The sequence below is a fragment of the Embiotoca jacksoni genome, unplaced genomic scaffold (genome assembly GCF_022577435.1).
Source record: "Embiotoca jacksoni isolate LCO1_2020_lvr unplaced genomic scaffold, fEmbJac1.0.p SCAF_38, whole genome shotgun sequence".
In the NCBI taxonomy this organism is placed as follows: Eukaryota; Metazoa; Chordata; class Actinopteri; family Embiotocidae; genus Embiotoca; species Embiotoca jacksoni.
In genome coordinates this window covers 976,394-1,120,572 of record NW_027185390.1, presented here as the reverse complement: position 1 = coordinate 1,120,572, position 144,179 = coordinate 976,394, and the positions used below count along the sequence as shown (strand labels likewise).

Below are 144,179 nucleotides of genomic sequence, written 5' to 3'. Positions count from 1 at the left end.
GTTACAAGACCCAAATTCACCGCGTGCATGTTAATATTTGCTGGCATTGTAACAACTCTTCGCCACACCGCCACCACTGTTGGTACTGCATCTTGTAACAAACGCTTGACTTGAGCTATCGTCGCACTCAGCCACCAACACTGGTCGCTGATTGGTCTGCTCTTCAGGGTGGCTGAGCTAACCGCCCTGCTCACAGGCTTATTCACTTTTTGCTGAGCTGGAAACAATGCAGGAATCTGAATCTATCAGGTAAACTAGATTGCACATAAAAGACGGATCTAAAGACAGCAAGGGAAATAAATGGTATCTTCTCTGCACTCCTCACCCCTCTCAGTGTTCACCTCACCTTCCCCTCTTTGATCTTGCTGCCAATGAGCTGCCTCCTCTGCTGAATTATGTCGATCAGGATATCACACTCCTCCAGGAGCTTGCCCTCCTGGCGGGATGCATTCACCTGGGAAACCACACAGAGAATGACATAAACAAAAACATTGATGAAGGGTGAGGATACGGGAATACAGAGGGGATGCATCCACAATGGCTCGGCATGATGTCGACCGAGAAACAAGATGTTATTTTCTTCCATCAACCAGACCTCCTCTCTGGAAGCAAACACTCGAGGAAGATGAGGCATATTCAGGCGTTTGGCCTCCTGCTGGCTCAAGTGCTGAGTGACAAGTAAAATAAGCAGAAAGCTCTGTGCTAGTAAGAGAGCCGACTCAGCAATATGCTGAAGAACCAGACACAAGGATCATGAAATCACCTGCTATTTACTATAGAGTGCACTGCATTTAGCATCTGCCATTTTATTTGACAGTGTGAATTGTGAATATGAAATGTATACACTAGTTAGTGTTTCTTACAAATCCCATGCCCTTGTGCTATCTGCTCACAACCCCACACCTGAGTTGATCACCACAGAGGGGAAAGTTACCAATGTGAAACTTTGAGATTGCAGACGAGAATACTCATTTTGCATTTTGCAGCTGGCTGCCATGGAAACTCTAAACTGCATTCAAGCTGTTTTCATAGCTCCTCATTTGTGTCCCAGCAACGACTGATTTGGCATTGTGTGCTATGATCAGACTAAATATCATTTCGAGATGTGACTGTTGTCACATTAGGTTGTCATTTGAACGTGGGCCAGTATTCGCATGCTGTCTAAATGTCATGATGTGTCAAGGTTTATTGGGCTGGCCTGGACCCAAATTCACCGCATGAATATATGGGTCAGGCCACGCTTCATTGGCAATTGTTTCCAGTTGTTGTATCCTAATGGTTGGCTGACAAATTGTCCCATTTTGATATAATAAGAGATTATGGTCATTTATATATTTGTGTCTATAGTCAAATGTCTCCTGTTTGTGGCAGCGGAAAGGGTTACCACTTTGATACTTTTCTACACGTTTGGTTGTCCAGTGCTGTAACCGCCCTCACGTTCACTTTAGGGTGTTTCATTACAGAGCCCAGTCCCATTTCAAGGTGTGTTCAAGAAAAAAAAGCATACTTTGCATTCTATATGATGTGTATTCAAACATCTGATTGGCTCCAATCCCACTAATGTCAGTTAAGCTTAAAATCATAAAAATGATTTAATTTGGTCAGAAGGGGTTTTGAAAAGTGCAGTCGACGCAGTTGACGACAATCAAAGTGTTTCTGCCATGATGGTACTTAGAAGAGAAAACAGCACCCAGCATTTGAATCACTGTGCAGTTTGGAACCTCGACAGTCTGAGCAGGCCATAAACGTTGTTCAGGTCCAATTATAGGACTTCAGGTCCGAACATAACGTATAATACCTCATTGTGGTCATTTCCCCATGGTCCTTTCAGCACCTTGTAAAGTGTTTTCTCGCTGCAGCGAAGCGATAGCACCGGGAGCAATGAAAGGGAAGTCAGCTGCGAGTGTTACTGACCCGAGACGTTGCGCAGTTATTCATACAAATATACACTATTGTGCAAACACACATATACTGTACGTTGGCAGGTGCTTTTATAATGACATCACAGGGAGTCGTTTGTTTTCCCTCCAAAGAGCCAAACAAGGCTGGAAAGCACCTCCACTATCTCCTCAGCGTCCCGTCCTAAACAGCGTTCATGCAACTTTTTCGGGGATCTTGTTGCCAACAGAAACAATTTGCCACCTGGATTACATCTCACTGTTTATGTGGGACATGCTGAGCTCAACGCCTTAGCTCTGTTGTATAGCAAATCCGCTGCATCAGTCTATTCAGCGCTGCTAATTGGTTTCTTCAACATCACCGTGACAGCTCCGGGGAAGCTGGAGATTAAAAAGAGTTTACTTTGAGAAAAGCTTGCATATATGTTATCTCTGTGTGGCTTTTTGTACACCAATTAGCTATGCGGATATAAAAGCAATTGTTTTGTGTGTGTGTGTGTGTGTGTGTGTGTGTGTGTGTGTGTGTGTGTGTGTGTAGCTTCTCTTAATATCAATAGGCACACGTAGAGGTTCATTTGAGGCAGGTTAGAAATGGTTTCCAACAACTCAAACAGAAACTAGTGAAAGTTTTTGATTTTTTTTGGGGGGGAGGGCTAACATTGTCTGTTTAGTTCCCCATGATGCTCTGCTTTGCTTCTTCTTGACATGACATTTCATGACTGTAAATGTCAAGGACTCGATGTGAATGAAGAGGACATGCTCTGATATTGCTAATCTCTCAGGAACAACCACCCACAATGCTTCATGGAGACACACACACACACACACACACACACACACACACACACACACACGCACGCATCCAAAGTACATCATGTTCCATGTGAAGATGTGGAGCATCTAATGACTGTGGGCAGAGCCCTCTGGAGCATATGATCAGTATGACAGATTGGAGCCTGACAGGGACATTAAGTGATTCATTTAACCACTGACACACACACACACACACACACACACACACACACACACACACACACACACACACACACACACACATGTTACAAGCCTGGAAGATATCCAAACATTAGGAAATATACATGCAATGAACTTTCTGCAGGGGAGGAGACGTTAAACTTTAAAGGCCTGTATTTGCCGACGCTTTTGCAGCATCAAGCCGAAAGTACCCGAAGTTTTCCTGCTGCTTTGGCTTTGAAACATAGTTCAGGGTACTTTTTTGTTCGTGTTACATGGAATCATTGACTGTATTGCATGTTATACACCTAAAAGTAGCTGTCTTTGTCTTTTTGTGATTATTGACTGACACTTGACTTTAAAACTATGACGGTGTCCTATTTTTCATCATGCAAAATGCAGCAGCGAGGGGTCCAAATATGGTTTAAAATTCAATTATAACCACGACAACAACAAAAACACGATGCCAGCTGAAAAATAAAAAAGAGCATTAAAGCTGAACCACAGATGGTGACTAGGAGGAACAGGATGTGAGATTGCATTTTTTTCTTTGTCTTTTTTGACATGTCAGAGAATCTCAGCAGCCATCTTCAGAGTAGTTTTGGAACAGCTTAATCTGACATGAAAGCTTCACCGATGGCAAGCCAAGATGTCTTTTGCTTTTTCTGTGACGCTCTTTCTTTTGTTTCCTTCTCACATTCATTATGTTCATGTCGGACAGCTTCATTTACTGAGTTTAGAGATGTTTCTGTATGTATTTTTGCTTCATGATCACCAGTCATTTTTTAAGAATTTTAATCTTCTACTTGCACAGTGTGCCTTTTTGCACCTAAAGACAGCGTGCTATCACTGTACACTCCAAAGGCTATTTTAGGGCTTTACAATGTGTGTGAGACCCTACTGTATGTGTAGTTGTGATAATGCACTGGCAAAAAAAAAAGAAGGTCAAGCATCTTTTTCCTTTTTTGCCCTTTGTGTGTTCATCATTTATTAATTTTTGACTTTTACAGTGTAATGTTTACATTTTTGGTCATTTTGTGATGATCGAAGAGATTTAAAATTCCTGCATCATCAAAATTCCCCCTCCAGGCATCGCTCCCAGAAAACATTTTGTGTGATGATGACACAAAAACATGCACACCAAATATGTACACAGCACTTTAGCAAAAAAAAAAAAAAAAAAAAAGATGAAATCTTCTTAATAAATCACAATCCTCTTTCCGTGCAGTTTGTAAAGGGCTTGCCAAACAAATAGGCTCATCTCCATTATTTCAAACCTAGATGTTACAACCCTGTGGCATTGCTTTTTTTAAGCTTCTTAGTGGGCCAGCGTAACATGAACAGGCAGGCTTAGCACAGAACTGCCGACAGTAGAGCTAAATACATGCAGACATTCACACACTTTGTTATTATCCTCAAAATGAAGATGTCAGGCGAAACCAGATGCTGTGTAATGGCAACAACAAAAAAAAACACGACACAGCTAATGACAGGTTCGGCACAAATAAGGCTTAAATTGAATACATACAAGTTTAAGTTAATGCATTACTTCAAAGATGTTAACTATCGCTAAAGTCTATATTTTCGTCAAAATCACATCTTCAAATGTTGTCATGAATTAATTACGCAGTCTGTAAAATGACATAAAATAGGATTAAAATGCACAGGCTCCACTGTGACATCCTGAAATAATGTGTTAATCATCCTGTAATCCAGGACCCAAACATATTCGATTTCCACTGTTATTAAACAAAACAAGAACAAATCCAGTAAATCCTCACCTGTGAGATGCTGAAATCAGACACTGCTTAGCATTTTTTTTTGCTCGATAAATCCCTTAAATGATTATTGAATAATCCAAATAGTTGGGGGAAACCATTTATTTGTCCACAAATTATTTCCGCTATATTTTTGAATAGTATATTTCTTTTATTCAGCCCTTCATTGTAATTTTAGCTTCCATCCTCTGTTACATGCTAAGCTAAAGGAGCTGAATGCTGAGTCATGATACAGGTCGCATACGAAATGAATCAGTTGTACAGGCACTAGGGAGTGATAAATGCATGGATACATTTTGATATTAAAATATTAAAATAGGGTTTTGTGTATTTTTAGATTATTCACAAATGACAATTGAAAACACAAGTGCAATTCTTCCTCATTCCACATACCACCAATATAACATTCACCAAAGCAGATTAACAGTGCCAACAACATAATATGATCTGATTTATAGTCACAGACAATATATATCAGTGGTGACCCCAAAGGACGACTGAGACTCACCTCTACATGTTGACATGTCTGGATCAGTTTTCCCATGAGGGACTCCAGCTCATTGTTCCTCTTGATCAAATTACTCAGGTTGGAGTCCAGAGCTTGCTGTAGCAAAAACACACCAAAAAAAGAGACAACAGAGATGGTAAGAGATGAAAAAGAAAAGTCTGTGACAAATGCAAAGGAACAGAAGTGGAGGGCAGAGAGCGAATAAAAGGGAGATAAAAAAAATAAAAAAAATGCATCCCTTCCCCCTTTAGGTTTCTCTTTTTATTCAAACCAAAGAAGTTGAAAGATAACCTCAGACACTGCACATCAGAAAATAGCAAAATAAAAAGTCAAAAGTTGCAAAGAAAAAAAGAAAACAGCCACATTCTACAAAACACAAGAAAAACGGAGCAAAAGTGTTTAATTCCTCAGTGCAAGTTCACCAAAGAGCAGCTAAGAGAAGCGCTGTTTTTCTCTCCTCTCTTCTTCTTCACAAGTAATTCCCAAGAGCTGCACAACATTCGTCTGTCTTTTTCTTTTTTTTTTCTTCTTCTTTTTAAAAAGGTGCCTTTAGTGACCACGTACCTCTGAGCGCGGGTGATCCCCCTCATCCCTGTACTGCCTCCTCATCCTGCCTTGTCCGAGCCTCCGACAGAGGATCCTACTCTAGGAGAGGATGTGACTGGGACAGCCACTCCACCGAGCAGCAAGCGATGCGCAAACCCGGCCAAGCGGCAAATTAGGCATCAAAAGCTTTCCCTATGAGAGCACGCAGCAGCACTCTCGGCTAACGAACCGGCAAACAGGTGACAGCACGTTAGTCCCTTAACGCTCCTCCCTGTTTTGTTTTTTTTCCTCCCTTCCATTCCCCTTCTTGCTTTTTTTTTCCCCCCCCTTTTGCTGCTTTTCATCTGCCTGAGCAAAAGCTTCCTCCTTTTGCTTCCAAGACCATCACATTATTGCCAAACCGAGCGTGCTTAAGCTGCTCTGATGTAGCTTCTCCTCTTTCCCATTCAAAACTGTTTTCCACATGAATTTAAGGTCAGAATGCTGAGATTTCCGAAATGCCGGGTAGGTCCATTGGAGCAGCAAGGCCGGGACAGATAGCACAGTGTTCCTTATACATTTTGGGCAAGTCCTTTGCTTCTGTTAACACTGCAAATACTCAAGTAAGAAAACCAGCCTGCTTGATATGTTACATTACAGTTCACTTAACCTTTAACCACATTTTTAACAGCAATGCACACAAAGCCAGTTCTGCTGTTACAATGAGGATTATAAAGGTGCTACCTTCAGGGAATATTGAATAAACAGCAACAGTAAACACAGAGCGGAAGGATTTGTGTGTTTTTGTGTGTTTGTGCTGTAGTGGCAGCAGGGGCTTAATGGATGGCCTTAATACGGCGATGACACAAAAACAGAAGCAGCATGAAGGTCCACTTGAACAGGAATATGACACTGTTGTCATGATTCATCCTCCGCATAGAGATAAAAAATAAACCGGACCTCTTAAAGAATTGAAACAATAAGTCAGCAGCTGCGTCACGTACACGGGAGAAATTATGTCTATATGCTGTACAGTGTGTTTAAATGCAGTGTGAAATACACTGTGATGTGTACACAAGGGAAAAGGGACTTACAAGATGAAACCTCGTGTCAGTTTCCATGCTGTGTGTGTGTGTGTGTGTGTGTGCATCCACAGAGTCCATGCTGCCAACTAGTATCCATCTCTTGGGGCTGAGCTGTCCGCTCGCCCAGCAGCCTGATCACCTGTCAATCATCCTGCCCGTTTATCCATCCCATCTCTCTCTCTCTCTCTCTCTCTCGCTCTCTCTCTCTCTCTCTCTCTCTCTCTCTCTTCGATCCTCCTTTTCTGCTGCCAATCCAAGACGGATTTTCAGCCCAACCCCCCACCCAGAAAAATATAGCCTCTGAGTGAAGTTAATCTCCGCTCTGAATCAGCTCGGCTCAGCCAACGTTGATTTGATGAGTTTTAGATATACAGTAAGGCAGTGGATTCAGACAATGTTGTTGTTGAGATGCATGGATGCAAAGTCCTTTCTCAAAATGAAACCAATAGAGGAAAGTACATGTTGTCAAGTACTTGGCTAAATACTTTTACTTTTCATCCCGAAGTACATGGTAAACATTCTGTATTTAGAAATACTGCATATTTATTTGTGTTAGAGTACTTTTTATTTGTAGTATTGCTACTTCTACCTCTGATATGAGACCTTCCCGCACCTATGTCCAAAAATCATTCGTATTATTGTTGGAGCATTTCATGGCATATTAACATGTATAGTTATTTCATTATGTTTTTCTTAACTTTTGATTTTGTGAGTTTTTGTCATTCATACATGGCAGCTTGGCAAAAGCAAAAATTAAATACCTCCTGAGATTGCTTGAAATGTAAATACACTTCTAAAAATAAGATTACTTTCTCTAAAGCGTGGTCAGCTGGCAGTTGGTGACAGTTTTTGTGAGATTGTATTTGTCTTTTCAAAGAAAAGTTGGTTCCTTCTACATCATCTGCTCTTAATCGGCATCCTATGAAGCACGTTCTGATCCTCACGTTTTTTTCTTATATCACTGTTCTTAAAAAATTTGCAAACGTAACGTCTTCGTGACAGCTTGAAAAAAGCAATATGGCACTCTCTACTGCACTTGTGTCACTGTTGTTTTATCTGCTTCATATTCTCTCCAATTGTGTCAACGAGACTCTGTTGTCATGTTCATGTGTGAAAGAAAGGGCTGTGGGCCTATGCTGTGAGTGAACTAAATCACCCTTGAGCGGTGCTGGTAAGCTGAAAATGTATGCAAGGGGATCACACTCTCTCACACGCCCATAGATGGAGACAGGTAGGCAAATGAACCCAAAACTTCAGAGGATATTTCAAGATTTACCGTGACACTGAGCAGGTTTCTCAGGAAACCTTGCTGAGCTGCCAGAAGTTTCACTCCATTCTTTTCCTTGTTTCTCAAGTGTTAGGAAGAGATCAAAGAAACCTCAGTCATACAGATGAGCACAGAAACTGGGAGACAAGTACAGAGAGAACATCGGACAGTGAGAGATAAATTAAAGAGGAGGCAGGCGGAGGAAACACAGCGCTAGTGAGCAGGAACCTAGAGCTCTAACTGTAGGAGCCGTCATTTGTTTTGTGTCCTACTGCACTTTACTGTGTATCCACCTGCCTATACACACATCTCGTCAGCTGTATCAGCTATATTTGTCTCATATCATCGTTGTAATGGGTGTTCTGTATATTGATGGAGGACACTGGTGTATTTGCTCGACACCCAGGTCTCTACCAGGGGCTCCTCTCTGAATAGGAAACAATATGTTTGTGTTCCTGGATCAGTCAAAGATGTTCCTGATTGAAAGGCGAAGCACGGCAGTGAGGGAACAACACGGCAAGAAAGGAACATTGTTCTCGGGGAAACGGAGAAAGGATGAGGTGTGTTGTGTGCGTGTGCGTGTGCGTGTGCGTGTGCGTGTGCGAGTGCGTGTGTGTACCACAAGCAAACGGAGTATTGAGCACAGAGGGAAAGAAAGTCATCTGTAAATGTTACACAATGCACAGTAAACTCTCAGAGACTGGCTTTTATTTGCTGCAGCTGATGAGAGAAGCAGTCAGGCTTCTACTATCGACAAGGCAGTGCAATGCCACTGACTGATTACTTTTTAATCATAAATACTTTAAGATGCAAACCATCTTATAACCTATTCAGTCTCTGAATAGCCGATACTTTTTAAAAGAGGTCACCTAACTTTGCGGTTGCCCTCGGCTCTGCGGTGCATTGTGTGTCCGATTAATGCTATTCTTAGAGGTTGGTGGGTCCAAAAGTGGAGCTAAAATGAGATTAGATATTGGATTTAGCATTCATTTGGACACGTGTTTGTGCCCATTTGACAAACATAGCTCCACATCTGCACTTATAGATGTGTAAATACACAACTGTTGCCAACAGCTTTAAAGGGTGACAATATGTTGGTATTGTATGCCTATTGCAGGTTTAAGCGACTCTTTATCAAAATACTGGACAATAAAGTGTAATATGACAGAGCCATTAAAAAGTAACTGAACAGCCCCTGAGCCCCTGTGACATCACTGCTGTGCGTGGTCAAAGGTGAAACAGGCTTGAAACCTTTAAAAGAAACGGATTTTCAATCTGATGTTAAGAAACAGCGTTTCACCGCCCTTTCTGGTGCCTGTTGCACCTCTGATCACACCCAGTCATGCTGACAGGTGTGATGTCACACTGTACTGACACACCAGGAAGTACACTGCTATATCACCTCTGGAGGTCAGAAAATGTATTTCTCTAAAATAATTCACTTTATGGATTATTTTGCCAAAGTCAAAGTTGGAATTTAAACATAATAGGATCGACTTTATCATAGAAGTATGGAAGGGAAGAAGTGTTTTTATGATATAAAAGATGAATGCGATAGCTTGAGGACATAAAGCTGAATCTTCTTTTTATCAGCAAAGCTGTGAATCAAATGCAATGCCTTGTGTTCATGTTTTATTGTGTATGTTTGTACCTGACACCCCAAAGTAGGTTGTCTCAACACTAAAGGGCAGCTGATTAAAGAAAGTGGATTACTACAAAAACACAACAAACCTGTGATTTAAAACCACGGCTGAACACACACACACACACACACACACACACACACACACACACACACACACACACACACACACACACACACACACACACACACACACACACACACACACACACACACACGGCGGCTCCCATCTTTTATCCTCAAGGTTCTTTCTCCTCAAACCCAGAGCTAAGGACTTTAAAAGCTATTTCCAACCTCCTCCTCCGTCAATTTCCTGTGACGGGGGTAATTTTATCTCTGAAAAAGGATGGGTGTTACCACAATAACCTCCATGGCTCTTATCAGACACATACCACCACTGCCACCGAAAAAAGGAAACTATTTCCAATCATCTGATAGTCTTCTTTTTTTCTTTTCCCAGTAGAGAGAGGGGGTATCTCAAATTCCAGCAGATCAGGGCAAAAAGTGATATGCATGAAATGTTCCAGAAAATATGTTTCAACTGATCAGACTCCAAAATGAAAGAAGAAAAATATCAGAGAAAAATAGGACTGCCTGTAACATCTCTTTTAAGGTTTAACTATTTGAAATGCCAGATAAATTGAGGCTCTGCGTTGTACCTCCTTCTTTTATAAGTTCAGCCAGTTTTCTGCCGAAAAGAACTAAAGATAAAATGTGTTATTCAGCATAAATATAACATGCTAATTAGCTTATACCTTCATTTATTTACGACCCTATTCTTGTTAGACATTCCTCTTAAAAGCTTCAACCCATTTTAGTGCATGCGCTCCGGTTTCATTAAACGACATATTTGTCTTTGTCAAAACTGCTACATAATCATAACTGAAGATGTTTACAACATGCTTTTACTAAATACGAGGTTAAACAAAAAAACTTTAAAAAAAAATAGTTTACTGAAGTAAATTAAAGTTAAGTGAACTGACATGTAAAGCACTCAAACTGAAATTATCCTGAGGCCGAGCTATAATTAAAGCCCTGCTGTTGCCGAAGATGCAGCAAAATAATCAGTGATCTGTGAAAAAGTGGCGATATTTTATGTGGATAGGTATAATCTGGCCTTAACCCCATTGATGGTGAACAATATCCCATTCAATAAGCCTCTTTCACCCTGGTGTTGATCACAGTTCTGCTCAAACCAGAAAGCATGACTGAAAAGTACTGAAAACTGGAAAATGTTGCCAATTGACAGACATTTTACAGACTTAATACAAAAATCATTGGAATAGTTGAAATTATTTTCTATTCTTTGTTAAATGTCAAAAAGCTGCATATTGCATGTGTATCCTTCCTGTTTTATTCTGTGTCTGTGGAGGTCAGCTGAAGGCTAACAGCGCCTTAACCTCATGGTTTGTATCAAACTCCCATCATGTGCCAGCTGGCTGACATGAAAGCTAAACAGATGGTCAAATCCCCATCTAACTTTGAGCAGAAAAGGCCCATTAGTTTTGCCGTGTGTGACAAAGGAAGCCTGTATCTAGCTTCAGATTAGTGGAAGGGAAGTGTGCGGACATACATGCTTGGGTGTGTACGTCTTTATTTGAAAGTGTGTGAGAGAGAGAAGTTAATGAATCGGCCATACGTGCTTTGTTTTCCAATCGCGGGTGTCCTCACGAGGTCAAAAAGCAGGATAATTATATATTACAGAAGGGACTGTATCAACAATTTTACTTGACAAACAACTCGTCTTAACCTATTTTTTTTTTAACCTACTTGTTAGGGAAAAATGGTCATAAAACTGCAGAGTTGACTGTTAGAAGGGGAAAGTGTGATGGAAATCTCTCATTTTGAATTGTTGCTTTTAGAAAATCATTGAGTTTTTCCTCTGTAGTTCATGTTGCTGGGTTCCCAAGGTTGTTCGTCCGCAGCTTCTTTATTTCAGAGACTATGTGCAGCAGCGCAGACTGTAGAGCAGCCGCCGTGGATGATCGTGTGCACGGAGCCCCCCCAGGCAATCGATTGTAATTCAAATTTCGAGAGTTAAACGGAGGGTGAATCCCACAGCACCTGCACCTGTGCTTCACACACGCACAGCCTCTGATGCAAACCTCTAAGTGTTTCTTTAAGGGTGCGGGTACACATGTACTGCACATGTAGGACACACAAATATTCCCATTATGACACGTCACCCGTGCGTTAATGCATGGAGACAAAATTCATATACCTGTGCTTGCTCAGGAAGTATTTGCCAACCCGTGATCAAGTCAGAGCTCGGAGGGTTCTGCTCTTGCTTTTGTTTTCTTTGTGTGTGTGTTATGGCCAATAATTAGCTTGTATAATAACTGCTGCGTGCGCTGACCTGTGTCGTCTCTCTCCGGATGAATAGGAGGGGGGGAGGGGTAGAAAGAGGACCGTGATAATTATACGATGCACTGACCTGTGGCTTTCCTGATAATATTTCCTCTCCGCTTAAATTTGCTGAAACACGCAAGATGAGACGGCGCAGACACACATTTCAACTGTGATGATGATGAAGCACATCAAGCCCATCTTTGGAGGCGGAGCAGTTTATTGTGGCACGGCTCATAAAAATAAAAACAAAATAACAAGAACAGGCAGGGAATGTTTTCTGTCTTATTTATTGGAGAATGTGCAGTAAGTGGTGCAGAATGTGAAAATATATATATATCATTATAATAACTGCTTTGGGTGAATTTGGCAAGCCCTGTCTTTGAGGACAAACTACTTCACACTTTGACTTGTGTTTCAAACCTCATATAAAACGGAAAACCTTTTCTTCTCGGGAGACACCTTGTTCATTTAGGGGTGCTTAGCAAGGCTGAATAAACACGTTCTGAGTGAGCGGGCAGCAGGTTATTGCTGAAAATGTTCCCTGGGTAAATGACGCTTTGGAAAAGTTAGCTTATTGTTCTGGGAGAAAATCTGTAACGTGGAACTAATGCACGGGATAATCGGCATGTTTGTGGTGGATGGATTAATTGGCAGAAAACCTCTTACTTTGTTTGTGTCCACTTGATCCAGTTTGACGTGAATAAGGGTGCAGCTGCTGGAGGTTAAAGGGTACTTAACTGATACACAGATATAATGAGTGTACCCTCAGCAATCCAACTTAAAACAGCAACAACAGAACAATTACTTCAAAATGGAAGCTTGTGCTGTAATAGAAAGTCTAACGCAAACGAGGCATATGGATGTTTGACCTTCGCTGAGCAGCGGAATAATGTGTTCAGAGTTTGACAGTCGGAGGCTGCTTTCAAATTCAGCTGCTGAAAGTTGCAGCTAATGTCTGAGATTAATGGAGCGTACCAGTGAGCAGAATTTGTGGCATCACAATTGGAAGCTTATCCTTTTCCTTGTGATGAAAATCATGAAGCCTCGGGAGACTGCATGACATCAATATGAACTAACATAGATGATTGTGGGTGAAGGTCAGCGTCTTGCCCTCCCAACTCTGACCGCCTTCCTCCTTTGCCACATAGAGTGTTCTACATTTCCTGATATGGCGTCACCCTCCTGGCAATTGTCTCTTTCTATCATCATAAAATAGTCATAGGCCCCCTCACCCGCTGACTCCTATCTCTGCCTGTGGGGACCCTCTCCCTCACAGAGCTCGAGAAAGGCAACTTGCATTTTGGAACTTGATTTGTACGAGGGATAGAAGTCAGTATATTGATGCCCCTGCTGCTTTGATTCAGAACGTTTCTTTTCGTTTGTGTTCAAAGTGGGTTTTTTTACATTTCGCGAATGTAATACTTAATCAGTGCAGTAGCTCTCAACAAAAGTGCTTATATCAGTGAAGGGCAGATAATTGGACGAAAACATCTGGTGGACATTCCAGGTTACATTTACTTCTGCATGATCTCTGCTGTAACACACACACACACACACACACACACACACACACACACACACACACGGCCATTACCAGCACACTCTAATAGCCATGCTCAATTAAGCACACCTACACCCGGCAGGCAAATTGGTGCTCGTTAACCTGCAACCTCATTGAAGACACCATGCCTCGTCACTAATGACACTTCCTATATTCAGTCGGTGTGCATGCCTCCGAATACCCTCCTGGCACACTGGCATGGCGCAGTGATTATGCTAATTGCTTAATTATTCCGGGGAGATAATGAGTCAGCATGAGATGATAAAATCTCACTTGATAATCGAGTTAGATACCTGGGTAAGGATAATAGGAAATTTCATACTTCAGAGCAGAATAGAATTAAAATGTAAAATTCATTACATGTGCTAGATAAAGAATGGAGGGTCTGTGACCTTTTATGTCTTTAAAATGATCCAAATCTCTCTGAAAATAGCAGCAGCTTTCAATAAGTGGACACGTTTACCAGCAACAATACGCCATTAAAGCCATTGACATGTAAGCAAACATCGAAAGAAAGAAAATAGATCCGTGCATACCTTCAGTTTTTCATAGCGGTCGCTCAGTGCTGCCACTTGGTGGTCCCTGTGCCTTCCAACCAGTTTGCACAGTGAGCAGATCAGCTGATCATCAGTGACACAGTACATGTTCACCTTTTCCTCCTCGTGCTCGAGGCACTGGAGCCCTCTGATGTGGGTGTCCGGCATGGGCTCGATGAGCCGGTGGCCGGTGAACGGCTTCTTGTTTGGGTGCGTCGCTCGGAGGCACTCCTCGCAGTACGACACCTCGCATGTGACGCACGTCTTAATGGCATCCTGCGGCGGGTCCTGCTCGCAGAACTGGCACTGGACCGGCTCCGGGGGTGTGCCGGGGCTGGACATGGCGGCGTTGACGGGAACCAGCGCCAACCGGTTGCTCCCTTCCTCACCGGGAGAGTTGGGCCCACTGTGGGGGGCAGGCAGCGGTAGAGGGAGCCCTGCTGAAGATGAGGCCCGCTGGACTCTGTCAATAATGTTCTGTAAGGTCACGTTTCTCTTAAGTCCGTCTAGTCCGCGCTCCGGACTCAGGGAGATGACATATCTACAGGTGGGGCACTGGAAAGCGCCAATGCTCTGAACAGATTCGTTGGTGGTGCAGTGGGAGACGAGGATGCGGTGGGCGCAGCCGAAGCACAGGCTATGGGCGCAGGGGAGCAGCAACGGGTCTTCAAAGAGCTCCAGGCAGATTGGGCAGGTCAGCTCTGACTCCAGAGTGTCCATCCTGCTCAGAATAAGCCAGGCGGGACCAGGCGCAGCGTCAGCGAAATCCAGAAGAGGCGGTCAGCTGTCTGGAGGCCACGGACAGAGGGATGGAAGGAGGAGAGCAGAGACAGAGAGAGAAAAGGAAAAGAAGGCACAGGGGTTTGTGATTAAATGGCGTGAAACAGCTCACTTCTCCCTGCTTTCTTGGGAGGGCTTAAATCTCAATGGAGCAGACCCCTGAATGCACTTAAAGAACGGCAGAGTATTAAGTGTTGGTTTGTGTGAAAGCTACAAAATCGATTTCTTCAAAGACTAGACAAACAGAATAATTATCTATGTTTTACCATGAGACATTTAGATCTTTAAAACCAACAACGGACAAAATTCTGGCCATCAAACCTCAACTTTTGTCCCCCAGCCAACAGTTTATTGCAACAAATTCATTAAAAGAAACCAAGATCCTCAAAGTCGGAGAGTAAATTGTGCCATTCACCATTAAACTCACAAACAAGACGGATTATTCTCAACAGAAAAGACTCGTAGTCCTTGACAGCCCCAAATGGAAGAAATAACGACTCTTCTGCACACTGACAGCCAAACATTCAGTAACTCTACAATTATCGTCTGGCTTTTCCTTCAGCCACATTTGCAGACATGCTGTTGACTTCTGCCCTGTAATGACTCTCAATACTGCTGACTCTGCAAGTTGCAAGCAGCGACAGTTTAGTTTCGACTAAGACTGGAGACTCTCAAATTCTAAATGCTGCCATCATATTGAAGAATGTTTGTTTTGCAGGGTTTGTAAGGCTGTATTGCCACAGGCCAGTAAAGTAACTTCATTCTCATCACTTAACTCACTGTAATGGACTTTTTCTTAACTGTGTTATCTAAATAATTGTGCTGTAGTGGCTGCTGTAGCTCATTGGCAGTTAGTGCTGGTTCATTTTTCCCTGGCGAAAAAGTTAATTAGAAAGTTGGCTGCATAGTATGTCATGTAATGGGTGCAAGAGAATAAATTTCTAAATCTACTTTTGTTCAAATATTTATGTTTTTTTCTGGAATAGAGTTTTTAATATTCAACACTAGTGTGGCAATGGGAGTGTCGTCGTGCTATTATGTGCAGCTGTGGCAACATCAGGCCCAGATGTCGTCGTTTGCTAATTAGTGCACATGACCATTCATTCCCCCGGCAGAGGAGCTGACTCCTGATTTCTGTCTGAAACTTACCAGCCTGCACGTTTTGCACTGGATATTCCTGCACTGTAAAGCTTGTCAGTAACCAAACCTTTGAGAAAAGGATTCATCCATCACTTCACTGTGTGGCGAGATTTCCTGGTTACCAAAGCGATGACCCGTCCTCTGTCCTGTAATACTGTCCAAAATAAGTCCATCTTCTGTTTGATAAGTGCATCTGTAAATCTATAAGTAAGTGTGGCTGGGAGTTTGGTTTCCTGTTAGCTTTATCACACTGCTCAAAAAAGTTGCCTTTGAGCCTCTGACTCCATATTAAAATTTGTATGAGGCTTTCAAGTTCTGTTTTCTTTATTATTTTTTTAATTTATGAACTTAGCCGGAGGGGTTGTGTGTAAAGGCTGTGTGTCAGTTGGTTTTAGGCAGATATAATGGGGATTTCACAACTAGAGAAAAAAAGCAAATACAAACATTTGATTCCAGCTAAAATCTAAACAAACCCTGTAGGGAAATAGGATCACTGCATACACCCAGAAATTATATCGATAAGATTAGCACAAACTATTGAAGTTTATACGGCACATAATTAGCAAAAGTAATGTTTTGACTGTAAATGCATTTAGCACTGCATTTTGTCTTTTCTACAGATTATCACGTGTCATAATTGACATGCAAATAAATAAACAATGCTCCACTATTTGGTAGCAAAACCTCTACACATATTGCTAATACCGACGAAAAACAAGATAATGTTTCCTGGATCAAATGCACGCATTTCTGAGGCAGGAGAGGAATCCACTCTTATCCTCACAGTGAGGCCTTTTGAGCAGATGTCATTGTTTACTGAGATTAAGGCTTGTGTGCGTCTGAGTGGACGACTGCGCTCTGAATCTCTCTTCAGTTCATTCTGTAGCCATCTTTATGCATTGTTTCCTTTCATCCTCCAAGGAGAAAGAAGAAAAACAAAACAAGTGCTGCAGATAAACTATCCTCACTCGAGCTCTATGCCGTCCAAGCTCTTTGTCGCCTGCAATATTTGAGGTCAGATAACATTTACTTGCAGTGCTGACGAGCTGCAGAATGGATGGAAGGAAAAAAGATTGGTGAAGATTTTTTTTTTTTGGGGGGGGGGGATTCATTACCAAAAAAAAAAAAAAAACGAGTCCAGCAGAAAGGAAAAGACAAATGTCGAAACGAAGTAAACATTGGGAGGATAAATGAGGGGAATTGAGTGGGGGACATGGGAGTGATACAGCAATCACACGCTTTAAATGAAAAGAAATGGGTGTTTGACTGGACGGTCAAAACAAGCCCTCACAGACACTTTTACACTCGTCCATACATTCACAGATTGTGTGAAGCCTCCCTGAGGTGTTTATATTACCAGAGACTTTGTCAGTAAAGACTGAGGCTTTGATAGTCCACTAAAACTTGGAGATTTGTCAGGAATGGAGTCTGTTATGTTATTTTTGGCCTGTTGGTTGATTCTGTCAACAGCATCGTCATGTCGCCTGAAATTAGAACTAATGTCAACTTTTGCAGCTCTAAAGTTAAATAATCCGTTTTGTTGAGAGATGAGTTTCTAAAGTTTCTGTTGGACGGTGCCCAGCATCATACACCAGCATGAATATAATCTTGTTTAATCCACTAAGATTTGTCCACAATATCCGTAAGGCAAAGGCTGACAGCCCGCAAACTCAACACTGGGACTTTTACGTTAGGCTGGATCAACACGTGGTGATGATGAAACCCCAAACAGATCTCTGCTGTTCAACTGTGTCTGGTTGCTGATATATCTGCTAATTGGTAGTTACTGCATGTCAGTGTTGTATTTATTGGTTTGTTGTACTGCCCCCCAGTGGCTGAAAAATCTATCTTTAAAAACTTAACTGAAATGTGACCACATCAAATCAATAACAAGCTTTGTCCACTGACAGTAAAGCTGCAGGGGACTATAGGCTACTGTTAGTCAACGGACAACCGGGGTTAAATTGCAGCTGATTTAACAGGGCAATAATTGATCAGGTTTAAGTTCTCAGATATGTTTGCTTACAGTAATGATTAAAAACATATTTCAGGCAATATTGTACGGTTGAAAAAGTATAGGGATATTTTTTTAATACAGTCCTGTCCTGCGCACAGCTGTCAGCCAAGTAACATAAATAGCAGACAGGGAAGAAATAAAAAACAATCCTGACAAAGCCCCGGAGGTTTGACAGTGATGGAGCTCTGACAGGTTACTGCTTGACAGGGAGGAAACCTGGAGGTACTCAGAGATAAAGAGAATAAATCCACCACATTCTGACAAAGATAAAACACACACAAACTAAAATGTGTGCTTACATGTAGAAACACAAAGTCACACAAATCCAAATCAGCAGGTGAGATGGGGTGAAATGCCTCTCAGCACACCATAGGTGACACTGTTGAACCGTGATAGGAGGTGGTGATAGGAACAGAAGGAGGAAGAGAGGGAAGAGGAGCGAAGAAATCGAGGGGAAAACTGTAGGCTGAGAGGAAAAACATGACTGTGAGGGAGGGGGAAAAAAATGCCATTCAGAGTGGAGGAGGAACCTGAAAAAAATCCGAGTTTATTTTTCCCACCATCACTTGGTGCCCCATGACTGTCAGAGCTGCCACTGTGTGTGAAAGGCTCGTCTGCTGCGCTGGCACCACGGAAACGTCAGTACCAATAGTCTTCAGTGGGGGGCAATACAAAGCTGAAGGAGTGGTAGAAGAATCCTCCACAGTCGTCTTCCTCCTCCTTTTTCCCTGCAGCTTCTGCATGTTTGTAACATAAACACGACTTGTGGCACGTTATCAATTCAATACTGTTGTCATGTATGACCACATAGTATAAGATTTGAATATTGTGACATTTTAGTCTTTGCAAGAAAATAGACCACACTTCACAACTTGGTGAAGACAATATGTAGCCAATTATTTTCAAAAGCATACCACAACATGTTTTGTTGGTTTCATAACTTCAAACTTAATGCACTGCTTGGACTAAAACCTGACTTTAAAACAGCTGTGAAACTGTGAGTACGGGTGTAATACCTGTGACCTTTCCCATACAGATACAGCAATGTGATATCCAATAGATATGATATGTTTAGAGGATCTGCGGTGGTGATGCTTCTCGTTTCCGAGGAATCAGATTGACATTTGTGTTCTTTATCATTCCCCTCTTTCTGCTCCCATCAGTTTACATGCCTATACCCTGCTTCCTTTCCAGAGTCCAAAATATATATTTGGTGGGGTACAAATGTCATTGCTCTGATGTCTCTCTTGAAGGTCTGATGTTTTTTATTTTAAAACAAAACCTTCTATATAGTCTCTGATCCTTAAATGTCAGCGGATAACCTTTTGCAACTGAGCGTTTTTTGTTCAGCAGTAGGAAAAAAATATCAATATTAAATATTTTTAAGAATGTCCACTAACGCCCTGGAAAACGTGTCTGAGAGGACAACTAATAAAGCCTCTCAGAAATTAAAGCCCCTTCAACTTTTGATCTCTCTTCCTGTTTATATTTGGGCCGGCTGCCCCATTAGTCTGCGCTCTACTTCTAAATCTTTCATTAACTTTTGGGTCTACGAAGGTTGGAGCTTTCCCTTCCGCTCATAGTTTAAGCTGTTAAAATTTTCATAGGGGCTCTCTCTGTCCATTCTCTAAAAACTGATTCGACAAGAGCGAGACGTGGGACAAAAACAGAGGCGAGAGGGAGAGTCTGGTACAGTTCTCCATAATACATGGGGGGCGCTCATCATGCTGATGTACTTGTTATAGCAAGCACTGTTTCCTCTTCTTCTGTTTTTATTATAAAGTTTGTCCTTTAAAGTCCACTTTGAGGGAATTTTGATGTCATTTAAATTTTTAGCTTTTTAACAAAACAAATATTTCAGCTCCACCGTCGCCTTACAAATTGAGCTGAAAAAGATACACTTCTCCGTGGCACTGGGCAGAGACTCCATGGCCACATCACTTCGACGAAATGACATGAAATCACTGTGCAATAATTATAGTCAGCATCCAAAACGCTCCTTTGTGAAGCTCCCAAATAACACATTTTTGGTGCAGGGGTTCATTTACTGATTTGACGTGAGCGACTGTGGCAGTCCACGGAGCAGAACTGAGAAGTAGGTCATCCCCATTGACCTGGCTCACATAATCAGCATACACTGTGTGTGAGTCAGTGAGTCACTTTATGATTGTGCTGTTCCATTTCTCTCTTTTTGGCTCGCAGGAGACAGGAAATAGAGAAAACACACAGCGGAACGTTAGAACCAAGACAAAGATGGCAAAGCATCTGAAGCTGAGCATAAACATGATGATATTGGCCTGTCCGCCTTTGTAATGTCACATTTCAGGAGTTCTCTGGTCCAAATTCAATGTGGAATTTTATTCAGAACTATAATCATATAACAGAAAAAGATGTGACCGTAGCTTTTACTTCGTAGTGGCTTGTCAAATTGTAAAAATTTAGCCCACAAACATCAACTACTTTCACAATTGGGACACACAAAAAAAGAAGCCATGCTCAATTATTCACATTTTTTAGGAAGAAATAAATAATTTACTTTTTTTTGTGCGTGTGTGAATCATGGAGCGCTATCCTTCCTGTTTCAACAACATCTAAACAATTTGACACCTTGTTCTCCTCCATCTCTCAAAGAATTTTAAACATCCTTCGTCCTTATGGGATTTAATATTCAGAAAAAAAAAAAAAAACATAATCTGCTTTCATAGCAGTAGCAGATAGCTGATGACAGATTAACCCCTTAACCGCACAGTCGTTGAAAACACCTTGTCTTTTCAGGGTCATGCTTTCTGTGTCATCGCAAATTTGACCCTGCAAATAGATTTTTTTTTTTAATGGTACTGAAGCAGCCATGCAGAAAGAGTGATGCATGTTTCCTTGCCGTTATTTATCCTATAAGCACTGCTTGTAGGAAGTATGTGATACATCTTGCAGTACAAGGACAGGGAGGTATTCATTTTATATAATCCAAAACATTGCTTGCATGTGTAGGCGCCATAAGTCCAATTAGGACAGAGGAAGAAAAAATATATTTTTGGGAGATGAACAGGCCAACGAAGTCCAAACTCCACTTTTAGACAAGCAATGAAAAGCTCGGAGCTTTAGATATGTCATTCAAAGGAGAATTAGATCTCTAAATCTGTCTCATCTCTGCATTCCTCCTCCACCTCCTCTTTCCTCTCCCTCTACGCTGCGAGGCTGCATTCTCAGCATCTTTAACAAGTTAGCAACACTAACAGTGGCCACACACACACACACGCACACACACACACACACACACACACACACACACACACACACACACACACACACACACACACATAAAGTCTTTGTCTGATTCCAGAAACCCTGCCATGTTGATCCCTAATCCGCTTCCTACCATACTGGCTGTGACCAATCGCGTTCTTTCATGTTTTGAAGCGGTCAGTCACACCTAACAGGATTGGCTGGCCATAGTCTGGGATGCCGAGGCTATTAGTGATTATGATAAAGGGTGACATTTGTGATTGGTGTGTGTGTGTGTGTGTGTGTGTGGGAGGGGAGGAGGGTGTGGGTGTGTGTGGGGGGGGGGAGGGTCTGGGATCTTGCTTGTGTGACCCAGATTGGGTACACTGAAATTAGATGTGATGTTTGGGTCAGAGATTATAGGGGACAAAAACAAGTATAGTGCTGTCAAGGGCATATTTCATCAGGGTGAATAAAATTCTCTACCATCACACGCATGACTGGCACAACTCTCACTTTTGTATTAATCTGTCCTACCTTTAGCGAAAAGCCGAGGCTGCATCAACATCACCCTTTTCTGACATCCTCTCATTATTATCACCCATTTGTGCTTTCTGTAGCTTGAATAAAGCAGTTCATCAGAATTATCAAGGTTGCTTCTTTATGGCAAAAACCTATGGAAATGGATCTGTCTCATTATATTTGAACAAACAAAGGAATTTGAAAGAGTATTGGTCTCCTTATTCTTTCATACTTTGTCATGTTGCTTACAGTTTCCTCTGCTTCTTTCTCGTTGATCAGGCTTTTGCCATCACTGCCAGCTCTCTTGTATGTGCTGACTTTTTGCTTGCAGTTTTGAGACAAACCTTCTGGTTGGGAAGGTTTTTTTTTAGGGATGCATCCCCATTGGCGAATTAGTTTTTGAGTGGCTGCTAAGAAAGGTATGATTGCAGACCTTTAATGTAAGGACATTTCCAGTGGAGGCCCCCATGGTTGTTGTTTTTCATGGAAGTGCACCAACAAACTTATCCATGTCAAGATGCTACCAACAAATATGGCCCCATATAGGACTGGGTACCAAATGCCGATACTTTGATGGCGCTGACCAAATTAGTTTTTTGGGGGTTTTTTTTGGCTTCAATGACTTTTATTTGTTCAATATTAAAAAATGTTGTTTGAACACACGGACACAAATTTATTTCCATACCCATTTGGTCTATCATTTACTTACATGTCTTTTTTTAATGTTAGATTGGCTGCGTTTTAAATTTTAAAAAATCGTAACCTCTGGAATGTCATTTTGAATGACGGAGCCCTCCCTGAGCCCCCTGCTACATCTCAAGACACCACAAATTTAGTTAATGCCTCCTTCCATGATTGCAATTATTCTATAATGCTTTAAAGTTGCCTCCAAATATGTGCCTCGTGAAGATCAAAGTGATTAAATTGTGGTTATTCCCTCAAGTGCTAAATTATCATTGCAACTTTGATTGGATAATGAAATGTTTTCAACATGAAAGCCGCCCCAGAGAGTTGCCAAATATTAGGTATGCTCGTGTGTGCATGCATTAACACAGCATGACTGGGATAAAGCCAAAGCATGCAGCATCTGCATGGCTCATGCAGTGCAGTGTGCATAAAGAATTTGTGAGGGCAGTCAAGAGTAACGCTGCAAAACTCTCCTTTTGTCCAGTTAAATTTGTGTTGTGTCTTGTTTTACTTACACAAGGGAAACCTTCTTGTGCAAAAATAATTCATGAGCTTCATGAAGTTGTATTTTTCTCTGCATCGTGATGTCTTGCTTCAAAAAAATAATGCCTAACGAGGATTTTTACAGTGTGATCTAATCACCTTAGAGCTCCTCAAGAAAGCCGGTTCTTTGTGTTTAACCTCAGTTTAACCTCAGCATGCCTAAAGTGACCTCGCACTTGCTGTTATAACCTCAAACATATGGACAGATTCAGTATATGTTAGCAATTATACATGATTTTGAACTCTTGCATGTTTTGGGTATGAGCAAAGTGAGACTTCTAATCATCTGTGTTTACACTAAATTCGACAGGTAAGAATGTCAGAAAACGTATTGAACCTTTGAGCGACCTCTCGAGTGACGGATATTCTAAAATGATGTGATCTGACTTTTTAACATCTGCCGATCTGCTGCAGATTAAGCGAAGACCTCGATACATATCGAATGGCCGCGACGTGTCCTCTGACTCTGTATCTGAGGAGAAAAACACCTCGCACCCAGACATATCTGACACCTGTGAAAGGTTGTGAAATATTTGCCAGGTAGCACGCTCACAGAATCACTGAGGATTTTGCTTTCAAGCAGGAACTGTAAAGGTCATGTTTTATTAAGGATTTTCAAGCAGTGTTGATTTTGCCACCTCGATTTTTGATCTTTTGAGGAAAATGTGTCTCAGCTTCCATCAAATTGTTGTAATTTCATCTGTTTTAGTCTAGTTTTCATCAGCAAAAACTGTTTCGTCTAGTTTTTGTCTGTGAAATTGTAGTGTAATTGTTGTCACATGTTTGACCTTGTCCATGTCATTGTGCGCTGCAGTTATACAACAGATTGAATCTCTTCAGTAGAAGAGAAGTAGATCCAGCAATAAAGGAAGTCATGTTACTGAGTGACTGGGAGGATGTCGACGGTGATTGGATGAGCAAACATCAGACTTTTCACCAAGGAGATCGCTGCTCCTATCTTGTCTGCAACCAAACCTTAACATTGACTTATTTTGACTCATTTGACAAACGTAACTTTCCCTCAAATTAATCGAACTGTTATCATTTCGCAATGTTACCACATTTCTATTGCTGTTACCATGATAACAAGGGACCAGTAAGCCTGTCGATGGTATTTTCCACCAGCATAATTGGGGAAGTGTTGGTCCTTGGCTCTTGAAATGCTCATTTCATTTTTCGAGTAGAAATTGACCTGTTGGCTCCAGATGTTGTATCTGAAACCCAAACCTTCCATCCGACAGCTGTAAGAGGGATAGCTTACTAAACTTAAATGTTACATCCATAGCCTATGTTGGTTGTGTTGTCTTCCTTTTTCTGAAATGTCACCATGCTGCCTACATGTTGTCATAGTTTGTCCCAGTTTTGTTGCATCGTGTTTAAATCCCTGTGGATTTTAGATTACTTTCGGCCATAATCTGCACCAGTAATGACAGAGAAATAACAGTACTTAATGCAAATAGTGAAACAGCTTAAGTAGCTAAATCAACTTCTCAAAAATATTTTACCAATCAGGTACAAGGCTAGAGCATGGGGTTCATGCAGGTTATTGAATACGACTTTAGAACAGCAATTCATTGAATGGCCTGTTCATTCATTTAGTTCTTTTATGTTTTGATGAAACAAGTAATATTTCATCATATTTACTTTTTGTTCAGCTTTCATCTCATCTTCAATGTGGAAATAAAAGGATGTCATAGTTTTCAGTGACAAATTACCGGTTTCAGTTACTTAGTTTGCTTTTGTCACATTTCTGGACAGTTTTATTGGCAGTTCCTTGTCCTGCATAATTTTGCCTTCCTGTGTGCATTTAGCAACCAAAAAAAAAAATCTGCTGTTTTATTGCCTTTGTTTTTAAAAGAATTTAGTAAGAGAAGTGATTCAAATGTTAAATTGTTTGGGTAACGCCACACTGCCACACATTGTGAAGGCTTATGACAACTGCGGAGTAAAAAAGTTTGAGGAACCACTTATCCTCTCCACAGGAATGCACAAGCTGCCAAGTCTCACTGAACCAATTGTGCTCATTGTCACAGTTTGTGAAGTTCCCATGGCAACATTGCACTCTCATCTTATTCGGTTGGTGATTAAAGAATGCACTGGCCTGGATGAAATGAACTGATCTGGAGTGGAAATAGAGAATGAGAGAGAGAGAGAGAGAGAAAAAAGGAAAAGATTATATATATATATATTCTATTATGTCTTTGTCCCTGTTCAAGGATGTTTAGATAGCAATTAGCAGTTTGCCCCTCAAGCATCTGAAGTGGGCGACTGCTGACGCTTTGAAGATCAAATTAACCAATTAGGGAGAGATAATAGTCTCATGAGCTATACCTCACCATTTTTATCATGTAAGCTACACGCCTGCGAGATAACAGGATATTTCGGGGGGAACATTGGAGGCTAATTCTATCAGCAACAGGCAGCAAAGCTTTCCTGAAACCATTTTCCGTCTTGTGATCTCAAAGTAAAGTAAGATCAAGACTGCACCTTACCCTTCAATTATGTTGACACAAACTGAAAGACGTGTCCCACACAGGAAAAGAGATGAAAACACTGGCCTCTCCTATATTTGTCTACATAGTTCCCACAGTCAATCTTCAGGTAGCAGGAGGGAGAAAAAAAAAAAAAGCAGGATCTGAAAGCTAAGATACTTTTCTCAAGGCTGCTCTGGCTGACAATGACGCACTGAAGCATGTCAGGGGAAACAGGAAAAAGAAACAGCAACAAAGCTATTGTTGCTATATTGGTCGACATGGTGACAACTACAAACCAGCCTTCAGACAAAGCCTGTCTGTATGTCCTTGTCTGTGTCTTCAAAGATAAATGAAGCTGTTTTTAGTACAAAGAACGATATATGGTGTCCACATTTACAACAGATAAAAACAGATCATTTAGTACAACAGTTTAAAGCTCTTCTGGAAAACTTTATGAACAAAGATTTAGATTTGTTTTGACTAAAACCAAAGACAGCTGCCATAAAAGTTGCTTGTACTTCTATTTAACGTATTTGTTTGGCTTGATCAAAGGTTACACGAATCTTTCCTTGAGTTAACACTGTAAGCTGCGGTTATAGTACACAATTGCCTCCCGTCCTTGAGTCTCCCATTGTCTGGCAGATCAAAACAATCATCCTGGATTTCCTTGATCCCAGTGACCCATAGCAGGTGAGAAGGATCAGTAGCAGCATTGAGGCTGCGCTGGCCAGCTGTCGCACACACGCTCGGGCACCCACGTTCACACGCGCATGCACTGATACGTGCTGAACACGCCTCGGCACACAGGAGATGCGGTGGAATTAAATAACCTGACCTCTGGGGGGTAGGAGGGGCTCATAAAAACACACAATGAGCGAGTTGTACCAGAATGAATTGAGGATTAATATGTAGAAGGCACAGTAGCATGACCTGCATGAGGATATATAATCATAAAGGTATGTTTTTATGGAGTCAAAAACACAGACATATTTAGTAGAAAGTGCCATCCGGATAAACATGTCCGCTCCCCTCCATCCCCCTTTACACTTAAATGAAAAAAAACAAAACAAAAAAAAAAACATTCAGAACCTTTAAAGCCACTCACACACACTTCCAGCACTCAAGTACACACACACACACACACACACACACACACACACACACACACACACACACACACACACACACACACACACACACACACACACATTTCAAGCATCCCTTAAGGCACTGTCTCCTGTCTTTATGTGTCGGGCTTCAAGCAACCACCAAAACACAGTGGCTCTTTGAAATTGGGTCACAAAAAAACAGACTCACACGCGATGTAAACCCACGCGCACACACACACACACACACACACACACACACACACACACACACACACACATTTAGTGTGCTTTCTTTGGTCAATATCCAAAGTGTCACAGTCGATACTAGTGAACCTCAATCCAACATTTTACCAAAAAATAAATAAATAAGTTTTTGCAAAGCTGGATTTGGTCAGAACTTAAAGGACACATTTTAGGAAATAAATAATTCATTCATAATCATGCACGCTGTGTGATAAAAGCACGACTCCTTGTTTTTAAAGTATATTCAGCAACTGTTTCTGCTCATGTGACAGAGACAGATGGCTCCACAACACTCATTGGCTGAGTCCAAAAGCCACTGCTCTATCATTATCATTCCAGTAATGCTGGCACTCAATGCTTCCACTCCTCATTTCCACTGGGAGTACAGTCGGGAGTTGAGACGGAGGGTGGAAGCATGCGGGAATCCCCCAGGGACTCGCAGACTTAAGTAAACTAAGAAGAGCACTAAACTCCCACTGAGAAAGTCTCTCTCCCCCCCCCCCCACTCTCTCCCACCATCACCATCATTTATACAGTGTGCAAAAGACAACAAAACCAGCTCCCGTTTCCTCTTCATCCTCCTCCTCTTACCTTCCACATGATTAAAATCCCATCGTCCACAAACAAAGTGAAAAAGAGAGAAAGAGGAAGGGAGGTGGTGGAGAAAGAGCGGCAGCTGTCTCGGGCTCTCTCTCTCTCCTGTGGGATGCAGGAGCGGCGGCGGCAAAGAAGCGTCAGGGAGCGGTGAACTTGGGAATCAGTAGTGAGGATGTGGATACGTCTCCGTGGCTGTGTCATCACCTCTCATGACATGTTTCCTCCCCTGCCTGTGTAAGCCTTTCCATCCTGACCCGGCAGAGAGAGAGAGAGAGAGAGAGAGAGAGAGAGAGAGAGAGAGAGAGAGCGAGGGGACAAACTACTGCACCGCCCCCCTCTCTGTTTCCCCTCCTCTTCCTCCTCCTCCTCCTCCTCCCTGTCCATTCCTCCCTTTCTGTTTCCCTGTATTCAAATATGCCAGTGCACTGCCCTGCACTGTAAGTAGGCCAATCACTGAACTGCTGGGGGCGGAGTCTGCGCCGGCTGTGTGCAAGTATGTTTTGCAGTGTGATGTGTGTCCTATGGATACACAGTCTGTGTGCACTCCTAATCCTGTTGACCTTTAGTTGCCGATCGTTGGTTTTCAAATAATGGCTGTCTTTAATATTATAGACAAGTAAAGGTACGCTGGGGTTCTCCTCCTTTCTTCAAAACAAGCCAACGTGACGAATACATTTCCTGTGTCGGTGCAGTGACAGAGTTCACGTTTGTTTAACGTCGCGCAATCAGCCAATAGAAACATTGGGGTGCTCTATTTGGAAATGGAAAAACAACAATATTCTAACAATCTACTAACACCTTGTTTGATACCAACCTTCCATCAAACTACTGACCATACACTATTGTGTTGTGGCTTCTTTTCTTTCTTTTTTTCACTTAAAATGTTGTACAGCGGGTTGTGCTGATGACATGAGCTTGCGTTTGTGACGTCACAAACTTATAGAAGTCTAAATGGATTGTCCAAACGGCACAGTTGGTGAATATGAGCTTTGTCCCTTTCTCTGAGGAATGAGCATTTCGATGCTTTTATGGCATTTATATAGCACTTAGACCTGCTTTATAATCATAAATAGAAATGGGAATTTATTCAATATGTGCATGTATTGTACTTTGTTATTCTGTCGTTCAATGACAGAGCAGGATTATTCTGTTTCAGCTGCAGTAAGGCTTTTAATTTGTTGCGTTTATGTCATATTGTAGTTGCCCTAATTACACGTTTTTAAACTTATAAATCGAGCTGTTATCAACATCCAAGTTACATCTCAGAAACACAGATCTGACTTGGCACTTAATAGTACGGAAATGCTTAAAAACAGCCACAGTCAAAGTAATTGCACACAAAATTAATGGATATGGTGCCTCGCAGTATTTACACAACCAACTCTGTAATTATACAACCGTCTTGATGAAGTGAAGGCTCTACATTATTAACGCAGGAAAGAGCGAAAACTATACCTCCTTCCTCCATAACATGAATGCAATATTTACACCAATAAATAAAAAGTTCAGTACAATCAATTGCAATCAATTAGTGATGAAGAAGAACATATGTCAGAGAAACTACAGCATTTCATTGTATTGAAGGAGTTGTGGAAACATAGAAGAAGCGTTGAGTCTGCATTAACTGCAAACACCATCAAAGCAGTTCAAAGTCCAAGAAATATGCTGAAATATACTTAAAACATAGACAAAATGTGAATTTCAAATAAAGGCCTGTGCTTTCAAGATGAATGAAAGCCACTAACTGTGAATTTCATCTGCTTCTACATTAGCATCCATGACACATCCTCAGCAAACATTCGCCCTCTATAATTTCTTAATGTCTCCCCGATGTCTCTCCTGCTCTCCCTCCACCTTGAAACCTCAGCTGTTTTGGCTGCTACTCATTAAAAAAAAAAAACAGCACTCCCTCCTTTTTTTTTTTTTTTTTTACTTTTTATGCAGCCCACAAGGAAAGCAGCTTAAATTAATCTCCAAGATGCAAGTCAGCCTTGCACAAGGCACGCTGCCCTGCCTATAATGGGAATCTTTGATCAGAAAACCTTCAGCATTCATCAGCCGTCTGGTTGGAAACCGTACCTGTTTGCTACACTGTGGACGGCTTTCTTTTTCCTGGCAATTGTGCATAACAAAAAAGCAGAAAAACTCTGAGCCCAAACCATTATTCACAACTTTACAGTTCTTGTGATATGAAAGCTTGAAAGCTTGAAAGCTGGCTGCTCATTGGTGGCTGCGTTCCAAGTAATTCCTAACATTTTGCCCCAAGGAAGGGAGTGTTGTAGCTGCGAGTGTAGAACATGGTGCCTATTTTTCAAAGGGTTATGAGTTTAATTCCAACCTTTATTCTGGACTGCAGAATCGAAGAGGCAGAAATTGTATTTTTGCCGGAAATTATGTTGAATGCATCAAATACAGTTGCTTGTTTGGGGTCTGATGAGTTCCAGAAAGCATGTTTATAATTAAATGCGCCATTGAAATGGCAAACAGACAGAGATTTGAATTTGATAAATATTTATTGAATTCCTTTCGGGTCATTGGAAATGTGGCCTCACCATGTTGGCTCTAAGATTTGAAATCTTTTTTGTTGTTGTGAATTTAGAGTTTAGAAAATGAAAACTTTTCCTCAAGTTTAAATAATTCACTCATTCTAATGCCTGCAAAATGTTCGTGTCCAGGGTCTGGGTTTCGGGTGTGTGTGTGTGTGTGTGTGTGTGTGTGTGTGTGTGTGTGTGTGTGTGCGTGTGTGTGTGTGTGTGTGTGTGTGTGTGTACTGTGGTGAGGATTCTGGCTGTGTGTTACTGGCGGTTGGAGTGGGATCAGTCGGAGTGAGGCTGCTGCTAAAGAATGCTCTTCTGGAAAAAGGACAAGGAAAGAGTTTCCATCTCGGGTCAGTTCTCGGCAAGAGCGAGACCACTCACTTTCTGAACACTTTCTACCAGTCCACCAAGACATTAAAATGTTCCTCTTACCACGGCAAGAAGCAGAATACAGGCTCATACATAGTTGGTTTGAATTGTGAAAGAGGAAATATATACTTGAGGTTGGTGCTCTAAGAATAAGTATGAGCAGTGAGCATGAGTAGTGAAATCTGAAGCTCAAAATTACACTTGGCATTTTCAAGACATATAACTTACTGGTAGACATAGGTCCGTCCCTTCCTTTCAAAGTGATCAGTTTCATCACAACTTTCAAAGCCACCCACATCTTCTTTGACATCGTGAGGATTAACAGCTAAAGGGCTGAATTAGAGGAATTTTTTTAGGGCTGGTAATTTTTGTTTTCATCAGCTTACCGTAAACCTTCATTTTTATATTTAAAAAAAAAAAAAAAAAAATCTAAAAATACACAAAACCTTCAGCGCAGTCGAGTCAGCTGCTCTATTTCAAAGTCACAAACTAAACCTTAAATGCTTGAAAAGAGGTATGGTATGTTGTTCGGCCACAAAAAACAGTTTGTGGTAGCTATATGCAGTAATACCTGAATCAACATCACCGTAACTTCAATGTCTTTCTGTATTTAGTTTTGTTAATGTATGGCAGCTTAATTTGCTTTAATTTTGTTCTTAAAATGTTGCACGTTTTGCCAAAATTGGAGTTGTATATCTCACTCTAGTGGGTTGTGCCTGTTTGCATGTGTCTTCTTAAGGTGCAAACGTCAAGAGCCCTCCGGGCCTCCATAAAAAGAGAGTTTGCTTTTCTTAGAATTAGAATGTGTCCTTCAAAATAAAACACTTTGATTGATTTATTTCACTAATGCCACCATAAATCTGAGATATTGTACAGTCATTGCACAGGTCTTGAATTATGTTTTCTTTCCCTTGGAGGTTATCCAACAACACTCTTCAGAATTAAAGCAGACAGACACAAGGACTCTTAAAGTCTCACTGTTTTTCACCTTGAACTATATGTTTCTGACTTGCCTCCTGGTCATGTTCTGCTTGTGCTTGAAATGACATTGTGCGAATCGAGATGGAGGGAGTTTCAGAATTAATTGACATCTGAGGTCAGTTTCTTTAATGTTTCGAGCCAGAAAATTCAAAGATGACTACAAGACATGATGGCACATAATGAGAGGAGGATAAACACCACTTATACTTTGTGTGCAAAACTTTTTAGACACTTGAGAGTTTTGAATAATGTAGCTAAACGTAATGTCCATTGTAGGAAGATGTTTAAAATATTTTCATATATTCAGAAAAGCTTTAGATTTCCTGTTGTACTACAAAAACGATCAGACAATTTCAGAAGTTGGAGAGATGATAGAGGTTGTGGTTCTTTATCTTATTCAAGGCTGTGGTTTTGTGCCCATATGCTGTCAGATTTTGTTATGTCAGTTATACAAAAAAAAACATGAAACTGTGACGGTAAAATCACCATATTCAATCTTTTTTTATTATTATTATTTTTTGCGAAACATTAGCTGCTACATTTTTTCATGAAATATAGGGAAAAAGTCGTTTCGACTGTGCTCTAGCCTCCCCTTTTACCTCTCAATTTAAGAAAGCTGACCCCTACTCTGAGTTTATGTTTAACAACCAGGAATGAGTGGAATGCAGCAGAGTCCGTCTCCTTTCTTGCTGTGAGATCATTACGGGGAAGAAGGCCGACAGGGTTACGACCACGACCTTTCTGCAGAGGGCACGGACGCTGTGGGTTGCCTGGGACTTGTAGGATTTACATCCCACATATATGCAGCCAAACACAAGCCTTTAATGGTATCATGTGGCTTATAGCCAACATCACAGGTGATATACATGCAAATATACGCACTGTAAGTCTTTTCACGCAAGAACCCCCGCACACACACACACACACACACACACACACAGCAAACCCATTGGCTCAATCTGCATATCATCCTCCAGAGGCATCTTTACGACTTAGATATAGAGCATCTTAAAACCTCCCCCCAGTCACTGATCACTATCTTGGACATAGACAGCCATTCATATTGCATGACTCATGAGAAGCTTGGTGATATTCTGTATAGCCGTTCTTACATGCATTTGGTTTGGAGTGCCTTGACCCAAAAAAGTTGCATTCGTTTTTGGAGCATCTTGGAAGACACAGGTAAAGCTCCTTTTTGGAAAATGCCAAACACATTTCCCCTCCAGCTGACCTCTGGCCTTTCTCGGTTCGCATACGGTCAGTAACAGGACTGGTTTTAATCAGCGTGCGGGTCGTACCAGCCGAGCGGAGCCCTCATCTGTTTTGAAGCACAGTTTGGGATTAGGAGGAAGTAGGGGAGAAGTTGTGTTCGGTTTTTCATTTTGTTGAGCCGGTGAGCTATCTGTCTCTGTCAAGTGAACTCGTTGAGTAAACTGATCTAATCTGAGAGAAACTAATACACAGAAAACAGATTTTAAGAGAGGAGCAGACGAGGGAGAAGGAGCAAGACAGACAGATTAAGAGATACTCAGGGAGAGGGATGGGGAGGGCAGAGATAAACAAAATAAAAAAAAAAAGTCTAGGTGATAAATACTAAATGTAGTTGCACTATATTCTCCGAAATTGATATTTTTGGTATGCGGAGGAGTCACATAAAGGAAAAAGAGAACTGAAGCAATTTGGGTGGCTGTAAACTAGAACTTTTATGTCTTTGAGTTTGGGTGAACTGACCCTTTAGGACTAAGAATAGCCTCAAGGATCCAAGAGAGTGCTCATTATCACTGTGAATCAGACGCAGAATCTGAAGTGTGTGTGCACAATCATGTCTTTCTGTGTATGTGAACTGACTGGAGTCGAACGTGACGCACGACAGATGCAACGAGAACATGGCAATGTTGTACGAGTTGCTTCAAATGTCAGAGTCACAGAATCAAGCTGAGGTCAGACAATCAATGGAAATATTTAGATTCACGGCTCTTTCTGTGTCCTTAATAGGAAGCGTGAGGCAAGTGAAGCCAGTGTGAGCCATAATAAACTCTGAATTATCAGTAGTCTTGAACATCCTAGCCCTGCCCGGTCCTTTCAACCATGCCATCAAATGAGATGTGATTTTAAAAACAACATCCAGAACGTTGCAGGAACAAACTGCTGTTTAGATCAAGTTGAGAGCAGCTCCTTTGTACATTATACATGTACAAAAAAAACCCATTTAGATCCTTTGCCTGAATCCAACACATTCATCAGCAGCAACAGCTGAGGGCATTCGCTGTTACAGCAAAGAAATTCACTGCAGCATCATCCAGGCGAATGCAAATATGCTCAAACACGCGAGACAAGCGCATAAACATGGGTGGCCAAAAGCACACACAAGGGGACACGCAGACGAATGCTGATGAACGTAAACACATCGCACACTGATGCGCTCGTACGCATGCATACATGCGGGTGTCAGGCAGCATCACCATTAGCCGTCAGCGGGCCCAGCTTGTCCTCAAACTGTCACGAAAGGAGGTGCGTCCCCGCTGCTTGCCCTCAACCAGCGCTACACCAGCTGGCACACTATGACAACATCATATAACCCGCTCTTCAAAGAAACACGCCTAAATTAGCATAAAAGTAATAAAAAAAAACACATGCACACAACAAGAGTATTTACTGTATGTCTTTTAAACTGAGGGGCAAAAAATGTAAGTGAAAAGACATCGAACGGAATTATTACTCGAAGATAAATACCCTTTTTTAGATTTAGGGCACGATCAGGAGCATTTTAGCACCTTTCAGCACATTGTTTCGGTTATATGGGCCCCCAACTTCATTCATTGATTGGAATGATGTGACTCGAACCAGCAAAGTGACCTCTGGTTTCCACCTCCAGTGTGAATAAGAAACTGCTCGTTAACATGCTTGTGATGACAACTTTATTCAGATTTTATTCATTACAGCCAGTTTTGTTTTCCTGTTGCCAAAAAAATCAATAGTCCAAAGGTTAGTTTTTCCAGAGCATTTAACTGTGGTTATATATAGTCAGGAAGTGTTATAATGTCAATATAATTTCACAGTACAGCATTAAATATCCCAGCCTGACTAATCAATTTATATCCCTGACCTGTCCAAAGGCTCCAACCAATGCCAAAGCTTTTTTTATCAAGGTCATTAAGCTGAAAGATCTGTGACCTGACTCTCATATGTATGGAGCCATTTAAAATAGGACTGTCTCTGAGACATTGGCTACTGACTCATATGGGTCAGTGACATCCTTTCTTTCTTTCTTTTTATTTAAGAAAGAGCAAACACAATTGGATTATTCCGCCTATTTGTTTTGCTAATCCTAATTTATTATATATCAAGATTTTGATGGTTTAACGTGTGGGGGAAAAAAATGCACATCGACTGTATGTAATAATAGGTCAGTGCATATTATGCACCACTTCGTGAGCATTAACTGGCTCTCAGGCGGTCACTGTAGCTCACAGCCAAGTTTGTCTTTAAGATAATATGCTATTTCAGGCGACACTATATTATCTATTAAAATTCTCACACAGGGCGAGTGAAGTATATCTGCCATCTTGTATTGAGTGAAATAAGGGTGTGATGAGGCATAAAAAACTCTCTTCACTTCTCATCCTATTAGTGCAGGCTAGAAGCACATCCGATTGGAGTTTGTGGTAAAAAGGAAGACTGTTCTGCTTTTTTATTTTCCTGAAAAGTACAGTTATAACGGAGCTTTACAAACTAAAATCCTAATTATCCCCAATGTGGAAACTACCAATTAGTGCCCCAACATACCTCAAACAGCTTTAGAAAGCCCACAGCTGGGTGATGTGTTTTTAGGGACATTTGTATCTCCAGACGGTCTGGACATCACTGCCCAAGACCAAAGACGGCACATCAGGTCTGGAGAAAAAACAGGAGCATGCTGGTGGTTTTCTTTGACTCTGGGGGACAAATTCACAGTGAATAACCTCACAAATGTCAGACTTAGAAGGGGATGTCTTAGTCATTGTTTGGCTGTTATACATAGGGTATCGGAATTATTTTTAATTGTACCTGCAACAAATCACAAAGAAATGAAGTAACCTGATAGACAAACAGGAAGTTATATCAAATATCATGCTCTTGTGACCTGTTAAGATGACTGTTTTCAATCCAGCGCCAATGATTGAATCAGTCGAGTATGAAACTGCTCCAGCTGAGACACCGACTCCCACTGTGGGCACAGAAAATACATACTGCAGTTCGGGTACCAAATTAAGTATAAATCTGTCATTCCATAACCTAAAGGGAGGTCATAAGGAAATCTATGTGGAGATGTTTGAGGAGCAAGTTGTTATTTTAAAGTCAGAGGCTGCTTTAGATGAGCCTGCTCGCTGTGAGAAAAATTGACTTTTTCCCAGGTGTGCCGAATGTCAGCATGAAGCATGAATAAGTTATAAGTGAAAGTCAGCCTCTCCGACCTCCCCCGGCTCTCGCCCCTGCAGTGCGATGCAGTGCGTTGAAGCTCTGTGTGTATAGTGTGTGTGTGTGTGTGTGTGTGTGTGTGTGTGTGTGTGTGTGGTGGTTAATGTAATGCAATGGTTAATGTACTATAGTCCACCTGACAGTGAGAAAATATTCAGATTTATGGGCCTGCCATCACCTGTGACAGGGAGAGCGTACACACACACACACACACACACACACACACACACACACACACACAGGGGACATCTCACTTTACTCATAGTGAATGTAAAAACTACATATCTTCTATTGCCATAAAAAGAATCAGAGATGCTAGCTGAGGATGCAGATGACTGTGAAATGAAGTACAAGTCGGTGAGAGGAATCGAAAGCTGGGACATTAATCAAAGAACATGCATTTTGTATGAAGGTGAGGTGGGATGACAATACGACGACAGTGGAAGACAGTAATTAATTATAAATGGAATAAATGATGGTCTCAGTTGGATCATTAATGGTTTGAATTATTAATGAAGGTTATTGGACTCGGGTGTGATTTATAAATTTGAAGTCATCATTTTTAGTGGGTTTACTGCTTTTTCAAGGCACATTATGTTATCACTATTTAAATAAAGGAGATTCATATTCTAAAGGTGAGACAGAACATTGTTTTTGTATGAAGTTGTGGATTTGAGTGACAGAAGTAGGGCATATAGTAATTGCAGCACTTTTTTGATGAGTGATGATTGATGCAATAATCCATCCATCCATCCATCCATCCATCCATCCATCCATCCATCCATCCATCCATCCATCCATCCATCCATCCATCCATCCATCATCTCTACCTGTTTAGGATTTGTATTTCTTAATGACAAACCTGGACCGAGGCAGATACAAATATGTAAGTCACTTCCAATGTGGTATTTAGACAGACAGACAGACGGGTTCACTTGCACACAGAGGTGCATCCCAGGGGACGGAGCTTCTTAAAGCGAGTGACATTTGGTTCCAACATGGTTGCTTGCCCTCTCTACGTGTCTTGTTTCCCTATCGAGCTCGAGCTGTCCCCTCAGGCTGAGCCAACACCTCGTCTCTATTCTTCTAACATCAGCACAGATAAATACTACCAGCCACAGACACACAAGGCCAGTCTCCAACACACACACACACACACACACACACACACACACACACACACACACACACACACACGAACTGACCTTAGAGGTTTAATCAATAAACCACCCACAGCACTTTTCCAAAGCTTAGAGAGAGAGACATTGTGTGTGTGTGTGTGTGTGTGTGTGTGTGTGTGTGTGTGTGTGTGTGTGTGTGTGTGTGTGTGTGTGTGTGTGTGTGTGGTGTTAGCGCTCCTCAAAACAAACAAGGCAATCTATAAGCCCATTGGTGCTACTTGGAATGCACAGTTTTGTACATGCTATCTGTTTGCACAAAGGAATCCATTCTCGACAGTGAAGCTGAAAGAACGCTGCGAGTGTTTTCTCCCCGAGTGTTTGACCCTTCTTTGGAAGGTGCGTCACCTCCCATTTAACACAAATCAAGTTGCAGATGTAGCAGCTTGTGAAGAGCCCAACACTCAATGAGCCAATCAAACCGAGCACGCGGTGGGGAGACAAGTATTATTTGAAGCACAAGTGGACCGGCTCGCTGCGCCATTGTCGGACCATGGATCGCAGATGCACAACTCTTCACCCTCCTCATGCATAGGCAGCACAAAGGCACAGAACAAAACGAGGCTGCATGAGTCTTTCTAAAGGGTGCTGCTTTGTTCATCCCACTTAAAATGGAATTTCGTGTGTGTTGGTCCACATTGTTACTCGGTTTTAACATTGATAAGGATTGCCACAGCCTCAGATAACGTTGGACAAGTCCGGAGATATATGTTCAATGCTGATAATAGAGAAATATAAGTTCCTCTTTCTGTATTTTTGTAATATTATGTAGTTATTTTGGACACAAGCATATATTATGGCCCAAAACATGGGCAAGATTGCCACAAGATTGGTTCTTTTACATTGCATTTTACCACTTAAAAAACATGAAAACATCTACATTATTAAGGGTTTCAAACACATCAAACAAGCAACAAACCTTGAAAATAGTGTTGTTAATATTCCCCTCAGCTGTTGGAGCACATTTGCTTCTTGTCATAGCATTGCAACAAGCTTTCTGGCACACGTCTTCCTGAAACAACAGCAATCAATGGGAGGGTACGGCTCTCTAAATTACAGCTCCAAGAAATGCTGACACATCTCAGCTCTCAGCACGGTGTGAGATGGACGGCCCTGAGCTGGCCAAAATATATAGAATCAGAGAAAGCTACTTGACTCACAGCTTTATGTGGAGCAGGGGAACCTTGGGGTCCTGTACTGGTTCCATGACAGTATTTCTCATCTGCAGGGAAAAGCTATTAAATGCATCATGAGACAATCCAAGAAAAACACCCTCTTGATTATATTCAGATTCGGCTAGTTCATATTAAAAGCTTACTGCTTTTAAGGGCTAAAATGCGAAGATGCATCGATTTACTCAGTAACTTGGACATCAAAATAATTGCCTACACTCTTAAGGAAATACTTACATACAGTATTGATTGATTGCAGCAAGTTGCACCCTGACTTAGCCAATCCAACACGATTTGTGTCGCCTTTGCCGCTCATAAATTTCTCCTCAGCACTGCATTTGCAATTTTCCAGGTGTGATCCTGCTGATTTGATTTATTCCTTCTATTGTTTTCCCTCGAGACTAATGTGGGCCAAACATCAAACATGATTGAATATCAGTTTCCCTTTGTTCATACATCATGCAAATCCAAATGCTGTTTATTATAATCGATCATAATGGTTGACTCGTCCACTTTGAAATATACAAGCCTCTGCAGTGGGTTTTGTTTTTGGACAATTTAATCCTTTGTTGTCATGACTATACTGGTTGTCTTGGAAACAATGCCTTTGGATAAAAAATATATTGCTCTCTGACTGGAGATGCCGGGGAGATTAACATTTTTTGAATTTCTTTTAATTATAGTTGCTGCATTGTGAAAGTCATATCTCCGTTCAGTCGCTGGGTGCCCTTTATGTTTAGCACTTCTAAGCATACTTTAAATTTTTGTCCTCACTCCAAAGTATGCACTTGTATTGAATGAGAGCACACTGGTGGGAATTTGCTTACAAATCACAACTCTGCACCTGGTTTACTGTGATAAAACTGCTAATTTGTAGCCCCATTTTTATTGTTGAACTTCCAGGAATGGCTCTTCTAGTTTATGAATTCTCCACGAGGACACATCGATCCACTCCTGCTCGTAGGCCAGACATTGACTCTGAGCTTCAGCTAATCAAAGAGCCAATTAATGCTGGCAGCAGTATGCACACCGAGCTGCAGCATTAGTCAATGGCATACTAAGCTGCACAGGCCCAAAGACTTTGTAAATTAGACAAGACAAACCGTCTCAGCTATTGTTGTATTGAGAATGATCTTGTCTGAATTACCTCCCATTGGTATTTAGGAGGCCTGCTTCACTGTAGCCTGTTCTGTTAGAAAGATTGTGCTGATTCCAGTAGTTGTGGAAAAAAATCAACGTCAGATCAGAGTTAATCCTACAATGGCAACATTTCAAACTGATCTTACCATTTGTTTTGTCCTTACCTTGTGCAGAGCCAAGAATCAGCCCATCGCGAGACCAAGAAATGGGACAGAGAAACTCCAACTAAGGTAAGAGTTTCATATGTGGTCCATATGCTGTGAACTTATGACTGTAACTATATCTACAAGGATTGATCACGATGAACTTTGGTTTGTAGTATGTGCAGACAGGGCTTTTGGGGAAATTTCCTTGCATTTTTCAGTGATCGTCTTGTAGAATCGTAATATTCTTCTGCTAATGGTCTGTACTTTTTTTTGCTTCCATTCTATGTTTCTAAGTTTTACATGAGTGATTGTGTATTTGGGTCCGAGCGCTTTCAAACAGACCAACACTTTAAAGTTGTGCCTGAATGCCTCCTGTTCGCTTTTACTATCAACAAACGATATAGCTATTGTGTGTGAACTTTTCTGAGTTGTACAAGCCTGTCTCAGTATTGTAGCTGATGTGTTGTGTTCAGACGTCTGCATCACTCTCGCAGCCATTGCATTGTTTGAATTGGTTTATTTTCCGCTTGACTATGGCTCACAACTTCAGTTTGCACTGTGATTACAGTCTGGAAATCCTGTTCACATGCAGTTTGCTCAGCCACTCTGAAAGTGGACTAATTAGTGACAACTGGGGCTATTGTTGTATTGAGCCAAAGTGTGATGAGGTTGAAGTAGTTCCAACAAAAGCAGGGGTGGTAGAGTTGTGATGCAAAACATATTCTGTGTGGAGCTGAATGATGAAAGGCTGCTCCAGTGGTTTGAAAATGAACACAACGTCAACATCCATTATGATGTAACGACTGGAAACAATCCTCAATGGAGCGGGACCAGACCCGAATATTTGTGCAGTGGATTTGGGTCTGGTAATATCAGGCTTTTAGCAAACAGGTCTTGTTTACCGTCATAACATTAAGTGAAGCTAGACTTGGATTAAAGTCACATCAATGCTGCATTGCACTGATATACACTGTATGTTTCAGTCATGTGTCCATGTGAGGTCACATTACAAGTGTTGGTTTATGAACTGCTATTTTGGCCGTTGCTATTTTGTTTTTGTTGAGTGAGAAGTGACCATATTCAGCAAGCTGGGAAAGAGCAGGGGAACCTCGAGGACATTATGACAGCCCTCCTATACCGGCAACCTGACTGCACCCCAGGCATGTCAATTAAACCTGGCACCACTTAAACATACTTCTTTTTTAGGTTTAATATGTGATTAATTATGGAATTATTTTCAGAAGGACCACCACCACAACACTAATCAGAAGGATTAACTTTAGCTAATGAAATCATAATGACTTGTTGAAAAAAGATATTGACTTTGTGTTTCATGAGATAAGTTAATGCTTTTTGAATGGGAGTGTATTGGAGCCAGCTTGTAGTAGTGAATGGGGGTATTGCATTTTGAATGCTATTTTTTACATTGGCCTCACTTTTCAGGCTCAGATACCACGTCCATGTTTGTATACAGTCTATAGTGTTGATATTAGGATCTGTATTAGTACTTGTGACTCTACATTATCATTATATTGTATTGTATTGCATTCTGTGCATTCTCAGATGAAGTTCTATCAATTCAATGTTCCCAGCACATTTACCAGTGGCAAGACTCAATGCGTTGTGTATTTGTGCCAACCACAGAAGACAATAACTGACAGAAGCTGAATCGCAAACATAGCCAAAGCTGCAGTTGAGCAAAAGCTGTGTGTTCAACGGAGACGGAACAGAGTAGGGCACTTGACTAGTTCACAGTCCATCTCATCACCAAGTGTCTTTGGCTCTCTCAAGCTTTGTCATTATGCAGATAAACATTTAAGTGCCATGTTTGGTCACCCGTAGAACAAACCAGCCCATTCATATAGTCCAATACCCCCGGGGTGGATGAAAGGGCGACCATTGCAAATAAAACTGCCTCTACTTCCATTTAAACTCCCACCTAGTTCTCTCCAAACTCGCCCCTCTCTATCTTTTCTCTCCATTCACGCTCATTGTCTTGAGGTTTGGTATAGGACAAGGAGATGGCAAAGAGCCAGTGTTTGGCTGTTGGGGTGCTGAAACATGAATGCCAAGATGGATGGGATTTTATAGCTGGAATGTAGGGGGTTTGGCCGGGCATGAAAAAGATTGGACACACTGGCAGTCACTGGTGCCAAGGCCCCCAAGCTTGAGACCCTGCTGGGATCCAAACATGGCAAAGACGGTGTTAAAACTGAAAATAATCTGAGCACAGATTTGAAAGCAGAAAGATTTGAAAGCATGTGTAAACCACATTAAATTAATAATTTAATAGTTAAATAAACAAATGCCCCTTTAACTAGCAAAAAGAGGCAATGTTTCTGGCAAAAGCAGAGAACTGTTAACAGAGAGTGTTACAATGCCTCGGCTTTTTAATTCACTATTGTACCATCTTGTTCTTTCACCAACACCCATACTCCTCACTGTGACTAGCCTAGTTGATCCTATAGAAAATCTTTTTTTGTTGTTGCTTTTTAGTTCACAAAACCATCTCAAAACTCCTCTCAAAAGTAAAACATGAACTGCCAACATTAACATCTAAAACACACATTTCCGGAGAAAAACACGTCTATCATGCTGACTTGTCTTTATTCCACAGCAAAAATGTCTTTCATTTATCTTGCAATACACAAAGTTGTAGATCCTCGCTGCTCAGTCAGCCACGCAGAAATCCAACTGCCTGCACCAACAGCTAAATGCATTTTAGATCATTATTCAATATTTAGAGCTGTGTGTGTTTGTCTCCTGGTCTTTAAGGAACTGAACACTCACAGAGAGCATTGCTACAGTGTCAACAGTTTGGATACAAGACCACAGTGATGTATAATAAAGCAATCACAAATATAACCTCCTAAATATTTGTGGAGGTAAACATGTTTACAATAGACCTCTATAATCAGAACTCATATTAACAAATAATTCATGACAGTATATGTACACTATTTTGTATTATTCACGTCAGTTACACTTTACTTCAGACATCAAACAGTGTTTAATGCTGAAATCTTACTGAAATTCTGAAGTATTAGTTTTCAAGTTGGACTGTAGGTTTTTCATCTTTGCCAAACAGTGAGTACATGTGCAGGAAAGAAAACACAGCGCTACAAAGCAGGTGCAGAAAAATGCTAACATGAATAATGAAGAAACCCTTCATGGTAGTACAAGATGATGAGACAAATAAGACTCTTTCAATCAAAGTGGTTAATTTTACAGACCTTATAAGAGTGTTTATGCATTCTAATCATTATGTCAGCCTCACATCAAAATGTGTAATGTGTGGTGAACAAAGCAAAATATCCTGTCTTTTGTCTTTTCACACAACTCACAATAATAGGCTAAAATTGTGAGATGCCAATGTTTTTCTTGGCCTCCTCTTTTCTATTGGCTGTGTCCACGTCATGTAATGGTCCAACTGGTTCTCATCCCAGGGCTTCCAATACCACCATTTTGCCGAGGTGCCTAAGATTTAGGCTTCAAGAACAAAAAAGATAATGGTTTGGGTTACATGTGATGCTGTCAAAGTTTGGTTCAATTTTGGCCCAAAACTACTTTTTTCTATTTAGAAAAGGGTTTTGGTTTGGGTTGAAAACAGTATGTTATTCTAAAAAAATCTTTTACACTGTGGACCAATGTAGCTTTGATACATGTTTGATATGAGTTGTTCTATCTGTAATAGCCTCTTTTATTTTTGACTAGAACATTGGCTACAGCCTCAAATTGAAATACTCTGAGCTTCATTGCAAGTAACAAACCCAGCAAACAAAGCCTATTACAATGACTAGCAGGAGATTCAGCAACAGTGCATCCAGTTCAAATTTGGAACATTGGTTGATATTATATTTGAGTCTAAAAAATGACATGAACCAATTTATCCATTGGCTCGTGTACATGGAGAAAAGAGGATAAATTGGAGGATGTTTTGACATAAACAAGCAAAGGCCTTCTGAGTACTTGCAGGGTACAGCCAACAAGCAAGTGATAAAACATAAATATTTCATTTTGTAGGTTTCACATTGTTTGACAGTACAGAACCCCAAAAATACTGTCAATAATATATTTTAGAAATCTTTTTTTTTAACCTCAAATTATGTGTCATAAGTTATAGAAATAAACCATTAAATTATAGGGAATTGAATTCATGTTTTGTGTCTTGTGCTTCTATTAATTTCATAAATCCATTATTTATGGTTAAACCAAAAATATTGTCAACCTATCATAAAGCATTTTGAGTTAATGCTCATAAAAGCCAAGCAATGCAAAGCCAAAAATTCAATGAACAAAACATGCAGCAATTCCAGTTGAAAACTGCAGACAAATGTGAACAAAAGCTACTCTGAGACAATCACAGCAGCATGCACGTGCATTCAACCGCCACGCTTGGACCACATGGAGCAATCAAGCCCCCCTTAAACCTCCCACCCCCACCCAAACTCATTCCGATCCACTCCACCCCTCCGATGTATGACATCCCATTGTGAATGTGCTATGAGAAGAAAAGAAAAAAAGACTCTAAACCTGCTGCCTCTAAAGGAATGGTCCCAGTGAAAGTGAATTAAGCAACAAAGGGAGGCACTTACATTCAAGAGCCTCACATGGTCCTCCGACAGAAAAGAAGAGAAGCGGGCAATGATTCCAGTCTGGGAAAACAATAGTGAGTAACCTTGGAGGAAGAGAGAGAGAGAGAGAGAGAGAGAGAGAGGTAGAGAAAGTGAGGGTGAAAAAGAGCGACAGTGAGTTAGAGAGAAAATAAATGTGAGAAAGAGAGGATGCAGATACAGGCATCCACACACCCAGCATACACGCAAATCAAAACACTTAGGATCTTTTCATGCATCTCCCCTCCTCCTCCTCCTCCTGTTCAGTGCCTTCGGGTTTTACTTGTCATGTGTTCAGGCTCAGGCAAGCGTGAAGCGGGGCTGAGGTAACCGGCGCTCCAAGTGCTTTGTCCAGCGGTTGAGAAACTCGTGCTTCCATTACGTGGAACATTGAGCTTTTTTGGCCCCTTTTTGTGTGTTTGATCCCCAGCAGATGAATGGGGTGGCAGGAGACGATATCCAGCATCTTGGCGCTGTGGCACCTTCCTGGGATCTCGTCCCAAAGCTAAACACAAAAAAAAAAAAATCCCTCACGTGTTCTCTGGAAAATGGAGATAAATCTCTTTCACAGGCATGTGTCCAGTTTCCAAAAACAGTTTCCCATAATGGTACATCTCAGTCAAGTCAGGGATAATGAATGATGTAATGAATTGACTCTGTCAGTGCATCCATTCGCTGATTACACAAGACATCATGCTGTAATATCTTGTCTCTTGCTCAAGAGCTGATGCAAACTGCTTAATTTTTTTTAGAAACGTTTGCAGTTTTCTGCAGCTTTGAATTGCTTTTAACTTTTAGTGGTTGTCACCCGAGGGAGTACAGAGCAGCAGGATCAGCAGATGTTTTGGAACTCCACGGATTAACCGTGAGCACTTTGGACTGAGACTGGATTCTTAACTACAAATATAAAGTATTTGGTTTACTATAATAGCTAGTTTTAAAACCTGACCATTCTCAGATACAAAGTAAACCCCTGATAACATTGGTCTGAGTTAAAAGGAAAGGTCGAGAAATGTAGACCATCATGCAACACCACCACTCACCATTTGTTGTATATTTAGCATATTATATGTCAGAACATTTTCAATAAAACCTTACTTCATGGAAATATATAGTGCAGGGTTTTTACCATGCATGTAACCAAGCCGGCCCCAAATTTGACACTCCAGGAAAAGTGAAGCTGTCACCTGAGAACACAATTAAAATATCTGAAAATGGGAAGTTTACATGTAAAAGAAATCCAATTTTGGACGCCAATGTCAGTTGCTGAAAAAATAATGGTCGAGAAGAGGCATGTCTGCGTGATTGACAGGTGTCTCAAACTATTACACTCAGCTGTGTTGTTCACACCCCTCAGCTGTACTGAGGATTGTTGTGAAAGCCCTGGCAAAGATGGTGAGAACAGACGAATCCAAATCCAACCTTCCAATTTTTTTTTAACTCAAAACTGTCACATTTTCTTAGCACTCGGTCGCAGAAAGAGTTCCTGGCACACTCTGAATCTACACTGCATCAGTGTCTCTGATGACGAGAAGGTTGAAAATCAGGCTGGAGGTCAGTGGACAGATTTATACTCAACACAAATGCATGAGTGAAGATCATGTCCTTCTGGTTGCCATTTATTCACGGTCACGCAGCCATCAGAAATGTGTGGTGTCAAAATCATATGGCTAAATTATGGAGCTTAACCCATCTGCCCAGATCCAGCACAAGGAAAGCAATTTGGCTGATGGTGGTGAGGATTTGAATGACCTAAGCCGCTCCAACAGGCCCTAACAACATGATCAGCAGCTAAGTCGAGCTCCATCGGGGAGATGTCCCGCTGGTGAGGGCAGACATGCCTAATCATCATCTGCTTTAGTGCTAAAGCAAAAAAAAAAAAAACTGCAGATTGAAGTGAATATTAAATGTGCCATTCTTTTGATTGACAACTATTTCATGCTCCATGAAGATTACAGTGGATGTGCAGCTGATTTTCATGTCTGGGTCTTCTGTCCCTCGTTCCCGTTCACACGTAGGGAGATAATCTTGAGATGTGCTAGTTTGCCAGGGAAGTGGTGGGATAATCTTACAAGCCACCCAGGAGAAGGCCTTTGGTTTTTCATGTGTATTATGAGTCAGATTAAGCATGTGCATCCAGATTTGAGGTTTTTTTTTTTCCAGAAGGGCTATTCTGTCTTGCTGCACATTGCGTTCATAGGACTTGTTTTTTTTTTTGCACTCTAAATAATGTTACAGGAGGAACAATGTTTTGCTTTTGTGTTCATGTGGGTTGCAGCTGTCTTTATCTCTCCAGAGCTCAAAGCGCGCCAACCTCTGGCACTTTTTAATGCTTTCATCCTTTTTGTATTTTTTTTCTGCAGTGCAGCGAATTCTGAAGGACCTGTTGTCTCTTAACACAGGTTTGAGTGGGGCTTTCATTATATTAGCTGTTACCAGCTGTGACAAGCTGTTGTATTTTAAGCCTTTGTCACCTTTTGCAAGTTGTGTGAAAAGACAAAAATGGGGGGGTGGTCAACTCTTGTTGTCATTGCAAGGGTCAATTTCAATGTGCATTGCACGCTCCTGGAATTTGAGCACTCGGGCATGACTAATAAATCTCACTAGTTGCAAATGAGGGCACACAGATGTGTCAAACAGTGTACATTGGTAGTGAATGATGATCAAATCGGCATGAAGATCTGGCAAGAATTTCCAGCATTGTATATGTAAATATAACATTGGTCAAATAACTCTGGTCCAACTCTGCAGCCATTGTTATGCAAGGTGGATTAGTTGTAGCACGTGACGTCCTCCTCTCCATCTTGACCTTCCATTGGGTCAACCTGTTTGCCCAAATTCTTCTCCTTTGAGATTCAGAGAGCAGTAAAGGTGATAAAATAGGACTCCATCCCCACTGAGAAACCCAAACTTAAAGCTGAACCGTTCATAAAGCAAGAACGCAACTGTTACTGTAAAACGCCATTTGACATGCAATCTATCACCAGCTATGTGCTGAAGCACCACTTTTAATTTAGTACTGTTATTAACAATGTTTTATAAAGATAAAACCGGATTTTCTTTTATTTCGGCATCTGCCTCTTCCGGAAAGTATGTGTATTTTTTTTAAACTAACCTCCTGTCTGCATAATAAAAGACAAAGACAAACTTTCTCAAATTACTAAAGTTGGAACAGAAGCTTTTCCACATCAAGTGCCACCAGCCACAAAGGAGAAACTTCAAAGGAGACTGCAAGGAAACTAGTTTAATTACGTTGTGTTACGTGTTAATTTCTGGGTACTCAAGTTTTACTGTTCCCTCCCTCGCTGCCTCAAGGTACAAACCCACCTTCATACAGCTGGAGTTTCTGCTTCTAACCTCCCATGCACATCAAAGAGGGAAATTAATGGGATCAATATGTTCCGAAGTGAGACGTCGGGAAAAATGTCGACACTGTGCACACACACATCTGTACACTGTATACAGTTTGAAAGTGAAACAAACAGGTCAAGGCTGCGTGTAAATTAACATCAGCAGCTTTTTATTTATTTTTTCCTCTGCTGAATCTTCACAGGCGGGAGGTCAGCGATGTACCAGAAGGGAATCACTGACACACACCGTCTGTTGACCCATTTAGCCCATCTGTACAACAGAAAATGCAAAAAAAAACAAAAAACATGCATTACTGGTATTTGGAAGCCATAGAGTTGAACCCTTACAGGTCACGGTTACCAACATTACAGTATGTCCTACTTTATCTCCCATGTGAACGTGGCTGTCGAGGCTTTATCAGAAAGGTGTTCTCACATCACCACACAACAGCAGGGGAGCTCCATTTTGGGTCAAAGATCAACGGTGAGGTAGAAAGAGAACATGGAAGTGGAGGGCAGCAACCTTTTGATATTTTATATTTTTAGCAGTGTCCCCATAGCAGTTTTTTCAGTGGAAGATTTTATAATACAGATTAATAAACAAACAAAAAGAAAAACAATTCAGTGAATATAATTCAACCAGGAAAGTGTTCCTTTTTCTTTCTAGAGGGCATGAATAAGATAGATACCAATTTGTTTTTGCCATACACGTGTACGTAAATTATGGGCCGTGCCCTGCCACTGAGTCATAAATATTCCACGTAATGTATCAGCAACAACTACTGTTTCTGTGCTTGGAGTGCCTGTAGATGGCTGACTGGACATCCATTGGAGCATCGTAACCAGAGGGCAAGAAAGGAAGTGGAAACTCAACATTTGCTGATACATCATTCTGAGGAGTTGCAGGAACAAAGACAGGGATGTTTTACATAATGTGCCCAAACAAGGCAGATGGACCGTGATCAACAACTTGAGCCCACTCCCTCGCCATCTCTCTCTCTCTCTCTCTCTCTCTCTCTCTCTCTCTCTCTCTCTCTCTCTCTCTCTCTCTCTCTCTCTCTCTCTCCACAACGCCTCTCCTTATGTAACTCAAAGGGATCAGCAGGAGTCAGATAGTTGAAGGATGATGCGAAGCGCAGAAGTCGCAGTGTCCTCGGGGACACTGGAAGCTTATTATCATATCAAAGGATAAATGAGTCAAATTTCAAAATGTTTAAGTGACTGCTGTCAGCTTATTTAACAGCATAGGGTTGACCTATTTGCTCATGGTAGTTCAATGTAATGCAGTTTCTTGTTTTATGCTAAAAACTATAAATTGAGTGACATGATCTGATAATAAGGCAGCCTGGAGGTTTTCTCAGAAGAGCCTTTTAATAAGAGGAGTATTATTTGCTCGTTTTGACCTATGCATTCTATTCATGTGTGTTTAAAGAATCCAACTAAGCAAGATCAGTTATCAGATGCATTAAATCTCCACCCACCACCCTCATCTCTACAATCTTACTGCTGTTTTTCCTGCATTGGTGCGGGACTTAAATTGTGAGGTGCAGAATCATCCAATAGATCTACAATTCATTGGGATACCGGACTCATTTGCAAGATAATGGGGGGATAGGAGCCAATCCCAGTTTACATGGGGGAAAGAAACTCCAGATAAAGTGGCTTAGACAATCAAGCTTATCTTTTAGCCTGGTTCTGATTTCGGTTGTAGTCTCCCTGTAGCCAAATCTGCACACTAACATGTTGTCTTGTACCAAAAATTAACAGTATCATATACTCTGAGTTTCTTTGAGGTTGCATTGTTTAAATATTCCATCAAAATGAGAAACATTAAGGACATTCTTTGCCCTATTGCTTGTTCAAACAGCACTTTGTCCTGACCTTTCCTCGTTCTGGTTGTTTTTGGCATCGTTCCTCTCTCCTCGTGTTCCAGTGCATTTTTCTTCCCTGCCAGTGTAATGCAACACCACAACAGGAACTGGCATTTACACTGTGCCTCTCCATGCCCAGTCATCTGTGGCTTTTCCACTGGCCGTATTATTGGGTATGCATCTGCCTCTTCCCTGAGCCTTAATAACCTCAGGCGATGGCTCGGGGCTTCGGAACATGTGTAGGGGGGAAGGGCAAGCATGTCATAACCGCTTAGTCTTCTGTGCCAGCTTCTCCTGTCAACTCCCTCGACCCTGGGACTGTCTTTAATTATCCTATATGTGCTGTGCTAACAGTAGGCAGCGGGACTCAGCTGTGAGAAGCAAACAAGCGAGCTGACCTGGAAAACAAATGCCTTTACGCGGAAGGGCCCCAGAGGGTTTAAAGGGCACTATATAGGAGAACGGCTGGCAGGGCTGAAAGCATTGGCAATATCGCTCACATCAGCCTTGGCTTGGTTTCTTTGCCTGTTTTGAAACTCGTGCAGAAGAGTCGATGCTAGCCTTCACATAAGACCATAGCTGTGCTTCGGTTTTGCTATCTGCTTAGGACTTTGCTTTTCTCTCCTAAATCCAGATATTATAGCAGTAAGTGAAGGACTCAGAGGACACTTAAAGACCTTTGAGCATCCTCGTGGCTCTTAGTTGATAAGGGATTGAATGCTTGCGAGGCTCCGTTTTGCGTGGCTCTTTCCGACTGCTCCTTCCTCCTCCTCCTCCTCCTCCTCCTCCTCCTCCTCCTCCTCCTCGGAGCGTGTGTAGTAATTTAATTAAGTCCACTGACTTTTCTAAAGGGCAACTGCTAGAACATACACAATTAATAAAAAATGGGCGACTCCTCTGCTCTTTGTTGCTCTTTGTTCCCCTTTCCTCATTTGAGTGGCTCAGCACAATCCCCTCACGGCCCCCTGACTTCATTTGCATTTAGAAAAGTCAAATCTGGCGTCTCTCCTGTAATTATGCATAAACTTTAAGTACAAAGTAAATAGCACATAAAGATTTCAGCAATGGGAGTTCTGAAAAAAACTTCTTTTTTTTGGGGGGGGGGGGGGGATTTATATAATTGCATGCAAGAGGCTGAAAATGGAAGCTAAAATAAATATTGAAGAGTCATAATGGCAATTAAAATCATTATTATGTGCTGTTTCATGCGAATGCTTGGCTCAAGTGTCGATTTAGGATTTTTAGCTCAGTGGCAAACAATTGTGTACGTAAATGCTGGTGTCTCTGATTGCCGCTTCAACACATTTATTGTCCTCCGGGAGTCGACTTATCCTTCTCAAATGTCAGTGTTTAACTGATGATGTCGCTTCCAAAATGGTTGCTCCTCCTTGGGATTTCTCTCCGAAACTTGAGGGTTATTAGCAGACTGGCGGTGGCTCATAGATGGCTCAGGGGTCCCATAGGACAGTTCAAAGTGTAATGAGGTTAATTAGCAAGAATCACGACCTAGACGAAAGAAAAAAAAATGATAATGTATATTATAAGAAGCAGAGGGGAATTTGTAACTCATTAATTTAAGACTTCAGACAAAGAACTGCATAAGTCAAATAATATACTTTTATCAATCTAAAGCAGAAATGTTTTTTTAAAGGCCTCTACAGTTTGAGGAAACACTGAAAGTCATATTGTTGTCCTGTATCTTCCAATTTTAACTTTGAAAAGTCTCAGATCTATTGAAAATGATAAATTAGAGGCCAATCTCACTGACAAATCTGTATTTATAACATGAAATTGCACCATATCTGCATGTTATCCATTATATCAGACATGAATGACTGCCTTGCATGTGTTTTCTCGACACTGGAATGAAATGTGAGGGAACATTTGGGACTCGACCTAATGCAAAAAAAAATACAAAATAAAATGAATCCCAGAAAAAACAAAGACTAATCTGACCACCAAATTGCTTGGAAATATGTAATAACAACAACAATCAGAAAGGTTTAGAGAAATCCTGCAGACAGTCAAACAGATTAATTCACAAGGGTAAAAAATAATCACAATAAATCTGGGCTGCTTATTTATTCAACATAATTAAGCTAGAAGTCCCTGCCCACATGTCACATGCGCACGCACACACACACACACACACACACACACACACACACACACACACACACACACACACACACACACACGTCCATAAGGATGGTTTGAGGATACACTGGTCAGGCAGCCACCAGTAGAAGGTCAGTGTCGAGAGGACTGTTCCCCACAGCGGTAAACACAAAGGTTTTAAGGTCAAACACAGAACAAGCACCCACTCAGAGACACAGAAAGAAAATGAGGGGCGTGTGTGTGGCCTTGTTGTTTATGTAACATGTTTATGTGGGCAGTTATTTTTACAAATTCAACTTCATTTGTGGTTGTGTCCATCCGCATACATCCTGAATGCCTCTCTGCTTTTTCTGCTCGCGTTAGTTTTATGCGCCGCACATGTGTGGCGCTGCCGACACATGTGAGACATGTTGGGGGGATTATTGGTCTCCCGACCTCACAGTATACCAACATCTGCTTTCCGTTGGAGTGTCTTGAATTATGCATCCCCTCACCTGCTTTCAGTGTAGCGTCAGACACGCTGCTTCACAGATGTATAGTTACATATTGTGCACGTACGCCTGATTGTTTTTATGTTGTAGTGCGTAGGGAGGTCACTTGTGTAGACTGCATTTCAAATTCAATTAATTATTTAAAATTACAGCAAGTTACTTTCTTGATGTTCATCGACCAGCCTTTTGGGAGGTTTATTTTGAAATCTAGGTTGCAGGATTAGCTCAGATATGTTCAAAAATGATGATATTTATAAATCATGTGTTTATTTTGATTTGTCTTTGACCTTTTTTAACTGTCATATATCAAATAACATCCCTCCCTGCATTGCCAGCTGCACTGAACAGCAGATCCTTTGTTTCTCCATCAAAAATCCATAAAGGTGTTGTGTTATCCCATAGCATAAAATAGCGTTTCTATTTTCGTTTTATCATCTGCCTCTAAATTCCCAATTGAGATCATGTTGAGAGCTTTTCAAATAAAAAGGCAAACTCACCCGCATCCACTTCCCTTCATGTATATTTCATATTCTCTGATTCTTGTACTGTATTTCTACATCTGTAGCAGGCTATATTTTTACTTTTACCAAGCGGGTCCAAGGAACAATGCAGCCTTTGGCTCTTAGGAGGCATTAAGGACTGTCAGATGAATCTGAAAAATCAGGGTTTGAGAGGGAATGAAAAGCTCTCAAAGAGCCACATGAAATCTTAAACACTTCGCAGCCCTTTTTTTTTTTTTTTTTTTTTTTTTTTTTTCCCCCTATTCATTTGGCGAGCGGCACCTGCACCAAACATACTTAAAGGTTTCTCTCAGTGGGTGTACAACACTTAGGTTCTGTTTGTTGCTTGTTTTCTCACCAAGTGAGAAACGTGTCAACAAGGCAAAAAAGTGAGTTTGGTTTTGTCACAAAGTATGAAACCACAAAATGTGCACCGATTTATGAATACATTTGAAATAGCAGTGCACTTAGTCCCGTTGTTGATGCAATGAAGTGTTGTTTTTTTCTTGTAATTGCACCTCAACTCTATTCATGTGAAAACCTTTTACTTGTAAAGATTAAAAAAAAATGTCTTTGCTGTGGCTTTATTTTCTATGTAAATTCCCACCTATAGTCACCCCAGTTCTTGGTTTTAGCATTGTGCATCATAATTTGGTATTTAGCCCAAGTGGGAACCTACTGTGATGTCACCCTTTAGTTTGCATGAGGTAGTGTAGGCTACATTGGGTTTATACGAGGTTGTTTGTTTTTTTAGCTGAGAACAGTTGCCTATTGTTGTTGTAAATTAGATTGGCAGGAGCTGAAACTGTAGGTCAGAAAACAAAAAACTCTGAAAAGTTCAGTCAGATGATGAATGTATTTTGATTTGGAGAAGCTTTAAAGCTGGCTTGATTTTTTTTTTTCCCCCCACCTGAATATCTGTTTTCAGCTTCTAAATAAACAAACCTTTCGAGGTTTACTGTGAAACTGCAAATATACTTTTCTTTGACAGGAGATTTGCACAATCAGCTTTAATCTGTTGAATTCTAAATCCTTTGGAAGACCTACAAATATCTTTGAAACATGGCTGGCAGGTCATCCAAGGGACAATTTATACAAAACTGTCCTAAAATTAGTTCACTCACAAAGTTTGCTGAAAATCCTCTTCTGAGTTGATTTAATGAACTTAGAATTTGTGCTGTTGTCCTCTATATGAAAATGTCTTTGGCACCCTGAACATGTGCTTTCTAAGCATGGAGGACCTGTGCAACAGTACAACATGCTGTTTTTACTGCTCATGAAGATGACACACCCATACAAGGGCATGTTTACATACCACAAGACAGAGGTGGCCTGTTTGAAGGAAATCCACTGAAGTAAATGTGGAATTCATGTTTGTAAAGAGGCAAAACATCTGTTTGTTGCACTAACTAGAAAAGTACCTCCGCTCCTGTGAATCATGTGGACCCACAGCAGAGAGGATGACATGTAAAGCTTTTCTTCTCTTCTTCTCAACCCTTTGGTAGAAAAACAAAAACAAACTTTGAAAAACCTCAAGGCAAAATCTCTCAGTGAAACCATCTATCATTGATCCGGCCATACGCTGATACTCATGAGGATATCGTCTTTTTCTAGGACTGATCCTAAAAAGGGATTGAGCTCTGTAGTTCCCCGGGCGAGACTCAAACACACTCCACCTTCGTCACTTTTTCCACTCTGTTCCCAGCAGCCTGTGGCTATCTTAAGCAGCGTCCTGGCAAGTCGAAAGTCAAACAAATCCTTGTGTGCTCCAACTTCTGTCCAAGTTGTCTTCTGTCTACACATGTAGAGTCTTCAACATGAGGGGGGGGTGGTATCTTTAAATAGTACACGTAAGTTTTGGGCAACATTCGGTCTTATTATTGCATCCCTTATTTCTAAAATAAGATATTTGGCACATTTTGTAGAAGTGGCATAAAGATACATGTTGAGTTGACCAGCTTTAAGCTTGAAATGGCTTTAAATTCAGAGGCCTGACTTTGACCACCAGAAGTGGGTCTGTCATATTACATGTGTGACGTTGTTTTGTTTGGTTTGTTTTTCCTCCGTTTTTGAGCTTGTTGCATGGGTAATCATTGTTAATTGTTTTCTTCTTTGTCTTTTTTTTTATTATTATTTGTTATGCTGAAGTACAATTTTAGTTCTTTACACTCATCCTGTTAGCAGATGAAGAACACATTTCTTCTACCAGGAGGTAGACGATGTACTGATGGTATGTGCAATTAGGAGTCTGCGTAGGGTGTTCTATTTTGAAAATGTACTGTGTGCTCTATGCTTTCCTCTGTCTGACTTCCTGCTGGGCTGATTTGCCCTGTGCAGCTTGACACGATCTCCAACCGACGTCAAATAAAATATACACTGCTGATGGTATGTATGGTGGAATCACAAGCAATTGGCTAGAATGATGGCAATCAACTCCAGTGGCTGTGTCGGAGTCAGACCGCAATGCAGGAAAATGCCTTTAAATCATTTCAACCCACAACTTGATCTTTCGCTAACCTTAACCAAGCAGTTTCTGAGCCTAAACAAGACCTAACTGACCAAACTGTCTGTAGACTCTTTTCCTCGAGGCTGACTATGTTTATTCCAAAGTAGTTATAATGCATTCAGTACTGCCACCTAATTATGGTCGGAGCTGTTTTATCAGATCTCAAAGTAAGCAGCACAATATGTTTGTGTCTTTATGTGTCTGACCTCAGTCAGCTTCATGAGGCTCCGTCTAGAAAACAGAAAAATCTTCAGTGTAACTCTATCTATGACGGTTTTTCTCAGCATGTATAATTTTGTTAAGCAAAAGCTTGAAGTATCATAAAAGAAAAATGCATTTGCATGAAATTACACACTCTGTGGGAGTCCACAAAGACAATATCCCAGTCATTGTTGGTACTTGAAAGTGATGCAGAATGACACAGCAAACTGAGGGCCTGGGAAAAAAGCATTTTGGACACAAATTGATGGCAGATGTTACTTGAAATTGTTGGGTTCACCCTCCAGAACTCGGACCAAATGATCACTTTGGATTTCCATCAGCGATTGACAGAATAAATGTTTGACATATTCAGAGCTACAGCTTCGAATGACCGCGGTCATGGTAAACACAATGAGACGGTTGCTCTCTGTCAGATGAATGGAAAGGGCTGGATGCTGATGCAGTCATTTTTGACTTGGTGAGAGACCGCAGATGTGGACCGACACACCCTGCTCAAACCACACACACTGGATGTTTCCACTCACTGAGGACAGGAAGAGTTTCAACCGGACTACTTCAGGCTAAACTGAAAATGTAGGCCAGTGTAATTTTTTTTGTTTACATTGCTCATACACGATTGCATTGACATTAAAGAGAGAGTAGATAATGCAGCAATATCCTTTACATGCAAACTGGGCACTGATACAGAAGGACACCGTATTTAAATCAGCTCTGCTTTCCTGTCATTCATCATCCGAGGATGAAATGTTGTCCTCAAGAATATGGCAAGAAACATGGAAAAAAAGAGCTTATGAAAATAAACACTGTCATCCTCCATCAGGCCTGAACGCACCTTCAAATCCTTATAAGCCCCATAATTGAGGTAAGAGTGCGGTCAATATTTTCTCCTGCAAGTTCTTTTGAGATCTGCTACCAAAGGCCAGGCGGGTATTTATATTTTCTTTTTAACAGAGATGTGAAAGAGAATACAAGAGGTATGAGATTCGATGCTTCCAGATCACACAATGGAGCTACCCACATCACTTGTAATTATTGTGGTGTCAAGCCATTGATTCTGAGACTTATGTAAAATTGCCTTCTTGTGAATTCGGACCCTGGAATCTAATCAGTGCTTCCCAGAGACTCCTGCAGGTGGATGGTAATGTGAGCAGAGCATATTTTGGTACGAATGAAAATTGGATTCTTATACTATGAAGCGTATACTGCTGGAGTTTTTACCTCCTTAGACTTTTCCCCTTTTTCCATGCACTTTAAAAGTGGATGAAGTTGTGCCAGAATTCCCTACTCTGCTGCTCCAGTAAAAAAGAAAAGAAAAAAAAAAGGCCAACAATAACTGCTGGATTGTGACAGGATACAGTATAAACTCTGGTTCCCCACACCTGCACTTTTTTACTTTGCTATATATTATTCTGCATTGGCACTGAATATTGGCATTGTACGTAAAAACCACCCTGCAAATGTTCCTGTAACAGAAGATCCCAAAAGTGTTTATGGTTATGAATATTTTACAAATTTCATGACGCTACGTATAGTAGCTGCTCGAATATTTAGACTTCATGTTGAATTAACAGATATATGAACTGACAGTGTCATCTCCATATATATACTACTATCTTACTGTAGTTAAAAATATAACAATAAAAAGGATCATATTCCAAAGGGGGGAACCACATGACATGTTAGTAGTGCCGTAACCAAAAACCTCTACAGTAGATTACAAGCTTGTGTAGCTTCCATGTCTTACATTTAAGTAATTCTTGAGGATTCCTTCTCTTCTCTTAAGTGGCACAGTGGAAGGAGACACTTGGAAGAAAAAAGAAAATTAAAAAGGAAACCTGGGGGTTGAAAAGGATGGAGGAAAGACGATGGAAAAAGCAGAGAACAGTCGACACACAATGAAACATTAATATGCCCTCTGTGTATGGCATAGGCAGCTCTGCACTTCTATGTCAGACTAATTTCTGCTGTAAAAAAAAAAAAAAAAAAACGTAACCATGCGTCTACTTCGCCCTGTGTATGGATCAGTTAAATACATTCTCGTGAAAAAGCTCATTTTTTACAGCAGGCATGCACATTTTTGTGCAATTTCCTCAGGCTTCATAAACACAACACCGGCTGGCTGCGGGACAATGAAAATGTCAGTGAGTTTCCCCCTCCGAAGAAAAGCAAAAGCAGACACTTCCCGCTGGAAAGCAGCGGTGAATTCAGCAGTCACGCGCTGGAATGCTACACGTTTTGTGGCGCTTGATATTTCTGATATGCTCGGCACAGAGAGTGGGAGGAATTGGCGGACGTGAATGAGGAGAACTCCGGAGGAGAAGGACGGTGTTCGGTTGCAGAAATAGAGGCGTGCGGCGAAGACAAGCACCAGCCGTATGGTTATTTGACAAGTACAGCTAACTGGGTTTTGTTATCAAAGTTTCCGTCATTTTGGGTGGAAAAGTAGGAAAAGAAGAAAGTTTGACCATACTGAAAAGCATTTTAAAAGAAGTGCGGAGGAGTGGAGCAGAGAAGAGCAGCAGCACGCTAAAAGAGGAGCAGATGGAGGCCAGGTTCTCATCTCCCATAATTATAGCTCTGCTATTGCTTCCATCTTCACCTCCTGTCCTGTCATTCCTCTTTTTTAACCCCCAACCTCTCTCTCTTCCTCTCAACAATTGCCACCCCTCTCTCTCTCTATATATATATATATATACATATATATATCTGCTGACACATATTTTCTCTCCTCTTGCCCTGTCATCTGTCATTTCCATACCTCTCTTCCTTTCGCCTCCCCTCCTGCTCCTCCTGGACAGATCTGGGCCACTTGACGTTTGTACCGACCCATGGGAAAGGCTCGCCTGTTAGCTCCCCCGGCGAGGCCAGTCCGCCTCCAGACTGCAAGAGGGCCACTGTTTTGTCACACACAAGTGTTTTAGCGAGGCACATATCGAAGTAGATTCAGGCAAAAGGGGCATATTCTGAGGTTAATATTTACAACCTGAGTGTAGTTTACAAGCATACATTTGCTAATTCGCACAAAACCAAATGTACAAGTGAGTCTGATGGAAAGGCTATTAGTTTAGCAGGTATTTGGTTAAATTGCTGTGCAATGTGACTTAGACCCTAATGCTGGTGCCACAGAAAAAGTCAGTAGATGACCAAAGTAATAACCTTTCATCCTGAGGGTGCTCTTGATGTCCGCACCAAATCTCATGTCAATCCACCCAATAGGTGTTGATAGATTTTTAATAAATCCAAACATGTTACTGTCCAATGAAGCAAATATTACAGTAATCTAACAGCTGGTTTGAAGGTGTTTTTATAATTTTTTACCCTTCAGTTTAGACACAATATTCTAAGTATACATTTACACATTTGTATATGCACAATAATGTTTTACTCTGACTAATATCAGTTTGCCCCATTTACTCTAGAAGTATGTTCTTGTACCGCGCCGTCCCCTGACGCCTGTTAATATTCCGCTTCTCTGTAAAGTTCAGCCTTAATCCAGAAATAAAGGACCCTCTTGTGCCTCGACTGTCTGCTTATATTACTATCCAGTCTTGGCCACCTCCTTCGAGTACAGTGTGGGAAAATCAACAAAGGAAAACCGATCAAACTTGGATAAACTCATGAATCTGGTGCCAGTGATTCTAAAACTATTTTTTACCTCCGAGACTCAGAATGTTTCAGCAGAAAATGATTACTTTTAATATCTTCAGTTCTTCGTATCAGTTATAGATTCACTATCTTATTCTTTGTGACCGAGTGACCCCTACGTCAGGGTTGCAGCTTTTCCAGAGCTTTTAATCATATCACATGATCTTTACCAGCAAGTCTGCTTTGTTCTCATGGCAGATGATTCCTATTTTTTTTCTCAGCAGGATCTTTTGTCCATGTGTTGCTCCAAAGCTGAATCCAAGTTCATTTTCAACCTTGGAAACAGCAGTTGGGAAAGCAATCCCACCATAAAGTCCATTTCGTAGCATTGCTGGAGCTTTTGATTGCGTTAAATGATCTTCATTAGCAGATGGAGTATTAGTTTTGTAACAAACAATATGTCTCGTGTCTCAGTCTGTGCTCACCTAATCTGACATGTGTATCTATGTTTTGGGGGATCTTCAGTCCATCCAGAAACAGCCAATGAGTATCTTCACATCCTCGAAGTTGAGCAGCATCCACACAACAACTTTTAAGTGGCGAATCAATATTTCAAAGACTTCTGCGCTGCGCCCTGGGCTGCAGAGGGCCTTCACCAAACAATAGGATCCTGACCTGCATTATTCATCCCCTCACTCATTCACTCCTCTCTGACTCAGACGCAGGGCACACAGGGGATTCAACTTTCTCCCAACTAAACTTCAGACAGAAAAACCTTTCAAACACATCTGCCTCTTTCCATCCTCAAATCTCGATGGCATATATATATATTTTTTTTTCAGTTGCCTCATACCATCTCTGATAATATTGTTGAATAATGCAAAGCAGATTTCCATCTCAAAGTCAGACCACAGAAGCCCTGTGGTTTTAATGGTTGCTAATGAGCAAAGCAAACAAAATTGATTTTCAGAATTATTTCAGTTAGTTTAATTTAAGATGGAAAAGCCTCAGAGCACATATGCATGAAATAATGAAAATACGTAGAATATGTAAAAACGACTCCTCCAGATCTATATTTAGAAGTACTCCAATCACCATTAAATCTAACTTTGAGTATCCAATAAGCATGACTCCGTTATTACAAAATGGCTTGAATTCTGGCAGCAGATTTTTAATGAACTTGACATTTAATGCTTCATGGCTTTTAGTAGGTTCCCCCCCTAATGTCTCTTCATAACGTGTAATTAGGCACGGACTTTAAATAACGTGTGCGTGCAAAGGTTCCTAACACAGGGAGATAAGGATTGCTCAGTCTCAATCAGTGTATTATCTCTGCCTCAGCCCATTACTGAAGCTGGCTACTTAATGGCCTCTGAATTAGATGTGGGGCTGATTGCACATTGATTGTAAGCGAACGAGGGCAGCGGATGTCAATCGCCAACGTCCAAAAGTGTCTTTAAAACGAGCACAGAGAGGAGACACCGAGAGGATTTTGTAAATGAACATTTGTGTCAGGATGGATTTTACACCTTCAGGTCTGTCGCTAGAATTTTAAATATTACAATGGCGCTTGTAAAAGTGAGGTCCAGTCAGCGCGACAATACCTAAATTTAAACCGAAGGTCTCATACGCAAAAATCATTCTGCTGATCACCTTTTTCTAATACAGCCCCCTAAATATGTCAAGAACCGTGAAAGAACCACCTACAGGGCTGAGCAAAGGCTTCAGGGTCAGGAAGTAGACTGAGGATGTTTTCAATGATAATTTAGTGAAGAGAAGGAAAACTGAAATAATATTTGGCGCGGCCAGTTTTACAAAGTACTTGTCAGGTAGGCTGGACCGAGCATCTTGGGGAACTTGCTTCAGTTCTTGGGTTTAGGACGTCTCAGTTGCTTCATGTCATCCCGGAAAGAAAGCATGATTTTGAGATCAGACTTCTGTAGGGCCCATTCTGTCTGTTTCAGTGCTTTTTGTGACTGAAGATGGCTCTTTGGGCCTCTGTGTGTGTTTGGGATTGTTGCCATGCTGCAGAATGACTTTAATTAAATGCCTAACTGATGCATTATGGATAAGATTTGGTTAGTGCACGCACGTGTGGTGCGCATGAATGTCAACAAGGTAGTGTTGTCTCAAATTTGCACTTAGAGGAAAATTACCTTCATATTTCAATGCATCACCTGCCAACATATCCCCCGGCTTTAATTATTTTAACCAGAAATGAATGTGTTTGTGTGTCCATGTTTCAAGCGCACAATAAACACACTGCTGGCTTTTGTCCAACAGCAGTATAGTGGTACTAAGTGGAAAATAATCTCTTTTGTGTAGATGTGTACTTCTTATATTTGTCTTGTGCTGCGTTCAACAACAGTTTCATTTTCCTCGGTCGCTGCAGTTTGCAAAAAAGTTGCTGGTGCCAATATTTTCTCGACGTAGCTGTGACGCCGACCCTCGAGGATGAGTGTCCGGCGTTCCCTCCTCAGTTTGTGGTCTGGTATGAGTACACCATCTGGGTACTTATATTGCACTGCATGTTTCCATACTTGACAGTTTGAGGGCACTTGTGCACTCAGAATAGCAAGAGGAAATTCGCAATTTGAGAGACGGACATAGAAGACAACAGATAGAATTACATCATTGCAGAGATGTTACTGTCCTCATCTCATTGCACTGTAACAGCAACACCTACAGAAATAACTCAGCTGCTGGTGAATTCTCTACAGTGTTGCCTGGAACTATGTCTTATGAGAAATATAGCTCCTCTACCCCAAAATAACCAACGCAAAATTAAGAGGAAGGACACTGCTACATCAACTAACCAACTAGTCCCTGCTTCCTATCAGTATGACTGTGTCCTGCTTCAAAGGTCACGTGGTGAGGAAGATCATCAGCCTTAGCAGGAACCCTTTCAAAGTAAAAATGAACCCTCCCCCCCCTTCCCCCGCCGTTCACCCCTACCTGATTACAGTGTCCTGACTAATTCAACAGCCCTTAAAGTGAACTCTTCATCTGCAATTTGCAATTCAAATGTTTAATTCAGTTACTATGACTTGTGCAAGTAAATTGTATGAATGATTAACAAAGATCACTCACTTCCTCGCTCCCACACACAAAGCTGCAGTATGAATCACACAGATTTACAGGATGTGGATTGAAATTACAATCTTGAAGGACAGCAGAGTTTCAGTGTGATGTCCTTTACATCTGGATCAGTGTTGCATATGCACTGAAATATGCTCGTATTTTCTCAATTGAGGGTATAAATGTGTTTGTATCGAAAGGCTGCTATGCAATTTGAAATGTAAGTCTTCTTTATTATTTGTAAAGCTTTGTTGTGCTTCTTTCATTGCTGTGGCATCAAAGTAAGAGAATGTTTAGAGTAGGTTTTATGTCCATGCTGCAGAGTATTAATACAACATAATGCTGCTATCACTGTAGTTTTCTTTCTAAAGCAGACAGAAGCCATATACAGCGCATATATACGGTTTAGGTGAATGAATGTTTGACTCCAAGTGAACATGTAGCAGAGGATTCTGGGGACAGTGAATGCAGGTCGAGGTAGGAAAATTAATCATGGCGATAGAATAATGTTACACACACTGTTTTTGCTTAATCTTGGCCATATTGTATGCCATGAGCACGTATTTTACAAAAATGATCTTTTAGGTTTTAGTAGTTATGCACAAAGGCCGATTATTTGTCTGGTGATAGTATGGATATTTGTAGATTTCATTGACAATTTTACTCAAAAGTGATATTGTACAGTCTGCAACCACAATCATGCAATTAACCTGCAAGGTGGCTGTGACTTTGTATCTTCCAAATAACATTCACTTCATAGACTTATTTACAGAGTATTTCCTGACCCTAACGTTTGACTTATTGCTCAAATTGTAATATTTCTCACAAGTATATTCAACATTTCATGGTTTAGTATCACCACTACATTGTTATACTTAACTTGTGACATTGCAAAGACATTGCATGTTGTTGTTTTTTCCTCTTTTCTCCCTTTTTTCACATCTGCGCTTCTTCTTTCTGCATATTAACTCATGGCTCACTGTGCCTGGTATATTCAACTGACCTGGAACCGTGACCCGTGTTTCCCTTTGATATAACATTTTGCTATAAAATACAAATACCTTGATATATTATTTGGCATGTTATTTTTTTTAAGGCCTTTTTCCCCTTTGTTTATCTGTAAGTCATATTTTGCCTCTTGTTTTTATGTCCTTATGACTTATTTTTTTCAACTACTGAGATGCTACACTTCCTAGAGCGAGCAAGACCAGTGCATGACAGCATTGACAACAATGAAGCGTGACCTCATTAGAATGGTAAAACAAAATCGACTGTGGCAATTTATCCGTGTGGGTTCTCTTTCAGGACTGGGCCACACGGTCAAATGGATTTGCCCATTACTTCCTATGAGCTTAAGCTGCGGAGAAAGCCAATGTGTGTGGGTGTTGATGGGTGTGTGAGTACGGACATGTGTACAGCATTGCGTGTGTTCCTGCTCCTGAGGGCAAATCAGTGTACGGTATGTCATGGTTGGTTGGACGGTTGATCCCCAGTCAGATGGCTGCAATCATGAACCATCACTGCTGAGAGCCATATCCAGCTCCTTCCAGTAGCCACATGAGGTTCGAGCCACACTGACAAGACTTGTGAAAAGTCGAGTTTTCGTACATATGACAGTCAAACATTTCACATGGGTTGTCTGTCATTGTTCAGGTTGCTGTCATTTGTTATCACAGTGAATTGACTCATCTGCACCCTGAATATACAGCCCTTTGAAAGCTGTCAGCAATGCATCTTCTGGCTTTTGGAGTCATTTTCCATCTGTGGCATCACTTTGCTGTTCATAGTGACACATGAAGTTTGTTCCTTTTTTGCACAGTTAATCTAAGTTTTGGTTGTTTTTGCTGAATCCTACAGCAGTTTTATGAAATAACTTTTGTGACACAGACAGCACAGGAAATATAGACTTTAAAAAAGTGTTCTTTGTTGCCAGAGCATTTTAAATCGAACATGTTTGTAACTTTCTCGTGAAGTACAGCGCTGAATGAAAGGAAACCGACATATTGTCCTCTTTTAACTCAGCTAATATTGATGCTGACCCAGTTTGTTTTTTTTACAGAATAGGTCAGCTTTGGTTGAAATATCTGACATTAGAGTATTTTCAAGGTGAACTATGTGATTGAAAGTGTTTGAAAGAAATACTACTAAACTTTCATTTGCTGAGGTCTTTTCATCGATCACTGCAGGAGAGAGAATGCACTATAGCTGTGGTTAGACACATGATGATATTTTTTTACATTTTGCCAGGCAGTGATGTGATTTTTTTTTTTTTTCAGCAATGATTTACAGATGGGTTAATTCACGTCAGGAACCTTTTTTTTATTTTTTTATTTTTTACATTTTCGACCGTGTTTTATCTTCAGGCTAGTTTTTTGGACCGTATAAAGCAACACATGATGATAATGAAGCGCCTGCGCCTGCTAATGAGGACCTTGTGGCTACGAATTCCTTTTCACAATGTGTGTGTGACCGTGCGTTTCTGCTAAAGACCAAATATTGTGCATGCACTACCTCACGCCGCTCTGAAATGTGATAAAACCAAATGAAATCCACATTTTGTTTAGTGGCATGCATGAATTCTTGACTCCCTCCAGGAGTGCGGCTGAACTCTTTGTACAGGCAATTACAAGTGTCTCTGTGCGGATGAGTTCATGCATACCTATTTGTGCATGTGTACTTTTCTGGCAAATTGTTTTTTTTAACCCGGCCAACTGGATAACGTTACTCCGGGCCAAGTCATTAGCTGCTGAAATAAAAGCAGCTTTGTTTTGTTGTCATGGTCCACAAAATTCTATTTAAAATCCGGCTCCCTTCCAGAAACTGACAAAATAAAATAAAGGGGGGACAAAAGAAAACAGAAGAAGCACACTCGGAGTACAGTATCTGAAACAAACTGCTTCTGTGTCTTCACTGATCACAATTAATCAGAACCTCCTTGAGCGGGACATGACATACTCATTTCAAACACTGCTGGCACACAGTCGGCGGCGGCAGCTTTGTTTGTGTTGTGAGCAAAGGACTCTGGAACGAGGGTGCATTTCCACTGATGAATCGTTGTAGAGCTATGGAGGGAAATGTTGCGGGAAGAAAGGAGAAAAAAGTCCTCGGGTTGTTTTCGTGGGTCGAAAAGTGCATATCTGCAAAAACGAGATCCTAATTACTTCCCAGAGTTTCCAAACTCAAAGTCGATCAGAACTTCTGATAACCTGCAACAGAGAGAAAATGGAATTAAGGACAAATACTGAGAAATTTGCCTCATTCTCATTATTCCCAGAGTCCATTAAGAGCAGTGAGAGAAAGCAAGTGTTCATACAGCACATTGTCTCTATTTCAATTATTGGCTCATGTGTCAGTCACTCTCTTCATCTCTGTCCCCTCAGTTAAACACCCAAATGCTCCTCCATTACCTTTTTCTAATGTGTCTAATCGTCTACTAGCAGTTAATTTCACTCATCTGGAGGTCTGGAAGGTGATTTGAAATGCTATCAGGCAGGGCTGAGGAAAATTGAAACCAAAAGCCATGAAATCTTTTTAATCTCCTCTTCTTTTGCCTCCCTCTTCCTCTCTCAAACACCTGCTCTCACATTTATTCCTTTTTGGTTTGTTTTAGCTCAGACCTACCCCCATTTGTCAGTGTCTGAAACTAGCAGGTGTAATTGTATTCATTATCAATAGTGCTTTTTGGTGACGTGCAACAAATACATACCAAAAGGTAGTTGATTTGGTCCCAAGAGATACAGAAACTCTGATAGTGTGCTTTAAAAAAAAAAGATAGAAGGCTCTTGACTGACCTCTAGTGGTAATGTTGGAAAATTACATCAAAAACGGCTTAATTCATTTGTAAAATATTCATTGTGAAGGCTTTGGCTTGCAATTTCTCGACTTCTCCTGATGGCATAATTTTTCCACAAGAGGTTCTATCGGTGATTTGATGATGGAAAATGCAACCTCAGCACAACTTGCTCAGCTGAGTGCATGAGATCTGCAAACTTATGATCATATTTCCACCAACTTTAACCCATCAAACTACTCCGCAAACACCAGAACAGCTCATTTTTAGGATGCATTTGACTTCAACTGCAGTCAAATGTTTTTGTCCCAGACTTGTTGACTGGCTTTGGCCCGAGCCCTGCATGCACTTTTCTGCCATTTTTTTGAGAGATGACTCATCTAACCATCTGACATTTTTCCACTGCTCACTGGACCGCCAACTTTTTTTTTATTATTTGCACCGCTTCACTCTCAGACATGTATTTTTCAAGTGTAATAAGGGGGTTTACGCACTATAGCCTGACCGCCGCACCCCGCTCTGTCGAGCTTTTGAAGGTGAGACTTTCAAACTGCCTGCACACGCCTCAGAATTGACATTTACAGTTGAGTGACTCAGAACTGCTTGTTTTACTTTGTTTGTCCTTGCATCTGAAACGAGCGACCACAGCCTTCACAAAAAAAAAAAAAAAAAAAAAAAAAAAAAAAGGAGCTTTGGGGATGACATCTTTCTCAGACTTCCTGGCCCGTGTTGCTTTTGTTGCTGTTCTGCTGCCTGCTTGAGGAGCCTTCATGGCTGAATTTCTCCTTCTGTCTCGCAGCGCCTAATAATCTGCCATCTTTATTCGTTGTTCTCCTCCTGAAGCCAAGAACTGCCCAAAATAATGGAGCCGGTACACAAGTCCACTGTGTCGTCGTTTCTTTTTGAAAAACCTGACTAGTTGCATTTCTCCTCAGTTTGAAATGGAAAATCAAATTGTCCTTCAAAAAGTTTTTTTTGTTGTTGTTTTTTTTACAATTTTTCAAAATGTAATCCACCTCTTCAGTACATAATGAAACCATCTTAAAAAGGATGGTTCCTATATATCATTTAATGAAAGCAAAATTAGTAAGTGCACTTTATATCAGGAAGGGAGAGTGAATGTGTGTGGACCACGAAGGAGAAAGATTACACATCAGTAGCCACACACACACACACACACACACACACACACACACACACACACACAAACACCACCCACCATTAAAATTATGGCCCAGCCATCTCTAAACCATGTTTGCAAGAGTTTTCCTCTGCAGACAGACATCCCCCAGGAGAACTGGTGATAAAGTTCAGCTCTGTAAGAAGTATCTTACTTAAAATGCAACACTGTGAAGCATCTTCACAGGAAATATGAAGAAATTAATAGAAACAAAAATAAAACAGCCAAAGCGCTCATCTAACGGTAATATACCTGGCATATTATGGCATGACGTACTGTACAGTAACACACATGTACCATGATGTAGTATATTATGACATACTACATTGTAACATACTATCCACAGTCTAGGTTTAGGAACCTCCCACAGTATTCACTCCAACAACACGTGGAAACTTTTTGGTATTTAATTCCATTGTAGCATATTGATGATGACACACGGTACAAAAGCAATTACCAGACATTCCATTACAACTTGGACCCAGTAAATCCCACCGAAATATATATATAAAAAAAGGAAGAAACAAACAATAAACAAAAACACCGCAGCACAAAGTTTTTCGTAGTGAAGTCAATAAGACAAACATCCACGTCTTGATCTGGGAAAAGCTAGGACCATGAGGATTACTCTTTGTTTTCTTTTTTTTTTCTTTTATTCTTGAATAGAAATTGTTATATTGTTTTTATATATTACAACACTCAACACAGTAATACAAAAAACAGTCACAAAATATGAACCTTGAGCAATGCATGGAGAAACAACTTTTAAGAGCAAGACCTGTGGCACTTCGATTTGCACATTTTTCACAAGCTTTGATTTTAAACTGAACACAGATGATTGGATTCCCGTGGAAACGGAGGAAACTGTGGGAAGCAGCAATAAGCTGGTGCACACAATAGATGGCGCCATAACCTTTCTGATTCCTGCACTTGTGGGGTTCTTTTCCATTGACTTCTCAAAGCGACATTGGTGTGTCTGCACATTTTAATGCTGAAGTGGCTTCATATGAGCAAATATTACACCATAACTTGGAAGAATGTGAAATATTTGCCAGCAAATACCCACCTGACTGTGACGTATGAGAGGACAGGCTGGTCGTGGGTGGAGAGATAATTTACACTTTAATTAGCGACAACACTGTATTTGAAAGGAGAAATATTCTCCTACTCCTACCGTAGTTGGTATATTCAGTCTAGTCGAGAAGTATAACAACACGGATCAGTAAGGACTTCATATATTTTGTATTGTGTAAATGGTGTTATTCTGCATCATTGTCAATGGTTATAAAGCTGGTTTTAGGATCTCAGCAGCATGTTTTTGTGGAAATTCAGTCCAATAAGTATTCATAAACTGACCATTGTGGATATTTATTACATAAACTACCAAGGCTTAATTTTCTGTACATTTTCAGCTTCTTAATTTATTCTTGTTTCTTTGTTTTGTTTTTTTTTAATAACTGGAAATATGGTCCTCACAAAAACCTGATGATAAAATCCTGTTGATGTGTTCAAATGAGTGTCCTATACTGAAATCCTTGACATGTCCTAGCTTTGAAATGAACAACTAGATGAAATGACCACAACTTGTATGAAAAAATATCCTGTAGTTTAAAAAAACCAAACAGACTTTGGCACATTGTTACTGCAGTGGGTGGCAAGAGCACATAAAGTGGAAGCAAACTTACAGCCGAGTGCTTTATAATTAGCTCTAAGCGTTTTGCTGTAAGTGAAGCATTTTACATTCAATATTAAAGACAGAAACAGCAGTCTGACAAACACTAACACCTAGACTGCCAGTTAAGTGGCCGACTTACTTTTAGGTAGATACTTTATGCAAATTATATACTTTACATATCAATTTACATGTCGTTTATGCATGTTTGTCAATAATTTGCGTATACACATATATATACAGTCAAATGTGATCTGACATCAAAAAGTAATTCAGCATTTGATCTTTTCAGAAAGATGCTGCCGAGTTACATTAATAGTGTGCACACAAACAGTCTACATTTAGCAGCAATTACTAATGCGTACATCTTAGTTTCCATGGTGGAGAATGTAAAATTGATGAAATGGAAACGTAACAAACAAATGTTTTCCTAACGTTTCCCATTGAGATATGAAGACTGAACTCGGAGGAGAAAATCTGGTAACATTCTGAAAGGATCTTTTTCTTTTTGAGGTATTTATTGTGGGCATTGTTTTTTTTGTTTTTTAATGCTCCTATAACTCAAAATGTTCTTATGGACGAAACATACCGGCCAGGAACAGAAGCAACGTTTGAACATCCGTACAAAAACGAGAAATACTAGTGGCTCTTGGATGTAAAAGTTCTGTATGAGGCAGCAGCTACACACGTAAACAACAACAACAACAACGTCATGGTGCTAACGATGCAGGGCAGCACAAGAGGGGGGGGGGGGGGGGGGGGGGGGGGGAGGCAAGTTGAGAGAGAAAATGAGGAGTGATTGTAATTGGAGGGGTCTGATCGGGCCATTGGTTGGATGCCGGAGTAGAATCTCCACGGAGACGGAGCTGGAGTCTGAGATCACACCAGCGTCTCAGGCAGTGTGTCAGCGTTGTCCGAGGACAGCAGTTGCCAGATTTGCCACCGGTCCCTCTGCCAGTCCTGCCACTCTGGACTCTGCGGCACCGTTTGGGCCTCTGTTGTCGAGTTGTTCTGCACCGCACTCGGCCTACCATGCTGCAGGGGGGGCTGCTGAGCTGTCGCGAGCTGGGGTGAGGTCTGCGAGCCGCCCAGTCGATGATGAGCGTTGTAAGATGGAGGAAAGCGGCCGTCGTTCACCCCGCCTTGAGGTCTGGAGTTAACTCCGTGTCCACTTCCTCTCTGGAGGCCCTGCGTGCTGTTGAGGTGGGAAGTCACAGAGGGGTTGAAGCTGAGCTGCAGGCGTGGTTGCCCCGTCTCCGCAGGAGGGCTGGTGCACACTCTGGTGACCGGCGGGTGAGATCGGCACTCGTTGATGCCCGGCGCTGTCTGAGTCCGTTGTACTGTCGTCTGCTGCCTGCCATCACCGTGGAGTCCGTCAAGACCTTCCTGTGAGCTACGGGAGCTTCCCTCTGACATGTTGCCATGGGAACCTAGGAACAGCGCATCAGTACTTCAGTGGATTTAATTACTGTTAATGAATAACAAGAGACACACACAAAGCAGCAGGTGGATGACATAAAAATAATCATTTTACTAATTTTTAAGTGAAGGCAAATTAAGACACACATATCCAACCACTGGTTGGTGAGCTGCTGTGTTGAAGCCTCCAATCTGGCATTTTGGCTATCCCTTCTTGGTATTTTGGAACCAGCCCCTAGTGGCCCTCAGCGGTATTGCACTTTAAGGCACTTCTGCATAGGCTTTACTTTCCAGACCTGGAGACTCCATCTATTTGGATATACAGTTTATGCTCAGCACCCACATAGAACAAACTTTGCATAGGGCCAAGGCTGATTTAAAATAGTTCACCTGTGTATGTTTGGTTCTTGAGAGCTGGTTTCAGAGTACTGTGCCATGTGCCCCAGATGTTAGCATGCTCCTCTGAAAGAAGCGAAAGAGAGGTCAAATTAATGTCAATTATACAGTCAACAATGCACATTTGGTGTGAGGAGACTTGGATCTTATGCAAACCTGGCAATGGGCCTAAATGAGAGATATGGAGCACTTTCCAGCTCACCTTTGGAGCCCCAGGTGTCAGCTCCAGGCTCTCTGCTCCAGCCGGCCACCTGCCCAACGAGAGAGTACTGCTCCGGGACACGGAAGAGCTGCTCGCCTGCCGGGCTCCCCGCCTCCCCTCTGCGCTCGCTCAGCACCGGGGAGTTGTTGTCGTAAGGGGACACTTCGCCGCTGGACGCCTTGTTGGAGTCGCTGGACAAACGGCGCTCGCTCCGGCTGAAGGGCTCCTCTGACTGCAACAGGTCAGGACTCCTGTAGAAACCAAGAATCAGGATGAAAGGGTGGAAGATAGAAGAAGAGAAGGAGAGACACACGTTAATGAATCCGTGGAACTCACTGTGATGCTTTTCTCCTCAGAAGGTAGTCGACCACGTCTGGATCAGTCTCCAAGAGGCTCATCAAAACCTCATTTTGCAGATCAGGAGACACCTACAAGCAGCAACATATCAGTGAAATGAGTGAAGGAATCAACTTTATAAAGTCGATAAGATGGGAAGAACAATGCAGCAGTTGATGGTCTCCCTTTTTGTCTTCATTTCCAGTACATTTCTTCATCTGATCTGATTTTTCTGCTGATCAGACACGCGGATTAAGATGAAGAGCACCGTCCAAAAATCCAATGTCTCCAAACAGTTTCCATCCTTAAATGCTTTGAAAGTCAAAGTGGCCAGATCTCTAACAAATTCAGACATAAGAAGGTTACAAAACAACTTTCAGATGTCATTCGAAGACCTTGAGCTGCCTACAAATCAGCTTTCACTCACTAAGACTGAGCAAGTCATTCCCAATTTACAATAAGCGATTAATAGCTCCTCATTGGCTTACTGCAGGAATGTAAGCCTCAGGGTGAACGGCAGCGGCGAACTACAAAATATCGCGGTCTAAGGTTTCGGACTTGAAATGACCTGAACTGACCGTCAGCTGCTTGTTTTGAGAACCTCAGTGACGGAGAAGGAGAAAAGCAACTGATGAGGCAGTAATCTGTGCAAAATCATGACCTCTTTGACAGCACGTTGAGGATTTTCATGCTTCAGTGTTCTGCTTTTATTTTGGAAAGAGCAAGTTCAAGTAGCTGGATGAAAAGTTTTAGTCGTTGTTGTGAGCGAACTGGTTTTGACTGACGTTTTTTCTTTTTATATTAAGTCCAAGACTTTGGAGTGATTCTGACCAAAAACACACGTATACACACACTAACCCATCTGTCAGCTGTGGTTTTTTTTCCACACTTTCATCCTTTATGGTGTCTTTTCCTGCCCTTTCTGTCTCAATATTAGTACTAAACCAGGCAAACCTCTGTTTTCATTAACTACGACAAAACCATTGTCTGCTAAGCCAGGGAGGATTGTCTTACTTTAAGCCTACACAGGAATGTGAAGAAGGAAAGTGTGCTTCAGTGAATGCGAGGCCGTCTGCGTGTGTGTGTGTGTGTGTGTGTGTGTGTTAAGCAGAGAGGAGGAGGAAGATTCTCAATCGACTGACCACGAAGAGTGTTTGGTAGCTTGCGATCATCCTCTGCAGCACGGCGATGACGGCTGTGCTCTCCTCGGCCCTGGCCGAGCTCTGGACGCTGAACTCCTTGTCGGAGTTCTTCTGCTTGTGGAGCAGGTTGGGGCCGAAGATGGTGGCGAGGTTTAAAGAGGTCATCTTATTCCCCGTGATCTAAAAGTGAGATTCATACACTCTTTACTTTATGCTTTGCAAGTTTTTAAAGAGAAAGTATTCAGCAAAGTTGTACCAAAAGACTGATACTGGTGCCACTTAAATGTGTCCCTAATCTTTTGCTAAATCTGCATTGTCCTAGATATCAGGGACCATTTTCTTCCCTTTGTTACAAAAATAAACTTTAAAAAAGTACTGCAGAAATTACATGGCTTTGTTTGTCTGTGATTACACAGTCCTCTCTCCTCCAGTTCCCTCTGACATCCATCTTTTCCAGTCGATTTCCTCACCTCTCCCTTACAATGTCTGCACCTCTTCTCACATCCCCCTCTCAATTTTTGTCACTTTGAACCAAAGATGGATAAAGATGGCGTTTTTTAACACAGAAAGTGTTGGAGTGAATGACAGCGGCATCAGTATCTGCTCTGGTTGAGTGATTGTGCGCATCCTTTCACACAATTAGCACATACTACTACAAGCCCCTTCAAAGCTTGGACAATTTTTTTTATTTTTTTTTCTGTTGTAAATAAATTTGTCAGTTTCTTGCCCAATTCCTCCGATTTCCGCTCCCACTCCCAATTGAGAAATGGGAGTCACAGGAAGCCAAAAAGTAGTGACATGTCATCCCAGCCGACCATGAAAGTCAGACTTCCTGTCATAGTCTCAGATAAAGATACTGGAGCCATATGAGGGAAAAACAACACACGCGCACACACACACACACACACACACATACACACACATACACCAATGTTTGAGTCAATTTTCATGTCTACACACACAGGCAACAAAACACACTTCCATCTGTGCAAACACACACGCTGCTTCTCTTTCACACAGTCGATCAACACGAACACACACTTCTTTGCAATAAATGGTGGAATTACAGTGACGTGCATGCAGAGAAATTAAAATATACTCTTGACACACTCCCACACATGCATGCATGAGTAAAGTTGTTTTATATGTTGTCTGTAAAAAGCTACAAATAAGATGGAATTAAAAAAAAAAATGTAGAGACAGAATTTGTGGCACATTCAGTGACTTTATTGCACTTTTTTTATTTTTGAATGCAATAAAGTACGTGGACATTTGATTATTCCGCTCATATGTGTTACTTGAACACTTTTTTCCCAAATTACGGTCCGTCTGCGGCTGTAACAGCCTCCATTCATCTGGTTCAGGCTTTCCACTGTATTTTAGACGCTGATGGCAGGACGTTCCCCCCCCCCCAAATTAGACCCCAATATCATTTGTGAATTAAGGCTTAAACATTTGGCGATGAAGTCTGGCTCCCTGCCAGCACACCAGTTCATACAAGAGTTGTGAGACAGGGTTGAAATCAGGGCGAATTCTTTCATGGCAAACTCAGAATGTTTTTGTTTTTTTCTGGATCAGTTGTATGCCGTTGTCTAGTATATCATATTAACTGGCTTAGAACAGCAAACCTCAATCATGATCTGTTAGGATTTTTGCCCATATAGTGTGTCCTGCAACCCCCTGAAGGAAGGTCCTGACCCCCTTCATGGGTACCACCGTCTTTGGGAGTCTTGAGTAATACCTACTGTATTGAATTCCACTTTTGACCCGCAGTTTTATCCTTGAAGTATTTGTTCTACTCTGCAGTCATTCTGAGCAGCACCAGAGATTATTTTGAAGTTAAATACTCCTGGAGCTTGAGTAAAAATGAGAAATATTTACTTGTTTTGCCAGACTTCCCTCAAGTGAAGGTGTATTCTGAGCTTTGGAGTTGTGGTTTACATATTTTGGAGTAAATGCAGCCATTCATATCATCGCGGATGTCATGATTGCTGCAAGACTATTTAGCAATCTTACATCAATGTTTGTGCTGTTTCTAGCACTGAAGAGATCTGTTTACAATCTGCCCACACAAACTGCTTCCTATCATTTATTTGGTCATTTCCTGCCAATGAGGCAGAAACAAAATAAGCAGCCCACAAGATGTTTTTTTTGTACTTGTTTGCGAGGGACTAAAAAACAACTACGGACATGTTTGGTGCTCACCTCCTGTCTGTCTTTGTCCTGCTGGTCATGGGCGTGGTCGGCCACGGTGGACAGGAACTCCAGGAGGCGGTGAAGGGTGTCGCTGTTGCATGCTGGGAGCAGGTAGACGAGAAGCTGCATGACACTTTGCTGCTCGTCCGAGTCCAGCACTGCAGGACAGATTAGGAGGGAATGAGTGAGAATGAGGAAATGTTGCAAAGAGGAAGAAAAAGGTGACAGCAGGAGGATGGAAATATGGCGGAGAAGAGAAGGAAAGGACACTTACATGTGGTGTTAATGGAGGCCGTGTAGAGCTCCTTGGTTAGAAGAGGGTCGGGCATGTCCCGGAGGAACTCCTTCAGCAGAGCAGCCACGTCGTGGACGCTGTGCTCCTCGTCCAGCGGGACATCGACACCACGATCAAACTCCTCACGTAGCTGACGGAAAGTCACAAAGAAACGAGAGGAAGAGGGGGATTCAGAAACAGCCTTCGCACACAACAATGGACATTATATTCTGGGTGACCTGGGGGAGTCTCCATTCAAACTAGTATGACCAGTATTCCGTATTAATCTCTACCATCTGACCTTCAGATAACTTCCAGAGAATTGCAAAGCATTTTCTCAGCCATGATCACAGATACACAGGGCTTATCTGCATATTCACGTCACTTTTACAGTGAATTATATAAATATTTTTTTATTTTACAGTAATCTGATGTGTGCGCGGGAAAAAAAAGTTTAGGTGAAAAGAAAGTTTGAATTTCTGCTTTGCTTTTATTTTGAAGGACATGTGTTTCCCAAAATGCAGCATTAAGTTTTACCCTTATTTATGCATTATTTTACAGTGTATACTCCAAGTGTGTCTTTTGTACATGTGTGCGTACTCTTTAATGAAGGGCTATTGTGAAACAAAATGCAACAATTGAAGCTTTGGGAGCATAAACGGCCCGTTTTGGTGCAACGTCTTGATTATCACACGCTCTATTCAAAGAGAGGAGGTTTTGATTGTTGGTGTTGACTTTCATGGATGGAAACGAATGTGTGAAGAACATCTCACACTAGAAACTAATTTGTCTTTCTGCAAAACTGCCCTTTGATTTGTTGTTGAGGAAACTTGGTAGGATGTGTTTTATCTGTGGATACAGGGGGTGCTCATTAAAAGGAGGCTTCCATATAGAGGACAAAGGGTTAGAAAATGGTTTGATAAGTACAAACTTAGGAAAAAACTGAGGAATACTCACTTGTCGGACTCTTTTCTTGGAGCTTCCCACTCTAAAGATCCCCACAGTCTGCAAACCTGAGTGGAAAAGGGAAACAACCTCAGTACACTGTAGAAACTAAAGAGAAATAAAAGGCTGCGTGATGATCACAGCAGTTAAGTAGCTGCTCACCGTATTTCTCGATGTGTTGACAGCAGCTGTCGACCACCCGTGGCACCTGACGGTAGATGGGATTGAGGCTCAGCCTTTTGTCCCTATGCTTCTCCTTCTTGCTCGGCGTTTCGGCCGGCAGCGAGAGCTGCAGCGCCTCGAGCAGGCGGGACTGGTTGTCGTCCAGGTCTGTGATGGAGTCCACTGACATGCCTCCCTGGAGGAGAGACATGCAGAATGCATGTGTGAATAAAAGCAGACAAAATGTACCTGTACGTGGCTGAGACTGGAGTGAATTTTAATGTCTCACCCTCCTGCGGGCTCGCGGTGCAGCTTCAGGCGTGTTGGGTGACGTGGACTCGTTGGCCGTCTCTGATGTGGAACTCAGCGAGGAGTTACTGCTGGATAACTCCTTATTGGATGGCCGCTTGGTGGCAAACTGCAGGACACATGATGCAAGAGTTATATTTGGCTTGCCTTATACTGTACAGCTCAGGATATTTGTGATATCTGGGACTGAAATTCCTAAAACAGAACCCCAGGGAATATGTCAACCCAGGGAGAAGCTGACAGACCTGCAGAATGGATGAGACGAGGTCGGAGGAGTCTTTGTGCTCCTCCCGCTGTGGAGGGTCCTGGCGATAACCATCCTGACGCTGCCTGTGTGTTCTGTCATTAGCAATGACCTGGGAGAGGGGTATGCTGAAGGCTTGGGGTATGCATTCTGTGGAAACGAGAGATGAGGTCGGAAAGAGGAGGATTGTGGGAAAAAAAATGAGAAAAGTTGTATCACCAACATCCAAAAATAGCTGTTTATCTCCATTTAAAGTTTTTTTTTTTTTTTTATCACTTCTGCTGCAGCTTGCTTTTTACACACGCAGTAAAAGCATCACGTCTTACTAAAGCCCTACATCTGTTTTCCAAAATAAGACATCACAGAACGAAGGCTGACATCAAATCTGGCTGCGATAGCCCACTAATTCTAGAGCCTTTGACTAAAATAACACAACTCCGACGACTTAACCCACATGAAATGTCATGTTCTCCATGCAGGTCAATTTTAGAAGCTTTGACATATGTAAATAACAACCTCCTCTTATTCCTTTTTGTTTCATTTCCTCCTAATTCTGTAAAGGCCGAATGGAGTTTGTTTTGGCAAGAAGCTGCAAGAGAAGTTTCAAGTTTGTACAAAACACTGGTGAAGCAAAACCCAGTGATTAAGTTAGAGGATACTTCTGATGAAAATTGGTGTTGTCCTGCTGTTGGATGAACACATGCAGGCGCCTGAATTATGCGCAGGGCTAACTTCAGAGCAGAGTGATGTCATACTGGGACATCGCAGGCTATATATTCCATTATACACAATCCCAAAAGCCTGAGCCAACAGCTGGAGGGGAAGAAAAAAAAAGTCCAGCTGTGCAGTGTGTTTGAGACACAGTGTACCAAATAGGCAAAAGGAAGGCAGAGAGAGAGAAAGCTAAAAATGCATTCCACAACCACAAGTGAAGGGCTGTGGTCTGTGAACAACATGACCGCTAACACTGTGACACAATGAATTTGCTCTGCAGCCTCACAGCGCTCACATAGCTTACAAAATACCCCCCCCCCCACACACACACACACACACACACACACACACACACACACACACACGCATGTATATGCAAGCTGAATTGCATAATGTACAGGGCTCTGCCAGTGTAATGCAGCGTTTCATAGATGCGTCGACAGCCAAACCACATGTCAGATTTCAATAGATCTACATTTTCCAAGCCGACCACATCTCAGGTTCTCAGCACTTGCTTATTCTTCTTCATGTAGTTTGTTTGCATGGGCTGGATGTGTTCTCACTTCGTGGCAGGAATCATCTTCGAGCCTCAGGAAAGTTGTGAATAATTTGAATCTTGGGTTTTTTTTCTTGTTGGGTGGAGTTAACCCAGCACTGTACGGCCAAAAAGTGTTTGAGCCCAATTAATACATTTTTCGCATTGACTGACAACTTGCTTGATGCTACTTGAGGTAAAGACTCAGCCTTTAGCAGCACTCAAAGCAGATTACAACAGCTATTACACCATATTTGAAAACACAGTTTTAGTGCAGGGCCGGTCAAAACACAGCTCAGATTACTGCGGCAGCATCAACAGAGCCAGCATTTACCTTTGTGCTCTGTGAGCCTCTCTTGCAGAGAAAACGGCTAACCCTCTTCAAAGTGGAATACAAGGCTGGTATTTAGGGACCCCAGGAGAAAATTAAACTTCGAATCCCTTCTGCAGTTTAGACCACATCTGAGCTCTCTGTGCTCTGGAGGGGTAGATCCAGGCAGTGGAGGGAAAACCCACCTACAGTACGCTCAGTTTACACTCACGGTTTTACCCCGCTATAAATATCACGTGCTTGCTTAGCATATGTATCCTGGCAATGTGTTTACAGTTGCTGCAGCTGTCATTAACAATACACTGCAGGCCAAAGCATGTGCATTATTTTCACACCGCAAAGCTGCAACATAGAAGTCTCATCATCGATCCAATCAGAGCTTGTTGAGATGCGGACTGCGGAAATACTTCATTGTGCTGCAAGTGTTGCACCAATACGTAAAACAATTATACAGAGAGTCATTGCTATGGAGATGTATCGCTGTCCGTCGAGTTGCTTTGTTGTTGAAAATATTTTGGTCTGAAATGACCTTTAAGATTGTGTGTAAAACAGGTCAATGCCCCTAAAACCATGCATGAACGCTATTATACTCATATAGTACTAGAAAATACTAGAAATACAAAATTGGCCATGGTTAAAGTGAGAAACGGTGAGAAACAGGTGGATCTGTGTGTATATTAAAAACCTAAGTTTAGCATCCATACCTGCTATTTTATGATCAGATTCTCTCTTCATTTGGCAGAAACAGAAAAGGATCTGCTTCAAAGAACCCCAAATATGCAGAGTTTGCTGAGAGCAGTGCAGTGGCTGCTTCTTAGAGTCTGTCCCCTTACAAGGAGTCCCTCCACTTTAGCTAAATATAAACTGTCGAAGCTTGGCAAACAGAACCTGTGTTTTTGTAACTTCGCTGTTCACCTGCCTGGGGGCCGGACACCACCGACTGGCAGAGATGGAGAGTCGTGACAAAGAGCGACTGAAAGAGAAAATACCCTCTGAGCGCCTATTAAAAGGACTTGGCATACCTTTGTCTTTACTCTTCTCCTTTGCCAGAGAGTCCAACTTCCTTCTCAACGACTTTTTCCTCTTCTGTCCATCTGTGCCGGGGAGGAAAAAAACAAGTAAATAAATCATGTGGAACAAATGGTTTCCATATCTGCTGTATCTTATCTGTCTTATTATATTTATATTTAATAAGCTTATGTCAGGAATGCAGATGTAAATTAACTGGGAAAGCTGCCCGTGAACTGAAATCCATTTAACTGAATGGTCAACAGGATCGGTTACAGTATTAGTCAGCACAAAATATTAACACACTCAATCGATTATATTGTTTAGCTAAATTGGTCAGTTTGTGTATGGATTTTCGTACTATTTCTCATAGCAAAAATGCACTTTATCCGTCGACTGGTTTCACTTAAAAAATACCTTGTGGATCTTAAAATCTTAGCATCACCCTGATGACTGATATAAATATAAAGTAAAAATTGGGCAGATAATCCCACATTAAACAAAATTATTGCAAACAATCCCTGAAAAGGACATTTATGTGTACATGTGTATTACATCAGGTTTTGAGGCTGGAATGCCATGAAAGAAAGAAGTCCCCCGTTGTCAGCTGTCGACATGATGAATGACTCCTGAATTTGCTGATAAATGATCAGGAAACTGGAAATCGTGGCGCATGCACACTTGAAAGTCTTGGACCAGGATGTCGGTTTATGGAAACCTCAGCAGCTTTTAAAGTTATCTTTCTGTCACTCTGCTGTTTGTCTTTTTCGGTGTCCAAAACCAACTGCTTTTTACACATCATATCTTTTTTTTGGACCCACTATCAGAGTCTGTGCCTTGATGTGCAGCCTCAGTTTGAACCCCAGATGTTCCCCTCAGCGGGACCAAATGAGTCACTTGCGGTGCTCAGTAAATTTTTATCTAGCTCCCAGAACACGCTCGATGGTCGTGTCGGAGGCTTACATGAAGGAGCAGGTTCAGTTTCCCTGATGTGTGCGACCATTTGCGATAACTTATTTGCCCCCGTGTTGAGAAACATGCGTCCTCCAACCACTTAAAGCTGTAATGGAGTCTGAAGTTTTGATTGCAGGAAAAGAAAGTGAAATCTTAGGGAGATAAAATAGGTGGGAAACAATAAGGACGGGGTGTGAGATACAAGGAGAGAGAAAGCAGATGTTGTGATGGAGAGTGAGGACAGTGAGTGAGAGGGGAGAAGCAGAGATAGGAAATGGTTTGGATTTTTGACAGATGGCTCCCAAAGCCGCACGGAAATCCCCCAAACCTCCACACTCCTCCCCAGTTCGACTCCCAACCCGTTGTGAAACCGTCTGATGAACCCTTCAATGCATTTCTATCCCATCACACCCTCATCCCATCCCTTTTTTTTTTTTTTGTCCTCCTCGTTCCTCCCTCTTTTGCGGCTTATCGTTCTTAAAGAAACGCTACAAACGTGAGCCACTGGCGCTCTGGTTAAATATTAGAAACACACATCAGCAGTGCTGAAATAGCACACACTCTTACACATTTGAAATATTTCCCTTGCTAGCACATGGCGGCCGTCCGGGGCTCTGGAATTCATAAGCAACACAGACGAGTATGTATTAAATCATGGCGGGGAGAGGTTTAACCTTCAGCTGGAATGCAAGGCCCTCTCTGCACTGTACTGCTGCTATGGCACCCACTCCATGCACAGAGAGGGCAGTTTGTGTTCCACTGTATCGCAGCAATGTGCATCTGAGCACGGACTTACCAGTCTAATATAAAGACAGTTGAAGCAGACATTATTCTGGTTTGTTACAATTTGGGTCCAGTTTCAAAGTTTGGACTCTTCGTTCTATTGATTGTGATCAAATTATATCTTTATTTAAGTGTCTGTAGAGAACTGCAGCATGTTTTGCCCACTTCTTTGCTTGAAATTGAGTGGGATGATGTATATTTTCTCTTCTGTCTATGAACCTGATGCACATGGATGTTTTTAGAGTGGGCGAGTCCAGTGTAAAACCACAGTGCTCTGCCCATGTGTGCTACATTTGGAATAATTTGCCTAATTTTGTCATTTTCCAGAAGCTTGTTCATTTAATTATTTGGTGTACAAGAGCAGAACGCGTTTGGTCAGCTTCAAGATTAGGCCACAAGGACAAATAAATCCTGTTTCTGATTTTTTTAAATGGTGTACACAGTGACTAGTAGGGTGACTGCACTCAGCTTCTGCTTCAGCTCCAGCGGAAAGGGAGTCGCGTGTCGTTCTGAGAAGGGGAGGTCAGCAGATACCAGGTCAAACAGGAAGCAGCCGATCCCTGTGTTAAGTGTGGTTTACATCTAAATTCATGTGTTGTCACAACTTCCCCAAACATAGAACATACATGCCGTCTCTCAGATAAACTTAAGGGATGGGAAGAGGATGTGGTCAGAGACTTGAGTGTTGGCTTCACTTAATGGGACACTTGAAAGTACGTGGACAAGCTTACACAGCAAACCCTGGTTAAGCAGATTAAATGTAACATCGAAGTGTTCCGGAAAAAATAACATGCATTTTGTGACAGTTACTGTACATAAATGTCAGGGTCTTTAAAACCTGATGTTATGTCAAGTATGTTGCAACAGTAAATACCATCCATCCAGGACTCACAAAACGTCAAAATGATGTAACGGTGTGCAACTCAGGGCTGCAATCTGTGTAAAAAAAAAAAAAAAAAAACACACAACACGTGCTCCCCACCTTTTGGCATGGTTATCTGACATCCCAGGTCGTAGTCCTGGTGTAAACGAGTGTAGGCTACTTCCTGCAGCCTGGCCCGCTCCAGCTCCGACAGGCTCTGGATGGCAACGGGCATCAGGCGCACGCTCCGCCCTGACAGGCTGCCCCAGGTGAAGTCACCCTGCGAGGGAAAAGCAAAAATCTTATAAGGATGGAGAATTTTGAATTTTGAATTTTTTTTCTATCATGTGGTAAACCTTTCATTGATGTTTTTCACCCTTTACACAAAGAGATGGTGTTGATTTTGATTTTGAATTACAGCAGTTTTAAAGATTTGTGAAAAGGAACCTTTATTTTATCATGCAAAATCACCTAAACACGGCCTTCATTAGGCACGAAAATATTTTTTTCTATTTAGAATTATTATCAGTTTATTCGACATGAGTAGCACATTAACTATGAATTCAGCCGAGCATTAGTCTATCACATTGTTTGTGCAACGCTGTTTCATTCTGTGTTGTTTTCTGGACGCCTTCATATCCCACCGAGTGTTTCAGAAGCGTTTTGCTGACTTCCTGTTTTGGTCATTTTCCAAGATTTTTGTGCTTCTAGCAAAGAAAAGTCTACATTGTGAAGTAGTTTCTCTTTTTCTGTCTGTTTATCGTATGTATTTCCTACTTTGTAAGTTAAAACAATGGGCATTGTCCTAATAATGATTTCTTATCCGTTTTTCATGCAGTGTGTGTCGACAGGAGGACACATTTGTGATGTGATATACGAGTCTTATTTTGAAAATCGACAGGCTGCTCTCATTTTCATTTCACTTCTGTGTCTGACATCCTACCACGGATGATCTGATCTGTAAAGATTGATGGAGCTTCCATCAGAAAGAGACAAGGCGCTGCGAAGCGTCTGGAGGAATCACAAACATTGTCTGGACTGGCCGCGATCAGTTCCGGTGTTGCGTCGCAACCTTTATGCTTCATGGGACTGCACAGGCCTTCAACATGTGGAGCTGAGTAATAAATCCATTTCACATGAAGAATTGATGTAGCTTATACAGATAAACAGAAAAACAACATGTGCCTCAGAAAAACATTAAATCCTGTCTTTGTCTGAGGAGCAACTGAGGACATCTTTTGAAGTGTTCTCAGTGATGGATTTGCAATATGCTTTCCATATACACGTATTAAGGATGCACAGCAGATGTGGAGGATGAGATATTGCGAGTACGTGGCCAGAGTATATAGAACGCAGCCTCCTGCTCGTTGTTCTGCTGCATGCATATTTACTGCCCCGCTCTGGCTTTATCTGTGATCAAGGTGGAATTGAACCGAAGTGAATTGTAATGAATTTGCTGGAAAAAAAAAAAAAACACCCAAGACAGCTTTGGCTTTGATGAACATTTGAGTCATCTGAATCTCTGGTCATGCATTCCTCTGCGTCTACTGAGAGAAGAGGTCAGGAAGAGGGAGAGGTTAAGGGAGAGAGGAGGGGAGAGAAAGAGAGGAGACATTGCTGCAATTTATCTAATGCCTTATCCAGACAGAGGGCTTACAAGTGTGCTCTAATGTGTCTGTGTTTACGTGGTCAGTGTTTTTGTTCGGCTGCAAGCGGAAAGCAAAAAGTGCACCTCTTACATCTGGAAAAATGTCAGATCCCGAATGATTTGTAGGCTTTTTGAAAAACGGCTTCATCCGAGACGGATTCTGTCGAGATGTCTCTTCACTTTTCTTATTTAGGCCTCTATCAACAATATTTTCTTGAAGCTGTCAGCTCTCTTGTTATTTGACCCCTCTCACTGTAATGAGGCAAGAGAGCCATCATTCAGTCTTGGAAAGAAAACAAGATGTGGATACAGGCAACCTGGAGAGCCACCTGCGTGCGTGCGTGCGTGTGCGTGTGCGTGCGCGTGTGTGTGCGTGTGCGTGCGCTTGTGTGTGTGTGTGTGTGTGTGTGTGTGTGTGTGTGTGTGTGTGTGTGTGTGTGTGTGTGTGTGCGTGTGTGTGCGTCACGAGTCCAACGAAGCAAGTTGCACGTTTCCCCCTTTATTGCAGCATTTTGTCCAGCACAGCTTCCCCGCGTGCTTTTGCGTGCGCGCGCCTGTGCATGCGGTTCCTTACTGCCGACCAAGGGAACCCTTTTCCCTCCCGCTCGAACTCACGCACAGCTCGACGGGGCGCACACGCGCCTGCACACAACCACACGCGCACACACGCACAGCTCAAAAGAAAAGACAAACAGTTGGAAAAGTTAAATAAGAGGCCTCTCCTCGCTCGAGCTGGTTCTTCCCAGCAGGATTTCTGAAGGAGGACAGACGAGCTTCACTTCTTAAGTGTCAACCTACGAAGCCTGTGGAATGCTGTCAGCAGAGCGAACGGGGTGGGGGACAAAGTCCTGGTATCACTGCTGGATGCTGGCAACAAGGAGCTGGAATGTGTGCGACCTGCAAAGGACACCCATTCAAATTTCCAGAGCGAGGTGTTCCAAAGTCAACCTGCACAGTTCAACTCTTAAATAAGCAGACAGCCGTGAAATGACGTATGATTTGTGGTGTAGATGTAATGGCAGGGGTAAAAAAACAATAAAAATACACACCACATCTACAGCCGCTGTCTGTACTCTGCTATTTATTCAGCTCAGGAAAAGCTCTTATTCAATTTGTTCAAAGCAAAGTTGTTGCACACGATGTTTATGTAGTTTCGCACGTCGAAATCATTAGTGTACTGTAAAGTAAAGCATTTGAAACAACTGATTAAAAGGAACAGCAGGAATCAGCACGAGTGCCTTTTTTTAAACTATTTTTTTTCAAATTTTATTTGTTTATTTAACTATTTATTAACACACTATTTGTTTCTTAATATTGTATTTTAAATATATATTTTTTTGCCTTTTCTCTTTTTACCACCAAAAGTTATCAAATTTGCCCATAAAATAGCACTACATTGTTATTTATTGTAATTTTAATAGGGCACTTAAATGCTTGAGAAAAAAAAAAAAAACATCATCTTGGTTCAAAAGCCTTAACATGGTGGGGAAAAAAATGAATTTAAACACGTTTATATATGTGTGGAAAGCTCAGCCCCTTTTCCACATTGGCTCTTCTCTTAATAGAGGAAAAAAAAATACAATAATTGGGATCCATTGTGGCCTTGGAGCTGTCAGATTTGACGGCAAAGTTTATCTAGTCAGACATCCAAGGACCAGACTTAACAGCAGCAGACACAGATGCAGAAGCTGATCGCCATGCTGATAAATCTTTTAGCCACTGACAACCGATCAAGACCTCAACTTTCTCACTCGTGACATAATGAGCCAGCTACTACACATTATATTCTGTACATGTTTATTTGTTTATCTGGGTCAGTGGAGCTAATGAGCTGCAAAGCACACATGCAGGATATTATCATAACCGATGTCCTGATAGTATACCGATTGAGGTTAATGGGATCACATGTTGAAGGACCATAAATCCCATTTAAAATCCAAGCAACCAAAGAAAAGCTGAACTCAGATCTCAGTCTGATATGAATGCTTAAGTAACACTGTTTGAATAGTGTGTCTAGGGACAAATATACTGCAGCTACTGTCCCAATCTTTAAATGTTTCCTGTGTATTCAATAGAACCATTGAACCACGGTTCAATGATGTTTGCTGGAATAACTGTGCAGATCAGATCAGATAATCTCAAGTTTAACAAATGCTATTTTCTGCCACTTTACTCCACTTAATCAAAAATGTTTTTCTATCAGCAGAACTAAATCATGAGTATGCTTTGGAAGGTAGAAAGAAAGAGAAAGGATTAGACGCATTAGGTAAAATAATGCAGAGGGTTATTTAAGTGTGCAGGTCATCAGAACCAAAAACCAGCTTGTTTAGACGTGTATGTACATAAAATACGATGTAAAGCTTCTGTTAGGGGTTGCATTCAGCACATGATGTGCTGTCATTGTTGCTTACATGTGACAGATGTTACACTGGAAAGATTAATGACTTTGCTGACTGGACCGGCACCGTGCAGCTCGGTGATTGAATGTTATTCGGACCCACAGTGCATTGCATCGTGTGGTGTCTGCCCTATTAGGGACAAATGGTACAAAAGCAAAGGCAAAAAAACATGGCAGTTACTGTGGAAACACATACATACAGAAAATCAAAAGGGCCAGGAAGTGAGAGCAATATTACTATGGTAACGCAGCTGGAAGGCACACACACACACACACACACACACACACACACACACACACACACACACACACACACACACACACACACACACACAGAGGCGGTGGGACACTCGTTGCTATGATGCACTGCAAATCATTACATGGCACAATGGAAACTGTTGTGACAGCCTGGCAAACATGCGCTCACAACACAACACATCATTATGGTAAAAACACTAAAGGCATGCGTGGAGACACATGAAAAGAGAAGTTAGATGGCACTCGCCTGTCCTCTCTGAATCTTTTTCGTCCTTGATGCATCGTTGACAGCACCATGATGTGAAGGGCTCAATAATAAACAACACGGGGACTCCTCTGCTACTCAATATTCCATATAATAGAGACCGTGTGACCATTAATGGACTGGAGCGCCGTGGCAACACATTGACTAAAATGTTGTTACGTTAGTTATTGTCTCCCTGTTTGCATGTGGCCGTATATGACTGTGTGTCCACTGCATGTCATTAAAGCAAATGTATGCGTAGTCTTGCCCTGAAGTGCTATTGTACATACTTTCATTACAGTACTGGAAATAGAGATGATGACAAATCCTCTCCTCATGGAGAAAAATGTGTTAGAAAGCCTTTGATCCACTGGTCTGAACAATTAACATGCTGGTAATCTTGCAAAGACTCCAATGAGTTTTAACCTCGATGAGAGCCCGTATGTTCTGTCGCCTCGGCTTTTCATTGTGTTTTATTGCCACTGTCTTGTAAAGCACAGCACTTCATTGCTGTGGAGCAGTAGAAATAGCATCAATCAAACCTTGTTTTCAATTCTGGGACACAGTATCACTTGGCAGGGACGTTGCTCCGCCAAAAGTGCTGTCAGTTGTCCCCCATGACTGAATACATGTAAATAAATGCAGAGGAAACTGGATGAATCTCTACTTTTGTGAAGTTTAGTTTGATTTGTTAAATACCTTTCATATGATTTGAGCGGAATTACAGGTCTTTTGACTTGTAATGGATCAGTCACATTTGGCTGGTATATTTAAGCGCCTCTATCGGTTGGAGTGCAGTGTGCCAATGCATCTCTTGTAAAAGTCAGAATTGTATTTGTAATTGTTTTTTTAGGAAATGACCTAAATGCGATGCATATTCCAAGCACTCTGGATTATGATCAAATGCCTGCGTTCCCATGGAAGTCAGCTGTGTTCTGTGCAAATCAGCAAATGATAGCAGGCTGACAAGCCAGACAAAGATTATGTACATGTTAATAACCATCAGCATGTTAGCGTGCTGACCTTAACCCTTTGAGTCGAAGCATTGCTGTGCCAATGTGATTAATTGTGAGCATTGCGAGAGATCACGGTTGCGACATTGTTAAATCCTGTGCGCGGTATACTCTGTGTACAAGTGTTTAAGTAATGAGTACTGGTTGCTAGGCAAATTTTTTTCACATCGCACTTCTGCTGTGTTTTCTTTCTCTTTAGCGATGCAGCCGGGCTTTAAATGACCCTTGTGCAGAGTTTCTGTGCCACAACACTGAACTAAAGGAATGCACAAGTATTTTTCAGCACTTCTTTTTTTGTGCGTGTGTCTTTTACGGGTTGACTTCATGCATGCATGTAATACATTGCTTTCGCTGACCTGGAACCTCCTCGAGGTTCACATTTGCTTGTAATTATTGACCACCCTATAGCTTGTCAGGCAGTGCTGTTACATTTAGGAGTGCGTGTGCAGGTTTGTACATGTGCCTGCCCCCACACTAACAATTAATAGGCTTTTCCACCTGTTTTAGGTCGTCCCTGACTCTGCCTGAGGACAAAATAACTCCTGAAATACAGATCCCTGTTTTCATACAGACGTTGCATAAGCCGATGAGAAAGTAATTTAGCCGCATCAGGCTTATCATTAGTTGTAAAATGTGAGGTTATCAGCCTCCAGTGTGGGAGGTCACGCAGATGGATGTGACGAACAGCTTGTAGATGCGATTATCATACCATCCATTCTAGTGCAAAAGAAAAGGTCAGCTGCTGGGATTTAGACATAACTGGCTCTATCTGTTTGCAGTTTTAACAGAAATTATTTATCTTTATCAATGTTGAAATGATTAAAATTATTATTAATGAATGTTTTGATAGTAGATGAAGTAGACATGTGAGACTTTTCTTGCTTCCAGCTTCTTAAATGTGCGAATTTTCTGATTTATTTTATTGTAGATTGAAAATCATAGAGTTTTAGACATCTGGAGGGTCTGAAGACGTCACACCGAGCTCTGACATCTTTCAGGATGGAATAAGCAATGATCAAGGCGTGAGGAAATAATTGAGGTAGCACTTCTTTTCCACATGGAAAGTTGAGTAGAGAGGTCGAAAGGTGAGAAAATTGCTCAAAGCTAGCGGTGAATACCGGTGTAAAAGATATCACATGGTGGAAAGTGATTCAAACCTTTTCCATAAAGTTTGATTTCAGCTTTAGACAAGCACCATTTCCAAACTAACATTCCTTTTAAAGGAGCAGAAACCATTGATTTGATACAGTTTGGCCTTCATCGTATAGTCAGGGATGGCAAAGTAATGAAAGTAATTTGTAAAAGAAAGATATCATTGTTTGCAGACTAATCTCCTGAATATTGTACGCGTGAAACTGATAGTGCAAGTATTTGGCCAGTTGTTTAAATATCAATTTGATCTGATGTGACATGCAACGGAGTGTACCGTAATAAAATACACCGCCATCAATGCAAAATGGCCATAAGTCATAAATAAGCAAAGTTTCACAACTTTAAGACAGTTTTGTTCTCGGCACCTTGCTGAGCAGGACAATGTGTTCTTACAGAATCATATTCTGTCAACAAAAGTGATGCATCTTACGGCGTACTGCTACGTCCTATTTTGTAAAAGGAAGCAAAGTGCATCATTTGGCGGAGCGTGACTCTTAAAACAAGGGAAATCAACCGTTTTATATGCACTTCAGGAATTCATTCATAATGATTTTTTATTTAATGCGATTCAGGAGTTGTGACATTTTTTAAATAACTACATCTCCTGCCAGCAAAAGTCATTCATATAGCCTAATTGACTTGACAGTATATGATTTTAATAGTTATGTTATTGAGACGATGAGCACTAAATTATTCCTTTCAGGGACATTTTTCACACACATCAATGAAGAAATACAGGATTTCAAAATGAGCCCCAAAGCATCTATAAAATACGGTATCAGCTTTCGCTGCATATTGTTTTTGAGGTCTGCCTTTGCATTTAACGAGGCTTCGCTGGCTCAGTCACAAGAATTAACAACTTGACGTGTGCGCTTCAGATACCCACCCACCCTCCAAAATCATTGGCAAGCACATCTAAAGCCTCGGGCGAGCTTCAAACATTTTAAAGACAGATTAATATGAAAGGCCTGCAGCAATAATGAGGCCTGACCTTGAAGACATCTTGCATAATGGTTACATAAGCTGCAAAAAGGAAATCAGGTATTGTGTCAACACGGCAGTTGATAGTAGAGGGGGAGGTTGAGGTAATGTGTGTGTTGTGTGTGTGTGGTATTGGCACAAAGCAATCTGGAAATGGCTGTTTCTCCATCGGCTGTCACTGGCAGACTGGATTACGTTGGAGACATTAAACTCCTGTTTGCAGCACAGAAACGTATGCGCCATAACACTGAGTATTCAAACTCTGCATTCGAACTTCAGGTGCTTCTTTCTCTGTCGTAATGAGACACAGTTCGTTCTGCATGCTGGAGAATTGTGGGAGGTGAAACATCACAGCTTCAGTGTGAAAATGCACATTTAAATATACAAAATAACTCGGCTCTTGCTTCATATTTGTATTTCCTCGCTATTCAATAAGAAATGGCTTCAATGATACTGCACACTATGGAGAGTATTAAGTATTGTATAGTGCAGCTGCTCCTCAAATGTTAGGAGTTGGTCCCTGCCTCTACTTTGCCTTGCAAACCGTTCATTTGTTTGTGAAGCATGTTGGAAACCATTCAAGTTGCTTGGGTTGGCCCAGGCACAGACGATAAACAATTGATCATTGTGCTGTTTTATTCTTCTCATCCTGCTTCATCTCTTTTGTACATTTTCTGCCATATCAAAGGTCATGATTTGAGAATTAAGAGCTTCAAAATCCCTGTTTTTGTCCTTCTCACTTTTAATGTTTCAGTCTGATCGTAAAAAAAGTATCCTCTGACTGACTCTATAATATGAGGCAAGATATGCGCGCAAACTCAACTGTATAGAATTATTCAATTTAAATTGAATTATCCTCATTTCGTTCAAACCAAACTATCCAGCTGAGCTAATAAAGCTGGTTAATCACTACTAATCTAGTCTGTAGATGAATGTAGTGATTGTTGTGCATCTATGGAGATGTGTTTGTGTGCACATTGAGAGGAGTGGTGGAGATTATGTGGTTTACCATAAATAAGTGGGGGAAAAATTGCATTGCTTGCTGCACTTGTGGCAGCAGAGGTGCTCAGAGCAATCGGTCCTTAACCTGCAAGTGTGTGTGTGTGTGTGTGTGTGTGTGTGTGTGTGTGTGTGTGTGTGTGTGTGTGTGTGTGTGTGTGTGTGTGTGTGTGTGTGTGTTCCATGGAGTGAAGTGAAACTCAAATTCAGGTCACAACTCAGCAGTCACCCAACCACTGCCAAACACAACTGAGCCAATGATAAGTGCAGGCTTTCAGCCACCAAAAGCATTCGTGTAGTCAACAGACACTTATAGTGAAGGAAATGGAAAGACAAGCTTGCAAGGAAATAACTTTTCTGTTTGTTTTAATAATCATATGACACTGGTATATTCATCTTTTCATCAATCAGTGTTTATCCATATTACTATTTTTAGTTCAATAAATTGCAGACTACTTCAGAACTCTGAACTTTAAGCCTTTTGGATAATTGCTTCCCCCTTTGCTTTTGTGTATCAATTTAAAGCCTTTAGTCTTTTATATTCTTGTGTATTGACTGCAAACAAATGCACATGCACTTCAATTCAGATATTAAGCTTGATTCAGTAGTGGGAAATCCCTGAAGTAAACATTGGTTTTGCCGCATTGGCAACAACTGCTTAAACTGCAGAGCAACCCAAAAAAAGGAAGACCGAAATCTCAAAAGAGAGTCTGACATTTAACGCAGCCTGGTTTTTCTGGGAAACGTGAGCCCTGGATTTATCCACTGGGACAGTAGTACACTCTCATGGGCACCCTTAATGACAGGCATGCAGAGAGGGGCAGTAAAGAGACAGAAAGGGGCAGTGAAAACTTCATGGATTTTTGTGATCGTCCACTTGCCCACCGATGCAGTGATAACATATTTAATTAACTTGTCTGGTCTAACCAACAATCAAACGATATTAACTATCATAAAACACAAAGAAAACCTTTGCTCGAAAAGGTGCATGTGAATTGATCACCCAATATCTTAATTGATTAGTAGTTTCTGCTCTGTCTATATATTTTAAAAGTTGCACAAGCATCTATGTTTCAGTCTTGTGGCTCCCTATGAGTGTATTTCCTGTGCACTGTATGGTTTTGATTTTTATTTATAGCCTTGTGTCAGTTTGTCTTCAGAGCTCAGAGTGTGACCTGATGCTTAGTTAGCTAAATCAACTTTGTGTGATCATTATCCAATATGTGCAATTATGTGAAAATAAGTGCAGCTCGTTTTAATTCCCCCCCCATTGACTGGACAAATATGCAGTTAAGATCAAGACTGAACTGGATATAAACATGTTTACAGTTATGGAATAGATCCAGTTAATGATTTAAAAGAGTGTACCTCCATTAATACATTCAATGCATATCCAGGACACGGTGGGTCTGCACGTGTGTGTGCAAATGATCTGTCAATCAGTCAAATTGGTTACACAAGTGGCCCCGTGGGCATTAGGTTCCCATCCAACTCTGGGAGTCCCACTATGGCAGCACCGTGAGAACGAGATCTCACACACACACACACACGCACACACACACACACACACACACACACACACACACACACACACACGCACACACACACACACACAGGCTTTACAGAAACCACAACCAGAGAAATAATGTGTCACTACATCAACTCTGGAATGTTCTTAACAAATAGATTCAGAGATTAGAATGGGCATACGTGCCAAGAAAGCCGTAACATGCCAGACTTCAGATGTAAAGCTGGATTCACGCGGTCTAAACCGGCCTTCTCTTTCTTTTCTTTTTTTTTTTTTGCCACATCTGTGAAGACCAAAATTCAGCGTGCAAGGATAGTTTCAACTGCCGTCATGGTTACTCAAGTTTCATCCTCGTACACATTGACACACACCTCATAAACACCTTCTGGGCTGCCAATCTGACAATCAGCTGTTGAAATATAACAAGCTATAATGCGTGGACGCACACACACACACACATCCCAAACAACTTTGTCCCATTACTTTCTGCTGCATTAAACTATGATGCTTTCAACAAAAAAAAAGCCAAAGTTATGATGTTTAAAGCATATGTAGATCATTTCTGGCAATTTATATCTAATTCTAAACATGTGTCGTTAATCTGTCATTTTTGTAGCAGCTGCTGTCCTTTAAACACTTTTTTTTTTCTGTCAAGAGCCACATAATCAGCCTGCAAAAGTTTCAGTTGAAAAGTGGTTTTGCAACCCTGAACTGGGCTTCCTATACTTGCCTAAGAAGATTTCCTCATCCAAGCAGATAAAGTTTAACATGTGGGGTCTGTTGGAGTTTCTTTAGAAGAAGTGGGGTTACAACTGTCATTTAACATAAATCTGACTTCTCCCTGAACCGTTTCAGAAGTACAGTTTGGAGTTTGTAAATGCAGTTGATGTCTGAGCCCTTTATTGTCGTGTTTTCAGCATTTGTGGCATAAAGACATAGGCATTAGACATAAACCCCTTCTATTTGAGTGTATTCACTTAACACCTCAGTCTTTATTTTTCACGGACGCAAGCGAGTGCAAGATTACGTTGATCCTATTAGGGAATAATGCGTTTATTTCTCACGCCAAGTTGCGTGAACGTGAGCTGACAAAAAGTGCAGCACATTCTCTTGGTTTTCCCTCTCCGTGCTTCTCCCAGCGCATCCATTTAACACAGCAGGATCAGAATAAAGTCCCCATAAGACTCTTTATTTCCCACGTGGGCGCCCTCCCAGTTAATCCGGCACGGTAGTTAAAGGGCAGGGATTAAAGCATGCTGCTTCGCTCCTCGGGATCCGGACGATGTTGATGATGAAGATGACAGAGTGCAAAGGCAGAGCCGCGGTCACTTTCACGAGACACATGGCAGCGTTTACGCGCGGCATAAATGCAACGTGTGCGCACGAGCTACACATGCAGTCGCACATATGTCCGGGTGAGCAAACATGCGAGTTACATGTGAAGAAAAGTGGGAAATACTGTGTATTCTAAATCCCAAACTACGCAATCACGTATTTCCATCAACAAGGTAACAGCTGCTAAGAATAATACAAAAACAGTTCTGTCTTGTGACTTCTTGTGACTCCATCGTGCGTGTCTGTTTTTGTGTATTTTCAGTGATACGTGACAATGTGATCAATGTGTTACACTTTATCTTTGACCCCAAACAACGTTAGGGCCTATTTTCTTCTACCTCAGGGCACTTCCTGCAGGGGGAGGTTGAGTCCGGACTGACTTAGCAGCTTTTCCAATGGAGACTGAGAGTCTTCCATGACTTGCCTGGAATGTATGACTGCGCTGAGACGAAGCAGATTTTAGCCTTCGGGGCAACTGATGGCTGAACAGTTTGTGAGCATTTCCATTAGACTTGGTGCTTGTATCCGCACATTGTGGGGTTTAGATGTGGAAAAAGAACATTGTCACATTTTACACAGATATTACTGTGTTGTTATTTACTCTGCATTGGAAAGTTAATACCAATTGCAGGGAAAATGTAAAAAAAAAAAAAGGTATTAAGGCAGAGAACTGGACATTTGTGGTCTTTAAGACAACACTACGGTTCATTCTGAACTGTGTCTGACATGTGACAGCATCCACATGATCCACTATCCAGAGAGCAATCATACATCTCCATACTAGCATCAGTCTTTCCCAAAATCGCCCACTTTATACAATAATTCACCTTTTTTTTTCTCCATAAACCTCAAAAACAATTAACTTTAAATATAACTGAACCTGTTACCGTAAACTGACAAATTTTGATCAACAAGTCAACCCTTCAACTCCAGTAAACCGGTGCGTAGAGGAGGAAACACTTCAAAAGTAATTAAGTCAACAATTTAAGACCATCAGCCTTGTTTCGGTCCAGGAAGTTTTAGCCAAGTGTGACTTCCTGAAGACCCACACCACGCCCGCCACTGCCCAGCATCGCTTTGTTCTCTCTGCACAGTGGATGTGACGGTGCATGTGTTTATGCGTGCATGCGTTTGTGAAGGTGGACCACGGGTCATCGCCAGGTCAGCTGGTCTATTATTGATTTCTAGCGGAAAGAGGACGAACGCAGAGCTCCACCGCTGCCGTCCTGCCCTGCACACCAGCCAACCTTCAACTGACCGAAACGTGTGTGTGTGTGTGTGTGTGTGTGTGTGTGTGTGTGTGTGTGTGTGTGTGTGTGTGTGTGTGTGTGTGTGTGTGGCAGTAAAAAAACGCTATAAACAGACTCTCAGCAAAAACTGATGAGTGTGCTAATGGGGTGTTTAATGAACACAGTAAACTACTTATCACCTGCTCTTTGAGAGACATCCAAACTCCACCGCAGTCTGTTTCTCACTTGGTCTGTTTAGTGGCGGTTTGATTAGTGGTGAGAGTCAAGAAACTAGATCAACAAACCTCACGGTTTAAACAATATTTGTGACCAGAATTATTCATATCTGCCTTCCAAATAGAAAGAAAGTAAACGTGCGCCCTCCAATACCTCACCTCTGTCCAAGATTCACATTTTATATTATACTGTACGTTATAAGACAATGACCATGAGTGAAGATGCAGCCATGTGAAAGTTAACAAACGATGCAAACAACGCTGCTGATGGATGGAGTTGCTCATCCACTAATCCACTGGTCAGCCTGTGCAATTCCTCAGAGAACTATTCATAGCCAGAATCATTTTATTTGTATTTTGTATTATACAAAGCCACTGCCTCTTTTGTATAACAGAAGAAGAGGAAGGGGATAAAGGATCATTAAAATGAAAGAAAATATAAGAAGTGACGAAAAAGCAAAATGTCAATTAATTGTGGTTAATGCACGCAAAGCCACAGACGGATGTAACAGATAAAAAATAGGGCCCTATATCGTCACTTCACCAGCGCTGGATTCACCTCTACAACCAGTGTCAGAGAGAGGAGGGAGCGAAGGTAGAGTAGAGACATATTAATAGAGAGTAATAGTCTGGAAGGTAAACAGTGAGTGTGCCACAACACACAGGTCGATCCTCACATTCCTGTGGCAGCCTTGAGAGCAGCTAATCCAATCTCAGTAAAAAAAAAGAAAAGGCCCCTAGAACTCGCGGGTCACACCTATTACCAGTCTGCACTCAAACAGAGGGAAGCTGGAGGCTGACAGAGCAGGGCAGAGTGGCGATGAAGGCAGAGTTGTGAGCGTGGCGGGAACATGTGGGACGATCCGCACGAGCTGAAACATTGATCTGTTGATAAGTGTGATGAGTTGGCGTCCTGCTAAATGGAACACATGCACAGTAAGAGACAGACAGGAGAGGCTGGAAATAACGTAACCGTGACGTCACCAGGCTGTAAATTTGATTCCTGTCTATCAGCCAACCTGATTGTTTCCATCAATCTGACCCCAAATGTCTGTCTCAAGAGGGTTTTTTTCATGCTTTCAAAGATCAATTGAGTGAGCACATTCAGGCCCATCGCACCGGTGACTATCAGTGACATTTATTAATCATTTCACACCCGTTTACAATAATATCTTGATAAGACGGCTTTGAAACCACATTTTGCATATGCTGCGTAGTGTCGACTCTAAATTGCCTCCCCTTTATATTGCTGCCTTATCATGCTTTGAGACTTTTACACCACAAACACAGGTTAGCAGATGTAATTCTTAGAGACAGGAACAGACTATTGTTCTCTCCTAGCTGTTGGATCTGCTTGCTATCACCATCACTAATACACTGAATTCTTCCAAACTTTGCATTGAACTATATGCACTATATACAGAAAGAGGTGGTGCACTGTTGTGCATAAAATTTGTCATCTTTTTCAGTCAAAATTATTGTAGTTTCTCTCTCATCTTAATGCATCATTTTGTGGGGCCGTGATGCTCCTGTTTACATAAATACTGGCAGAGCTAGTTGTGTGTGTGTGTGTGTGTGGTGTTCGTGTCATAGAGTCATGGTTGTCAGTTTATGAGTAAAGCATTATGGGTATTTTTTTGGAGCGCAGCTTCGAGTCCACAACTGTTACTGTTCCATATTCTGCTGAGATTTACCAGCTTTAGCCAGTTTTGGCGTAGATATGTAGCTAAGGTCATCTGGCGAGCAACAGCTGTCTGAGGTGTCGAAAATGAGATTTCCCTACAGTACAGCACGATTTGTTCTTGGGATTTAGCTGCTTTCTGTGCATGAAAACCTTTAAAGAACGTGTCAAACGTATCAGACTTGTTTCCAGTTCACTACATCATTTTGCAGTGCAGGCAAATCCAGCAAAACATACGCTTGTGGTCCTTTAAAATTCCCAAATTATGAGGTCATACTTGTGCACTTTACACAGCAACATAGTGATTGACATCATGCCCTTATGGCTCTTTCACAAATAACCAGGAAACATGCTGAACCCGACTGGCCAACACCTCTGGATGAACTGGTGAAGAAAGCAGAATGTCAGTTGTAAATCAAAACTCCCTAAAACATCTCCAGCCCATATTTTCGTTCCGCTTCGGAGACAAGACTCCAACTTCTGGAAGCACATCTCCCTCCACAAACAGTGGGATCAGATCTTGCCAGAACTTTCTCTTCTGCGTTTCCTCCACTTCGTTTCCACCCCCCCCCCCTCCACACACACACACACACACACACACACAGCCTTACACCGTCTCCATAAAAAGACAAGTCTTCTTGAGGAGGGCGGACTTCTCTTTCGCTGTTGATAATAAAACAAGTGCCTTTCCCCTGACGCAGAGAAAAAACAAAACGAGGGACGGACGGTGTTGTCATGACGAGCCAAAAGTGACGGCTGTGGAACGCGTCGTGGCAGCATCCCTTTTCCTTCTTGTGGCGTCTCTTTTCCTGCCACGCTGGAAACGGAGCTCTGCATGCAAAACCATGAAGTGTCAGTTTAATGAATATACAGGAGGACGTCTAGAGTGTCAACACGCGACATACGGCACATGATAAGCCCTGTATGTGTTATGAAAAGCGGTCAAAAGACACCCTAAAGTAGGATTTAGCAAACAAATAACACTTTTTTCCCCCTGAAATTGGACTGACAGGCAAAATCGTGTTAATTAATTCCGTAACTTTGTGCATTCCTACTAACTGCACTCTCGCAGTGAACAAAATGTCCACTCCCGGGTCAGACTGTGCTTTGGAAAGCTTGTGATCATTGTAAATAAACTGTGCTGAAGGAGCCACATGGATGGTTGACACACACACACACACACACACACACACACACACACACACACACACACACACACACACACACACACGAATGAGCCCAGCTGTTCATGACAGTCAGTACAACACAGAGGGTAGGCCTAAATCAGATATAAATGTTCTGTTTTTTAACCACACTTAGATCCATTCATTCTGTCAGGTAAGGCTTTGTGGCTTTTTGTTTGTACTGGGAGTGGCAGGGGAGCAAAACAAACACACCTACTGTCACAGAACAAGGTCATACATCAGCAGGTAAGGAGAGGAAAGTGTGCTCGGTGCTGTTTGCTCTCAGCATTATTGGGTTAGAGAAGGGGAGGAGGAGGAAAAGTTTAAAGATTCTGAAAACAATGAAGCTCAGTAAATGTCAAGGGAAACAGCACAGTTTTTGTGTTTGTCTAATCAGGTAGCTGCTCTCGTACTGACAGGAGTTCCTGGATGTCTCGAGGAAGACGGAGCGTTTTTTTTACATGGTCAGCAATGAGAGACAATCAAACACCAAGAGAGACAGAGGTGAAGATGAAACAAACGATAAGGGGAGGAGGGTAATCAATCATTTCATCAATATTTCCTTCGAGTCGCTCCCCGACTGCCTCTCGGCTCCTCAGTGTCAGCAACAGCAAGGGCACCTCTTTACTTCTGGTATAGTTTGAGCTGATTAAAAAAAGCTACCCACAGCTTTTCTTCAAGATCCTTTTCACACTTTATGAGTCACAAAACTTTAAGACCCTTTCAGCTCTGAAAGCTCAATCTGAAAGCGGACGCAGCATTGGATTCTTCATCCCTTCATTGGAATGATAGCCTGCTTTAAAGTGCTCAACTTGTAACCATTTGCCAACACTTGTGAACACAAAACAGGGCTTGGAGACAGAGACGATCATTATTAGACGATTGGCAAAGCATCAGCGCCAGCTGGCTGCTCTCCAGGATTAGCTCACTCAAACTTGTATTCTAAAACTTCCTTGTTCATTCATTTCTCTGTTGTCTCTTGTTGATTTGACATCCAGGCGACGTCTTGCTTTATGGCGCACAGCTCCTTCTACGACACCAATCAGAGTGAAACCAGCTGTTGTCGTCGCCGGTGAAGGAATATTACATTTTATGGAACGAACTCTGCAGAAACAGGTTAAATAAACCACCGTTTTTAAAGCGTTAAATGTGATTAGTGTCTGTTCGGATAAACTGACAATCTTCTCATGCGCCGTACATGACTTGCATTTCCTGCCTCCACTATTGTGATGAATGGCAATTAGTTTAGTCACTAAATAAATTATTTAACAGCTTATCCATTAAAGCTAAATCAATTTATGTGGGCTGAACAAACAGTTTAGTTGTTCAACTGATACAGACAAGATTGATTGACTTAGCTGGTTCTGTTACGAGTCAGTCGTCACAAAAAACATTCAGGGAAGTAGTTTTGTTTGATACAGTGATGGTGATAAGAAATGTGTCGCTCGAAGGATGGCGGTATGTAAAAAAAATTCACTCGTATCCTGTGCAACCCCATCTACAGAAAAAGTCAAAACCTCCACCAAAGTACGAACTGACAAAAGTTAAGCCACAAGTTTTACATTTTAACATTTCAATGTCTTACCAGTACTTACAGGACAACTGTTTAGTCTCACTGATTTTATGGCATCGAGCATGCATTTTAAACCAGCCCAGCCTGGTGTTTTTCCTTTTTTAATTGCTTATAAACCATTACATTAGGAATGATTTGTTCGCCTTGGCATTTTTAGAGCTGAATCTTGCTTATGTTGACTAAAAGGGTTGCCTGCGTACGGTGCTTCTAATACTCGTAATACCGCGTAAACCTGTAGTCTGCAATAATGGAGAACAAATTCCTTCCAAGACGTGACCTGAGAGATCAATCCAGACTCCTACATGTTATCCCTTATGGTATCCCATTAGTATAATGCTCTGACGCCACAAGCAGAGCACAAGTAGAACAACTGCATGGCTGCCTTGAGGGGGATTAAACGTTTATGCACTGGCAACCTCGAGGTGCTGTTACACATCGCTCTTACTTTCTTTCTGGCTCGGTCTTCTTAACCTCTGTGCATCTCCTTTCTGGTAACCTAGATTCTGAAATATTTATCTACTCTGGCAGGAATTACTAAAAAACCCACATTTGTTAATCATCAGCAGACGGAGTGCAGCTTGAAGGGGCAAAATCCTCCATTAACACAAATGCAGCTTCAGTTGGAACTGCTTCTTTGGCATGTTTTAAAGGCCTTCGTGGACCAAGTTGAATGATGTGTTGAGGATTTATGAGATGGCAACGTGTGGCCTGGCTGAACGTGCACTTGTATTTGATTGTGATACTCTGTCGGGACATAATTTGTATGTCTGCACCGGCTGTTTTTGGTATGAAGTGATGCTTTAAGGTTCCCTTAGGAAAGATTTTGAGATGTTTACAGTCAATAGATGTCGTCTGAATGACTTTGTTTGCCTTATAAATCCTCCAAAAAGTAGACTGACACATTTTCCAATGCAAACTATGTCCAGTTTTTACAAATTGGCAAAGTTGTTCTGCCTCACACCAGACTTACTTTGTTAGATTACGAGATTTGTACTGCTTGCTCATGAAGTGAAGAGCAGCAACAGAAACTTGGCCAGATGTGTTCATACAGTATGACCTCAGCAAACCCCACTTACTCATAGTGTGTCCTAATGCGCAGGCTACACTGAGAAACCAAGAAAATACCAGAGTCATCAAAGAGCTGTGAGGAAAATGTACTCAAAAGAAAAGAAAAGGCATGACAGAGACACCTGTAATGTCCTTCAGCGATCAAAAGTCCCGTTCTACCAATGGGAAACCACCACGTAGTCTTTTGATAATGACAATATTGGTTTACTGATTCAAATTTTAATCCCATTTCTTGCACACATCACCTAAATGCTGACTGCCTAAGCAGGCATAATTGAGATGGATATAAAACAGTTAGTCAATTAGTTAATTAGTCTATCTACTATTTCCATATTTTTATGTAACTTTTTCAGCAAAAATACCAAAAGCTTTTGGTTTCTGTTTTCAGTTCATTAAATGTGAATGTCCCTCTTCCAATCAGCAGGAAGCACTACCTATTAGATACCAGAGTCTACTGTGTCTGAGCTCTTCACACTAACCCTCAGGGTGATGAGAGAGATCCAGCACAGGAAACTCATTTTGGATGCTTGTATCCGAGACTACATTCTTCTGGGCACTACTTTTTTTTATCCAAACAAACACTTAAGCCATCAGAATTATTTGAAAGATGCTCTGATCATATAGGATCTCCCCATATTGTGGCTTTAATATTAATAAATGCTGTCAGTTTTGCTCCTACTTCCAGCCATTCAATAGGATTTTCAACCATCTCCTAAGAACAGGCCAGAATTCCATTAAACAAACAAACTGGAGTCATCAGATTTAATTTCTCTACAAAGACTGCATGCGCTGCAGCGAAGAATTACACTGACAACAATTTGCTCAGTGCACTGAAGCCTCATCAGCCTGTTTTGGATGAATCTTCGAGGCATTACTGTGGGCCATGTGGCGGCAGCTTTCACACCACATAGCCTCGCTACAAAGCATTAATCCAGACCAGCTGAGCCAAAGGAAATTGTATTGTTTTCCAATCAATGCTCGTAGGTTTATGAGGGCTTCCAGCCACAGAAACATTGGTCATAAAGAGCAGACAGACCACTGGAGCAGTCGGCAGAGGATTCCTCCCCACTGGAGAGGAGGAGGAGGAGAGGGGGAGGGGGGGATGGAAACAGAAGGAGGGGATGGAGGGAGAGAGGGTGGATGATAAAACACTTGCATGTGTGCATGTTTAAAGCTGCGTCTACTGCACAAACGCAGTTCCCACATTGAAAAGAACCTGTTCTGAAAGCAACCTGTTGCCTCTCCAGACCCTTTAAATCGTTCAAATCTGTTTTTCTCATGTATGCCAAACAGTCGAATATGAGCTGTAAAACGCTGATGGCTTCGGTTTGAAGGTGCAGTTCTCACAAGTCATCAGGCTTGACCCATATCTGTATGTTTTGCCTGCATGCGGCCTGGCTGTGACGTTTAGAGTGTCAAACACAACACCTGCGGCTCCACGGCGAGTCGGCTGCAGGTTTGTGTGCCTGCGCCCAGCTTCTTTCAGAGCAAAAGACTCCACTTCGAACCAGGAAACATGTGTGGTCTTGTGAGCCTGAATGTGGACTGTGCTCTGTGCACCACATGTCATTTAAAACGTTCCATCACAGGAAGTTTGCGCATGGCGAGGCCCCTTTTAGTCTGCTCAGTTTCAAACGTCTGTTTCAGTCTCTGACAAGACTTTTAATGTGTTAAAATCTTAGAGCCATATTTTGATATTGCATATCTTAAAATGTGTAAAGAATTACAGTGTAAAGGAGAGTTTCACTGCCTAATGATTTAATGATGGTTGTTAACTAAAATACGAAAAATAATTTGCATATTATTTTCGCATAATTTCCGTATATAGAGACAGATAGGTTTTGAATTGTTCATGCAAAACGGTGCTTCACTCATAATCATGCAGGAAATGAACATATTCCGCACATACACACCATGCACGTGTGCGCGCTCTGATAAACAACACACGTCTTATCAGTTCGAGTCATCGTAATTAATTTAGGGCTAATAAACAGTGTACTTACAAGATAGGAATTCTGCCTGTCGAGGAACACGGAGTCTCCCATCGTCCCGGATAAGTATCCACATATAGTAAACACCCCCAAAAATGAAATGGAATAATCGATATCTTAAGTCCAAAAAAGTGTGCGCGCGGATCGGAACGGACCGTAGAAAAAGTCTCCACGAATCACTTGTGTCCTCTCCTTTTTCTACATTAACGACAAAACCGAGACCTTGGACTTTTTTGTTTTGTTTAACTGCAAGTCACAGCAGAGCCTCTTTATAAGAGTTGATGTCTCCACACCAGTCAGAAACGCGTGTCAGAGCACCATCTGTGCCAGAAAGGACACCATAGCGCGCAATGCGTAACGGATCCATACCACGCGCACCGTGGACTCGGGTGAAGACAGATGCTGAACCAAAACGAGGAGGCAGAGAGCATCGTCAAGTCGACATCTGTACCGACTATTATTCCCGTTTAGATTTTCAAAATAAAATAGAAAACTTTGGCACTGCTTCGAATATCAGAAGCATGTATGCCAACGCCAGAGTTGTACTGAATTAAATTACTATAACCAAACAGAGCTTTATATTGTTTGGGAACTTATATTTAAACGGTAATCGGTCGTGTGTAGAAATTAATAGTACTGACATTACTCACACATTACAATGTCTGGTTTATCCCACAGCAAATTAGACGTCATTTGACGCTCTTAAATTGAGCTGTCAGTTTTTCACCACATCCTGTCATGTGACTTGTGTTTTCTACTTTGAGAAGGCATTACTCTTTTATTTTGAAGGCCGGGTCAAAAATCCCCTGTGCTATTTAAAGTTTCTCTGGGTGGTTGATGGTGAAAAATATCGGAGAGGAAGAGAATGATAGGCGGGGCACTGAAGGAGGAGGACCAGCTGTGGAAGAAGCTTTTGATTATCAAGAGCAGGGCTGCTCAAATGTTTTCATGTCAGTGTCCCACAAATGGAACTCCACAGTTGATAAGATTTAACAGAAAAAAGACTCCACACAGGGAGGATTTTTGTTTGTGGATAGTTTATGGTACAGAACTATAACTGAGTGAGGAGGAAGCAGTATGCAGACTGATGTCAGAACTTCACTGCTCTTTGAAAAATGTTGTTTGATGGGGGGAAAAATGGACACCCATTCTGATATTTCCATATAAATTAAGGGGATTTAAAATGTTTTTAAAAGCTGATTCATTTCTGACATTCTCACTGGAAACACTGAGAAATGTCTGGTAGTCAAGCTAAAAACAAATCCTTGGGAAAGTTGATATTTTAGAGATACAAGGTTTCTTCCAGCAGTGACAAACAGCCTGCTTTCAGCCTAGAAAATAAATCGCATTGGGGAGAATTGAGCGGCTAGAGTGTGATCGATTGCTTCCATTGTAAAAATCTGTAGTAATTTCTGTTTATGCGCGTTGCCTCTTTTCAAATATGCTCTGACGAGCGACAGTAAATACCAGTCCACCAGTGGGAGAGATTGTGTGCAGGAGGGACAGTCTCGTGTGGGTTTGTGTAATACTTGATCTGGAACCAGCATTGGGAAATCTGTGTCAAAAGACTACGCATGCATGCAGCCTCATAAATAACAGAAGTAGCGCAAAGCAAATAGAGCACAACCCGCTTTTATCAAGGACGCAGTGGCTGGAAAATACGAGCTGGCCTGAGGCACGCACACATAGTGAGACCTAATAAAAAAAACATTTGCTTTGCCCTGCGGGAGGAGTTATGTTGAGGAAGACAGTGGGCTCCTCTCCTTAATTTTATATACAGAAAGTGTGAATGAGTTGAAAGAAGCTGGACTCCACTCCTCTCTGCTTATCAGACAGTGCTGTGAGCATTTAAAGAATGCAGAGAAGTTCAGAGGAACAGTCACTTTAATACCTGTCAGATAACAGATAAACTGAAGACCAGAGGCTGTACTGTATCTCACACAGGCATCATGTGTCATAAAGTTACTACAGTGAAAGAAAACCTGTTCTTGCAGACAGTAGACTGCTGATTATCACATCTTGTATCAAGATGTTTTGAGGTTTTGAAATTTGGGCCATTGTGATGAGCTGCAGCTGACAGTTTACTTTATGACTTACTCTCAACATTTGTCCATTGTGTTAAATGGCTTCAGAGTTATATGGAATCCGGAGCATATCTTTACACAGGTAGACATGTGTCTCTATCTGCTTACAAACTTCCTGATCTGCATGCGTTTGGAATGAGGAAGAATGCCAAGGATGCAGGAGGAAATCGTGAGTCTTTTTTTTTTTTTTTTTTTTTTTTACTTTAAATATGCAAATGCCTTAATCCTCAATTTATTCAGATTTTTGTTATTTAATCAGCACCTGCTAAAAAAAATTACTGACTAAACATGACTCACTAATAACCTCAAAAATATTTTGTTCAGACACTGCACTTCGTATGATGAAACTACACCATAAAAATGTCTTTTTTTTTTCATGTTCATGTTTGTACTCTGTGTTAGATTTTTCATAATTTATTCCAAACAAATGCAGCCATTCATTTATATCACAGTGGACAGGAGAACCATATTCAATTCCCTGTATGTGTTTTCTTTCTCCTCTGTTTTATTTTGTTGTCGTCCTTTTTTATTTGCTGTAATTCTGTTTGTTTTGCCTTTAGGTTTTTGTGTAAGCTTTGTGTTTCCAACTTTTCCTGCACAAGCTCTCTTTCACTTTGGATTATTTCGAGGACTGTATCTGGATATATGTTAGGTTCTTTAAGTCTTCATATGGTTCTAATTACTGTTTATGTGCAAACAAATAAAAAGGTACATTTTTTTAGGATGAAACAGAAATATAGAAGGGAGGAGAAAAATGTAAAAGTGATATAAGAAGGATTTGTTTCATCCTTTAAAAACAGTCAAGTTCAGTAGTAGGGTTAGGAACTGTGTTTTATGGTCCTGTGGGAGGAGCCTATTGTCTCCTAAGATGGTGTTTCTGTGGTCCCGTGGCTCACAAACATGCACACACGCAGAGAGCAGCGATAGAGTTAGGACAAGGCCGAAGGCGAGGAGGAGAACCAGACAGACACTCACGTATGAATCGTGCATATTTCAATTAATCAGCTACTGCTGCGTGTTAGGATTCTATTTGATTCTTTGTGAAGGCCACAGCAAAGAAGAGGCCCGACTCTCCACAGCCCCCGAGTTGGCCATCACTCCTCGTATCATCTTGAAATTGTTAAAACGATGCTGAAACGAGGCCGCGTGTGATCATATATCAATTTCAAAGCACGCTCGGGATTTTCCGCTGTTGAGCTTGGCTCGGCCTGTCTGTGTTGATATGTCACATCCCTGCTATTAAACGTTGATCTAGAGGAAAAGCAGCTTGCATTTTTTTTTTTGAGCAAGAGAAGTGACAATGAAGACAGCGATTTAGGTGCTTATCATCATCTCCCTTTACTCCTAATTGCCCTCTAATGTTGTACACCAACTCTCAAACTAAACGAACATCTACAGATTACCGACATCATTTTACAGGGGCCGCATGAGGCCAGTCTATAATCCCAGCGCGATATGCTATATGCTTTTGCAAGCTGCGAAACGCTAATGTTTACATCGTTTGCTCGGGGAGGTGCAGCGCCCCGCTTCCAAAAACCGAATGCCAGAGTCGTGAAATCACCCGAGTGGAAAGTATTCTGTTAAAGTGCTTTAAGACGATCCAATGACTGACAGAGAAAAATACTGCAAGGCCTTTGATATGTTTAATAAACACTCACAAAATAGATGTTGCGAGGCTGCGATGGAGGTATTTAGATGAGCTGCGTCACGCATATGATTCCACCTCGCTTTCATTATTCAGTCAGTTTGAATTTTCCAAATAGGTGCTGTAAACTTCATGCATGGTTTTCATAACTTTAGTGATGTCCTGTATGTGCAGATCATGCGATGTCAACAGAATATAGGGCACCTCAGCACTGTCTCTTGTTTCCCCGATGCTCCCCATCCCCACAATATCCCGTCGCCAAGGTTACCCACATAGATCATTTATGGCTCAAAATGCACACTCCTAAATGCTTAAGTTTTTTATGCCTGTGGTCCAAATGTCTAAAAGTAGCTCAGAGATATATACCTTAGTTTAATTTATCATAAGACACACATGCCAGCCTGATTTGCAGGATGTCTCTTGAGGGCCGAAAAAAAACACCTGCTGGACAGATTCTAAGACCTCTGGAGATAAATTTGTGATTGTTGACATTGGTCTATTTAAATTTACTCTACTGGCATCCTAACCTGGTGCTAAATCAGACACAGCTGATCACATTTGACCAAAAACAAAGATATAAAAAACATTAATCCAAGTTGATCAATTCACTGTAGCCACATCTTTGCCTGCTCATTAGCTTGTGGATGAGTTTTACCTCTCCGTCTTTTGGGTGTTGAACTTTGACCTTAGTTTCTCGAGACAGAACTAAGAACGGGTGTAAGAGAAAGAAAATGAAAGAGAGGGTCAGGGGGGCGGTGGTAAAAACTGGGCACACAAACGAATTTACAGCAGGAGCTGCACAAAGCAGCTCTGGGGGATGACCTCACAACTGGGGAATGTGTGTGTGTGTGTGTGTGTGTGTGTGTGTGTGTGTGTGTGTGTGTGTGTGTGTGTGTGTGTGTGTGTGTGTGTGTGTGTGTGTGTGTGTAGAAGTAAGAGAGAAAAAGACAGTGCTATTCCAGCAACGTGGGTTCACCCCTTCACTTCGGAGGTAAATAATGAAGTCACAAACACACTCAAACAAACAAATTATCTCTCGCTAAGGGTCTCAAACCGCAGTCGAACTCCAGAGACGAACTTCATCCAGCAGAGGAGATGTTTTTTTTTTTTGTTTTTTTTAGAGGAACCAATCACTCAACATCCACAAACACAGGACATACACACACACACACACACTCGCGCGCACACAAAGTGACGACGGCATGGGTCTGGATTCAATCTGGATGCTTCTTTCAACAGGCCAACCCACTTGTCCTAAACCTCCACAGTCTTTCTTCAGGGCCAATAGACAGAGAGCACGGGAGAGGGGGGGGGGGGGGGGGGGGGGGGCAGGCGGCGATGGAAGTGAAGAACTTTTGGTACTAGCCCCGCATGCGTTGCCATGTAGCTTTCATCTCCATACCACCTCCATTAGAGCATGCTTAAAGCGACTGGCAGGTCAGGACTGTTCTGCACTGGGAATGTTTGGCCCCGACCTGCAGGCTTTACAAAGCAGAAGAATGTGAAATGAATAGAGAATGCATAGCTAGTGTGGAATATTTCATGAGAATGGCATTGTGCATTCAAATTTGAATTTGTGATATTTTCTGTTTGACTTTCAATCCTTTCCTGTGTATATAGTGTATGTTGGTTTGTTGGAAAGCTCTTGAATCAGGGTTGGATCACTCCACACCCCAATGAAATACACCTGAGTCTGTTTGCTACACCTACACCTGACGAAGAACCACTTTGATGCTAGAAATATTGCACTATTCTTTATATGAAGAGACCTTTTTAAGAGGGAGATAGCCTCAATTGTTTACCTCAGATGGAGCTTTGCATCATGTGTGTGCAATTGCGTATGCATTTTTCACACCCAAAGGCCCACCATACAATGTCGAATCAGGTGGCCTAAGTCCCTGGTGCACATACTCTGCACATAGAGCATTCCCATTATGCATTTATCTGGCCAGCATGTTAATGTTTCACCAAACGCCAGATTTAAAAACTAGTGTGTGATACAGAGTGATTTATCCTGTTGTAAAAGGTTTAATCAGAATTGTGTGATCTCAGCTTGAACAGACGTTCATGAAGATGTAAAAGTCTTTTCGCAAACACACACACACACACACACACACACACACACACACACACACACACACACACACTTGCACACACACGCTCTCCAATTTTCTGCATACTTTCTTATTGTAGTTTCAGTCGTGTTTGCTCATAGTTTATTTTGTGACGCCGAGTTCTCCAAACATAAGGAACCTCTTGCTTCACATGTCAACATTCACTCTCGTATAAATTACTTTGTCTCTTTTACTTCCGTTAGTTGGTTTGGCATCATGTTTGACATTTAATGAAACAGTACATTTTGACTTTTAGACGACAGCGTTGGAATGTGGATTTTTTTTTTTAAATTTTAATCCAAGCAACTGAAGACAGTGGATGTGTTTTTGTTCCCCTGAAAAGCAGTACTGATGACTCCGTCACCTGTAAGTGGGCTGAATGGGTAGCTGAAGGTAACTTATAACTTATAACAACATCTCAAAAATTGATTTAAGGGCAGCACTTCATCATGAGTGCTGCCAGTCATAAAAGATTCAAATAGGAGTGGCACAGTTGTTCATGTTGGCATTTTTCTATCAAAGTAAGCTATCATGTCAAAGTGAGAACATTTTCTGTTCACAAGACAAATTGAATCCAGCACGTGTTTCTGAATGTGTGTGTGTGTGCGCGTGTGCGTGCAGGTGCAGGTGCAGGTGTTACATGTCAGCACACACACGGTACCTCTGAGCCGGTGTGTTATCATTACCTGACTGTCAGTGACGTCATCACAGACAGAGAAAAGGAATCTGTTTTTTGTTTGTGAGGTCTGTCCGTGTCTCGATCTCTCTGCTCATCTCTGGATATGTTTATCTGTGTCTGGCCTCGTCTGTCTGTGTCTCTGCTTACGTAAATATCGGCTGATCTGACCTTCCACCCTTCGATTCATCTATCCGTCTCTCCGCCTGCTGCGCTGTCAGCGTGTTTGGTTGGTGGGCAACTTTCCCTCCTGTGAGTAATGCTGTGCAGGTTTTCCACATTATAGTCTGGCACTTTAAAGACAGAAATGGAGCAGAAATGTCTTTTGTTTTTGTTATCTTAAAATCCTCAAATTTATCTATTAAGGATTATTTCCCAGGACAATGGAAATCCACCTTAGAAATTTTTTTTAAATCAGAGGCAAAGATTTTGAACTTCATCAACTTCTTTCACAATGGTGGGAAAGTATCTCAAGCTTGATATGATTATTATAATACCCAAAGGGACCCAATTATTCCTAAAATTGATTCATAGTTGTACTAGAAATAGAAATAAAATGAAATAGGGCCTAAATATGGAAATGCCAGTGAGAATAAATATGTTTACACTCGAGATTTGAATACTAGTAGTAAAGTTGGTTTGGAGGGGAAGGCTGTTCATCCAGGAACTACAAAAAGCTGCAGGTGTTGTGACCTGAGTGTGCGACAAAGGGTGACAGAGTGCAACAGGTCAGATAGATAAGCTCCATTTCAGCACGTATTCACAAACAATCACATTTTAACATCAATCCCACACTGAACAGGCAGCCAGTGTATAGACGCCAGGACAAGTGAAATGTGCTCACGTGCAGAAGTCAGGAGACTCACTGCGGCTTTCTGAACCAACAGCGGCGGGGGTGTTATTATCTTAATTTAATTTTTTTAAATAGAACAATTTATTGAACTTTGGTGCATTTGCTCACACTGTGTCCTCCTTTTTGTTATGGTGCTGTGTTTCCATTTCATCTGTTTATTTCTCAAATGCCTTTAAGGACGAATGACACAGATCAGAAGGAGCGCATGTGCACGAAAAAACACAACCTGATTGGTCCTCAGGTGCATCTCAATGGCATCATTGTCTGCATGATAAAGGCTTTTTTCCCCACGTACAGATACTTCGTCTTTCAGCTCCCTCTCCTCCACCTTAATGCGCGCACACACACACACACACACACACACACACACACCAACACACTCACTGTCCTCCACCTCCCACGCCTCTTTAATGTTTTCTGCCACAACAGTTGCCATGGTGTCTCAGCTCGCCCGCTGTGCCGGACAGCACTATAACAAGGACATGTGTATTGCTGGGACAGTGTGTGTATGTGTTTTGTATGTCTACACGTCAGCGTATAATATGATGCATGAATTGAAACACAATAATTGGCTGCCTTATAAACCATCAGTCATGTAAAATATCTGTGAAAGTCTGACCAATCTTGTTCTGCCAACTGTAGTTTGGACAAATGCACCCCAACTTTCTGTCACATGACACTAAACTGTTGAGAAAACAACGGTGTTAAATAACGTGGGAAAAATTTTGCTGAGGTTTGGGTATTTTTGTGCTGCGCAAAGCATTCGCTGGCAACAGGAAAGCAGAAAATAGCCTGGACTTGTTGCCATGGCACCACAGGGAAAGCGTCTGGGTCATTATGGGAAACACAGCGAGCGACATGACATCAACATCAGCTTAGATTTGGGATACAAAGTCACAGGATTGTCTGGGTTTCTTCATATTAAACAATGGTTGGGCTTACAACATATTCTAAAAAAAAAATAATTACGGGTCAAAATATGCCACAACTTTAGGAGGAAAAAACGTATTCACTCGAGTATCTGAGTGCAAAATTTATTCAGTATCAGTCAATAGTACATCTCTTCTCTCTCTCTTAAACTTAAAAAAAAAAACCTGGATGCCTTCCTGCAAATTCCAGAACTTGTCTTTAATGAAAGGTGGCAGGACTTAAGAAAACACCGGCTCAACGCCTGCTCGAATACATCAAGCGACCCACAACAACAAAAACTCCTTTTCGCTTCTCTCCATTGTCACTGACAGCTCTGCCTGATGCGCAGGGTTCAGTTCTGAGTAAAATCACAGAGCAGCCGTTGAGGAGACTCTCTCTTGTGAGAAAATCTCCAGAGACGCCTGAGAAGAGGGTTTGGAATAGCTGGAATAATGGAATTAAAATATCCACTGAGTGATGTGACGTGAGTGTGTTGGCTCAGCCTCTCTGAAGGATGGCGTCTCTCTCGGCACATTTGTCCAAACACTTTGTGCTGCCTGCGTGTGTATTTGCACACAGGCTTTTGTGTGTATGAATCTGCCATCATGGATTGGTCGAGATCTATTAATGACCACCGTGGGACATTTGGAAGAATGGATGTTTGGACTGAGTTTAAAGTAATGACCCAGGCAAACCTACCAATTAGGCAAATCCAGAAACTACTCAGAGCCAGATTAGCTGTTTCCCCTTGTTTTCACTGGCTGTGTGAAGCTAAGCTAAGTATGTCTCTTAATTGTCCGATGAGCGTATTTTTTTTGGTTTGGATTTTTCTTTAAGCAAAAAAAAATCATCTTATTTATTTCATACTGGCCCTTCGTCAGCTCATCCTCCGTTAAAACGAGCTGCTTTAACTTCAGTGTCTTTAAGGCCCACCTTTCTGAAACCCCACTTTCTTATCATTGGCCAGAATTCGAGTGGCACCAACCAGAGCTTACATCCTTCCCCCAAAAGAACCTGATTGGAAATGGCAACTTCCCAAATCCGTCCAAACATGGAATCTGATCCGGATCATGATGGATCGGACGATACGAACATCCGCAGTAAGATTAGCAAGACATCTCTGGCAAATATCACACTCACTACCTGCTTAGTGTGACATAAGTGGATTAGGTCTTTCGATCACAAGCCGTATATGATGTTGTTTTCTATACGCCCCTGTTGTCAGGTGTATACGTAGGGGAAATGATCATAAAAATAAATCTATATACAGTTGTATAGTTTGTACCCTGAGTGATAGGCGAGGGCTCGTCCAATCACCTGCCTCCATGCTTTTTATTTTCTCGTGTTTTTGTCCACTTTAAATGAAATCACACAAGCACCACATCAGACAATGATTGGCCGAGAGTAACACACTGCTTCAACTGCCTTTATTATTCTGCTTGTTTTCTATGATAATCAGCTCAATCTGGTCACCATCCCGCTTGTGTCCAATGCAAATCAGTTCATCTCATACATTTTCAGATATTCCCTGATGCTAGAATAGGTCACAGCATTCTGTACTTATAATAGCGCAGCTGTTGACCAAGAAAAAATAAGATATCTTTGAAAAGATATTCTGAAACACATCATCTGAGGGCTCTTTTAGATTGAAATATTTCCCTGAATCTCTGCCCGTCTCTCCCCCTTCTTCCCTGGAGTCGTATCTCTTTCTCTGCCACGTATTCCTTCTGTGTATTTGTAATCATCTCTTTTTTTTCAGTGTCTTCTTTCTTTCGTGTTTTTTAGTGTTTCCTCTGTCTTTGGTCAGGCCTTGAGTGGTCTATGAACTCAGCTCAACCCTTAAAGCCAAAACGAATGAGCACCAGGGACATCGCTTGGACGTACCCTTCATCTGTGTTTAGGAGAGTTTTTGTGTGTATTTGGATTCGTCACATTATTCCAATATGCATTTCCTTTACTACTTTGCAGCAGCCACAGAATCTGCAGACACACTATGTCCGGTACATGTTTGCATAGGTGTATACACAGAATGTGGACGTGTGTGATGTGTGCCGTGTGTAAGTTACCTGGCCCGAAGCAAATCGGACCTTTTACCCGAGTCAGAATGAGCAGCCTCAGTTCTTGTCAGCTCGCGGTCTAAATATTTAGTCTGCAGTGTAAACACAGAGGCCTTCGAGTAACGCTCTGTTCACGAGCGACAGTGATGTCTTTATCCCTCTGCTGATGATACGGCTGAAAGACAAATAAAATGTTGATCCGTTCAAACATGGAGCTATGAAGTCTTTGCTTAACTGTCAGCAAAATACCAGGCTTCATCAGAGATATGATTCCATTTGAGTTATTTGAACATATGTGCAGTAAATTGACACAAATTCACTACAGGACTGCGGTTTGAATTGAGTGAGCAGAGAAAACATCCATGAACCGTATGCTCACTATCATTAACTTCTGTGCTACATACTGTTTCCTCAACCTGTGATTTATAAAGCTCACATAAGTTTCAGTGTAATGCTATGGGATTACCATTATCTTTAAAGTGATAAAATGTGAATTTGTTGCAGCTCTCCAGCTGAATGGGAGGCCCTCTTCAATAACGTGTGGCTGATTTGTGAAGTAAATTGACTCCGTATGAAATACTCTGCTGCTAAATTCCCACAAACTACTTTTTTTAAAACTTCTGCAGGGATGTAGAAGTGTTGGACAGCGGTAGGGCCGGGTTATACTGGAAAGAGAACTGGTTTGGATGATGCCTGACCTCATCTAAAAATCAAAAAGTGCATATAGGGGATTACATTTTCAGAAAATCTCTGCAGTGTTCAGTTTCGCACCCGCAGGTGTAGTGCTGTCGAAATAGTCGTGAGAAGAAAGCAAATGGGAGCTTGAGAAAGAAGATCATACCCTGGCTCTTACCTAACCTCTGCACAGCTGGCCAATCACAGCATGAAATGTGTGAATGTCCAATTGTCGGTTTCGGTTCTCCCTTTTCAATTGCAAGTAGCACTAGTACAAGCTGAATTAAACATTTACACACTGTGTGAGTCTTTAGCATTTATTTTTAAGTGTCAGCACTGTGCACAAAAGTTAACAAGACAATACATGGTGGATTTTTATGTTTATTTTCATTTCTTAATGGCGAAGGTTGATGTTATGCTATCAGTTATTATTAATCGTGTTCATGTTATGTTTGTGTGTGTTTTAAATTGGGTAACATATACACTGCGGTTTTTTTTTCCAAAAACAAATAGCCACTATATTTGTTTAGCAAATTTTACTCAAACGGGAGGAAGTGGTGTTTGCCTGTGACTATTTTAATGTGCGGATTAATATACAATATATTTAGAGCTTTAGAGAGTGGATCCAAAGCAGCAGGCATGAAATAACTTTATCAGTTGGGGATAAATCATTGGTTTTGGTCTTTTTGTGGTATTTGTTGTGAATGATCTCCTCCTTCCCCAAGTTAACATACCAGCCATCCTCCCACAAAAAACAGGCACTTTAAAGCTGGGATGTCTTCCCATTATTATTGCAGCAGTTTGGTATGCTCCACTTGTAAATTGTTGAGCTGCTTTAACAATTTGTCCTAAAAGAACTCTTCCAATAGATCGTGTCTACTATTAGTTGAAACATTTACTTTCTTTCAATTTGGATTTGACCACTAAAACATCTAAATTTGGAAGAGCAGCGTAAACTCCAGCTTTTTTACACACACGTACACTCAAACGCAAAGGTTTTTAATTTCCCATACGGTATTGTCATATGGTTTAACATGAGCTTTAGCAGGCAATAAATGTGTGTGTGTGTGTGTGTGTGTGTGTGTGTGTGTGTGTGTGTGTGTGTGTGTGTGTTTGGGTGGAGGCGTAGGATGAAGAGGAAAGAAAGACAAGAGGTGGGGGTTGACAGATCCATCCCATCTCTTTTTCTGTCTCTGGAATGCAGCAGGAGTCCAAGCTCGACTCCCCTGTTGGCTCCACCCACACTCCCACCACCTCATATCATGCTATACACACACACACACACACACACACGCACACACACACACACACACACACACACACGCACACACAGTGTTGCTGGGTTTGCACTAGTTATTCCTTCTGTTGGGTCATTTTAACCATGAAATAAGTGATGGCCTGTTGTAACCTGTACAGCTGATATGCAGCTTTAAACACACTCCTTTTGTTGTGTGTCTGTGTGAGAGGGAGTTGGACTTGGAGTTGGAGGGGGAGTACTTGTCCATTCAATTAAGGCATTCACGAAGTTGACCTCGGCAGAAAAGTAAATGGTTGCCAAATTGTCAACCAGGCTTTCAGTTGCCATGTTTCAATAGTTTATGTACACTGCATGATAAGTAGAGATACATTCTTGTTGCTGAGTTGCAACAAAGACTGAGGACGAAGGATATAACTTCTTTTTTTTCACCTTTATACGTGCGTTTGTTGCTGACACAGATTACACGGCATAACTGATAGTGATCCATGTCAGATTTTGTGTTTCTGACAAAAAGTTTAATCCTGCAACCTGCCAGTTTATCCATGATTATCACTTTCTCAGGCTCTAAGCTTTGTTTCAAAATAATTTTCTCTGCTGCTTGCACCAATCATTAGAAATCCATGCTATACAAGTAACATACAAATTATTTTTTTTTTGACATAACTGACTGAATAACTGACTTTGAGTCAAAAAGGAGCTGTTAGTCATGAATCATTCCTAATTGTGTAGTTTTCTCGATGGACTTCAGCAATGATTCTTGATATTTAAGCCCTTTCTTGCATTTGTTGTATTTACCCTCCCATATCAGAATCATTTTCGGATTATTTTGGATTTTTTTTTTTTTTTTCCACTGTTTTTTGAGAGTTACAGTTACAGTAGATGTGCTGAGGCCTTCAGAGGTGACATGTTTTACAAAGAAATCATTGCTGAACTTGTGGTGCTGAGCCACTCAGAAATGTAAATATTTCCTGTAAGTAGCCCCTCTCAATCACTCCTCTGCCTAACATTATACTGCCATAATGTCAGCCTGGATGTGAGGGATATTTAAGGTGAATGACGTTTTGCACTTATCAACATCTTTATTGCTATTTTCGACACTATTTATAATTTCAGTCCAACGTCCGCGTGTTTGATTTTTCCATTGTCGAGAACTTGCGCCGACTGCGTCAGAGCCTCTGAACGTATAAACTATCTCTTAACGCTTGTGCTTGAGAAAGATGCTTGCTTTGTTCTCACTCCTACAGCCAGGGTCAGCGGCGGTGTTTACATTACTGAGTTGTTGTCGTGGCAACAGACGGAGCCTCGCAGCCAGAGAGGAGAGTCTGCAGAGTTAGAATTAGAAATCCTTGAAAAATGAATTGAAACAAAAGCAGAAGAGAAACAAATTCTGTGCAGTTGCATCATTCTTCTCAGCTGCTTTCACACCCTGTTTTTCAGACCTGCAAACTACATTTATTCTTATATACAGTCTATGACTGTCCAGTCGTGGAATTATTCTGTCATTTCAGTGTGAGGACATATTGGTGCTGTTGATGCTCATATAGGATATTTTGAGAGTGTGTGGATATTGGCCAATTGTGTCTTATGAGCATGTGTTGAAAAAGTCCAGTGTCAGTCAGAACCACACCATAGTGACGTACAGTGAGCCAGCCTCCTTCATCCCAATGTAGATTCCTGAGTCAATTCTGTAAACAGAGCCTATGAACCAAATCTAAACATCAATTTTGTGTTGTTATGATTGCTCAGTGTGTTGGCTTTTCAATAGCTGACTGTCTCCACTGTCAACACCAAGCAACATGGAACAATTTAATAACTTTGTAAAGCCAAAAAGCATGCAAGGGAACATTACAAAAAATACACATTCAAGCACACACTGCACACACACACATAGACAGACACACACACACAAACACACACACTGTATGACTGCGGTAAGTCATTTCAGAGCCTATTAAATCTCCATTAACACACAGCCTCCCTGCTTGCCCGAGCTAATCCAACCCAGGTGTGTGTTTGTGAGTGTTTTCACCTCATCCCTCAGTTGCCCCCTCACTCTCTCTCCCTCTCTTTCTCCCCTTCGACTTTCTCTCCGTCTCTCGCTCTGTGGACGTCTCTCTGCTTCGTATCGGCACCCCAGCGGACGTGTCCTTTTCTCACGCTCGCACTTAAACTTGGCAGCTCCGCAGCAGAGAAACCCTCCTCCAATTAGGGCAAATTAAGGCAAATTGCAGCTCTCAGCGGGAAACCAGACTGACACACCTCACTGTTAGCATTATTAAGCACAGTCAGTGTGGAAAAGACAGCTGTAGAGTTCATCTCTTTGAACCGATTGTCTCCTGTCATCGTCCTCCATTGATTCTTTTGTGTCCCAATTTACATCTGGCCTGCTACATCTTTTTTTCAGCCCTTAATCTTCATTTTAAGTGGTTGAGCGTAGCAGACAAAAACAGGTAGATAAGATGTGAAACTATAAGACAAAGCATCTGCTTTCTATTGAGCTGAGTGCCGATGATGAGGTTGGAAGATGATGCACAGTGACAACGAGGCAATAAAACAGACAGAGTGATGAGCTAAAGCGAAGTGGAGGATAGAGGATGAAAAGGTGAATGATGCTCTTATTTCAAAGGTGACACATATCAGCGTTTTTGGTTTTTTTGGTTTTTTCTTCGACATTCAAGCCAGCCATGTCTTCTTCTGTTTATTCCAAACAAACTGCTACTGGAAACGTAAAATGCATCACATCCCGCTCTGCTGGAAGTTTTCCAGAAAAGACCTACTTGATGGCAGGTGTTTGAAAGGTGAAACTCTTCCTGAGCTGAACGGCTCACATGCAATAACAATCATCCATACAAAGTCGTAAAGGGACCCTCTGTTTATTAGGAGAAGTAAATTAATTGCAGGTTTAATCTTCATTTTTACTCAAATCCAAAATCCTGCTTTACCACTCCAAAAGTCCACAAAGCAGGCCAACATTTATTTTATTTTTTCTGGGGACTAAAAACTAATATCACACACACACACACACACACACACACACACACTGCCTCTCCCATACACACACATGGATGTTCTGGGAAGGTACGCTGCCGGAGAGAATATGATCCCTGCTTGGAAGTGACGCTGTTCCCTACTAAAGCAGTGCAAACACACATTGTTATGTTTAAATGTGTGCGTGTGTGGAGGAGTGGGGGGGTGTATGTGCATATGTGGGTGTTGGTGACAGTACAAACAACTCCGCTCCACTGGAGTTTTCTTATGAGAATACTCAGCATGTGTGTAACAATAATAATCCATGCCCACATTTACCAGGTTTTATTGGTTGAATAGTTTTAACAATAAGTAAATGGGGACTGTTCATAAATGCTTTAGGGCTGTGAAACATTCTTAGAAAGTTTACATGTTTCAGGAACCAGCATCAGCTTGTTGGCTTTTCCTCCCTGTCCAGTGCTTTAATCAGTATTTATTTGGCCCCAGCGCTTTGAAATATCCTCCGACTGCAGCTGGTATCAGCCATTGTGATGTTTTTCTAAGACACTTATGACATAAAGAGGCTGAGGAGACAGATGTGTGCAGCTGTGACTGACCACAGTGCAGCCCACCCACATTTTTACTGGGATTCATCACTTGTGTGAGTGTGCGTGTGTGTGTGTGTGTGTGTGTGTGTGTGTGTGTGTGTGTGTGTGTGTGTGTGTGTGTGTGTGTGTGTGCGTGTGAAAGAAACCCAAGATAAAGTTCGTCCACCTCCTGGAAGATTTAGTAGAAGCTCACTGGCGCACTCTGCTGGCTAAATCTAACAGTACATTTACTATAAATTTGTAATAACACAAACATTTTGCCAGCCTTGCACCAATAGGGTTGATAATATGTCATTTGAGGTTGAATATCATTTATTTATTACTAATGAGACTCACAGAACTCGTATTAGATCTGTATGGGGAGGGAACAAGGTTTACAGTATATATATAATGATTGTACATACAACAATGTACAACAATGTTTATCCGAGGAAAACTCGAGATATAAAAGAATTGTATTTATATTTATTTGTTCATACTACAGACAAATGATGTGCTATTTTACTTGTAATCATAATTCAAAGATAATTCCTCATTAAACTTCATTTCACTCTTTATCTGCGGTTACTGCATACGTACTAACCGACTCTTCAACTACGTCCACTGTACACTCTTCAACTGTCTCTTGAGCATCAAAATGTACAATCATTGGCTTTTATTCGAGTTTATCTCCTGCAACATCTCTTCACATAACAATTTAACTACTTTCACCAATAAGCACTGTAAGATCCTAACTCATTTTACAGCAGACACTTTTATTAAGCACTCTTAAAATGTATTCACAACATTTTGTCTTGTTGCCATGTTTGTATTAATTAAAGCATAAATGAGAGTACCCACTAGATGGCATTATGACCTTCTGAGATGCTGATTCTCAGTCAGTGTTCTCAATATAATGCTCCTCTGATAAACGAATGCTTCAGAGCTTGTAGAATTAGTTTCCCAACATTGTCAACACAAACTTTGCACCATAAAGCTGCACTTACTTTGAGAACTTATATCACAGTTTAACTGGAGATAAGTACATGAGCTGACCAATCCCAAACACACACACACACACACACACACACACACACCTGCAACTAATATGCCTCTCCCCGTTTCACTCCTGGAACTTGAGCATGTCGATCCATTCCTCTGCTGAGCTATTTTTCTATTTTTAGCTGCACAGCTCCGGCTGTGTCTAAAATGCCTGCTGTCTCATTCTGTTTTGCTTCCTCACTGTCTGACAGAGTTGTGGGGGGAGGGGGGGGGGGCAGAGGTGAGGTGAAGAGGGGGATCCTCCACTTTAAATCACTTTGCTTATCAGTGACTGGAGTCATGTTGATTTGTATACTTGGATGACAAGGATTTGCTTTCATAGAGGTTGCTGAGGGAAGCAGTCACGCAGGAGATGTGTTCAGTTTATATGAAGACGTGCACAGTATCTGTATAATAACTGTCACTCACATTCGACTGACCTATTGACCCCTCGAAGAAACTTGCAGCAGAGGTATGCAGCTGACTGACTCCTCAGGTTGTCACTTCTCTGTTTCTTCTCCGTGCTTTATGGCCAAATAAAAGAGGAGGAAATGTTTATGTTGTACTTAGTTACAAGATCAAATTACAAATCAGTGTTGCCTTGTTGACAGTCCCCAAGACATTTCCAGTTGAATTTAGTGTCAGTGGTGTTTGAGTTTACTCCCAGCAGATAGTGGGAAGAGGATGGCTCACTCTGAAGTGAGATCAGTGTTTTCATGGGAGCTGTTGTGGGGGAATCAAAGGAGGATTTCCAACATTTTAACCCATAACACCAAAGCTCGTAGTAAACCCATCAGTCCAGAAGAGGAACGCATGTCACGTTTTGCGTCATCTGGGCATGAAACGTAAGGCTCTTTAGATTTAGACTCCAAGAAGCATTTGGTTAAGTTTAGGAAAAGATCATGGTTTGGGCTAAATGTGACACAAAAACAATTTGGTTAGGTTTAGGTGCCAAAACTACTTGGTTAGAATGAGGAAAAGGTCATGGTTTGAGATAGAATGAGTCATTTTACGTATGTAATGCTACTTTATTGCATAAATTGCTTAGCATTGGTTGTAAGTTGAATGCATTTCATTATGTTGGTAACTTGGTTCCGTGGTGGATCTATTCATCCACCAAAGATCTGTCTCCCTCCCTTTTCATACATGCATGTTCTTTTTACGCCTCGGCGAGGCAAAACGTGACACTGACCGGTGTACTGCGTGCTTTGGCTTGATACCGGGCTCAACATTTAGTGGTCGCAGCGTCTGTTTTTCCCTTGTCTGATATTACAGTGAACTGATTAGCTCTGAATTTTGGACTAAACCTGTAGTAGAGTAGTGATGCACATATTTTAAAGTTTTCATGTGTTTTATTGGCCAAATAATTCAGAAATACATCAGGGAAATAAAGAGGTGAATTGAAAATGAACTTAATCCCCTGATTTGGACCTTACTAGTGGCTTTCAGTGGCTGAAAATGTTTTATAGTCTCTTGGAAATCTCAAAGTAGTCAGCAAGTTTAATGGCAATGTTGACTTTATTTAGGAGTGGTAATAGCAGGAAAGGCATGTCGTGTTAGAAAAGGAAAAGATTAATTATCCGAAGATGCTGCTCTTTTAATATGACCCCTGAGTTTATTTATTTTTTTATTATCTACATGTTGACCCTGTTGGGTTTTGCCCTGATAATGGTAGGTCATTAAAAACGTTAGGAGAGCAGGTAGAACCTATTGAAACTACTGCCTATAAAAAGGGAGTATTTTGCAGATGTTTGAAACATGAGACTGATTTCGCCATCCTCAGCTCCTCAGGCAGGAGAGTTCAAAGGAACCTTCATGTTAGGGAACAAATTGTTGCATGCTTTCAGTGTAGTCTTTGGAAGGACGAACCTGGACCTGTCCAACAGACTCAGGCTGGGATCCCTGCTTGGTCTGAGTTTCCCTAAAAGTAAAATCAAGCTCTACTTTCTGTGCTTCAGCCTCTGCATTTAGCATTAGCTGGAGATTAGAGAGAATGGGGTTTGCAAGAATATGAAATCTAGTCAACAAAGTCAACAAAAGGATGAGTTTGCTTCTGTTGAGGGTAAATTAAACCAAGCAAAACAAAGGGAGGGAGGGAGAGGAAGTTGGGGGGTCACTCAGTCAGTAGTCAGCCTTCTTTCAATAGGAGCCCCGGGGCCTCGGCATGCAGCGCTGACCTGGAATTCCAAATAAATAATTCCCTAAACCTCCCCACTGAAGGAGGCTCACGCACACACACGAGAGAAGGGGGTGCACCAAGCAACATCCACAATTTCTCCAAATCCATGGATTATTTAGACTAGTTTTCCAAGTATTTGACACTTGATAAGTATGCGAGGTAAAATCTCTCACACACACACACGCACACACACGCATGCACAAAAAGCGTGCACAGTTACAGGTATTAATTCTCCTATGTCTTAGCCCTCAGAGTAGCCTAAATCCTGCATGTGTGAGCTGGAACGTTCAGTTAATCCTTGCTAAACGCAGCATGAAACAGTTTTATTCAGGAATACATAGGCATGCAATGGGAGGCATGACACCAAGGTCAAACGCTCTGCGTACACACAAGTAATTAAAACACACAGAAGAGAGAGTGAAGGCTGAGAGAAATAACAAAGTTTCTAATGAGTGTGTGAGGGCTGTATGATGTCTTGTGCTGAACTCCAGTTTCAAACCAAGTCTCAAAAGCAGACATTCAGATCAAAAATACAGTTTGATAAAATCTAAAAAAAACAAAATTGGATTTTATTCCTTTGGGCTCATTTTTCAGCAGCTGGACAGGATATGAACATGCAGTATCCCCTTAGATATGCCTCATGATTATTGCATGCACACATACACACACACTGGAAGACAGACATTCAACCTATATCCATAACCCTGAGCTAAATATCAGGACAGAAAAGCTTCTTCATGAATTTTATATCATATCATATTACAAGTCTGCATTAATAACAATGAAGTGAAGATGATTTGAGGCTTTTAACTATAATATTGAAGCTCGTAGTTTGCAGAAATTAAATGGTATACCTGGCTTATTAAAAACTCAGAGGCTCATTTTAGGAGTTTTGCCCATCGGTCCTGTAAATTATGATGATACTGTGCTCACCAAAGTGATCGCTGAGATCTGGAAAGATGGTGACAACGCTACAGGAAAGTCAGCTTGGGCAATAAACACAAGCACTCAGGTGATTAGATTAATTTCTAAACAAGATGACAGATGTTGAGGACAAACAAATTTCAGGTTGTCGAGTAAAAGTGTTAAAAAGGGCCGAATTTTTGCCACAATGCAACACAACGCTAACCAGCAAGGTAATGCATTGTGTATATTATTTCCAATTATGTTCAAGTACACACCCAGGGTTGATTACTGTCCTGTAAATGGCATAAATCTGTACTTTAATTGGAAGTCCAAAATGCATTTATGCTCATTAAAACGTGTCACACTTAACAGATCACAGTAATTGAGCTGCACATAGTTATTGTTACAGAAATTCCAGCCAAAATTACAACAGTAGTTGTTTATTAATGTTGGTTTCATGTAATAATTGCTGAAAGACAGTCTCCTCGTGGTTTGTTAGATTGGATCAGATACTCTAAACTCGATGCTGCTGTAAATGGTTGTTTAACTGCAAGATGCATGGAAAATAAATGTTGCTACTTTTCTTGTTGCACATTTCTCACTTTCTAAAAAACGCAAGTTTAAAATTGATGTGGGGTCAACGAAACTATTTTTTCAGCATCTATCTTTCTGCAACTGTTCCAAGATTAGACAAAGAGAGGTGTGTTTTTGAGATGTTGCGAAACGTTTTCACCCTCTGCGAGTATCACATCACCAGTGTTTATAGTGATTGAGACGAATACATAAATGGGAAGTTGTAAACTTAAAACACAGTGAGAGAATCTTATCCATGCTTCCCCTCTGGCCCATGACAAACCACATTACAGAGGCCATTAGTGGACATGGAGGTCAGTGTAATACAAACACACACAAATACACAAGGGGATGGCCATTTTTTTGCCTTCAGAACCAAAAGTGCACAATTAGATCATCCACCTCACCACCCCTCTCCCCCCGCCTACACACACACACACACACACACACACACACACACACACACACACCACACGAGGGCACATTCACACACACAAAAAGTAACTTAAAACTGCTGCTCTCTCACTGAAGTAAAAGGTCTAATCGGCAACAGACAGCGAGATTCTGGCCACGGAAATGAATGTTTACTTTTCAGTCGTCTCTATTTCAGACCGCTCTCTTTTTCCTCCATTGTTGAGAAAACATCCCAAAGGAGACGTGAGATTGCTAAAAGCGAAACGCTGCCAAACAACCCCCCGCTGTTTCATGTGGTTCTTTTCAACAGAATATTATGGAACCTTGTCAATAAATTGCCCTGTGAGGTATTGTGTTTCTGTGCACAGATGAGAAGGGGCTTGAAATATTCTTTCACGTACATTAGACAGTATGTTGAGGTGTCTTTGTCAGGCACTAGTTAATGTCATCTCCTGTGGGCCTCCGAACTTCATGTGCTTGGCTGATGGGCTAAAAGGTGTGCTTCAGCTGCACACAATCCTTGCTCTGAGTTTGTAGTACATTCATAGTGGCAAATACAAACAGTATTGGAAGAAGTACTCGGAGCTTTACTTAAGTAAAAAGAAAAAGTAGTAGGCAATATAGAGTAATAAGCCATAAAAGTCCTGCACTGAGAATGTAAATGTAGTACAGTCAGCAAAATGTACTTAAAGTACAAATAGTAAAGGTACTCAATGCAGAAAAATGTCCCCTGTGTCTTTTATATGTGATATCATCACATTTACTAGTATCAACATTTTAAATCGTGTTGCAACAACTTCAATGTGTTGAAATCTGCTCATTACTTTCTCAGTTAATTGCTTGATCATTTGTTTTTTAAGTTCAAAGGACAGTGGAAAATGGTGTCACAGTTACAAAGATTATAACACCTTTTTCTATTAACCTTCCCTGAATACAGTCAGTAGGATGTTTACAAGCAGGCCCATTAGGCTTAATAAGGACCATAATCAAACTACAGTCCCCTGCAGACACACATGCACACATCCAGAGCTTCTCCCAGGAGGGAACCTGTACGAGAACACACTGCAGAGGTCATCTTTAGCAAAATCAGGAATGTTTGGAAACCAGGAACCTTGTTAGCCATCTTAGGTCACTCTGCTAAAACTGTTTGCTAACTTACTCTGATTAAAGAGAAGAAGAAATCCACCTTAAAATGAATTCTTTGGTGTCAATTTATAAACTCCCTCTCTTGTGTATGACCATGTGTGTATTGTAATATTATTCTTCTGCACTGCCCTTAATGATGCTGTGAGATCACACTCCAACTTTAAGACAGCTGTGAACAGATGCCGAACCGACTGTTCTCAGCCAAGAAAATCCGCCTGTATTCCATCACAGTTTCAGTGTTTTAATCGAGGCTCTTGCAACAGTATGATGACAGCCTATGTTTGACTCCTCGAGCTACATTAAAATCCACCAGCCCCGCACTCTCGCTGCACTAGAACCACAAAATCCATCAAACCTAAACGATATCTCTAACTTTGTGAAACTTTGCAAATCTTGGACCACAGGTTGTGTGATTATTATTATTAATATTGGTGCGAGCGTTCCAAAGATGTCCAACCATCAAGGTCTCGTTCCTCCGGCACAGCCTCATCATTTTGAGGGAACTTAGGGAGGATTTCAGGGAGGAAAGGGAAAGTGGATTGCAGTTAGATTCACAAGTTCAAGCCTCTATGTTTCCTAAAGCATGGCCAAGAGAAAATATATTCACACAGAGAATGCTGCATGTTTTAGATTTCAGATAGTCAGTATCACCTGCTAAGAAATGGATGTCTGTATCACCACTTTATGGCTTTTTTGCTGTTAAGATTAGACTTTTATTGGAGTCGTTGAACTAAATAATATGGTCTACTCCTGAGAGTGTGATGATGCAGTCACAAATCATTGTCTTTGATTATGAACTGTGTATCTAACTATCTATGTATTTCTCTGAGATTGTTTTTATTATTTCTTTTAGGAACATGGCTTGCCTGATCTTCGTGGATTCTCCTACTGCTGACAGCAAAGGTCGCCTACAGTTTTCAGTGTGGACCTTAAAACTGCCAAAAAGCGCCAGGGTGACACCCGAAGGTAACAAAACTTAAAAATCTATTCCATTAGTAAGTTCAAACAAAGCTAAAGCTCTCTTCCTTTTCCTTATTAGAGACTTCATTCAGATTGTTTTACTGCCCAAGCTCGAACTGCTAGCTTCTGGAATAGAGCGATGACACGCATCAGTGACCCCCAACTTGTATGGTTCACAGCAGAAGCAATGGCACGCATGTGCAACAGTCCAAATGCTTCAAAGAACATGTAATACAAATGTTTTTAATTAGACATTTCACATACCTTGTGGGCAGATTATATCAAAACATATCACGGTGATTTTTACACTGGAAATTCTGCCACGTAGCAGCCAACAAACTGTCTCAAGTAGATTTTGGCTCCGGTTGTGTTTGATTATTTAAACGAGAGAAAGTTGCAAATGTTACCTAGAAAGGAAATATTTTCACTCTTCCCTTAATGCGAAACTCGAAAATTCCAGATGTAAATCTCAAACTGTCATGATCAGTGTTGAGTTACACTGTGAGCGGAACATTTTTATTTGTTTGATGCAAATGAAACCACCTAAATTTTCACTTTTCCACTACATCTATGTGTTAGTAACTCAGTCTGCAATTGTGGGTGCAACAATTTAATCGTGGTTGTGACCCACGGCTAAATAGCTTTAAATCATGTTATCAATAATTCCGCAACATGTTTTTTTTTAAACAAGAACTCACTTTGGACTGATTTTCATTCACTTAGTGACTACTCCAAAGTATTACGGTAAGTGGGTTTAAAAATAGACTGTACAATGTCAACACTGTGGCGCCCCATAAACAAGCGGGATCAATTTAGCCGACCGCTGTTTCCTCTCTGAGCCTTCGTTCGTGTGTGTGTGTGTGTGTGTGTGTGTGTGTGTGTGTGTGTGTGTGTGTGTGTGTGTGTGTGTGAGAAAGGTTTTGTAAGAAGCACTGTGTAGGTTCAGTGTGTGCTTCACATGCTAAACTTACAAATTCCAGTGTGTCAACGTCCTTGTAAAAACCCACGGGGTTTTCATACTACATGTGTTGATGCAATGTACAACTTCAGAGGCAATCACTCCATAAGAACAAAATCCAGTCACTGACCCGTCTACTGTAACAACACAGAGGGGACTTTCTGATGGTTTTCTTTTGCATCATTGTTCTTCCAACGTCAACAATGTATGCCATGGAAAAAAGTATTCTTGCGCAGCCAATATAACTGTCAGACACTGCTTTTTGTGTAAACCTATTACATCTCCCCTTGTGTCTGATCCTCCCTTTAAGTCTGTCTCTCTCTGCCTCGCTGTCCACGTCTCCCTCCTTAAAAAGGCATAGCACAGGACCAATCGGGTGCCCAACACACACACACGCACACACACACACACACGGGCAGTGGTGCACATGTAAATGATTTGGGCTCTGAATAGATAGTGAGACATGAACTTGCACCGACATTTGTCATAAAACTGCGACCTTCTTGCTTTATAATACTAGTTCAAAACCATCTGAAAAGCTGCCTTAGTTTAGTTGTTTGCTATTCATAATAATGGAAAAATTATGGCTTGTACAGCTTGTAAGAGAGTTTTAGAGTCGCTTCTACTGCAGAAATGAACCAGATTTTTTCGAACAAAGAGTAAAAAGCAAAACATAGAAGCTCGGCATATAATTGAAGAATATTAGAATTGACAGAGTGACCGGTCATTCCTTTGCTATACCCCTGGTTTGTACGAAAGTTCCTCTGATGAAAAGACAATTCAGATCTTTCACTGACAGAGCGTGCCTCCATCGGAGCTGAAAACAATGCTGGATTGTGGATTACAGCTGCATCTGATACCTCCTGCAAGGAACTAGAGGAGAGAATGTTCTTTCTCTTAAATAGCATAAAGATCCTGTCAATTTCAATTTTCCTTCATTTAATATTTCTCAAACTGACTTGAATTTGAAAAAAAGTTGCATTTAAATCCATGTAAAATCAGTATTCCTAACATGAAGTCTTTGTTTACACTTTATTTCATGGTTTTACGTCACACCCAACAGCGTGTAACACATCCCAGTGGACCAGCAACACTTCTTGGCTCTTTATTTTTACAAACACTCCGAGGTGCAATAACTTCATCGTCCAGCGTGTACTAATGACTCTATACCGATGGGCTCATGCTAGCCCTGGTGCGCCATATCGGGGAGGGGGGGGCAGAAAAATAGCACGGAAAATAGAGTTACAGCGGTGGGAAACTCTGCTGAGTCTGAGCTTCTGGACATCTCAGCGAGGAGGAGAGGGAGGAAAAGAGAGTGTGAATGCATGTGTGTGGGAGAAAGCAAGGGAGGCATGCTGTTAGAAAGTGAAACAGAGAGTGAAGCTGGGCTGTTTCTTGTAATAGGAAATGATGGGAGAGCTGTTTGAGGGCCGCATGGTTCTGACCCTGTGACCGCTCATAGTCGTGAGAACCGAGTCCCTGGCCATGTGTCCTTAAAGCCCTCACATCAGCACACAGATGCACTGCTGCACGTACACACACACACACACACACACACACACACACACACACACACACACACGCACACTCACACCGGGTGCAAAATACATATCAACTTTAAGCACAAAGAGAGCGGAGTCCTCAAAAGAAGCAGGCAAAATTATCATACCTTTCCATCAGTGTATGTGGACTCGTGCCAACTATGCAGCCTATAAAGCCCCCTCCACTTGAAATAAGTCTCCTAAGTATGTTTTGGTAAGATTTCATATGCTGCCTGCCCCTCATTCACATTCAGTTTGAAATCTATATGAAGAAAAAAAGCCCAAGCAGCTCAATGATGACAAGAGGAGGGGGGGGGGATATCGCTGCAATTCCACCTTTTGTTGGAATTATTTAATCCTTAAAGGCTCCCTAAAATTTTCTTTTGCTTGCTTAGAAGTACTTTTCGAAAAAGTTTGACCCTCGAAAGAACTAAAAAACACAGTAATGACCTGCCAGAAAAAAACAAAAAGACAAATCCAGGTGGGAGAGGTGGACAGGAGCTGCCTGCTACCCCTTCCCCCAGCTAATTAACCATGTGCCCTTGGGCCAGACCAGGAAAACTGCTGTTTGTAGGCTGTAATACACTCCTGTTTGATACTGTATGGCTTCCAGGTGCACATGTCAGTGCTGGGTCAACACTCCCTCTTCAAAGCCCATAAATCTTCCAGTTTGGGCTCGAACATCTCCGCACCTCAGGTCACGACACCTCACTCAGTGCACAGTCAAATTTTAGATGCACATTTTTTGTTAAACTGGTCAGGAGAGTAGGCTAAATTGTTCTACTGGTTGTTGTTTGTTTGTAATTGTTCAAGGAGCTGCCATTACTGCAAGAATAGTTTAAATCAAGACATGGAGTTGGAGGGCACCTAAATTCAGTTGAGCCAATTTCTGTACTAGCATGCAGCATCATATGAAATCCTAAGTGAGGAACTTGCAAACTCGTGGAAACTGGACTCTTTACTGCAAATACCGACACAATTGATGTGATTGTAGGCTATTACAACCAGAGAAACAACAACTTATTGAACTGCATTGCAAAGTTTACCTCTGATTTCCACACAACGTAAGCGTGAGAGCTGGACGGCTGCACTTTCCGCTGGAGCCACCTCCGCGGAGAGAAGAGCGTGCCGGTGCTTCCGGACGGCGCTGCACCGGGTCCCCTCACCATAAACGGTAAATCCCCGGCGGTATTCCTTTTGGCACGCTTCACTGTGTCATAGTCAAAGTGGAAGTTGGAAGATGGGGAAACATCCAGAGGTATTGAGGGAACGGATATGGAAGGGGTTATGGGTTCCTTTAGTGTCGGGATCTTGGTGCGTAAAGTCGGTTTCACGGCCAAGCGCTCCGGAGACGCACCTGCGTCTGCCGCAGAAAACGGCACTCCATCGCTCCCGGTGCCGCAATGTCTTATGATAGCAGGATCCAGGCTGTGGGTTTGGCGTAGCCTCCGTTTGGTTATGGCTTTGGAGGCCGGAGAAGAGCAGGAGAAGACGCTGTTAAGGAGTCCTTGAGCGGTTGACATGTCTCCTTGGTTTGGATCTCACATCAGCGCTGCTCAAAAGGACTCTCTTAAAGCTCCGTAACAGCTACAAGACACGAGTTTAGTGTTGCCCCATTAAAAAGAAGTTCCAAGTAGTACAAGCTGACGAAGAGCTCGAAAGTGCTGCATTTGGCTCGAGACGCTGCGTAAAGTGGAGAAGGGGCAAGTCTTCTTTCCCTCTCCTCTGTTCCTCTGTGCGTTGATCATTGCCATACTGGAGTGGAGCGAGAAGACTGTGAGAGTGAGAGTGTCCGTGTGTGTGTGTTTAGGGGGTGGGGTTAAACAATGTTTTAGATCAATGGCTGCACCTTATTTTTGCTTAATAATCACTTTTTGGTATTATTTTGTTAATTCAATTGAATGTAGACTTTGGTTTTTGACTCTCTGAGTGAGTTTTTAAAGTCAGCTTTGTACCCCATGGCTTTGTTACATCTAGGTGATCATCAGTGGTTGACCCCTGACCTCAAAATCTGCCCAGGTCCACCCAGAAAAGCATCAAATTTTTCTCATTCCCCGTTGAATAATTTCTGCTGCCGGAGCCATTAAAATGTGGGTTAGATGAGTTTCTATAATTAGTAAGCACCAATTTTCGAAGCAAGGACAGACAGAGTAATCAGACAGGCAGAAGGTTGTGCATATAGAGACAGACATGATTTAACGCGGGATGAAAATAGGAGTATTAATCCTCGTCTCCCATTAATCCACCTCGCTGTCTGGGGATAATAGGGCTATCAGTGAGGCCTGCTGCGTGCTATTATTAGCCAAACAATAAGTGAGCCATAGGATTAATAGCCCATGCCTTTCTTTATACACCTATGCATGAGGCTGCGGGCCAGACATTTGTTTACACAGATGCTCATAGAGGAGTTCAGTAATTTCTGTGCGTTAAGAAGCCGGTGTGTGTGCATGAAGAGAGAGTGTGTGAGAAGGAGAGGCAGAGAGACAGAGGGGAAGGGGACAAGTATGTGTGGCCCGGTGTGTGAAAGTCAGGGGAAAAATGAAAAGAGACAGCGGGAGTCTGGAGAGGAGGGTCCCGGCCGGCTGATAAAGGAGCTTATGAAGCTGCGCCGCATGACACACTTGCTCACAGACACACAACACAGCACGACACGACACTGATAACAGCTGAGATAGATTTGACCCTTCTAAAAACAGTCTGAGGGGAGAAGAATGGGACACAGAGCGAGTGAAAACACACACGCCACAATTAAAAGAAGGCAATGTCTTTTCGTTTATAGTGTAAAAAAATGCTCCAAAGTCTTCACTGTCCTAAACTGTGTCTATACATCTCCTATATTTGGGGAAACAAAGCCAAAAACAACTATACATCAATGCTTAATTGAGAGGATAGGGTACTTAAATGTTCCCATACAGATGTAGAAAGTACAAACTTTGTAAAATCTGTTTCATTTTGCTGTCTTCAAGCTATTCATCATGTTAAAGACATTGCAGTGCTTGGGTTAGTAATGGAAAACATCTAATGTGAAAGACATATGACATGACTGTCAAAATATATCAGACACATTCGGGGTCAAAGGGAAAGAGAGCAAATCAGCAGGGTTTCACATCGTCCAGTCATGTTTCGTGATATATACACACTGTCCATATTAGTTATACAATAGTAGAGCGGCACTGCCTGGAAACATTTTGAGCAAAAGGACTCTGGAATCAACTACAGAGAGGAGAGACATGGTTTCATCTATTTTTGTCTCTTAAGAACAATTAACTTCAAGAAAAAAACAAATCTTTATTCCCACAAAAGAATCTGATCTCTTTCATTGATTAGATTTTGAAATAATTTAAACACATGTACATTTTCGTAGCCCGGGGCGATGTTTACGTCCGACTGAGGATTTCACGTGTTCCAGGCTGCACATGTAAACACTTCCATACTGTACTATATATTTAAGAGCCAACATATTGTTCCAATAGGAAGATTAGATTATTCCGACATGGTGAATTTGCTTTAACTGTTCTTTGCCTCAAGGAAAACGGTCATTCTCAAAATTGTGAATACAAACACAACATGTGAACTAAAGGATGAATGACTCCCAGATTGTTATATTTGCAGATATAGGGTGGTGTAATATTACAATATGATCAGCTGAGTTGTAGTTGGGGTCATTTTCAATGAGGCGGTATATTCCCCTGAGGTTATTAATATTTTTCTTGTCATGGATCTTTAAATGAACACAGATGGCTTTCCTCTTTGGTGATATCTTATCCCAGGGACTTTTTTTTTCATATGGATGTGAAGATGATAAAGATGGTAGTAAAATATTTGATTAAAAATGACAAATACAGGTAAATTACAATAAAAATGTATTTGTTGTCCACACAAAGATGTGCCTTTAGTGACACGGCATGTGTTGCTTTATTGTTGCATAGTATTATCACACGTTAATATTTAGCCTTCATGCATGGATTAAAACTAGTGAAGCCAAAGGAACAAAAGCAGTTTGTTGAAAACATTTCAATCGAAGCAAATGAGTTGCCTACAATCTTATTTGTGAATATATACTGACATCTGCTGGCCAATTGTGCCATGAACACAGATGAGTTAAGTACGGTGTCCGTGACGGACCATTCCAACCGATCAAATTGCGTTTTTCATGCTACCTTCACTGTTCAATGAAAAGTTGGTATCAGAAATAGCATACATTACGCGTTTGGGTTCATAACAATATTTCTACCTTCCCGATAAATCCACTCGACCCAACCGTTTCGACTGTGTAAAACTACTCGTTTTATTACAGTATTACAGTGAGTGAGCAACTTCCCGCGGCCCGTACGTATCCTGAAGTTTCGAAATTTACGAGGAGTCGCGAAGGCACCAGTAGGAGGTTTTCCTTTTAACCCTCAGCAGCGCCATCCTCTTGTTTCGGTGGGAGACCCCTCACGGGAAAAAAAAAAAAAAGCATTTGGCAAGGAACGGGTTAAGGACGGAGTTTATAAGCTTCAGATCGACGCTTCCTCTCCCACACGTCGCCATGAACAAATGAATTCGCGGGGAATTAAATATCAATTTCACAAAGGAGAACGAGTCCTGTGCTTTGAACCCGACCCCACCAAGGCGAAAGTGTTGTATGACGCAAAGGTAACGTTGTGTGGAAGCAAAAACGATGCGCCGACCAAATAACATATACTGGAGAAGCAGGGCTGGGTTTTTTGTTTACGAGGCGGTGGGGCTATGAATAAATGCTACTAAGGTCACTGGAAAAAAAATAATAATAACGTCAGCTGTTATATAAACGCTTGTTTTTCTTGCGTTTCTGTCGCGATTTCCGGGTACGTTTGATTACGCGCGCGTTGCTGAAAGCGCACGCTTTAAAAAACAAACAAATAAACAAACCAGATGACGCGTAACGTTTTGTTTTAACGGCCCCGGTTCATAACAGCGTGCGATATCATCATTTTACATGAACATTAATAGGGCTTAAGAGGAGAATAATAAGCTCGACGCTTAACCAAACAAACATGAGCCGTGCTAACTTTTTTTTAGCTTCTCGTTTTATCCTCGAGAAGCCTGTGCGTCGTTTGGATTGGTCGTTGGCCCGTTTGATGCCATATCAACAGGGTCACACTAACAGCCATGTTACTGCAGCAGGCAGGATAAAAACGTGCACAAAGTACAGTTATACGTGAGGTATACTTGCACATGATTAGGAAATATCAGTGCAAAATTGCCACCTGCAAACATGACCAAACCATTGACATCAGCTGGATTGGCAACCTGTCCCTTAATGTTGTGTGTTCATGTTGCAGGTCCTTGATGTCTTGATAGGTACAGATGAACATGGAAGACGTATCCCAAAGTACCTGATTCATTTCAATGGTTGGAACAGAAGGTAATATTTTTTTGATTGACAGCTGATGAACAATGTTAGTGTTTAAAGTCGCCAAATGCCCTGTTCATCAACTTGACTTGTTTTAATGTCTTTGTGCTTGCAGCTGGGATCGTTGGGCTGCAGAGGATCATGTCCTAAGGGACGCTGAGGAAAATCGTAACTTGCAACGTAAACTGGCTCGCAAAGCTCTCGGTCGCATGTAGGTTCACATTCAGTCTTGCAAGCAATCGTCAAACGTGAAGAAGATTGCATGACTTTACTTTCGCCCCTCCCTCCGGGAATTCAGCTTTCAATCTTTTCGTAGGTTCTGTTACTTGATGATCTGGCTGTAAAACGTTTTGGTCGTGATTACACATCAGCAATATGCTGTCAATAAACATGCATTGTGACGCAAACTACAAGTCCAATATTGTATGTTATTTCTTGCACGTTTTGGATTCAACCTTTCTATCTACAGACGTGACTGTGTGCTTTGTGGTTTTTTTTTTTTCTTTTCTTGGTGGTAGGAAGAGAAAGGGATGGGCAAAGAGGCGTCGTCGTCAGTCTGGTACTAAATCTTCTTTGAAGACTCTCCCTAAGGAGGACGACAGTGATGACGCATGTGAGAGATCTCTCTGTCTTTTGTCTTTTGCTCTCGGCCTCCCTCGTTAATCAAGTTCAAGCCTCGCGTATCTTTCTGTGCATAGGTTTGATTTCGACCTCAGAGAGCAGTGACGGGGACGATTCTGACCCTGAATCTTCAAATAGCGGGGACAGCGCTTTCTCTGAGGATATCAACAAAATGGTAAAGGACATCAGTCCAGCATCCATATGAGACCAGTGCATAAATTGACCAAAATTTACATTTCAGGCCTTCAGTTGTTGTTTTCTGGATAAACATGCAGTGGTATTTTGTACATTTCTTCGCTTTGTAAACAGCTGCAGAGTGCAAGTGTGTACTTAGTGTGTCTTAAGCCAAGCATCAGATATATGACTGAGATTTCTGTCGATAGAATATCCTAAAGATGTCCACTTTGCTCTTTGTCAGAGGGTGGAACCAGACATTAATGTTAAGAGGGAAAGTGAGGAGAAGATTGTCCATGTCGACATCAGCATTCCTGATATTCTGAAGAAGAAGCTGGAAGATGACTGCTTCTACATCAACAAGAGGAAGAAGGTACCTACAGCTGATACTTAGCAGTCTGATGCACATTTTCTCGATTATTTTGGTTTTTCATTTAGACATGAAATGATTTATAAATTTCTCCAGGTTGATGTTCTTGGTTTAAAGTTTGGTTCCTACTTGAAGATCGTCCGTAATTGACATCAACACGTTTCTCTCTCCAAGCTCGTGATGGTTCCCTGTCAGACAAATGTCGTGCACATCCTGGAGTCCTACGTCAAGCACTTTGCTATCAACAAAGCATTCATGGCCAATGAGAGGTACAGGCGTCAACAGAACACCACACAGAACAGCAGTCCACAGCCAGTCCCTCCAGAGAAGAGGTTAGTCCTCACGCACAATAAACAGAGGGAACGATAAGGCAATGGAAACAGATGTGCTCAGTTCCACATACAGCAGATCATCACAGAGGAGATGCATGTTGGCAATAATTCATACAGCCCTTATATTATGGTGACATGTTATATGAACATTAAGTAATTGCACTTAATCTTCCTCTGTTTTAAGTGAGGAGCTGTGTAAGGAGATGGTGGATGGCCTGAGGATCACTTTTGACTTCACGTTACCCATGATCCTCCTCTACCCCTGCGAGCAAGCTCAGTTCAAGAAGGTCACCTCCTCCAGGCTCTTCCTGGCTATGAATGAAGGCTCCCCCTGCTCCAGCAAGTGAGCGTGCCAGGATACGTCATGTCACATGTGCTGCACCAGCCGCCTCCGATAGGCTGCATTTCACTGTTGTGATCGACCATTTAATCTAGAAGCTGTTTTCTTTCCCCTTTCTCTTTAAAAGCACCCAACGAGAGCGCAGCCCGAGCCCACTGGGTCACAACCCGCCCACCCCTCAGTCCACAGACAGCCAGCCAGCCCTGAGCGACATCTCTGCCACCACACCCACCGCTCCAGCTCCCACCCCGAAGCGCCGGCGCCACCCTGATATGGACTGCATCTCCTACCAGTCACAGTCACTGAGACGCTCCACCAGGAACACGTCGGGAGGCGAGCGGCCAGCTGAAGGAAGCAGCGGAGGTAATCGTTTTTTTTACTGGATCTAACGGTGTTCATATAAAACCGTTTCACATAGTACTGTGTGTACTTTTAGGGTTTTGTGACCTGTGTTTTGTGCCTTGTGACCTATGACATACAACATACGTACTGATCCAGGTGGAGGCAGCGCCGCAGCGTCCCCGCAGCTCAAACGTCGCTTGGTCGACACCTCGTCACAGCCCAAGTTCTTCCTCAACCTCGACAGAAGTAAGACAACGCTCCGTGAAAATATGACTTCCTGTAACACTGAATCGGACTTTGTGGAGTTTTACACCATAAGTGATTCTGTACATTTGAGCTTATTTGAGAAGCTAATGACTGTCACCACTTTAAATATAGTCTGATGTCTTAATCAGGTTAACATCAAAATAATGCAGTTCATGTAAAGATACTGTGTCGTCATATTCAGTGAAATGACAACTTTTTCTGTTGTAATAACCAGTTTCATCCAGTAGATGGTGGTATTTTACTTCTTTACTCACACATTCTTCCCTTCTCTAAAGTTTGAAAGATTTTTCCCCTTAAGAAGTTAACACACACTAACTTTTTGGAGAAAAAAGAAAATCAAATTCTTGCCTTTGACTCATGTTACCTAGCTGGCAATAAAAAAGGTGTGAAAATAGTCATTAGAAGAAGGTGATTCTCTCTGGCGCTCATCTGTCTGTATTTTCTCTTCACCCAGAAACCCCCGTCCACAGCGGCTCATCTTCCCCGTTGCCCTTGACGCCGAGCAAAGAGCGAAGTGGACCTTTCTATGGCCTGGAGAGCCGGAGAAACAATGAGCTTAATGAGGTGATGAAAGTCTGTGATGATCATACTATTACCTGCAAGGGAAACAAGGCCTTGCTCAGGGACAGTAAGATAGTTATATTAATAATCTACCTCATTGCAAGGAGATGAGTTCAGAAAGAATATTTATTTATTTTCACTCATACTTTAAACTCGGTCTATTATGTATGGCATTTTTAAGGTCATCTTAAAATGCTAATTACAGTAAACTCAGTGGATTTTTACTCGCAAGTCGGTGAAACTAGACTCGAAGTTTTCTGTTAAACTCCTTTTCATTTCCTCGGTCAACAGGTTCTGAGCTGGAAGCTGACTCCTGATAACTACCCTCTGAATGACCAGCCCCCTCCACCCTCCTACCTGTACGGATCACAGCACCTCTTGCGGCTTTTCGGTTGGTTTCCCGTTTCTCTCTTTTATCTCGTCCCGCAGTTAGTCTTGTCCCACTCTCATACACTTCACGCTCCCTGTCTTGCTTTTCTTCCAGTGAAGCTTCCTGAGATCCTGGGAAAGATGCAAATCCCTGAGAGGAATCTCCGAGCACTAATCAAACATCTGGAGCTCTTTCTCAGGTATTTTTGTTTTCAAATCAGTTGTATCAGGATACTTAGTTTCATTCATTAAGATCCAGTCCCAGCAGTAAGACAGAACCAATATAATTAGAAGAGGTTAAAGAGAAGCTAGTGATTTCAAGGTTTTTACCTCTGTGCAGCTGAGAGCACCAATCTTGGAATCAGTCAGGCCTGAAGGCTCGTAGTTTCCTTACTAAAACATTCAGGCATAAAATTGAAATTTCTCCCACTCCTTTTGAAATAATTGACTTTTCCGACTGAAGGACAGAAACGGAGTGAAGTAACACGCAATAACGTAAAACAAATCATTAAAAAGATGCAGTGTGGCCTTGAATTGAGAGGACATTAAATAGGAAGTGCCTTGGCCTTAAAAAGCACCTCCCTAATTTCACCGCATGGTTCATTCATCAAGGTCAGACCTGCCCGATAGTAACTGAAAGAAATTTTCACTTGACAAGAAGAGAGGAGGAAAACCTGCACACCTTTTGAGTGACAGGGATTTATTTGCTGAGCCTGAGTGTTTGTTCGGCTGCTCCATAGAAGCGGAGTGAAAGCAAGAGGTTAAAAGGACAATAATAGATCTCATCGAAGCGGTCAAAATAGTGAACGTCAGGAAAATATTGGTACAACAAAATAACCCCGAAACACCAAAACAGAAAAGAAAAAAGGGAGAGCAAGTAAATGAGAACATGGACGGACGAAGGAGGGGAGGGAGAGAGGGGTGAGAAAGAGCATGTGTTAGAGGGAGGGAGATGAGTGGGCGTTACACAAGCGCCGGAGTCTAATCTTTAAATCCCCCCCTAGCGATCTTCAGTTCAGCCCGTCCCAAACCTGAGGGATTTAGGTCCTCTCATTCTCTAATCAAACACAACCAGTACCACCTTCGGCCAGCAAGCAGTGCTGTGGAGCAGCAGCTGAACTCAGCAGGGAGTAGGCACCAGAGCAAACCTGAGTCTGGGAGCCAGCACTGCCTCTGCTCCACCACTCAGCTGGGAGATCTTTATAGATACATAAATAGGTGCTCAGCATTCGGTGCCACAGAGCTCCTGAGGTGGTTGTCTGAAAGTAACCAGAGCTGGTGTTCATGGCAGTTTGTGGGATGAGGTAGGAAGAGAATGGTGTGCGGCATGAAGGGATTACGGAATTCAACTACGTATGCGACGCGACGCGTTCACCTCAATTCTTTATTTTGTCTCGGAAAGAAAGGCTCGTAGGCGGCATTCGCCGCGCGTGACCGTAATGCCGTGTAAATGAAATACCTCAAGCATTAGCAGCTCCTCTGAGCAAAGCATCTCGTGCAGCATCATCAGTCGTCGGGTAAACACGGACAGAAGGTCTTTGAATTCACTTCACTGGGACCGGAGTGCAAATCACTGGTACATCTCTTTTTTTTTTTTATAGAACATTATTCTGCAAAATGACACAGACAATAACTCGGTTGCGACGAGTAAAGTGCTTAAAAGTAAATTACTTTTGCAGTTTCAATCTCCTCTGCAGCTCTGCAATGATCTATAAGTCGTGCAGACAGGATTGATTGTACTCTTCACAGAAAACACTGCCATGTTTTCTCACCGTCTAATTAATGTGTTCACCGTGTTGGACACTCGGCGGGACTCCGGCCACTAACTAAAACGCCGATGTCTTTTGGGAAACACATGATGTTTTTTTTTTACTCTGTAATCAGCCTCGTGGCAGATTGTGCCGAGCGGGCAAAAACTGATTGATGTCGCAGAGACTGAATTGCAGTGCATTCTGGGATTTGGCCACAGTTGATCTCTCACTCTCTCCCTTTCTCCGCAAGAATGATTATGATTAAGAGCGGGTGTGTGGGCACATGTGTTCGCACACGTTATGCTGATTTACAATGTGTATGGCGAAAGCGCCTTGCCTTGTGTTACTAGTGATCTACCAGCAATAAAGATTAACACGAGGCGGAAATTCTGGCACCAAAGAGACCAAAAAATATTTTCTGATTCACAAATATCAACCAAGACGTGTTTATTTATTTTTGATAGATATCGCTGAATCAACTTTTTGTTTTTATAGTGAATAAATAGCCTTATATAAACTTTTTAAGATCCAACTCTTCCTTATCTTTTATTCATTCTTGCGGGCTTCTCTCCCGTCATTGTCCCATTAGGGTCGTGTTGTTTGTTATTCGTTGTCATAGCGTTCTTAAATTCTCCTCTGATGAGGATAATTTGTTTGCATTGAGATTAGGAGGGCCGGTGGAGCTAAGATGAGATGGCAAGATTTAGAGGATTTGGCCGAGTAGCGGATACTAAGAAGATTCCGGATTAGTTTTCCCCGCTACTGATTAGATGGAAGGGGGTGGAGGCGGCGGGGGGTTTCACTCTTTCCCTGTCTGAGAACATGAGAATGACCGACCGACAGTCAGGCTTTCTGTCATAGCGATTGGTTGTGCGGCGGTGCTATAAGGGGCGGATGAGGGAGCTTTGTCTGTGATATATAGCCCGGGCTGAGGGCAGAGTGCAGGGGGGCGGGGGTCTAGGAATTACGCAGAATGAGCCAGGATATCTAGGAAAACCAGAAGTTGACGTGAACCGGGACGTGACATTTCAGATGCTTTTGCGTCACGTAAGCCGTCCGTGTCGGTGTCGAATATTTGATGTGAACTCAGGAACACTGTTGGGAGTCTGAATATCTCACAACATTTGCCTCTCTTGTACTTCCCGTCCTCCCGCCCTCTCTTTTAGGTTTCTGGCTGAGTTCCACGAGGACTTTTTTCCAGAGTCTGCCTACGTGTCGGCATCAGAGGCCCACTACAACATGAAACAACCGAGGCCGGTTTATTGAAGGAGACACGTGGGTTGTAGAGGCTCCTTCTCTTCCTTGTCTCCCCCTGACCTCCCCCCTTCAGCTTGTCCAGACTGACCTGTCTGCGCTTCTGTTCAGAGGAATACTGTCTCTGGAGTTCAGCTGTGTTTTTCCAGACTGCCCTTTTCTTCTGCTCTGGCCTAACAATAATCTTGCTTGCTGTTGCCTCGTGGAAACCAGTCGCTTCTGTCTTCCCACCAACCCTCACCCATGCACTGTCTGTGGCGCCGTCCTGCATGTGAGGCCGCCCTGTTGTCGCCCTTTGCTTCGGTGTTCTGCTCCAAGGCATGTCGAGTGCTGTGTGTCGGCTACCTTCTGGTCAGCTCTGTTTAAGATTGAGGAGACTACTATCCCTCGTTTCCTGTCCTACACTTTTTTTTAAAGACCAGGCGGGAAAGATGTCCCGCCAAAAATAAAATGGCTTTGAAACGCTCAACACAAAGCCGCTTTTTCTCCGGCTCTGACTTTGTTCTTCTTCATAGCCACAGTTTTTTTGGGAATATTGCGGCCTGTTCATTGAAAGGAAGGGAGCACAGATGAAAAACAAAAGCACTGTGTTCCTCCTCCGCCTGCCCAAAAAAAAAAACTAATTTTGGATCCTCTTATGGGCATTGTATGCAGGTGTGTCTGTTTGGAAGCTTAGCCCCCTCCAAGTAGTGACTTCCTGTAAGCGCCTCCAACGCAGTGCTGCCACTGGCCTTCGGATATGATTGCTCTAAAGCTACAGTAGGACTTCCTATCCTGGAGATGTTTCGCTGCTTTCGCTGAGCAAATTTACTGACTGTTGAAGAACTTTGATGAAGGAATGTTATTTTTTTCTCTCTAGAATTGAACCTTCTGGATGTGTAAGGGGCATTTAATGTCCATCGCAGAATTTCTTGCTTTGTCTTGCTTTCACTGTCGTCCTGTGCCTGTCTGATTAATGTCTGTCAGCATTTTATTTGACTCTGTCCTGCCCAATTCTTTCTCTGTCGCCACCCTCTAGCAGGAAGGACAAGCAGCAGCGGTGTACTTACAAGTCTTTTAGACCAGTTCAGTTCCAGAAACATTATACTGTCACTCAAATGTGTCTAAAACAAATTTAGTGTACATTTGTGTGATTTACACCCTGGCAACTGATACCATTTGCATTTTTATTGGAGATAATAAAGCTAGAAAATGAATGGACATATTTTTCATCTCCTGATGCAACAAAAGCAACCAATCTGGTTCCTCCTGACATTGCGAAAATGTAAATAAATCCAAAACATCTGTCGATGAGTATGATATTTATTTTTCTTTGCACACTACTGGATCTACTGGTAATACCTCATACTTTGTTTCCTTTTCTACTCTTGTTAGCTAGACTTTCATATGTGTTTTGTTTCTTTTCACTGTTTCATTGTTTAATAAAGACTTGTTCTGAAGCTTGTCAGCTTGTTTACACATACAGCAGGCACCACGACTGTCTGCAGTTCTTCCAATGTGATGCACTATCTTGATAGATCCCTGTTCATTCTTTTGTTGCAATTTGTGTTGTAATTAGCAGCAAACATGCCCACAGATTTGGATGGGATACTCTATTAAAAGCTAACATAGACGAGAGAATTCGATCACCTACCTGAACCTTACATTTCACCAGGCGTATTGCCCCAACTTGACATTTTAACTCTGCTGTCTTCGACAACATGGCTCCTCTGTATTTCAGCTATGTAGAAACAGTCCTTATTGAATATACCAGAACCCATTTGTTAGACAATTTTACACTTGTGTCACCCATTTAATCAAAGGTGATATAATTTCTAGCAGAATAAAAGCCACAGTGGCGGGATATATCTGTCACTGATGTGGTATGATGCTGCCGCAGCTCCTCTGAGCTGTGGGCAAGTTGAAATTTTGATATAATCAATGTGCACTTGTCTGCTGAATATGGATAACTCTTCCCGGGCTTGGTGTCCTGTTTTTGGCGATATGGTGTTTCAAATCAGGTACTTCAACTGGTTGTTCTGAAAACGTCACTGGATTGAGAGTTTGAAAGATACAGTGGGCAAGGTTATGCACCGTTTTTCACAGTGGAATCAGAAATATTATCCTGGATTGGTTCCTAAAGTATGAAGTTTGTGAGAAGAGTTAAGGAGTTTTTGTTCACCGGGATAACCATTGTAATGGTCCCTCCTTCAGCAGTAGCATCAGAAAGGGAGACGGTTAAATACTTTAGCTTTTCACTCTTTATAAACCTACAAAGTAAAAGCTTTTTTTTTTTCCAGGAGATGTGGTCGGGTGACACTACTTCTTTTATAACATGCTGAACATTTGTAGTTCCTTGTCCTCCTTGAACAAAATTACCAGATAAATTCAAAACCCTTCCTTACAGGTGGAAGAATTTCACCTCCCGGTGTAACAGTTGAAACAATAGTTGGGCAAATTGAGAGACTCGCTTAGATGTTAGATGAGAAGATCAATACGACTCTGTGCATTAACTTCGGAGCGCGAGCTGGGAGTCTATTAGCTTAGCATGAAGGCTTAAAAGCTGTAAGCTCCCTGAAAGCGTGTAGATATACCTACCAGCACCTTTTTAGGTCACCAATGTATTCTGGCACTTAACTCTGATGTTTGCGGTTAATTATATACCTCTAGACGTGGCCGATTTTTGAGCTGTTTGCCCATGTAGCCATTCTTTATGCTTATTATATTTCTGCACAGACACGAGTGGCATCGATTCTCTCTTCTAACTCTCAGAAATGAGGAAGTAAGTGTATTTCCTGAGCTGTATTCCTGTCCTGTTATTTTGCTGCAGTTAGAATGCAGATTATTTAATGTAGTTAAAGTCAGACAAGTCAGACACCTTAATGCTTTCTTCTGTTCGAAAGCGCATATGTAGATTCTGTTATTATAATCAGATCTTAGTGTTTAATGCAATAGAAGTACATTAAATACCAAGCATTTTATTCATAAGGGCCAAGTCACTTATTCTATAACTAAATACAGTGTCTTTACTGTCTGCAGAACTCTGCTCTTAGCTTAAAGCACCTATGGGAAACTGGCTAACCTGGCTTCCCCATATCAGCGTTCTAATGGGTTTTAGTGGTGAACCTTAATTGTATTTGGAGCGGGTCCGACTTCTTGTAATGAACCGCTTATCGGTGCAACCCAAGACGGCACTCTCTCGCCTGCTGCTATCATGTAGCCACAGAAGCCACCAGTTCAAGCTTCTCCATGCATCTCAAATCGATTTTCCCATCCTGCACCGTCTCTATCAACTTACCACATGATTCAATTGTTGGAGGGGAAAGAATGGGATGTAATGAGATGAGCTATCGCCTCATAAGTGCTGCTGCTCGCACCTTTCACCCGAATTATTTTCTTTTGTTTGTGTTTGGCCCTTCCGGTTCCTGTGTTTCCAGCCCTCTCTCTGATCTCCATGTCTGACTTCTGCCTTTGTCCTTGAGGGGTTTTTCTTTTCCTGCCTTCACATTCACATCATCATCCCCTTTATCTAAAGTTCCCTCTGATTGGTCTTTTGTCTTACTGTTCGCCTCCTCGCTGTATTCGGGACCTTAAAGAGACCGAAAACAAGAGAGTGAGAAGCTTTTGGCCAATGGGAGTGCACAGGCATATCACTTTCCATTCATTTATCTAATTTGGGGGCGTTTTCCGCCTCCCGTCCTCCTTTCATCCACTCCGAGCCTTATCCTTATCAAGACATCCTTTGACGCGTTCATCTTCCTACCCGTCTTCACCCAAGTTTTGCCATTGTCTGTCTGTGACTCATCTTCATTCCCCGGCTCTTTCATTTTCATCCTTGCACCATGTACCTCGGATTCAGACTGCGAGAGGAGTGGGTTGACACCAGCCCTTCTGCCTCCTCCGACTCTTCTTGGGCGTCATTTGACTGCAGCACTGACCTCACATCAGTCAGCTCGGACCTGGTCCTCACTCCCGTGACAGCTCCCAGCGGCTATAAACCTTTTGAGGACCTGAACCCGAAGAAGCCTTCTTCAGCCACGGGCTCGGCAGCGGTGCAAGTCAGGGAGGTCGTGTGGAGAGAGACGTCTTTTCTCGGAGATGATGAGTAAGTACATCATTGTGGTAGCTGGCGCATTGACCAGATGAAAAGAAATGACTTGTGCAGTCCACCGGTGTGAAATAGGAATTTGGCCAGATTGGTAGCAGTTCTATGAAGCTGCACTCAGTTACAGCGGTGCTTTGTGCTAAATGCTATGAGGCTCGCTGTGATCCATTTGTATAAGCTGATGTGTAGCATATAAGTCAAATTTGACAGGAACTCGTAGTTACGTTTGTGGAGAGTTAAAAACAAAAATGTGGTTTCCCGAGCTCTTGAGGTCACCGTATCTCCTGACCCACGCGGTGCTGGAGGGCAAGGTCTGTTACGGCTGATGACAGAGGCTGGTGTTCCAATTTGCAAGGCAGTGGCAGGGTTTCTCCTTATCAGGAAAATACGGAACAATCTAGGGCACCATATTGGACCTGGGAAGGAAAGAACTCTTGAGATGAATTGGCTCGACACTTTTACACTTGTCACTCGATCGAGTCGTATCTATAAACCTTGCTGCTTCTTTTTTTTTGCCATCTAAGCAGGTCTCCTTTTACTTCCTCAATCCAAATCTATAACATCAAAATAGTTAGCGTGGCTTAAGAAAAGGCCCAAAAAAGAAGTCAACATGGCGGCTCAAAGTGTCCTGGAAAACCCTACACACCATTTCGTCACTGTCCTGTGTGTCCCGTATTGAAATGCAAGATTGTGTGCGTTAGATTGAAATTTAATCAAGGCAGGAGTAAACATATCAGCCCCCATGGTGCAGTCGGGCTTGAATATTCCACCTTGCTGTGACCTTTAATCATAACAGCCCTCTCAAGTCGGTCAGTGTATTTAAATCAGTAAATCAGTGCTAGAAGGCAGTATGATCTGCATTATTTCCCACATTTTCATCAAAATCCAGTCGGAGGATGGAATCACTTTTCATGATGAATGTGTCTCATGTCATGTTGTGGATTATAATGTAATGTAATGAGTGCCTCGATACAAACACAAGGTCTCAACAGTATGTTTGTTATTTAGCCGACCGATACCAGCGCTTGTGTGTGTTTTTTGACTTGGATTGC

General features: G+C 41.7%; 3 protein-coding genes across 8 annotated transcripts in view; 1 reads left to right on the top strand and 2 right to left on the bottom strand.

Moving 5' to 3' along the window:
* The window catches only part of LOC138208484 (E3 ubiquitin-protein ligase Midline-1-like), a 54,572-nt gene extending 10,165 nt beyond the window's left edge, over positions 1-44,407 (bottom strand). Inside the window, exons 1-5 of one of the 4 annotated variants that reach the window (XM_069166372.1) lie at positions 44,333-44,407; positions 44,032-44,114; positions 14,122-14,909; positions 5,157-5,252; positions 347-454 (exon numbers count right to left, since the gene is read on the bottom strand). In XM_069166372.1, coding sequence (XP_069022473.1) covers positions 347-454; positions 5,157-5,252; positions 14,122-14,841 — 924 coding nt within the window. In that variant the 5' untranslated portion in view covers positions 14,842-14,909; positions 44,032-44,114; positions 44,333-44,407. Of the gene's footprint in view, positions 1-346; positions 455-5,156; positions 5,253-14,121; positions 14,910-27,449; positions 27,736-35,128; positions 35,225-44,031; positions 44,275-44,332 lie in introns of those variants that run through there. The other 3 variants (XM_069166371.1, XM_069166373.1, XM_069166370.1) reach the window with 3 other exon arrangements.
* Positions 44,408-67,131: 22,724 nt separating this feature from the next.
* Positions 67,132-128,845, bottom strand: LOC138208483 (rho GTPase-activating protein 6-like). 2 transcript variants are annotated; one of them, XM_069166368.1, is made up of 14 exons: positions 128,332-128,845; positions 81,345-81,504; positions 78,640-78,711; positions 76,039-76,187; positions 75,774-75,902; positions 75,485-75,680; positions 75,335-75,390; positions 74,378-74,528; positions 74,113-74,261; positions 71,908-72,087; positions 70,766-70,857; positions 70,430-70,680; positions 70,222-70,293; positions 67,132-69,842 (listed from the first exon to the last, which is right to left on the bottom strand). In XM_069166368.1, exons 1-14 carry the CDS (start codon positions 128,806-128,808, stop codon positions 69,292-69,294), a joined length of 2,685 nt encoding a protein of 894 aa, XP_069022469.1. In that variant the 5' UTR covers positions 128,809-128,845; the 3' UTR covers positions 67,132-69,291. The 2 variants fall into 2 exon arrangements, with proteins under 2 accessions (XP_069022469.1, XP_069022470.1); XM_069166369.1 differs by lacking the exon at positions 128,332-128,845 and adding an exon at positions 101,755-102,116.
* Positions 128,846-131,697: 2,852 nt separating this feature from the next.
* On the top strand, positions 131,698-140,482 carry LOC138208482 (MSL complex subunit 3-like). Of its 2 annotated transcripts, none has more exons than XM_069166367.1 (14): positions 131,698-131,923; positions 132,592-132,674; positions 132,778-132,873; positions 133,181-133,275; positions 133,361-133,458; positions 133,702-133,830; positions 134,002-134,096; positions 134,344-134,502; positions 134,627-134,862; positions 134,998-135,087; positions 135,563-135,672; positions 135,961-136,060; positions 136,154-136,238; positions 138,956-140,482. In XM_069166367.1, exons 1-14 carry the CDS (start codon positions 131,825-131,827, stop codon positions 139,053-139,055), a joined length of 1,575 nt encoding a protein of 524 aa, XP_069022468.1. In that variant the 5' UTR covers positions 131,698-131,824; the 3' UTR covers positions 139,056-140,482. The 2 variants fall into 2 exon arrangements, with proteins under 2 accessions (XP_069022468.1, XP_069022467.1); XM_069166366.1 differs by having other exon boundaries at positions 134,002-134,159.
* The last annotated feature ends 3,697 nt before the right edge of the window (positions 140,483-144,179 follow it).

Coding starts and splice junctions, on each gene's coding strand:
- LOC138208483 (XM_069166368.1), bottom strand. CDS start 128,808: ATGTCAACCGCTCAAGGACTCCTTAACAGCGTCTTCTCCTGCTCTTCT. Junction 74,529..75,334: donor CCAAGAAAAGAGTCCGACAA/GTGAGTATTCCT, acceptor ACTTTCCGTCAG/CTACGTGAGGAGTTTGATCG. Junction 74,262..74,377: donor GGCCTCCATTAACACCACAT/GTAAGTGTCCTT, acceptor TCTGTCCTGCAG/TGCTGGACTCGGACGAGCAG.
- LOC138208482 (XM_069166366.1), top strand. CDS start 131,825: ATGAATTCGCGGGGAATTAAATATCAATTTCACAAAGGAGAACGAGTC. Junction 134,503..134,626: donor GGCTCCCCCTGCTCCAGCAA/GTGAGCGTGCCA, acceptor TCTCTTTAAAAG/CACCCAACGAGAGCGCAGCC. Junction 136,239..138,955: donor CATCTGGAGCTCTTTCTCAG/GTATTTTTGTTT, acceptor CCTCTCTTTTAG/GTTTCTGGCTGAGTTCCACG.